The sequence below is a fragment of the Marmota monax genome, unplaced genomic scaffold (assembly GCF_021218885.2).
Source record: "Marmota monax isolate L192 unplaced genomic scaffold, Marmota_monax_Labrador192_F-V1.1 WCK01_AAM20220418_F8-fsc00005, whole genome shotgun sequence".
NCBI lineage: Eukaryota > Metazoa > Chordata > Mammalia > Rodentia > Sciuridae > Marmota > Marmota monax.
In genome coordinates this window covers 26838083-26982261 of record NW_026692254.1, presented here as the reverse complement: position 1 = coordinate 26982261, position 144179 = coordinate 26838083, and the positions used below count along the sequence as shown (strand labels likewise).

The 144179-nt window shown below is 45.5% G+C and overlaps 2 protein-coding genes, 2 long non-coding RNA genes and 2 pseudogenes across 7 annotated transcripts; 3 read left to right on the top strand and 3 right to left on the bottom strand.

Moving 5' to 3' along the window:
- Positions 1 to 55689: 55689 nt before the first annotated feature.
- Positions 55690 to 70740, top strand: LOC124089392 (uncharacterized; annotated as a pseudogene).
- An 11911-nt stretch (positions 70741 to 82651) lies between these two features.
- Isg20 (interferon stimulated exonuclease gene 20) lies at positions 82652 to 107105 on the bottom strand. Its single transcript, XM_046437039.2, has 4 exons — positions 106882 to 107105; positions 106364 to 106615; positions 84357 to 84557; positions 82652 to 82872 (listed from the first exon to the last, which is right to left on the bottom strand). The coding sequence occupies exons 2-4, from the start codon at positions 106589 to 106591 to the stop codon at positions 82756 to 82758; spliced, it is 546 nt and encodes a 181-aa protein (XP_046292995.1). The 5' UTR covers positions 106592 to 106615; positions 106882 to 107105; the 3' UTR covers positions 82652 to 82755.
- LOC124089134 (akirin-1-like) lies at positions 87563 to 88178 on the top strand (annotated as a pseudogene).
- Positions 107106 to 113050: 5945 nt separating the features above from the next.
- Positions 113051 to 123466, bottom strand: Aen (apoptosis enhancing nuclease). 4 transcript variants are annotated; one of them, XM_046437019.1, is made up of 4 exons: positions 123363 to 123466; positions 119321 to 119927; positions 115598 to 115798; positions 113051 to 115044 (listed from the first exon to the last, which is right to left on the bottom strand). In XM_046437019.1, the coding sequence occupies exons 2-4, from the start codon at positions 119861 to 119863 to the stop codon at positions 114808 to 114810; spliced, it is 981 nt and encodes a 326-aa protein (XP_046292975.1). In that variant the 5' UTR covers positions 119864 to 119927; positions 123363 to 123466; the 3' UTR covers positions 113051 to 114807. The 4 variants fall into 4 exon arrangements, with proteins under 4 accessions (XP_046292975.1, XP_046292985.1, XP_046292965.1 ...); XM_046437029.2 differs by lacking the exon at positions 123363 to 123466 and adding an exon at positions 123236 to 123350; XM_046437009.2 differs by lacking the exon at positions 123363 to 123466 and adding an exon at positions 123174 to 123339.
- Positions 123467 to 125876: 2410 nt separating this feature from the next.
- LOC124088962 (uncharacterized) lies at positions 125877 to 133775 on the top strand. The gene is made up of 3 exons (XR_006850536.2): positions 125877 to 126181; positions 128151 to 128254; positions 132475 to 133775. It is a non-coding gene; the product is annotated as an uncharacterized LOC124088962 (long non-coding RNA).
- On the bottom strand, positions 132680 to 136812 carry LOC124088973 (uncharacterized). The gene is made up of 3 exons (XR_009226169.1): positions 136313 to 136812; positions 134839 to 136049; positions 132680 to 132860 (listed from the first exon to the last, which is right to left on the bottom strand). It is a non-coding gene; the product is annotated as an uncharacterized LOC124088973 (long non-coding RNA).
- Positions 136813 to 144179: the final 7367 nt, after the last annotated feature.

Genomic DNA, 144179 nt, shown 5'->3' with positions numbered 1-144179 from the left:
GGAGCCATCTTCCCAAGCAGATCTCAGCAATGGCTAAGCCTCTGGCAGTTCCCCACACTCCCAGCCTCCCTTGGAGGCCCTTTGGAAAGGGGGAATCAAAGGCATAGGGAACCCAGGCAACACTGAAAGTCTGTAAATCTCTGAATTTCCCCAATTGGAACATGAATGTCAAACCCACTGGCCACTAGAAATTAGGCATATTGAAAATAGGCTAGAGTTAGGGGTACCCAGTAATAATGCCTCTAGGGGAAACCACATTCCCATTTCACCCCTGCATGTCCTCTTTAGTGGGCATCCTAGTAGCCTAGTAGGGTTCATGAGACCAGGGTTCTCTACCCACACTGGCAACTCAATATGCTAGTCTTATCTTCATGTGAAGAATTAGCTGAGGCCAGGGTAGGCAGTGCTCAAGGCTGTAATCCCCAGAGAACTGCAGCAATAGTAGGCTAGCCTGGACAATTTAGCCGGACTGTCTCCAAGGGCTGGGATGTGGCTCAGTGATTAGCACCATTGGGTTCAATTGCAGGAACCAAAGAAGGAAGAATTAGCTTACTCTGGGGGCATGAAGTCTTATTTGAGGGCTGGGCAGAGGTGCAGAAGTCACAGACATCCAGAAGTGTGGCTGTGGCAGGTCAAAAGGCACACTGGCTCCTGGAGGCCTCCTCAGACAACACTTCCTTATATTTTCAATAATGCTTTTCATTTTCAAGTTTAATATAGGTACAGTAACTTTTTATTCTTGTTAGTATTTCTAGTTACATTTTTTCAGTATTTTATTCTCAGCATTTCTCTTTTGTGGTTGTGCTATTTCTCTTTTAAATATCATACATTATGGTTGTGGGTTTCTATATATCTCATAATTCTATCACTTTTCACTTTATACATCTATTCTTAAAGCCAGATCTGGGAAATTTTCTTTTAAATGCTGAATATAAACTTTTAACACTTGAAATAATTACTGTTATAGTTATTTTATCATCTTGTTGTATACATTTTTTAACAAATGTATACATTTGATTACATTTTGTATATCTTGCTTTTCCTGTGTATCTATTACCCCCTTTTCTGCCTTCTACTGTCTTTTTCTGTTTTTTAAGAAATTTCCCTCTAAATCGTAAAAACTTTATAAATGGCAGCTGGTAATATTTCATTTGATTATCAAGAAAATGCTGTAGTAGTATTTATTACTGGGAATGGGTATGTCTTTGAAAATCCTGGTTTCTTTTTAGTTTCCAATTGCTTCGTTATAAATAATGAATCAATTAATATCTTTGTGTACTTTGATAATTTCTTTTGGGGGGATAAATTCCTTGAGATGACCGGAAAAAAAAAAACATTTTAAAGACCTAGACAGGTGTTTCCAAGTTGTCCTCCTGAAAGGTCACACTCCTTTATATGGATATGCTCCAGCTGTGTGTGAGGATGCCCAAAGAACATTCCAGCAACTCCCTTCCCAAGGTCACCTTGACCTCTGCAGGGTCAGAATTCAGGCAGAGCCCTCAGCAGAACCTGGGAGAAAAGCAGGGGATCTATCTGGTTGACGGTGGTCAAGGGTCCTGGGTGCACTGGGTGGGTGAGCCTTGATACTGGGATCTTGTGTGAGAACCTCAGAGACCCTTCTTAGGTCCCCACCAGCTTGTCCCTCCCATAAGCTAAGCATACAGAAACCCGCAACGACAGAACCAGGCTTTGGCTCAGAGAGTTTCAGACACACTGGTGTCATAGGTGTGCAGATCCCTCACTCCTAAGGGCCATGAGGAGGCAGGGCACTGAAGCCAGAAAGGAGACCCCTCGACCTCCCGCAACTCCCCTCGCCCTGTAATGACTATCCCTGGCTGGGGCATTAAAGTGGGCGCCTGTGTTTGCCTTCGAGACAAGCAAGCCTGTGCCTGAATCCTGGAGACCTGTTGACTTGGAAGATTCGCATCCCTTTGGAGGAGGTCTGGAGCGCTTCTTTCTGCTCTGGCCTTTTCCTCCGGGAAGGCGAGGGCCCAGGCGAGGCTGCTGTCGCGCTGCCAGGATGCTGCGGCCGCAGGAATCCGCAGGCAGGGCTGGGACCCGGCACTAGGCGGGAGGGGCGCCGGGACTCCATGGGCTGCCGCGGTCGCCACACAAAGCCCGCCCTTGTTCCGCTGCCTCGGATGCTCGCCCTGCACTGGGACCTCCCGGGACCTGTCCGACTCGCGCGTGGAGCCCAGTGTCCTGACCACGCCGCGGAGAAGACGTGCTGCTGCCACAGTAGCCTGTACAGGGACTCTGCCCAGGACTCAGGGGCCCTTCGTCGGGCTCTGCTAATGCCTGGAAGGCCAGGCCCCGGGCCCTGGTTGTTGAGCCCCAGCTAATGGGTTCCTGAAGGTGTGGGTCATGGACATCTACCACTTACAGAGGTGGTAAAGTTGTCCTTATCACGGCCACCTTTGCAGTGGGGGTGCCAGTGTGCTGGGGCAGGACAAAGGTGGATATGGGTACCTTGCCCCTTTCCCTGTGCTGTTTTGAGTAAGCACCCTGTCCATCTGCCTTTGGGCATGCCTTGGCCAGGCTCATGACCAGACAGCCTGCAAATGCCAGGGCTTCCAGTGGGGGTGGATATTAGACCTGCCAACCCACCCCTGCCAAAATGCCCCCTCCCTCCAATACCTACTCATATGCGACCCCCCCAAAAAAACAAAACAAACAAAAACCAGGTATCCTTGGCTATGTTCCAGAGCAGGGCAGATGGCAGCAAGGTACTTCAATGCTAGAAGTCCCCAACCCTGGTGACATTCTTTATGCTTTCACATGTTTATGATGCAGGGTAAATTCATCCCTCCTTTTATTTCTCTAAGTGGCATCCATTTATTGGGTACCTACTGTGTACCAGGCACTGTTCTCAGTGCTGGGCACCCCTAGTAGAGCAAGGTAGGCTCTCTATTCTCATATTGCCCAGGGAACCTCCAAAGTCCATTCCGTACACTGCTGTCACATTGCTTTTGACAAATTCTTCCCCTTCAGCCCAAGCCTTCTCTACCTACAGATTAAATATAAACAGGTACAGGAAAACCTCCAGAACTGCATAGTTATTAACTAAGGATTCTTTATCAGAGATTTACAAAGAGCACTGCAGAGAAGAGGAAAAAAATAAGAATCCCAAAGAAGTGAGAAGAAATGTGTGGAAACTAGGCACTCACTCCAGACCAGCACTAAATCAATCTGAGACTGGTTAGAAACCAGTGCAGACCTGCTATTTCTCACTAAGCCCTGTTAGTTTTACTCAGCAAGTTTGAGCAAGGCTTCATCGTTCACATCCAGAAGGCAGGGGGAAAAAGGTTTAAAAGCTGTGATTCTCAGCAGCAAGGCCTATGCTGTTTGCTGAGTAGGCTGGAGGAGCTAGGAGACACTGGGATTGGGGTCCTCTGAGCACAAGACCACAGGCTGAATCATCTACCCACAAACCTCATTCTCATCTTGTTCCCTGATACTGGCTCTGTTCACATTTCTTTTCTGCTCATCAACCTTCGATGGCTCTCTGTGACCACTGAATTAAGTGTAAACTCCCCACAGCCCTCTGCAGAGTGACCTCCAATCTATCTTTTTAGAACCTTCTTACATGATGTTTCATACCTGTAGCTCTAGTCAAATGGACAAATGTGGTTGCCTGTGGGCTGTCCGTCTTTGCACTTGGTAATTATGGTAGCCAATACGTAAAACTCACTATGTATTAGACCCTGAGCTTTTCCTATCCCAATCCTACTTGTTAGGAAGTATCATTTTTTACCTGTCTTATTACAGATGAGGAAATCAACACTTGGGAGTAGTTTCTGATTTGCCCAAAGTCATTTAGTAACTTAGAATTTGAACCTAGGTTTCTTTGTCCCCAGAATCCAAACCCTTGACAGTGATATAGACCTTTAAGGGGATCACGGTGCTGTGGGCTCTATTAAATAACTATGAAAATAAAACAAGAAATGAAACTAGTTGGTCTGGCTATCTCAGGAGACCCCAGTTTCTCCTGTTAGGTCCTCCCCCAACCCCATACCCACCCTGCTCCACCAGGTCCTGTGTTCTCCACCAGCCACCTCCCGCTGACTTAATGGATCACAGGGTTCCGTGTCAGTGACTGGCAGCACTTCCCTTCCCAAGTACCATCCCTGTCTGCAGAGGTGGAGCCCTGGTCCAGGAGAAAGAGGGTACTGTGCTCTCCTGGTTAGTCAGTACTTTTGTTTCCATTTGCTATAATTGACTATCCATGATCCCTGACCATGATGGATGTGGAGAGAGAAAAAGTTGATGGCCTAGATATTGTGGCCATGGGAAGAAGCCCCCAACTTCTTGTGGACACTAGTACCCCACTCAACTGCAAGAAGGAAAAGGTTATAGACTTCTGGGTTTTTCCAAGGTCCTGGGAAATCCAAGAGGGGAGGAGGTTGCAGGCTGGTGGATGGACATTTTCTGTAGGCCTTTCCTGGGCTTTGCCCACTGCCTTGGACCCAAAGGTCAAGTGAGGCAGTCGAAAAAAAAAACCCCAAAAAAAAAAAACACCTCATTGCGAAGTATCTGAGGCTCTGCTCAGATGAGAGAATGGCCCCTTTTCAGCAGCCCACTTGGAGTCAGGACAGTATTCCCACAGGGACAAGCCAGTGAATGGTCATCTGTCTGCCCAGATGGACTAGGGCCTGGCTTGCAAGGGAGGAGACTCAGGTTCTGGTTTCTGTTTGTGAAGTCAGGGGCTCTGGAGTACTTCAATAAATAAACACCTATTTATTGAGCTCCTACTGTGTGCACAGTACTGTGGGAGACACAAAGAAGCACTGATTTCAAAAACCACAGATCAGAATTTATCCATGCAAATGAGCTTGCTCCCTGGGGAGGCTGGATATTCAGATTCAGTGAGGCCACCACATTTGAGGAACCACCTCCGGCTCCTGCTCCAAACTATCTTAAATTTTCTCAGTCGAGATGGGTAGTGTTTTAAAATTTATAATATCTAATAGTCATTGGAGCTCATAGAATAGTCATTTGGTTTATTACCTACTATGAACCAGGTGTTCTTACTGCTGGGAGATGAGAATATCCCAAGGGTCCATGGTCTACTAGGTTTGATCCACAGGTTTTGTCAGGCTGATGACCAGTAGGACTGGCAGTGGCTCCCCACAATAGACCCTTGGCCTACTGACCAACAGACCCCTGCTGCAGGAATGATCCCAGCCCTTGAGAGTGCAGGAGCATGGCTAATGCAGGAAGTTAGCGATGACAGTGCCCAGAGGTAAGTGTATGATAGATATCCTTGGGACATTGGGGAGCAGAGAGGAGAGGATGGAGAATCAGCCAGGGCTTCCCTGAAGAGGGGAACAACTGATCATGTTTACCAAGCACTCCATGTACTACTCGTGGTGCTAAGTGCTTGGTACAGGTTCATTTTACATAGGAGGAAACTGAAACACTGAGAATTTAACTTCTCCAAGATCACACAGAAGGCAAGTGGATGCAAACCCAGTTGATTTGACACCTAATTCTACCTCTTTAACCACCACATGATGTTGCTTCCAGGAAAAAAAAGGTAGAAAGCAAATAGTTAACCAATACAACCATGAATTAATGAGACTAGTTTTCCTGGCGCTGAAGCCAGATCCCAAGGAGGATGTGAGAGCCCATGGCAGTGTGGCTGTCAGAGTATTAGTCTCTGGCCTACGGAAGCTTGGAGGCTTTTGGAGTTTGTATACTGGCTCTCTACTTCTTGCTGAGTCGAGAGATAAATGTTGTCACCTGTGGGCTGTCTGTCTTTGCACTTAGTAATCATGGTAGCCAATACGTAGAACTCCCTATGTATTAGACCCTGATTTGCCCTAAGGCCTGGACACTTGTTTCTTTGAAGTGGAGCTATTGACACTAATTCAGCAGTGTTCTTATGAGGACTCTTAGTTCAGGCTGCTATAACAGAATACTGTAGTCTGAGTTTTCTGGAATCATTATCCTTTGTTTCTGAATCTTCCAGAACTGGGAGATTCAAGATCAGGACACCAGCACATCAGTGTCTGGTGAGAGATTTCTGGTTTGCAGATGGTAGATGGTAGGGAGAGGGAAAGAAAGATCATCTCTCTCCAGCATCTTCTTAGAAGGGCACAAATTTCATTCCTGAGAGCCCCACCCATGCGACCTAATTACCTCCCTAATTAACCTCTCCTCGCCATCACACCACGAGTTAGGATTTCAATATATGACTTTGGGGCGGGGGGGGGGGGGGGATACAAACATTTAGTCCATAACAAGGGTTAAAAAGGATAATTTATGTAAAGAATTAAGCAGAATAGCCATTCAATGACTATTAATCTCCCTTTCTTTTCTTAAGAAGCTATTTGGAGGTGTTCATTTCCTGTTTTTTTTTTTTTCTCATTTCTGGCAATAAGTGGACTCTGGTATGGGAGAAATTACTCAATCCAAGGTGAGTCTTACTTCTTCAAACCTCGGTTACCTCAGATGAATAACTATCTCAAGGAGTTGCTTTGAGAATCAAATAAAGTGATAGGTAGACTGCATAGGGCTCCATCCGGGTACCTGTCAGATGGAGACACACGAACTTGCCCACATTCCACCAGGTTTATCCCACAACTGAAGTTCCATATAGTTTAAACTATGAACTCTGGAAGTGCCAAAAATATAATTATTATCCATTCTAATGTTAGTTTTCATATTTTGCAAACAGAGTTCACCAAGGCAACTGAGTTTAACTCCCCCTAGTTAGAATGGGGATCTCTGGTGTTTTTCCTCCCTGTACAGGTGCAGGAAGCCCACAGCCTGGGGCGGGGTGAGTCAGTAAGGGTTGCATTCAGGAGTGACTCAGGGTCCGGCCCCTCCCCTCTCAGGCTGGCTTCCTTCAGGCCCCTCTCTGGGTGGAGTCTGGAATGCTCTGTTCAGCGAGTCAAATGCCACGTCCTGCTGAGCTCAGGAGGAATTTCACAGCCTCTGTATAAAACCAGTCTGCAGAGGAACAGGACACCCCCCCCCCCCCCCCCCCCCCCCCCCCCGGCCTCTCTCTAGGGGCAGTTGCTCCCCTGAGTTTTGCCGGGGGTGGGGATGGTTTGTCCATCACTGCTCACGTGGTCTCCATGGCTCCCAGTCTCAAGAGCCCCTGGACGTTTACACATCTGATTCTGGTTGTTTTCTTGGCTTGAAGGTGGCTGGGAGATCCTGGGGTCAGAGCTGAGGAAGCTCTCACTGGTGGCTTTTACTTCATCAAAGAATAAACCCTGTCACAGAACACGCCATAAACAAAACTAAAAGACAAGTAACACATTGGAGGGAAATATTTGCAATCTGTATCACAGATAAAGGGCTAAAGTAAAAAGTGCTCTTGGGGAGGAGAGGAAAAAGCAAAAACTGATGACAATTTCTATAACACGTGTATAGTGATTTCTAGGGCATATTGTTAAGTGAAAAATAGAAGATGTAGAACAATATATATAGTGTTGCATTTTGTGTAAGAAATAAATGGGAATAGGGGCTGGGGTTGTGGTTCAGTGGCAGAGTGCGCCCTAGCATGTATGAGGCACTGGGTTCGATTCTCAGCACCACATATAAATAGACAAAAATAAAGGTCCATTGACAACTAAAAACTATTTTAAAAAAAGAGAAATAAATTGGAATAACAGTATTCACATATTTGCTTAGTTAGTAAAACAGAAACTAAAGGAAATACATATTAGGTAGGGAGGGGGTGCTAATGAATAAGACCAAAAGGATAAAGATGATAGGAAATCTTTTCTGAGTACACCTCTTATATAATTTTAACTTTTGAATTATGTGAATGTTTTATATATTTGAAAATAAAGTTAAATAAAAGAAACAAAATAACCCCTAAAATTGAACACAAACAGAAAAAAAAAGAAGAAGAACTTACCTCTATGTTAAATTGGTAATATTACAACATGGAGAAAAAAAATTATTTCAAACAATTTTTTTTGGTACTGGACATTGAATTCAGGGGTGCTTTACCTCTGAGCTACATCCCCAGACCTTTATTATTATTATTATTTTAATTTTGAGACAGGTCTTACTAAGTTGCTGAGGCTGGCTTTGAACTTGCAATCCTCCTGCCTCAGCCTCCCTGGTGGCTGCAATTACATACATGTACCACTGTGCTGGCTCAAACAACGTTTTTAACATAATAATTTGACTAGAGTTGACTATGTTTCGAGGACAGCAACAATGGCAGAGAAATTTAAAATTTTATTTAGTAGGTTTATTGTTAGAAGTAATACTAGATTGTGATTTTGAAACTTTTGTTGTACAATCCAGCAAATAAATAAACATATCAATTATATTAGGAACCAAGATTTCAGTATAAAAAGATACACACATAAAGAACTTTTGAGAATAAAACTTGCAACATTAAATTTGAATTGAAGACTTTGATATAAATGCATAGTTTTTAAAAGTTTATTTCCTATCTTTGTATAAAGCCCAGAAGCAATGACCCTGAGCACTCACACCTAGGACTCAGATCTTGGTTTCTAAGCTCTATGGTGCCATGGAGCAATGAAGGATATCAGAACTGAAGCAGGAAAAGTGCAAGGTGATCCTGGAACACCTTTGTATCCATGCAAGCAAGTTCTTTTGATATATCTATTTATATAGATAGATAGATTTTTAGATATATTGTGTGTATATATGTATATATAATGTGTGTGTATATGTATGTGTGTATATATCAATCCCTCTCTCTCTCTCTCTCTCTCTCTCTCTCTCTCTCTATATATATATATATATATATATATATATATATATATATATATATATATAAAATGGGCCAGGTAGCACATGCCTCTAATCCCAGTGATTTAGGAGGCTGAGGCAGGAGGATGCCAAGTTAGAGGTCAGCCTGGGCAGCTTAGCAAGACCCTGTCTCAAAATAAGAAATAAAATGGGCTGGGATGTAGCTCAGTGGAAAAGCATCCCTGAGTTCAATCCCTACTACCAACCCAATCAGAAAAAAAAAAAAGGAACACAGGGGCTTCCTCTGAACAAATGTGACCCATTTGACCCAAATCACCAAGAACAAGAAGGGCAACTGTAATCTTAGGAATCAAAAGAGTTCTTAAAGATGTCAGAGAGAGAAGAAAAGGGGGAGGAGGGAGGAGATGCAAGGGGAGGCGGCAAAGAGACATAATTGGGGAGGGAGAACTCTCTCTCTTTATGTAAGAGGAAGAAAGACCACTTACACATGCAGAAAGAATGATGGAACGAGAACATTTCACCGTGTTGTAAATGCTCCCGCCATGGCTGATTTCAAACTACCAGCTAATATTACTCAAGTGAGCTGCTCTACCTGAGCCAGCGATCCTTCTTGCCAAAGCCTGGCTGTCACTGCACAACCACAGCTTCTACAGCTTCTGAGCTGAATGTCCGCACTCCCAGAGGGCTGCTCACCATTTCCTGACTGCTCACACCACCATCTTCATTCATCATAGCCATTCCTGCCCAAGATTCCCAAGGGTTTTTCACCCAATCCAGAATCTGAACTCCTCTGCCCTCCTTGTTCCAGGTCATTCCCCATGCAGGTTCCCACAAATTCATCCAACTCCTCCTACCCCTTGCAAAATCTCACTAAACACTTCACTACTCCTTCCCTCTACCTAAATTCTACAAGTCTATAAATTCCGGTAAAAATTTATAGACTTCACATTTATAGACGTCACATCAATCCCTCTCTAACTGATCTAGTTCACAGCTGACTTTCTTCTTCTTTATTTATCACTTCCACTGCAACCACTGCCACCTTTATAATCATCTCTACCACTGCCTCTAATCCCTCATTTCCTCTACCATGACCATCACTGCCTCCCTATCTTCATTACCACCACCATTCCCACCCCCCCACCACCATCACCCTCTCTAGTTTTACCTTTATTGGTTTCATCTCCCATATCACCTCTGCCATCATTGGTCCACTACTTCCTCTCCAGCTCCCACCATCACCTTTACCACCAATGCACAATGCCTTCATTGCCACTTCTTTCTCCACCACCTTCACCATCATTTCCAGTTTTATCTCCACCAACTTCATCTCCCTCATCACCTCCACCACTTCTTCTCCATTATCTTCATTACCACGTCCATCCATCATCACCTCTGTTGTCATTACCTCCACTTCTATCTTTACCATGTTTGCCTCCATGGCTTATATTTCAGCTATCAATTCTGCCATCATGACCATCACTACTAGTACCAATATCACTATTTCCATGTGTCCTCTATCCTCAGCTGCCTATTCTTCATCATCGTCATCATTATCATGAGATTTTTCTTACCTCTCTCCACATCTGAATCCCTGGCACTCAGTGTGGAAACCTCATTATCTGGGCATTGCCTGGATATCCATGTGAAAACAAGATAATGAGATCTGTATAAAGAAAGTAACCTCAGATGTGTCTCAAAACCCATGAACAAGAGCATTCACAACTTTCTTGAGCACTAGAGTGATTGACATATCCAAATTTGGTAGAAGAAGAAAAGATGCGGTCAGTATAAGGCAGGCCCACAGGCTCCACAGTTCTCTGCTCTGAGTCCTACTTCCCCATCATTATCAGAAGTAGGGTCACCCAGGTTTGAGGCCAGTGATGCAGGAAGCTCAAATGGTGCCAGGCTGGGTTGGATGAGTGGTCAGTCCAGCCAAACACTTGGTCTGCCCTGTCTGCAAGGCGTGGTGGGAAAGCATGTTGCCCTACAAAACTCCAACCTCAAATGGTTAGGCATAAATCCCAGACATCCCAGCTTTCCTTAATAATCACTGTGATTTTCCCACCCCCCAAATTATCAAAACCCTCCTTGAACCTATTTTTGTTTGCCTCCCTGCCATCTCCAGGGTGGATTAATTCCAGATGTTTTCAACTTCCTGGGTACAATATTGCTTCCCATTAGTTCTCTCCTAGCATCCTTTCCTTACAGTTACTCCTGCTTCCACCATTTTGAAGTGCTGACCCTTCGTCATATTCTTCCTGACATCTCACTCCGACCACTCTCTTCTTACCTCTTGAGAATGAACAAGACAAACATTTACATATATTTTCAGTGTTAGCACCCACCCCATACTCTGAAAGGTGTCAAGTACTCTTTCCCAAATCTCCCTTTGGGTACTAATACTTTTATCACTGGTGAGTGGGAGCTGGATCTTGACAGCATGAAACCCTGTGGTCTGTTATTCACTCAATACCTATGTATGTGCCTTCAGAGTGAAATTTAAAAGAGGGAAGGGCATTTAAGTCTCCTTCAGAATTGGCACCTGCCCTCTGCTCTGGATTTCTCTCTCCCCAATCTGATTTTCTCCTACATGTCTCTGGCCATCTGCTAAGTTCCCAGCTCTTTGTGCCTTTGCACTTGAGGCTTCCTCTCCCTGGCTTGTCCTTCCTCATCTTCTGGATCAAGATCCAGCTCAAGGAACTGGGTCCTCAGAAGCCTTTCCCAATACTACCCCAAATCCCTGCACTCTATCAATCTGAGCATTTAACACACTTCACAGTAATTATCAGTTTAGGCTCCCCAACTGGCTGTACCATCTCCCCTCAGATTTCAGTCTTCTCAAGGAGAGGAGCCATGGCTTCATTGCTATTTGGAAGGGCTTGTATTAGTGATTTGGGATGTCTCCTCTAAGAAGCTCCTGGAATCATGGTTTTGACCTATAAATCTTATCAACAGCCCTGTAATGGATAATTTGAATTGTCAACTTGATTGGGTTAAGAGATGCTGATAATTAAGAGGCAGGGTCTGTCAGTGAGAGTGTGTCTAGGAATGATTGGCACATAGGATAGCGAATTGAAGTGGAGACCCTCCCTACATTGTGGGCAGCACCATCCAATAGTACGGTGACATGGATGGAATAAAATTTGGAAAAACAAGGAAGCAGCAGCAGATGCAAGCTTGATTCTTCTTGAACTGGTTTTTGATTGCTGCTACGATCACCTGAGGATATTGGACTCTCCCTTTTTCACTCTTCCGAAGCAGACTCTGCTAGTGATTCTCCAGGGAGTTGCCAGAAGCCTTGGGTCTTAGACTGGGGTAGCACCATTGATCTTTCTTGTTCTGGGGCTTCAGCCTCTTGGACTGTACAGCTACTGTTTCCTCCAACTCTCCAGCCTGCAGATGGCCGTTGTGGATTATCCAACTTCTGGTCATATAAGCCAATGTAATAAGTCCCCTTTTTATAATTAAACTTCCCGTGGATTCTGTTCCTCTACAGAATTTAAATTACTAATTTAGAAATTGATACCAGGAAGTGGGGTCATTCCTGTGACTGAGCTGACCATGTGGATTAGAAGATTTTTGAGCTTTTTGGAATTGGTGGGAGGAATTTTGAGATGCTTAGCAGTGCAACCTGGAAATGCTTTAGGTGGTTGTAAACTGAGCTTAATGACTGGTTCTGGTGGGATCTCAGAAAACCAGAATGCAAGTAGGTCTGGGGACAATAAAGACAGGCGTCAAGAGGGCTCGAAGGACGACTCTATTAGAATTTGAAGTAAAGGCCATTTATGTTATGATCTGGCTGAGAAGCTGTCTTCATTTTGCCCATGTCCAGAGACTTTTTGTGAGGCTGATTTTAGAAGCTATGGATTTCTTAATCTGGTGGAAGAAATGTCTAGGCAGCAGAGTATTCAGGCGGTGGCATGGATATTGCTGGAGGTTTTCAGCCAAATTTATTGTGATAATCAAGAGCAGAAGGCAGAACAGAAAGATTTGGGAAAAGTGAACTTGAAAGGCTGGAGTAAAACTAGGGCAAAGGAAGTTGCAGTTGTTGAAGACATTACTACCACTACAGAAATGCTAAAGACTTTGCCTAGAGACAATAAGGAAGAGGGCTTGAGGGAATCTCAGGAGCTAGGGAGACCACACCCATATCCAGCTCAAGGGAGTAAAAGTGAAAGTTATTTTGAAAAGAGATCACTGGGGCACCCTTCTTGCACCAGGGGGCCTAGAAGTTTTTTCAACATGTTCAGCCACCCAGACACTCAGAATCTTGTGTAACTGGTGTCCCTGGAGGCTTGACTACTGCTTGAGATGGCAGCAGACCCTGGCATCAACCACATGATGCTGGTTTGCAGGAATGAAGGATGCTGGAGTTAGGGGTTCATGGAAGCCTCCACTAAGATTTCAAAGGAAGGCCTGGGAAGCCAGACAAAGCACAGCAGGGTTGGAGTCCCTGCAGGCATCCCCGAAAAGTCAAGATGTGAGGGGAAGCTGAAGCTGCAGTGAGATTAAGAAATGCCAGTAACAAGGAATGTCATTCTAGGAAATGTGCAGGAATTGAGCAGAGAAAAGCCAACAGAAAGGCCACGTGGGCGGCAATAAACAAGGCCACTGGGGTGAAGCTACACAAGTTGTTGGAGGGAACATCACAATGCCATGTGCCCCAGATGCTGGACATGGAGCTACAGGACCTGTTTATCTGGCTGGATTTCGATATTGCTTTGGTTCTATCCCTTCTTTGCATGCCCCTATTTTGGTAAATGGACATGTTTACTCAGTACCTTTATAATCTGGATATTTTTAAATTTCTTTTAATTTTATAGGAGCTCATAATGCGAGATTGCCTTGAGCCTCAGAGAAGACTTTGGACTTGAATTTTGAGTAATCTCGGAACTGTCGAGACTATGTGGACTCTTGAAAATGGACTAAATGTATTTTGCATTGTCAGATGAGTGTAAGCTTTTGTGGGCTAGGAACGGAATGTTAAGGCTTTGATATGAGATGTTCCCCTAAAAACTCACATGTGAGACAATGCAAGAGGTTCAGAAAAGAAATGACTGGGTTGCGAGAAAGTCCTAACCTAATCATTGTATTAATCCCTGATAGAATTAACTGAATGGTAACTGGAGAGGTGGATGGCTAGAGGGTGTGGCTAGAGGAAGTGGTTAATTGGGGACATGGCTATGGGGTATATATTTGTGTCTGGCAAGTGGAGTCTCTCTCTCTCTCTCTCTCTCTCTCTCTCTCTCTCTCTCTCTCTCTGCCTTCTGGTCACATTGTGAGTGGCTGTCCTCTGTCACACTCTACCTCCATGATGTTCAGCCCCAAGGAATGGAGCCGGCCTTCTGTGGACTAAGACCTCTGAAACTGTGAACCCTCAAATAAACTTTCCCTCCTCTACAATTGTGCTGGTTGGGTCCTTTAGACACAGCAGTGAAAAAGCTGACTAAAACAGGGTCCTAATAGAAAGACATACGAATGAGAGAATTTAGTGCTTCTATAAGAGGAACTTCCATTTCAGAATGCAGATAGAAGGGAAACATAGGACATTTGGATGGGTCAGACAGTTGTGCAGGTGCCCTGGGAGTGGCCTACCCAGCAGTGCTTACAGCAGGGTCAGGCTCAACACGCTGGCTGTGCTGGGGGTACCGCCTGTCTCCCTGCAGGGGCTTCTGGTTCCTGTGCTTCATGGATACACTTTCTCAGTTTTGGCAAGGCAGTTTTTTCTATGACTTGTAGTGTCAACAGTTGAGCCAATCAGCTTAATTTTTTAGAAGCTACTTCTTTGGAGGCATAGTTCACATCTTTCAATATGAGATTTTAAAACATTAATTATTTTTGTTTTTTTTTCACACATTTTAAATTGTTGCATTATAATTGTACATAATGGTGGGATTTATTGTTATATACTTGTACATGCACATAATATAACAATATAATTTAGCCAATATCACTTTCCATTTATTTATTTATTTGTCTATTTTTTGTTTGTTTGTTTTTGAAACAGGGTCTGTCTATGTTGCCAGGTTGCCCTTGAACTTGCTCTCCCCCTATCTTGGTCTCCTGAATAGCTGGGATTACAAGCATGCATTACCATGCCCAGCTTCAATATGGGATTTTTAAAATAGTCTTGTGGCTTCCTGTAGACTATTTACTTGTAAGACAGGAACAAACTCTATTTCTATTTTTTACTAACAATATTTTCTATATTTCCTCTTACGAAAAAAAAATGACAGATTTTTTTTGCTTGTCCTCCTATCACCAAGAGGTAAAATTTAGTCAAGATGTGTGTGTTGAGGTGGGAGGTTTACCTAAATATCTCCTGGGGAAGACCTGGGTTACTTGTTGAGGCCAAGCCCCGTGTATCCTTTCCCTGTGAGTTCTAAAACCACAGTGCCTGCCCTAAGCCATGCTTGTTAATCTCCTTGTCAATCATCCCTTCCATTCTGTGTTTGGTTGAGGATATTGCTTTTTTCAGAAAAGTCTTCTTGGTGGACATGCAGTGTAACATGCACAACCAATGCCAGACTTGGTATTCTCCATCCAGAGGCTTTCAGAAAGCCATTGGCATAGTTCTCTCCTGTCCATGTCTGTGGAAGGATTGCTTAGCTGCATGGACAGGCAAGAGAGCTGCTGAAGGTCTAGCTTTCTAGAAGCAGAACTAGCTCCACTGTGGTTTGGGACCAGCAAACTGGAGCCACGGTGTTCAAGAGTCTAGTTAAACAGAGGGTGCCTACTCTGTTCTGACCAGAAAAAGACAGAATTTTCCATTTGAGACTGAGTTCTCTCTGGCTTCACTGCTAGAGTACCTTTCTCTCCCCGTCCTTCCCAACAAGGCACATGTATTCTTTTTTACAAACAGTGGTAGTTCCAGAGCACAGTTAGTAGGCTGTTGCTCTCATGCTTAAATAGAACTTGACATGACTCAATTAGCTAACTCAGCTCAGGGCACCCCACCTCCATTTCCAGGTTCACTAGATAAGTAGTGCCCATCCAGGGATCACTTGTTTTCATTCTATCAGTCTCTCTTTTGATCTGAGGCATGCAGCCCTCTGAGTGACCCTTTCAGGTGTTGTTTCCTCTTGATTCTATGGCTGAAGTCTTCTTAGACTATTACATTTCAATTTTACGTGGGTTAAAGTATGATGGCTATTATGAATAAAACTGCTATAGGTGTCTTTTTTGGTGAATATTCATATTTCCTTTTGTTGGTTATAAACCTAAGGTGTACTTGCTGAACCACAGAGTGCTATTTACCTTTAGTAGTTTCTACCAAACATATTCCCAAAGTGGCTGAGCCACTTTGCCCTTCTACCTGCCAGTCATGACAGTTCCAGTTGCTCCACATCTCCTCCAAACCTTCCTCTTTTTAATTTTAGTCTTTCTGTTGAATATGTAGTAATGTCTCATTATATTTTCAATTTATATTTCCTTGATGATTAATGATGATGGGTATTTTTTTCATGGGCTTCGTAGTTATTTAGATATCTATTGTGGAATTCATGTTAAAATCTGTTCCCCATTTATTAATTTAGATATTTGTCTCATTGACTTATGGAGTTTTTAAAGTAAATATTCAGAGTAGAACTACTTTGTGAGATATTTATATTAGAAATATTTCCCAGTGCTTGGCTTAGCCATTTATTTTCTTAACAATGACTTTTGATGAAGGATTTTAGTGCATTCAGTTTTTCTTTTCTTTAGTGTTTAATGCCTTTTGTGCCCTGTTTAGGTAGCTCTTGCTTTTCCCATGATCAGAAGATATATTCCTGTTTTCTTATAGAAAGTTGATTATTTTGTCTTCCTAATTCAGGCCTATCCTATAATTTGAATTAATTTTTGTGTGAAGCATAAGTTACAGGTAAAGGTTAACTTTTTTCCCTAATAGATATCCATTTTTACCAATACAATTTATTGCAAACCATTTTCCCCCAATGATTAGCAATGTATTTTTTGAGGTACTGGGAATTGAACCCAGTTTGTTCCCTACCACTGAGCTATATCCCTATCCCTCCTTTTTTATTTTAAGATAAGGTCTTGCTAAATTGCTCAGGCTGGCCTTGAACTTGCAATTCTCGTGCTTCAACTTCTCAAGTAGCTGGGATTATAGGCATGCACCATCATGCTGGCTACAATGGAAATTTTGTTGTAAATCATAACAACTTTACTCATAAAAGCTCCCAACTGAAAATAATCCAAATGTTCATGAATGGACAAATTGTAGTATATCCATACAATGGAATACTAATCAGTAGTAGTAAGAAGAATGAACCACTGATGTACTTATAGTATGCATCTCAAAAACATTATTTGAGGAAAGGAAGACAGGCCAAAAAATACATATTTTAAAATTCCATTTATATTAGGAAAAGCTAATGTATGGTGATAAAAGTCAGAATAGTGGACCACCCTCGGAGAGGGGGCATTTGAGTGGGTAGGGTGGTTTTCAAGGCACTGTTCTTATGCTGGGCATAATCATCTGGCTCTGAAGATCAAGGGTGGAGGTAGCACCAGTTAGGGAAAAGCTCAGAGGAATGTTCCTTGTTCACATCCTGACTGGATTTCCCCATTTCTCCTCTGAGCCACGTCAGGGAAATTGGGCCTTCCCTGGGCCATATCAGGACATTAATTATTTTCTGTGGAGTCCTAGAATGTGTAAACTTCTAAGGGCTTAAATCATTAGTTCTAGAAGCAATCTCAGGACTCATTTGGCTGAACATTTTTATTTTGTGGCTGAGACAACTGCAACTGGCAAGAAAAGAAGCTGCAAAAGTGGAAGCTTGGATTTAGGTTCACTTCATTCCAAGGGCTGAAATCATTCCATTCTCATCCTCCTTGTCTTTGTGGCTGCTAAGGTTTGGAAGACTCACCATGACTTACTGTGTGCCAAGCACTTTGCTAAGCCTTATCTAGTTAATCCTTCCAACAAGCCCCTGAGGGGCCTGCTGGTGTTAGCCCATGGTACAAATTAGAAGTTTAGAACTTGGAGAAACCCAGGTTGCCCAGCCACATCTGTCTGCCTCAGGACTGCCTGGGTCTTTCTCACCCTGCCCCCTCTCCAGTGCTTCCCTTTATCAAACACTTGGTTGCTGTAGATTTTAATGCTCACATGTTCTTTGGGCGGTCTTTGCCTTCTGTTCTTATGTGGTCTTGAACCACACAGCATCCTCATGCATCCTCCCCACATGCTCTAACCCCCGAGGCTGCAGTTATATGGGAACTACCTCCAGATGCTGGCGTGAAAGGTCCTCACTCAGAGCCTTTTCTGTGGAGTTTACCTTTCCTCTTTATCTTCTTGGGTTTCTGCCCTCTGCATGATGTTAGGCCAGTCCCCTTGAGGCTCCCATTATAGATCCAACCTTGAATAGTGGTGTGACACCACATTGTGTATGAAGTTGCAGAAAACTCATGAGCAAGTGTGAAAGGTGATTCATCTTCACACTAACCTACAGTCCCCCCTCAACCCTAGAGTCCCAGATTTTCTCAAATTTTCCCTATTGGGTGGAGACTTTACAAATAGAAGTAACACACTGAAAAGAAACTCTAAAACAACTTGAGATTCCTTTCCCACTCTGCAGACCATGAGGTCATGCTTGCGTGTGCGTGCGTGCGCACACACACACGCACACACACTCACAGGGATCAGCGTGGAAGTGTCCTGCTCTGGGGCTATCTTTAACTATAGAACAAACCTGTGCGACAGGATTAAAGAGGGACAGGGAATTTACTTTATTCCTAACACCCTGGACCCACTGCCTAATATCATCTTCCCTGGGGAGTTGTGTTGGTGATGCAACCATGTTGGGATTCCTTGGCCTCCCCTGGATCTGAACCCAGCTTCCTGTAGCTGTGCTGAGACCAGAAAATTTGACTTGGGGGCATCTGTAGCCAAATTCAGGGAAATGTCTTATCCACAGGACCTCTTCCAAGGGTGAGGGAGAGCTGAGATATTCAGGGGACTTTTGCAACTTTGCTCCCATAAACCCTAGACTAGAGGCAACCCTCAGCAGCGTCCTGACACCCCACTTTTCCTGGGGATGAGAAGGGGAGTTGAGTTACAGAAAAGAGAGAAATATGGAGGAGGAAATGAGGAGGAGGTGAAGGATACCATTTCCCTGTCTAAGATGTATGCCCATGATGCCCTGGGCCCTTTCCTGGATGAAAATGTCAGGTGGGTTTCAGCCAATGCCTCATCATAGAGAAATGATTGTGATTAGGGATTGCTTCCAGCCAGGTCCCCAGAAGTGTGTGGGGCCAAAAGTTGAGTCTGTGTGGTTATAAATATGGGACACGACAGGTGGACTTATTTGCCCATCCAGCAAATCACTGGAACCTCTGCTGTGCTGGACACTGACATAACAGCAGACAGGATGGTCATGGGCCTGGCCCTTGGGTCCTAGGCAGTTTCAGAGGAGGATTTCCAAAAGAGCTAGGCAAGAATGGATGGCTTTCGGGGAGTTAAGAGTGATAAGCCTGGGCTTATCAGACACAGAGAGACTGGGTAGAGAGATGGGAGATAGGGATTGCTTCCAGACAGGTCCCCAGAGCAGACCACACCTGCCACCTGTATTGCTCTTGACCTACAACAGCATCAAATGCAGTAGTTTAATCAGAGATCGAACGACCAGCAAAGCTGATACTATTTGGCTCTGCAGAATATGTGTGCTGATGCCACTATAAACTATAAGCTACTTGAAGACAGGGTCCCTGTCCAATGTGTGTTTTAGAGAGTCCAGAGACCCTAGCATAGTACCTGATATGTGCTTGATGCTCAATAAGTGTGAATTGTGTGAACAAATAAGGAAAGATATGGGATATGGGGGAGAAGGTCAGAAGGGTCTGGTAAAGGACAGAGAGCAGGTGGAGGGAGGAGGGAGTTGATTCTCCATATTTTCAGATTACATTTTTGCAAATTTTCCTACTAGCTAAAATGTATTCGTAATCCCCAAATCAATGCTTGGGGCACTTCTGCCATCATTCATGGATGTGTGCAAAGCTGTGAAAAATGTGAGTTGTCAAAGGCATGTGCTCCGCCTGAGGCTGTTAGGTAAGATTTACTCAGGGTAAGTTCTAATGCTGTTGACTATGGATTCAATGCTAATGAATTAACTAGATACTAAATAAGTTGACATAACACAAGGTTATGTATTGATCAGTTGAGGAAATGGGACCAGAGGCTTGAAGGAAACCACCGCTGTATTTCCCTTAGGAGCAAAGCTTGCATATTTGCTATTTGAATATTTATAGCGACTTTGTAGAACATAACTACCGTGAATAAAGAGTATTGACTGTAGATTGAGAAAAGGATGCGGAATAGACAAGATTGATTAGAACCAACCAAAAAAAGAGGGACCTTGCACTACGTGGAGGATGCAGAATGGTGGCAGGAAGTGGTGAGGGCCAGTTCAGGACCAGCACCTGTGAGGCTGTGGGACATCAGTGCTTTCATACACAGGCCACAGCAAGGAGCAAGGATATACACATAGAGGGATCTGAGCACCCCACCCCCACCCCCTACCCCCAAAACTCAGCTGGAGATAAGAAATGGTGACCCAGCTGGGATGTGAGGTGGGGGAGAGCATGGAACCTATCTGGAGGGAAGTCCCAAGGGGAAGTGGTGAGTTGAGCCCTCTGGATGAGTCTCCCTCCATGGTGTGGCAGACAGAGTGGACAGGATCTCTCTGTCTGCACTAGGCCACCTGAGCCTCAGGCATGGGTGCTGTGGAAGGTGCGAACCACCAGCGTGTGCCCTGAGTTACCCTTGGGGCAGAAGAGCACTGTGCCAGGCACCAAGTCTGGCTTATGGGCCAGCTGGCCACGGGCAAGGTGAGAGGCTGGGGTTGCCTTAGCAGAGCAGAGAAGGAGGCAGAATGCCAGGGCAAGGCGGGGCGCATGGGCAATATTTGCCCTTTGCATTGTGTTCCTGGGAAGGCCAGGGAAGGGGACCTTTAAAGACCACCCGTCTGAGTTCAGGCCCACCCTCAAAGGAAGACAGGCCACCATTTAGAAGTAGTTTAATCCTAAGATAGATCTAAAAATCACCAGGGAGGATACTTTTCCCCCCATCCCAACCTGGCACACCTTTTATGTCAATGTTATGTTTTCACACAAATAACTTTTTATGGGTGTTTTAAAAAATATTAAGTCATAGAATTTTAACTGGAAAGTACCTCAAGAAGTCCAGTTTCTTAGCTTGAAGTGAATAAAATATTAGTATCATCCCATGTTACAGATTAGGAACAGGATCTGGGGGCCCAAAGCAGATGGATAATATGGGGTAGTCAAGGACTTGGGTACAGGTCCCTCTTCCTGATGTAGGGCCTCCCACTAGACTGGCTTCATTCCCCCTTCTTTCCACACTGATTTTGGAAACTGACATTCCCCACTTGATTTCTATTTTCTCCCACGAGTCTTAGTCTCAGGATGGCGTGTGCTGGCCGTAAGCTGGTCCACCTCTTTCTGCCCTGCTCCCTGTGGTGTCTCCTGTCCTCCCAGCTCATTGGCTCCAGGCCCTGACTCTTGTCCTCTCTCTGTTCTGTATGGGTCCAAAACTAAACTGGCATCCCTGGGCTCAGACACGAGTGGGTTGCTGCCTAGAGCAAGGCTGTCTCTCATCCCAAACAAGCCTGACTCTGTGGGCTGTGCTGCTGAGGCCAGCTGCTGGGGGAAAGCAAAGGAAAGAAAATCTGTTTGAAAAAACCCAGGTGAAGGCGGCCAAGACAAATACAGCCAGCCAAGGGAACAGGAGGGCTGGAAGATTCCAGATGCAGAGGCCTCTCACTACTGCCATGGGCTAAGGGGCTGGGCAGAGGAGAAGGGGAAAGGAGAGTGCCCAGGGCAGGGTCCTCTTTACCTGCTGCCTCCTGATCCCAAGCAAATGCCATTTTCCTGGGGACAGGCCATTACTTCAGCAGGGGTTCGGGGTAAGGAGAAGTCGGTCCAAGTCCATCAGGCTGAAATCCCAGGTCTCACACGTGGGCAGCCAGGGAAGAGCAAGTGGACAACGCCGGCTTTGTCCCAGTTGAAGACCAGTGGGGGGACCTGCCCTCCTGCTCTTGGCCCTTCCAGGCCCCCACCCCACTGGCTCTTCTGCCACGCTGCCCTCTGTCAACATGGCCTGAGAAAGGGGGGCTGAGGGAATGTGTGGTTCCCTCCTTTATTGCTGTTCTGGGAATCAGACCTGAGCCTCATGGAAATGTACCCTCTGACAGGACAGCGCACGGTCTCCCAGCACGGGACGTTTACACAGGGCGGGCCTGGTGAGTCAGGGGGGCTCTCGTCCTGGGACAGAGTACCCGCTGGCAGGTCACAGGCACGAACAGTAAGGGCATTCTGCTGCCGCCTTTCCCTCACCAGCTCAGGGACAGAGGAGAGGAGGGCAGGCCTCGCTGCAAAGTTGGCACAAGAGAGAGGACCCCACGGGCCTGGAGCAGTCCTCAGACCTGGCTGGGCATGCGTCTGTGGGGCTGGCTCACCAGGCAGAGGTTTCAGGGCCTGCAAATGGAGGGTCCCCTTTAGTGCTGGAACCACATGCATGCTGGCTTAATGCCAGGGTAGACTGGGGGCAGAGTGGGGGAAGGAGCCTCCCCAGGCAACCTCACTGTGTATCTGAGGCAGCCTGGCCAAGCCATCTTTCAAATTTTTGGACAATTGGCTTCTGGAAGGGAGGGATGCTCCGTATGACCCCAAAAGGGAACTAGAGTGATAGAACCAGAACCCAGTCACAGAATGAGACTCAAAATAAGGGGATAGTTGGTCATTGTAAAATCTCCCTGAGAACAGGTGATGTATTTTAGAAGATAATGAGTTTGTCATTGAATATATTGGAACAAAAGGTATATCAATCACTTAGGGGAGTCACAGGTGACATGGATGGCTGCAACTGACTCCCTTCCAGGGCCTGTCCTGTCCTGAGTCTTTGTCCTAGAAATTGTGTAACATGCACAGTGACAAGTGTCTTCATCTCACTGAGCCCTGATTTCCCCACTTGAAAAAGCAATGATGCCCTGCCGCTTACCCTCATCAGGTCCCATCACAGTGAGGACCAAATGAGCTTTGAAACCCTCAAAATGATGTGGATTCATAAGATCACCACTAACACAGGTTCTAAGGAGATTCCTGTGGCCATTTGTGAACGCTCGAGGTCAGCAGCTGGAGATGCCACAGGTGAGAACACAATGTCAGCTGAAGGCCAACCGATCTCCAGTGGCAAGCTGTGTCTTCTTGTTCCCTCTGTCAACAGAGGAGGAGCAGACTCACCTTCTCCATGTACCATTCACAAATTTTTTTTAAAAACTGAACTCAGCGATCTCCACTAGCTCACATAGCATTCCCCATAGTTCTATAATTGCCTACCTGCTTGGAAATTTCCAAGTCAGACCTCAGTGACAGGGAACTGAGAGGAACCAAGGCTTAGCTGTGAGTTCCACCAGAACTCAGGAGGCCCTGGAGGGTGGTCACGGGCTCCCTCTTGCTGGAAAGCTCTGGAGCATTGCTACTGCCACAGCCTGGGCCCCATCTACTCTTGCACAAGCCTCGCTCCAGGCTGACCCTAACTCTGGGAACTTGTTTAAGGCAAGTGGCCGCGGGAGCACGAGCATTGGTGCCATTTGTGTCTAGATGTGGCTGAGGCTGCGCAAGAGCAGATGAATAACAAAGCAGCCCATTGAGGACCGGAACCATCACTGAGCTGGGAGCTGTCTGGTAAACAGCCAGCAGGAGGGACGCCTAGTCCCACCTTCACGGACAGACACCAGGGCTCTATTTAAAGACCTACACACTGGAATAAGTACAGGTATGTTTATTCCTGATTGTCTGCATGGCCCTCTGGGATTATCTCCGATGCGTGACTCCACTTCCCTTTTGACCCAAAATAACCTTTTGCCACCCAGCCCAAGCCATTTTTGTCTTTCTGAGTTTTTTTTTTTTTTTTTTTCATTTAAAACAAACAACTTAGTCTATTAGGTCTTCTTCCTCCTCTTTCCGAAACATGGTTCAGCCAAGTCCCTTCTAGAGGGCTGAGCTTGGGCCAAACATGGGTGTTTAAAATTGAATTGTTCTGATGTTACCCAGTAGCAAAAAAAAAAAAAAAAAAAAAAAACCAGGTTTTTTGGAGAGGAGGAAGGACTAAGTGAAGTATGGGACAGCCCATGGTCATTAATCACTCCACCTGGGTGAAAGGACATATGAAAGTGTAAACAAGAGCTAAACGACCCCCTGGACCCAAATTACCCAATCTGCCATCCAGCCACTCATGGGGAAAGAGTCAATGTCCAGGTGGCAAGTGCAAGGCTCTGAGCTTGGCATGTATGTATGTCATTCACCCATTCTGGGCACTGAAAGGGTAGGACATGGGGAGGAGGGCTTCTTACCTGTCATTGCCTCAGTTTCTTCACCTGTGAAAGGGGATAACCAAAGAACCAACTCACAGGTGGTAAGGGTTAAATGAGGTGTTACTTGCAAGCAGACCTGACAGATGATTAATTATCATTCTTCCCACTTAGAGATGAGGAACTAAGGTTTGCAGAGGTTATGTGACTTTCCCAAGACTGAAAAGCAAGCTGATGGTGGAGATGGGATTCAGGTCTTGGTCAGACTAATCCAGGACTGGTCAGCTTCTGCCCTTTCTGTACCACCAAAGTGAGGAAGGGGTCTCCAGCCAGCTCTTGAACTGAAGGGGCTGATGGACATCTTGCTTTCCTTACTTGAAAACTGAGGGAGAAAGGCAGCAGAATACAACAGACACTAGTATGGCAATATGTAAATCAATGGATGTATAACTGATGTGATTCTGCAAACTGTATATGGGGTAAAAATGGGAGTTCATAACCCACTTGAATCAAAGTGTGAAATATGATATATCAAGAACTATGTAATGTTTTGAACAACCAACAATAAAAATTAAAAAAAAAAGAAAAAAAAGAAAACTGAGGGAGCTCATAAAAATAATATGAGTCTTAGAATTCCAGGGTTCTGCTTATGTGAGGGAGGTTATTAAAAGCTGGAATTTAGTCAATACTTCTTACTGCATAGATTCAATACTTAGGCAGCTTTCTGTATGTGCAGGTACTGTTCCAAGCACCTTGCATGTATGAGCTCATGTAAAAACTATAATAATCTCCTAGGTGGCAGCTACTTTTATCCTCTTCATCTTAGAGATGAGGAAACTGAGGCATAGGGACGTGAAGGTAACCTTCCCAAAGTCACCCAGCCAATTTATGTTGGGATTTGAACATACATCGGACTCCAGAGTCCAGGCTCCTCAATTTCACGTCAGATTTTTTTTTTTACAGGGAAAACATTTTAATACTACAACTTGAACCTTGGCGCCTGATTCTCTTCATCCTTGGCCATTTTTTCCTCTTCCTGCAGCACTTGTCACTCTCCAACCATGGACTTTACTTACTATGTCACACTTATTGTCTTCCTTGACCCTTAATGAATGGAACTATCACCAGGAGCCTATTTTGTGCACTGATACATCCCAGGCACCTAGGTCACTGTCAAAGACCAGATAGATGAATCAATCACTAGATGAAGAGGCAAAGGGATTCTCTGATTTGTACAAAGTATGTTAAGTAATTTGATTAGGGAGAGCATCTGTCAACCATCTGGTTGAGTGGTGGGCCAGGACTCTAATCTGATTTGGTTCCAAATGCTCTCCCTAATCATGGTTTTCTCTTAAGAAGTGATCTATTTAGCCAAGGTGATAATATGTGTGTGTGTGTGTACAGTTGGTCCTTCATATCCTTGGGTTCTGCATCCTCTAATTCAATCAACTGTGGGACTGGGACGGTGGCACACACCTGTAATCTGAGCAGCTCAGGAGGCTGAGACAGGAGGATTGCAAGTTCAAAGCCAGCCTCAATAACAGTGAGGCACTAAGCAACTCAGTGAGATCCTGTCTATAAATAGAATAGGGCCAGGGATGTGGCTCAGTGATTGAGTGCCACTGAGTTTAATCCCTGCTATCCATAACCCCAAATATTTTTTTTTAGAAAATTGCAACTATACTGAACATGAATGGACTTTTTTCTTGTCATGGCTCCTTAAACAGCTGTTGACATAGCATTTCCATAGTAGTAGGAATTACAAGTAATCTAGAGATGTTTTAAAGTACACAGGAGGATACAAATAGGACACCATTGTACATAGAGACTTGAGCATCTGTGATTTGGGCATTCTTGGGAGGCCCCGGACTCAATGCCCCACAGAGACCAAGGATATATAAGACAAAATTAGTGAAGTCTGTGTTGGGATTCTTCGTTCCACTCAAGCCCAACTTTCTAGGTGCTGTTTTGAGGAATCAAAAAGAAGAAGCAAATGTTTACTAGCCTGGGCTGGAAACTTTGAAAGTTGCTGTGGACCTAAAAGAATATGCTGCATATAGAAACCCACCTGAAAGCCACCCTACACCAGTAAAAGCATAAGGGAGTCCAACGAAATCCCGATCTTTCCTATGATGGGGACTTTGATGCTTTCCTTAGAAATATCAAAATCCCAACTCTTCTAAAAAATATTTTGTTGCCATTGTGTATAACAAATCAGAGTAAATAAATATTTTTTTTAAAAAAGATATATTTACAAAAAAAAAAAAAAAAACTGCTGTGCTAGGGCACCAAGCAATAGCCCAGCTGCCTAGCAGGTGAACAGGATTGTGTGCAAGAAATGTGCCTGTCTCAGTACTGTCAGAAAGGCCACTGTGCTGGGCATGGGGAGGACATAGTCCTGCCTCCAAAAACTCAGTGCAGTAGGAATACCAGAACTCTGAACCCTCCAGACTCTGGTGAGTGGTATGCAGAATTGAGCAAGATGCCTAGAGAACACAGAGGCTTAACAGTTCATACAAAGCTCCAGGGAAGTCACCCAGAAAAGGGGAGGGGACAGTTCAACCAGTTTCTTTCATCATTCAGGATCCTGGACGTTTGTTTATTTGGACACCAGATCTCAGCAGCCCTTATAAAGAGTAAGGGTTGGCTGGCTTGCCCCCTGAGGTGGGCTGTGTCCAGGGTGCCAATACAGATGATATGGAGAGGGCACAGGGTCACCTGTTCCCCTCGGGATCATGTAGAATCACATGGCCTGTGATCATGCTGGCTGTCATGCTCCGGCTCCTGGTAGTCCCAGTCCCTCCAGGAAAGGAGCACCACCTCCAGGCAGCCTTCCCTGGATGCTACCACCACCTTAACAGCAGATCCTCCATTAGGCTCAGTCTCCAGCTCGGAGCCATAATAGACTGTGAATCCTCTGGGATGGGGCCCCTTATCACCCCTCTCATACTGCCCTGCCTCACCCCCACTGCTGTGGAGGATGTACCACCTACAGATGTAAATGCTCCACAGATGTCCAGCTGAATGGACTGTGCTTGTCCTTACTTAGCCCTAGAAAGATTGGTCAGTTTCCTAACGGCTAACACTCCCAGCCGTTAGGAAACTGGGCCAGGTGCCCATCATTGTGCTGAGTTCTCTGCTGCTCTATCTCAATCCTCACATACCCCCACCATGCATGAAGGATCAGGCATGAAGGTTATTTCCATTCTACAGATGAAGTAACAGAGGCAGAAAAGAGAGCAAGTGCTCAAGTCACACAGACTATAAGGGGCAAGAGTTAGCTCTTGATGTGGTGGGCTCTGGATCCATTAGGCCACTATCTCCCTCATAAGGGGCCTGAGGACAGGCAGATGGGACATGAGAGGGACATATATGAGGCTATTCCAGCCATATGACTTCCTCCTCAATTTTATGCTCTCCCTTGAGGTCTTGTGCTCCTCTTCTTGGGTCAGTATCCAGGGAGACCCCTTGTGCATGTGGGCGTGCGTGCACGCACGCGCGCACACACACACACACACACACACACACACAAAAGAATGTATCCAAGACCTCTCTCCTCCCCTGCATCAGGCCTTTAGATGTGCTGCATTAAGACAAAGATGAGAATTTTCAATGATGAAGTTTTTAGTAGAAATGAAATTCTACTAGGGTTTGACATCAACCTTACCCCATCCCTAAGCAGACTTGAATCCTCCCAATTGAGCCATGTCATGGAGGTCTTGAGACGTCTTTCCCAGTCCCTTGTTTTCTCACCCTATTCCTCCCAGAGCTGTGGAGACTCAGCCTGATATGTAGCTACCTCACAAGGACTCGGCACCTTTCCTGGGCCCTGCCAGAGGGAAGCAGCCTATTTTAGCAGTAGATTTCCACTTGGGAACAGCTCCTACTGCCTCAGAAGCCCCAGGCCTCTAGGGACCCATGACACAGGGCTTAAGTTCTTCCTTTTCACAAACTGGAAGATTTCTGGCAATCTTGGGGAAGGATTTTATATCTTGTCTCCTGCTTTTCTTTAATAGCAAATGAATGGAAAATGCAGAAAGCCCTGTGTTCAGCAAAATCTTCCTCTATAGGAAATAGCTGGAAACCGCATTCCAGAATGAACAACAGGCCTGTCTAGGTGTTTCTGCAGCCTCTGGCCCTGTTATATAATGCTCCATGGTTTGGCCCAGGCAAGTGGCCACAATGGGGCTCAGCAAGACCCCTTCACTCTAGAACTCCTTGCTGCCCTGGGCTAGTCAGCCCTGGGAAAGTCCAGGCTTCCTGTGCTTAACATTTGTCCATTTAATATGGACTCTTCCCCATTCCTGTTCATCCCTGCACCAAGCTCCTTTTTCATGGAAAAACAATGATTCCTTGATGAGCTCAGTATCGAGGCAGGCACTAAACCTGTCTGGATCTTCACTTTCCTGTGGGAGGGGTGTGGCTTCAGTGATGGGTTTTCACTTGGAGCCAACATTCCATGATTCTATGGTTTTCTCCCTTTTTGGAGACTGCAAACCAAGATTGAGGGGGAGGTTTCCAGGCAGAGCCATCAGGCCCTCTCCTAGTTAGCTGTGACTAATCGTGTCCTCTCCCCCACCTAGCAACGACATACAGGGACAAGCAAGCAAGTCCCACATGTGTTTCCTTCTTTCCTTCATTCATCCATCCATCCATTCCTCCCTCCATTCATTCACTTGCTCATTCATTTGTTCCATGTATATTCATTGAGGACCCATGAGGTTTTGGAGACACAAAGGCAATGGGATACCCCCCACATCTGAGCCCCACTGCCCTTGACCTCACAGACTTGTGGGAGAAAGTAAAACAAGCATAAGGGCAGTAGTCCAGCAGGGGGCCGTGAGGATCAGAAGGTCCCAGAGCATCCAAGACAAATGATGCTCACTCGCTTAGGACCCAGAGTGTAGGCACATTCCTACAAGATGCCCTGAGCACTTTGCAGGTGACTTCTTCACTTCTGTGCCCAGGCATGTCAGACGAAATCATGAAAGGCACGGAAGAAGCTGCAACCAAACCCAGGAACCCTAAATGTTATCGAGCTGGTGTTTCTTACCTTGGCCATGGCCCACAAAGTGAGCAAGGCTCAGGGCTCTAAAATAAGACAGGGTGGGGAAAATACTCAGACCTCATTGTAGAATTCTAGTGCCAACGTCAGCATCAACTTCAGCCTCCTCTTGGCAGGCAAGGAAACTGAAGCATAGGTTGTTTAAGTCATCCATCCAATATTCCCCAGCTAAGAGACTGAGTTAGTGCCCAGGTCTCCTGACTCCAGTCTGGTCTCTGGCAGGCTCTGGTTCAGGCACACTACTGTAATTGCTTACATACCCACTTCCTAGAACTTTCCCAGGGAGGTCTTAAATCAGCCTGCCTAGCCACAGCCAATGCTGCTGTGTTAGCAGATGTGGGTGAGCTCATCCCCTGAGGTGGTGTGGCAGGAACATGGTGGCAGCCTAGGCTTCTGCTCTGTCTGAAACCATGGACAAAAATAGCTTGCCCGTGGTCTATTGATACCCAATACTCTATCATCAGATTAGGGAAGTCAATTAAGTGTCTGGTTTCCCCCCAGAGGCCTGGGAATTGCACAGAGGCCAAGACCAGTGGCCAACAGGAAAAGGGCCATAGTACCCCTTCCACAACTCCACCAAAGCCAGAGACTGCAGGCTGCAACTAGCTGTTCTACAGGCAGTATTAGGTGGCTCCATGGGACTGGGGACAGGCCAGCTCTTCAGTCTGAAGAACAGGCTTAGGCTCAGATTGCAGGAACATCTGGCCCTTTGGAGAATGCACAGGAAACAGTTCAGGATGGGAGGGCCCTGGAATTGCTCTGGAACTTCCTGTGGGCAAAGGGGTAGAAACAAGGGAACCAGGCTGGTATGATTCTGAAGTGACTGCAGCTGGTTCCAAACGAGACTTTAGGGGCATTGGTTAATGTTCAGAACAGGTCAGAGGTATGAGAGCCCAGAGGAGTGCAAAGTCCTCTCCCACCATATGTAAAAGGCAAGAATGTGGACCTTCTTCTCCCTGGTTTGATGCTGACCTGGGCCAACCACCAAGTGACAATATAAGACACTCCACACCTCAAGCCCTACCTGGCTACATCCAAACTGTGTCCCCTTCCCCAAGAAAGCCCAGCTCCCTGGGGGCTTTAGGTCCAGTGTAGCCCTCCTGATTGCTCAGCCAGCTCTCTCCTTCCACCACTTCTTTCCTTTCTTCCTGTCATATCTTTTTTTCAGGTCACTGGGTTCCCCTGGGTAGTGGTAGCTGTGGTAGCACAGTGATATTGTGCTGAGCCAGCAGCTTTCGAACTTGAGAATCCCACATTGAAATCTCCTGGAGGGCTCATTAACACAGATTGCTGGACTCCACCCCCTGCTTCTGACTCAGCAGGTCTGGGCTGGGTCTTAAGAACATGCATTTTGAACAAGTTCTTGGGTGATGCTGATGCTGTTGGCCCAGGGACCACACTTTGAGAACTGCTGTGCCAGGCAACGATTGGATGAGGACGCTAGAGTCACAGATGGCCCCCTCCCCTGCAGGAGATGATGTTCAGCCCCAACCTGAATAAGGAGATACCCAAGCAAAAGTCTTAGGGTTCCTAAACTCTTCTGCATCAGGCTTAGGGTGAAGTCTATGGATCCTTCCCAGAATGCTGTATTTAAACGCATTTAAAACTACACATGGGGTTACATAGGAAAACAACTATATTGAAATCCAGTTAAATCCATTGGGCCCCTAGTTAAGAATCCCTGGAGAAGGAAAGTTTGAGGAAGAGGGACCAGCAAGTGGAAATGAACTTGGCAGGTTGGAGGAAAAAGGTAACAGGGGGCTGACTCAACGGTGGAGGGCAGCAGAAGCAGAGGGCTAGATCATGCCTTGGCCACTGGGACCACTTTACTGTATTTTTACACTGTGCTGGAAGCCATGGAGGCTGTTAGGCAGGGCAGGGCGGATCCATGTTCTGAAAGATCACTTTGGCTGTTGAATGGAGAACGGGATGTTAGGGGGAGGGGAGGGGGAAAAAGACCCATGAGGTGCTCCAGGTGACACACAGTGACTCACAACAGGGAGAAGAGCCAAGAGGGAGCTTGGGGTATAACTGACTAAACTGACCGTATATGGACACTGGGCAGAGGCAAGAGAGGACAGAGATTTGGGGTTAGAGTCCACAGCTGACTCTTACTAATTCACCACGTGTCCTTGGATCAATCCCTTTCCCTCTTTTGTCCTCAGACTCCAGAGGTAAAAGAAGACGGCTGGCTGCACTAGGCTCTCGTTGTCTAAGAGTCTGTAAGGGCTCAGTGCGGACCCGGGAGAAGGTGATGCCCATGCCGCGGGCGCCCCTGTGGCGGCGGAGAGGAGAGAGCCGCGTGGGACTGGGGCGCGATCCCTTCCCGAAGCCTCAGCCAGGTGGCGAGGCGCCTCCGCTACGCTGCCAGCTGCGGCTGCGCAGCCCACAGCAACCGCCCTGGGAAGCGAGAACCCGAGGAGCTGGCGCCCTGCTTCTCGTCCGGGCAGAGCGGCTGGAAAAAAGGGACGGGCAGAGGGACAGACGGCGGCAGCCGGCTCCGCGCCGCCCGCTCGGCAGCCGACGCTCCAGAGGAAGTCAGCCATCCCTCTGCCTCTGTGCGCCAGCTCGCGGAGAGCCTGGGCCCCAAGCCCAGGGGAGGGGCTCCCCACCATCCGACACCTGTTGACCCCTTGCGAGGAAAATGCTTTTCCCTCTGGAGTCCCACCGCCCTTCATTCCTTGCTCACCTCCCTGATATTGCAGACCTGCGACTGCGCCTGGGCGGCTTTATGATTTAGTCAATCAACAAACTTTATTGAAAAACCACTCCTTCCTGGCCCTGTGCCCCGCACCCTGGGGACTGAGCAAATTAAGACTGCGATCCCTGTCCTGAAGAACATCCATTCTAGTGGCAGAAACAGAGATATATAGTAGCGTGAAGCAGGCACCCACTGTTTCGCAAGGTCTTTGAAACACATCTCCATTTCTTATGCTAAAGTCACAAGATACATAGTATTATCCCCCCCCCTTTTTTTTTACAGAGACAAAGACTATACACTGTAGACAAAGATAATAGGTGGATGCAAATCACATTTACACTATATAAAACGCACAAGAGGAAACTATCTTAGAATATACAAAGATCTGCAAAACCCACCAAGAAGGCTACAATTAAAAAGATTGGAAATATCAAGTGTTGATGAGGATGGGGACCAAATGGAATTTTCATAAACTCTTGGTAGGAATATGAATTAGTACAAACACTTTAGAGCAAGGTTTGAGGATGCACTTCAACGCTACACACAATATCCTGCCATGCAGCAATCTCCTTCCCAAGGAACAGAGTGCTTGTACCCACTGAAAGACACCTTCAAGAATGTTCATAATACCAGGAATGACAATCTCATTTACTTGGGAGACTGAAGCAAAAGGATCACAAATTTGAGGCCAGCCTCAGCAATTTATGGAGTTGTGTCAAAATAAAAAATAAAAAGGGCTAGGGATGTGGCTCAGTGATAAATTGCCCTGGGTTAAATCCTCAGCACACACACACACACACACACACACACACACACACACAATGTCAATAGCAACATTTTTCACAATAACACCAAACTGGAAAAAAAAAAAATATCCATCAACAAGAAAAGAGGTAAATGTGGTACAGCCATACCATGGAACACAATACATCAATAGAAAAGGAACTACTACTATATTCAGCAACATAGACAAATGTGATTTAGATGTGATTTAGAATTAAAGAAGTCAAATACAATAGAGAACATAAGTGTGATTTCGTTTATATGAAGATTTAGAAAAAGGAGATTGATTGAAGGTGACAGAGGTGAGAATAAAGGTTACCTTGAGAGGTCCCTGACTGCAGAAGACACAAGAGTCTTGGGGGGGGGGGGTATGCTAAGCTGCTCTAAAATTTGATCTGAGTGGTGGTTGCACAGGTGCATACGTGGGTAAAATGAATCAAGCTCCACAAGGGAGATTTGTGTGCTGTGCATAGAACCTATCTTCATTCAAACACAGCAAAATAAAGAGCTCCTGCCCATCCATAAGAGGAAGATAGGAAATACTAATGCTTAATGGGCAAAGGGCATAAATTGGCAATTCACACAAAGACAAGTTCTAATAGCATTTGAGAAGATGCTCAATTTCATTAGTAATTAGACAAATATACACTGAAACAAGATATCATTTTACACCCATCAGATTAACAAGACAGATGGTATCATGTGTTGGCCCGGAGCATGAGGAGGTGGCGGGGGCGGGGGATGACTCTCAGTTTGGGGCCATGTCATTATCTGGTTCAGAAAGTAGGCCAGGCCAATAGCCCTAGTAATATAAAATAAGTGCACTCCTTGTGACCCAGAGTCCCAACTCTCAGCTCTTGTGCAAATGAGCCAGGGGATAGGTACAATGACATATTCACTGTGGCATTATTGATGGAGCACTAAGTTAAAGGCAACTTTGGTGTCCATCAGGGAGGAGGACAGATAAGAAAAAGTAGTGGGGACATACTATATAATGCTGTGCAGTATTCGAAGCAACAAACTTTGAATATGTGCATAGTGGTATATGTATAGTATGCACATATATGAATCAAAAAATACATGTAAGAAATAGAACTACTTTGTATACAACCAGAGATATGAAAAATTTTGCTCTATATGTGTAATAAGAATTGTAATGCATTCTGCTGTCATAATAAATTGAAAAAAAAAGAAACAGAACTAGATTTATAGCATAGTACCATCATGTAAGCTGAACCCCTACAACCACACACAACAGCTCTGAACTTTTTTTTTAAGTATTACTGGGGATTGAACCCAGTGTGCTTTACCATGGAGCTATGTACCTGGCTCTTTTAATTTTGAGACAGGGTCCTGCTAAATTGCCCAGGCTGGCCTTGAATTTGCAATCCTCCTGCCTCAGCATCCTGGGTTGCTGGGATCACAGACATGCGCCAACTGCCCAACATAGTTCTTCTACACATTTCTGAAAGTAGGTACATATTCAGAAGCATGCATTAAACATCTGTGTGCTTAAGGAAGAAGTGGGGAGGAGAATGAGAGTAAAGGATGGTGATGAAGGAGATAAATAAAATATGACTCAGTTCTACTTTAAGAAAGAAATGAAAATATATGTCTATTCCAAGATTTATACATAGATAGCAGCTTTGTTTTTAATAAAGAAAATGTAGTGTGGACATACATTTCTTTGTCAAAAACTGGAAACCACCCAAGTGCCCCTCCACAGATAAATGGATGAACAAATTGTAGCATACTAATATAATAGACGGCTGCTCAGCAATTAAAAAAAGGCAAGACCCATTGATAAATGAAACAGCACAGATGACGCTCAAAATAATATGTCAGATCAAAAAACCCAGACTTGATTCCATTTATATAATTTCTAGAAAATGCAAACTGATTTATCATGACAGAAAGCAGATGAGTAATTGCCTCTGCCATAGAGGAAGGGGCAGGGGGACTACGATGGGAAAGGAGGATGCTTTGGGGTCTCTGTTCATCATCTTTTTTTCCATTATTGATTGATTGATTGATTTTTTTTAAAAAATGGAAGCGGAATGCATTACAATTCTTATTATACATATATACCACAATTTTTTCATATCTTTTCGGATATGAAAAATTGTGGTATATATGTATAATAAGATGTATGTATGTATGTTGACACCCAATTCAAGTCTTCATATATGTGCTTTGGATAATGATGCCCATCACATTCCACCATCCTTGCTAATCCCCTGCCCCCTCCTTTTCCCTCCCACCCCTCTTCCCTATCTAGAATTCATCTAATCCTCCCATGCTCTCCCTTCCTACCCCATTATGATTCAGCCTCCTTATATCAGAGAAAACATTTGGCATTTGTTTTTTGGGGATTGGCTAACTTCACTTGGCATTATCTTCTCCAACGTCATCCATTTACCCGCAAATACCATGATTTTATTCTCTTTTTATTGCTGAGTAATATTCCATTGGGTATGTATGCCACATTTTTTTATCCATTCATCCAGTGAAGGGCATCTAGATTATGGTGATGGTTTCTCAGGTGTATACACCTGCCCAACCTCATCAAATTGCACACTTTACATATGTGCAGTTTATTGAATGTCAAGTGAAGCCATGAAAACATAAATAAAAGTAGAGGAGGGCTTTGCCTTAACCTTGGACTACAGGGCATAATTAACCCTTTCTAAACTAAAGGATATAATTAACTTGCTGCACCCCAAATTAATAACTACCACCACCAGCAACAAGGAAAAGCAACTAAAGCCAAAATCAAGGCATAGATGATGAAATGACCTGCCCAGGCTTCGTAGCTGAGAGCTGGCTCCTAAAGCTGCACTCTGTGACTTGGAGCTTGCATTAGTTCAAAGTTCCACACAGGCACCTGTGTGAGGGAAATTACCTGCACTTGGTGACTTGGTGGAGACAGAGGTGGCTGTATGCACCTAACCCTTGGGCCCATTCCTGGGAAAGTCACCAGTGATTGAGAAATCAGGGTTAAGGTCCTTGTGGTTCTTGGCACTGGGACTTTGGACAGATGGTCACAGTGCTGGGTACGGTGATGGAAGGCTTCCTGAAGGAGGTGATGCTTGAGTTCACACAAGTATTGGCCCAGAGTCAGGCTTCACTAAATGTTATCTATTTATGAACATGGTTCCCCATAGTATTAGAGAGTAGAGTGTATGCCGCAGGGGCTTCCAAGGAGACCGAGCTGTGCCATGGAAGGCAGGAAGGTCTGTGGGAGAGCCACCGAGGATTTGGCTTGGCTGTGATGGGGGAGTGAGGCAAACTACAGGAGAAGTCTTTTCAAGGCTGGTTGACATCCTCTTGAAAACACAGGGACATGGGACAGTTTGGGGACAGGGCAGAAGAAGGGTTAGAGGATACCAAACCTGCCCTGGCTGGGCAGTTTGGTCTGGAGCTTCCAAAGGCTGATGTGGAGTCTCAAGATGGACCTTGACTAGGTGTCCCTGACCCTCAGCTCTAATCTGTCAAGAAGGAGTGTCCTTCCAGGGTCTCTTTGCCTGCTTGATACAATCAATACACAGAGTCCCTTCTCTTGCCTCCTTTCTTTCCCGGATATTATACATTCTGTGCAAAGAGTCTATAATAGGCCCACCCTTCCACAGAGCCACTGTCCCTAGCAGCCATGACTGAGAGGTCAGGCAGTGCTAGGCAAGGCCAGGTGGACCCTGAGTCCCAGGAAGTTTCTGGCAAAGCTAATGGGGATGGGAATCCCCTGGGCCAGGTGGAGGGAGAGGCTGTTCCCGGTGGCTGGTCATGAAAAGGTCTCCTTGTGAGGCTTCTGGGGGAGAGAGTATTTATTTGATTTCCTGAGCTGAGTGAACAGTGCATTGTGCCGCGGGGTTGAGGGGGCTCTGTGTGGCTGGGGAGGGATTACGACTCCTTCCCAGGTATGTGAAATAAAGAGGCCCCATTCAGCCAGGACTGCACTGCCCACAGGCAGCCCCAGGCCCCTGTGTTGTCCGGGGAGCAGCCTGGTTTGCCTCCCTGCCCCCGTCGGTGCAGGGCGTGGGTCCGTGTGTATGGAGCGGGGAGGGTGGTCCTGTCAGACCCATTTCCTGAGGGGACCCTGCTCACCTTCAGGTAGTGTCCTTGGGGCTGTGCACTTAGTGGGAGAAGCTGGTCAGGAGGCTTGAAGTGGGACACAAGGGGGCCTTTTGGCCCAGGTTCTGCATTTTCCCAGGGCCTCACATTTGGGCTCCTGTTGCTACTTTTGAAAGGATATTACATCCAGCCACAGAGGTGGGCAGGAGGAACCCTTCAGCTGACAACTCTAATTCATGTTAATTGCTGGGCCCCATCACCTGGGGCTTCTGGATGAATAGTTAGTAATCCCCAGAACTATTTTGTGACTAGCATGATTGTTTCATTATGTTTAGTGTGAGTGTGGGGGTGGGGGTGGGGGTGGGGGTATGTGTAAGTGTTAATTTGTTTGTAGGAAATGTTTTAAATGCACTCCAATTTTTGTAACCCTATATGGCATTTCTTTATTTTTCAGGACTCTGGGGTTTTCTGGACCCATGAGGGCTCTTGGCAGAAGGAGCCTTGTCTTGAGCTCACCCGGGCACAAGGAGTGGCGACACCCAGGCAGGGAGCCTGAGCCTCCAGCAGCCTGGGGCCCATGGAGGAGCTGCATCCTGGCCAGGTATCCCCGTGAGCAGGCGGAGAGGCAGGGGAAGGGGTCCTTCCTAGAAACTGGTTGGCTTCTCAGGCCATCAGGCCCTTGTTAGGGAACATGAAGTTAAGACCTGCTGGGCAATTCCCTGTCTCTCCTGGGTACCAGGCTCCTTGGCCAAGCATGGTGCCTTCCACTGGACTTGCCACCACCCCTGGCTGCCAGCCCCTGCTACTTCACCTTCGTCCTCACCCCCAGTTTCACTGTCCTCACACTGTATGCTGGGCTCTACTTCTGACCTGGAGTTTGAGAGACTAGGAAACCTAGAGTCCCGGCTGCCATCTAAGTGAGAACCTAGCTCGCTGTAGCTATCCTGTCCCAGGCTGGCCCTGCTGCTAACTCCAGCTCTGCGGCCAGCTCACGGAGTGACCCTGAAGTCACTGAGGCTTGGTTTTCCCATTTGCAAATGGGGGACCGCCTTGGTTAGTGTTTGAGGACCTCTGAGTTCAGATTTTCTGTGAACCTAGGAATGTGGATATAGATTCAACAGGTGACAGACTGAAAAGTTGACATGGACACCTGGTCCTTTTGGGATGTGTTTCAATGCTGCCTAAAAGGTGTTCTCTCCTGGACATTCAATCTATGTGTAGAGGAGAGTAAAGATGTTTAGCCAATTTGGAGCCCCATCCCGTCCCCTCTTTGAAAAGAACCATAGAAGGAGACTGGATGCTGGCACTTGGAGCAAGGAGTGGTGGGACATGAGGCTACGGACGGAGGGCTTTGGGAGTGGGCTGTATAGTGTGAGGATGGGCTCTGCTCTCAGGGGTCCTGAGTTTCCAACTCTCTGTGATAAAAATAGGGTCTGATTTAAGGTGATGGCTCAATATAACACAGGAGAGGCCACCCTCCGGGGGGGGGAACAGGAATGCCATTTGCTCCCCACCAAGGCCCTCTGATAACTCAGAACTTGCTTTTGATCACGATCTTCTTGTACTCACTGGTGACAGGAAAGTGGGCAGTCTGCGAGAGGCCAGATCCCCCAGGCTGAGGGATCCCCCAGGGCCTGGTTTATGTGGCTGAGGTCTCCGCCAGCAGCGGAGCTGAGATGTGGCATTATCCTGGCCTTGGGGGATCGAGCTTGGGCTTTCCCAGAACATGATTTCCTCAACCCAGAGTAAGTGGAGTGTGCTAGTAAGTGGAGTGTGCTGAAGGATAGATTCATGGAGGGAGGGAGGGATGAATAGATAAAAGTAACCTGATCTGAGTGACAAATCCCCAATGCCTTTTTCTGGATGACTAACTTATATAATCAAGAAGGGAGGTTAAATTTTATCTCTGTGTTTTGCCTGATGGCCACCATGGGAGGCTGCCGGCTGGGGTTGTGTGGAGGAAATGGAGCTTTGGCTTGGAGGAGTCTGGGGCTCAGGCAAGGACGACTGGGCCTGAGAACAGTGGAAGGAGAGCCAAGGGAAAACACCTGGCTTGCAGCTGGAGCTCATCCAGGTGGGGATGTAGATTTGGAAATCTGATACATAGCAATGATAGTGGAGGTGAGAGAAAAGAACTGAGAGCAGAACCTTGAGGATGTTCATGGTGACGGAGCTGAGAAAGTAGAGTCGGTGCAGAGAGAAGTGGATAGTTTCCTAGCAACCAAGGGAGGAGGACACTTCTTTTTTTCTTTTCCTTTTCATGGACACATGATCTTTGTGATAATTTATAGGGTACAATGTGATAATTTCATGCATATGCGCAATGTGAAATGATCAAATCAGGGTAGTTAGCATTTTCCTCTCCTTAAACATGTATCATTTCTTTGTGTTGGGAATCTTCAAACTCCTCCCTTTTAGTTTTTCACAAAATATATGAGTCACTGTGAAACATAGTCACCCTGCTATGCTGTAGAAGCTAGCACTTACTCCTATCTGGTGATGTTTTGGTACCTGTTACTAGACTTCTGTCTACCCCCCTGCCCATTCCTACTGAAATATATGTTCCTAGTCCCAGTGTCTACCAAACCAATCTACTCTACTGCTATGGAATCTTGTGGAGCACAAAGAACAGTAAAGCTGAGGAGAACAAATTGGTTGGCTCTCTGCTGATCCCAGGAGAGCATTTTGGAAGACCATAGGCAAGGGGCCCTCTGGACTGAGGAGTCTGGGAAGGAACTGTCCGCACCCTTGGGGGAGAAACTGAGAAGGCTTTTGCCTCTAGCTTATCCACTGTGTTTTCAGTGGTGAAACATCAATTCTACACTGCTAGCACATTCCTCAGCAACAGCCATGTCACCTGCAATGTCTAAAAAGGATTCTGTCTGGATAGGATCCCCTGAAATGGAGCATGTGCTCTGTCAAGTACCATCTAATCACTTAGTACTGACAGCAAGGTGCTTTGGAAAGAGCCCCATACCATGAGTCAGATCTGATTTCTGGCTCTGGATCTAGTGCTAACTCACTGGATTCTCTCAGCTTGATAATTCAACCAGAAATCTTCATCCATGCACCAACAAGTTCTTACCCTCCCTTATTTTGCATTACTATTCATGTTGGGCTGCCCCTCAACATTACCTTACACATAGTAGCTATTCAAGAAGTACACTAGCTGAGGGGATGGAGAGATGAACAACTGAGTGATAATACAAATTCTGGAGCCAGTTTGCCTATCCATAAACCAAGGGATCCAAAGTCAAATTTTCCTAAGTTTCCTTCTACCTCAAATCATGTATAGCTACACTTTTTTGATTATAAGAAGAATTCTTCCAAAGTTTCTTAGAACCAGCACACCTGGGCCAGTTAAGCTTTTGTAGATGATTCTACTTATTATCGTTGATGATAAAGACTGGCTATGATCAATGGTAGGAGTTTAGAAGATCAATACTAAACATTTGTTGAATGGAAAAGGAATAATTTCCAAATGTACTCAGATTTTCTAGAAACACATTTCAAGGATATGTAACCTACAGTTCTCATGGTAGACAACATGCCACTGTGGTTGTCAATCGCTCAAAGATCATCCCTGATGACAGAACAGGATGTGTTCCCGTGGCCAGTTTCTGGTATGACATCTGCATGAGGCTTTGCCGTTCTGGCTTGAAACTTGTCCCTCCATCTGTTAGCCCATCAACACAGCACTAGGAAGTTATCAAACCAGGGCCCTGCCACAGTGTAACAGAGAAGCTGACAATTTGGAAAATGCCCAGGGACCAGTGGCGAGGATGGTGAAGGGTCTGGAAATGTCATCAAGAAAAAGCGGTTATAAGAATCAAGGGTATTACTCGTCAGAGGAGAGAGACATGGTGGCTGCTGCTGAATATTTAAAAGAGTTGTAACAAGGGTGTTGTCCAAGTTCACTCAGGCTAGAATTTTTTTTTTCCCCCTGCCTGGGCCTCCTGAGAACAGACCTGCCACTGGTGGGTGTTAGTTGCAGAGAGGCCAAATCCAGCTCAGTCTAAGAACTTAAGATTGTTTTCCAACTGAGTTAAAAGAACATAGAATCAGCTGCCCGATGAAGTAGGGGAAAATGACCAGCACCAGGGTTGAATGAGGTGACCTCTCAGGTTTCGTTCAATGTGGAGATCCCAGAATCCTAAATCATTGAGCACACTGATAGAAAGGCAAAGCGCCTTGCTTTGTCAATTTAGAAACTGGCTGCTGGTCTTCACTGAGGTTCCTCTCATTCCTGGCTGGTCTCCTCTAAACACATTTTTCTATTCCGTGGTTTTGGCCTCCCAGCTGAAATGACTATAAGCCTCTCTCCTCTCTGTCTTAAAAAAGAGATTTTCCCCCCCTTTCCTAATAAAGAGCTTAGGAGGTCTCATGAAGACTGTACCCAAATGCAAAAATTCCATAAGAAATAAAAACAAACAAACAATAAACATTCAAACCAAAATTATATGACAGTGAAGGCCAAACTCCCAGAATTCAGTTTGTTTGGCTCTCCAGAAAATGGAGCTTTTGCTGCCTTCAGGATCTCTTCAGGAACAATGAATTTGCCTGACTCAAGATTGGACACACTCAATTCAAGTCTGAGAAGAGGTAGGTGGGAGCCCTCCAAACTCCAGACTCCAGAAGGTGGATGGAGAGGGAGAAACATGGTCTCCATGGAAACCGAGGGCCCCAAGCAACAACCTCCCTTCCACCCCTGGCCAAGTCTTCCAACAGCCACTGGGCCTAGGTTTGCAAGGTTGGGGCCTCCTATCTGGTGGTTGATGACGTCAGTGGAGCCTCTGATTGAGTGATTTTCTTGGATTTATGCAGAGAGTGTGGCCCATAAAGTAGAAATTAATGTATCAGCTGCAAGGCTTAAAATAAGAACTGATTCACAACCACTTTATTTGTGACAACATCACTGTGAACCAGAAGTGGCCCTCGGCTCCTCCAATCAGGGCTCCATTAGGTTTTCTTTTCATAGTGGCATGAGCTGTCGGAGCCAGAAGGGCTCCTTGTGACTGGCCAACCCCCTCATTTTACAGATGAGGTTTGCGTTTGAAGCTCAGTTCCAAGAGGGCTTGGCGTGCAACAGGAAAGTGTTAACATTTTCCAGAAACAGCCCTCCATCTCTGCTGAAGGCTACTTTAACATGAAAGCCCACGTCTTGTTTCAATTAGCTCTGGTGCAATGGGTTCCATGACTGGGAAAGGGGTGAGCCAGGCGGAGGAAGTGATGTCACCAGAGACCCCAGGTAAAATGCACAGAACAAGAAGGCAGTGGCCAGACGAGCCCTCCCTCGCTTAGCCGGCGTTGGAGGGAGAGGTGGGGCTCCGTCTTATGTAGCAGCTGGTTCTAGGTGGCAGCTACGGTCACCAGGGGCCACTGAAGATGGAAGCATCTCTCCATCACGTTAGGTCCAAACACAAGGGCGCCGCCTACTGGCTATGGGAATCCAGGGCGCCCCCTGTTTGGATCCACACACAAGGCAACTTATCTAGCAGCATTTGCTGGGTCTCTTTTCCAGGGGATTGAGTAGTTTGAAGAGGGATCCTTCTCTCCAGCCGCAATCCCCAGACCTACCCACTTCATCACCATTGGCTCCTCCACCTGCTGCATCTTGCCGGGAAACTGGAATCTACCACAAGGAATAGATGTCACAGAGGCAGGCTCAAATTCCCTGTGATCCCCCGCTTGCTAAAAACTTACCCCAAGACCCTGCCCCATAGGTTTCTTTTCTGTGTGCCTGTGGTGTGTGTTGGGGGCAGGGAGGAGGAAATGAGGGGGACTGTGCTGACAATTGCAGGTCTGTTCAGAAGCCCAGAGGAAAAAGTTAGCACAGACTAAGTAGGAGAAAGAATATTTCAGGGTTTCCAAGAATACTTAAATAATTGCTGCTATTCCAGCCCTCAGATTGGTGGTTTGTTTGAGTAATAACTCTGGCATGAGTCCTTTATACCACACGTTGTCCCAGAGGCCAGGCTGGCTCTACCATGTCTACAAGGGCTATCCCAAGGGTGCATGGGGTTCTGGGGCACTCCACAGTGAAGCAATGGAACAAAAAGTTGGGCTATAAGGCAAAGCAGTGGAGGTGACATTTCACTCTTGAGGGACATGTCTGCAGGATCACAAGCTTGGAGAATTTCAAAGCCATAGAAGTTTTCCATGAGATCTTTTCTGAGGCATAAATTTTCTACCATCCAAGTGCCTGACCTATCTTATTACCCAATCAGATCTCAGTGCATAGAAAGAGGCTACAATGTCATTATTTGGGGGTACTCTCACCTTGCATTCAATTTTGCTGGTCTGACCTGGATGCTGATTGCTTGTAAGATACCATTGTATCTGCAGAGGGGCTGAGTATGCATTGTCTTTGTATGTGAGGTTTGCAGTTGTGGCCATGATTCACCCAGGCACTTCTTCCCAACACATGCCAGGATGTCAGCTCCCTGGAGAACGGAGGGTCTTTTCCGAGGCTCCCAGAAGCAAAAATCATCTCTCTCTGGCTTAGCTATTCCTGCTAGAAGACTACTCTGCCTCTTACCAGTTGTATGATGTAGATAAGTTGCTAATCTTCTTTGGGCTTCCATTTCCTCATTTGTAAGATGGGGAAAATGTTGTCCCTCTCTTCTGGGGTCATTGTGGTGATTATATGAGATGATACATGTTAAGTGCTTAGAACAGTGCCGAGTATATAGTGGGTGCTTAAGCAGTGCAGCTGCATGTGTTTGGGAGTATTTAGCACCACTTTGTTCTGTTCAAACTGCTACAATAAATGCACAAAGAGAGCTGGGGTACAGAATAGGCACAGGGTATTCCTTCTATGCCAGTTTTTATTCTGCATAAAACTCCACAAATCCTCACCTGTCTCCTAGGGCTACTTCTCCAGTACACCAGCTAAAACTAAGGGTTCTAACATGTGAAAGCAGAAGCTAGTTCATCCTGAGTGCGAGCAGGTAGAAGGAGCTGTGTGAGGAAAACATTCAACTTCCCTGTTCTGTATAACTCCCGAAAATGCGCAGCCACCCCTGCGGGTCTTGGCAGCTCCTGCATTTCTATACACAGAGAGATCTGATTTGCTTTGGAACACAAGAGAAGAAGTACAGGCATCATGTGCCACCAACAAGCCCTAGGTGCCAAGTTCCCAGCAGTGTCTGGGGCTTGAGGGCTCTGGCCCATGCTGGCCCTTCCTGAAGGCTGCCTGGGACTGCCAGGGAGGGGGTCAGGGATCCTAATGGAGGGAGGCCCTCCATCCACCCACATTGATCAGGATGGTAGTGGTTCTCCCTGAGCCCTCGTTCTCTGTCACTGCAAATGGAAAAAAATCAAAATAATACCAGGAGGGAGGCAGGTTGGTTTTTGTTGTTGTTTGTTTGTTTGTTTGGTAAACTGTGTCTGGCAGTGAATCAAGGAGTTGTGTTTTGAGCTGATGAGAACTGGGCAGCGATGGAGGCAGAGAAGGCGCTGGCTCGGATCTCAGGGGCTCCAGGTGAGTTGGGCGCCAGCACTGACCGACTTTGGGGTCTTTCTGAGGTCTCTGTTTCCTCACCTACAAAGCACAAATCAACAAACCTCTGCAAATGAAGATCACGATCGTCCTTCTTATTCTTTCCCAGCTCTCTCCATCCCCGCCGTTCCAACAGGAAGTCTGTGTCTTGTCTTCCCCGGGGTTCCCCTCTGTCTCCAGAAGATTTGAAGGTGGTAGGATTTCTGAATCAAAATAGGGCCAAGGAGTCAGTCCAGTTCTTTTTCATCCTACTCTCGTTTGCAAGTCCACAGTAAAACTCACTTCGAAATCTGACCCCATTGTGAGGTACTGAGAGGGGGGAAATAATCAGACTATGGTATTGAAGTGGAACCACTGGGAGGCGATCCAGGTAGAATGAAGCCATAGAGTGGGGTCCTAATCCAAAGGGATTTGGGTATATAAGAAAGGAAAGAGAGACGGTCCCTCTTGCCCTGTGATGCCCTGCACTGCCGTGGGCCTCTGCAGATTCCCCATCAGCAAGAACAACCTCACTAGTTGCAGCCACCCAATTTGGAACTTCCCAGCCTTTAGAACCGAGGGTTGCATAAACCTTTTTTTCATGATAAACGAACTGATCTGTAGTATTTAGTTACAGGAACAGAAAGCAGACTGAGACACAGCCAGAGAAAAGGGTGGCTCCTCTTTCTCTGCTGCTATTGCATAACTGTGGTGCTGGCAGGCTGGACCTTGGCCTTCTGGGGGAGAACAATCCCTCTGCTCACATTTAAGCTCAGCCAAGTGTCCCCAAGTTCCAGTTCTTTCAGTTTTACCCGTGGCCCTTCCGTGAGCTGTGGGAATCACTACCTTTATCTCCCTGGAGATCCTCACATGGGGCTTGGCACCCTTGCCCTTCTGACTCTTGACACATGCAGTGTTTTTCCAGGGCAGGAGGGTTCTTGAGCCCTGGCCTGGGTAACTGGATTGTTTCCAGGGGACACTACATGCTCCTCTCTACATTGCACCATATGTGATCTGTTTCTCCCAAGTGTGGCCAAGGTCACTGCCTCTATTGCTAGAATAGAAGCACACAGAGGCTAAATCTCCTATGGAGGCAGCCCATGGGGGTCCTGATCCCTTGTCTCCCTACAGTCACAGTGAAGTGACTTACTCAGGTTGTACTTACAACAGACACATGACCTGGTTACAGTCAAAGTGGCTTGGAGCCCAAGGTCCCTCTCACTTTTTGGAATACCCCTGATTGGATATCTGCCACTTTCTGATTGTTACTTTTCTAATTACAACTTAATGATAGTTTTCCACTACATCCCAAATGCTTTTTTTAATTGTGGCACTGGGTTTGAACCCCAGGATAGCTTGCCATTCAGCTACATCCCAACTCCTTTCTACATTTTTAATTTTGAGACAGGGTCTCACATTGCCAAAGGCCTAAGTGGCAGAGGCTGACCTCAAACCTGTGATTCTCCTGCCTCAGTTCCCAAGTTACTGTGATTATAGGTGTGTATCACCACATCCAGCCCCTGCCAGATTCTTGGTACCTTTATGTCTCCCTCTCTCTGTCTAATTTGGACATTTCTCCCTTCTCCCTGCCCCTTGCTTCTGCTGCTTTCAGCCCCTGAAGGAATTCCCCATTTCTTCACGGTGTTCATTCCAGACTGCAATGAACTCTCTAGAAAAGGTTTAATCTAAATAATGCAGAATACAGCAGTAATCCTCGTTCCCCAAAGGTCTCAATTGTTGCCTCCCATCAGGTCACATGATGAGGTACCCCCAAACTACTTGAGTCATATAAGGAAAAGAGGACCATGGTGATGGGTGTATAATCTCATTGCTAGGCCTCAAGACAGTGGCCCCAGAGCCCCCTTGCCTATTTGGAAGCCTTTGTACAGGGGGCACCACAAGGGTGATCTCTGAGTGTGAGCCCAGACTCTGCTTACAGATAATTTTCTCCAGTCTGTGACTTGCCTATTCATTTTCTGAAAAGTATCTTTTTATGAGCAGACGTTTTTAATTTTAATAAATCTAATTCATTTTTTTTTCTTTTGTGGTTATTGCTTGCTGTATCCTCTACCAACTCTTGAATCATGAATACACTCTCCTGTATTTCTTCTGGAAGCTTGATTGTTTTGACAGTTGCATTTAGCCTACGATCCATCTTGGGCTGAATTGTATATCTGATATGGGATAGAGGGCAAGGTTTATTTTTTGCCATATGGATATTCAGTTATTCCTGCCACATTTGTTGAAAAGACTTCTCTTTCTGCAGTGGATTGCATTGGCAACTTTGTTGAAAATCAATGACCATATGTAGGAGTTCCACTGTTTCATTATGATTATGGATATAACTGCAATAGCAATTCTCTGTAGCTATTATCCTAACACACACTTTGAATGGGCAAAATGGATGGTTATGTAATTATTTTCTTTGTTTCTATGTTATTTTGTTCTAGTTATATTCTTGAAATGCAATTTTTTGGGGAGGGATTAAGGATTGAACTCAAGGGCACTGGACCAGTGAGCCACTTCCCAGCCCAATTTTATATTTTATTCAGACATAGGATCTCACTGAGTTGCTTAGCACCTTGCAGTTGCTGAGGCTGGCTTTGAACTCATGATCCTTCCAACTCAGCCTCCTGAGCCACTGGGATTACAGGTGTGCACCACTACACTTGACTTGAAATGTAATTTTTATATAGTAAAAATAGCAAAATATGGATTTACATAGCATATCTTTCCTTTCTTTTGTTTTTGGCACTCAGGAGAGAACCCAGGGGCGTTTAACCACTGAGCAACATCCCTAGCCCTTTTTCAAAATTATTTTTTGTTTTGAGACAGGGTATCACTCAGTTGCTTAGGGCCTTGCTAAGTTGCTGAGGATGATGTTGAGCTTTCGATCCTCCTACCTCGGCCTCTGGAGCCGCTGGGATGACAGTCATACGCCACTGTGCCTGGCTCACGTCTTTCATTTTTTTCTGGTAAATCATTTTTATTTTAAAGAAGTGTAGATTTATGGGTTGCGGTTGTGGCTCAGTGGTAGAGCGTTTGCCTGGCATGTGTGAGGCACTGGGTTTGATCCTCAGCATCACATAAAAATAAATAAATAAAATAAAGTTATCTACAAGTAGAAATATTTAAAAAAAGAAGTGTAGATTTATGACAGATGGAAAATAAGCACTGATAGTTTGAGAAATTATGTTCTTCATCATGCAAATCTCATAGGATAGTAACAGGCTTTCCAATACAGAGGGGTTCCAGACCCTCGTACTTTTGGGAGACATTGGGTTAAAAGTGAACAAGGCAGGAGTGAGACCCTGGGTTCAATTCTCGCCTCCCTCCCCCCCTCAAAAAAAAAAAAAAGTTCAACCAGGTTTCTTTTCTTCATCTTCTTCTCTACCCCAACCCCCAGTAGTAGGGATTGAACCCAGGGGTGCTAACCACTGAACTACATCCTCAGCCCTTTTTTTATTTTGAGACAGGCCTCACTAAGCTGCCCAGGCTGGACTTGAACTTGCCATCCTCCTGCCTCAGTCTCCTGGCATTACAGGCATGTACCGCTGCACCTGGCTTCCTCCATCTCTGGACTTTCCACTGTCCTCTGCAGTCACCACTGGGCCTCTGGGTTGGAACAGTCCCTGACACTGGACACAGTACATTTTGACTGAGTGAACACCTCCAGTCAGTAATCACAGCTTGGTGGATTGGGTACTCCTTGTCACTAAGACGATACAGACACCCTTGTCACATATCACCTCAAATGCTGCTCACTGTTCCATCAGACTTCCAGGGGCAGAGGCGGCTTTGAGTGACTGACCTTCTAACATAAGCTGATTCATGAAGTGCTCCCTCCAGCTGCCCGGCCAGCTCAGTGCAGCCGGGACCTGTGAAAGGAGCTCTTGTCACCTTGGACTGTGTGGCCATTCATTGGGATTGGCCAACCTGGAAGAGAATTTTTTTGAAAAAAAATTCAAACCATCTTGAAACACATAAGCCAGGCGCAGGTAAGGGAAGGATTAATGCATTTATTTGGGGGGTCTCCTCAAGGAGGCTACAGAAGGCATAAGACAGCAGCCACGGTCACAGCTCTGAACTTGGCCTCCGTCTGCCGTCTTCCTACACAGAGCACTGAGTGTTTTGCTTCTCTGAGGGTGGTGGGGCAGGCAGCACCCAGAGGGTGGTCCAAAGATGGTTAAGGGATTGGGAGAGATGAGGTTGTTTCTGCTCTTTGGAACTTCAAACGTCTGGCCTTATGAAAGGTTTGCTCCCTAAATACTTCATCCATCTTCCCCCGCCCTCCATCCCTGAGCTCCCTTGTTCGAGGCCCACCATCACCCTGCTGGATGATGAAACTAGCTTCTGAAATGGCTGCCCACCTTGGGTGGCCTCTGCTTCCATTTTCCTCCCAGAAGCCAGAGTGACAGTGGACATCAAATGGAGAGACTGTTCCTTCAATAGCTGCAACAAAGCATCATTCTGACAGTGAAAATCAGTCTTCCCTGGTCCTCAGGCCCTGGAGGTGGGCCCTATCTCCTCCTCTTGCCTCTCACCTCCCCTGGCTTAGGATGCTCAGGGAAAACTATGGAGTTGGTGATGTCCTGCCCATGTCATGATGCTTCATAGCAGGGCAAAGACTCAGAAGTGTGAGTCTGGGAGCAATGGGGGATGGAACTGGTGAAATACAGGAAGGCTTCCTAGAGGAGGGGATACTAGAGTTAAGTCTTAGAAAAAAAAAATCAGGGCTAATGAAACAAAAAATAAAAGGAAGGGGGTAAGCGTTTTTAGATGAAATGATTTGCCCTAGGATTTCATGGATCATCAATGGCAGAGAGGATGTTATAGCTGCTTGGATGGGATGCATGGTGGGAGATAGAAGGGAGAACTGGGCACAGCTCACTGGAGCTCTGGGTCTTTGTGCTTAGGAGGGCACAAGGCAAAGAGTTGTAGACACAACACAGCCAAGAGCACATGGGTCTGCAGTCTCAGGGCAAGGCTAAAAGAAGAAAAACCACGTCCATTGGCAATAGGAAAGGAAAGCGCTGTGGATATGTCTCCACATGAGCTTTGGATGGAAAAAAAAAAACTCCACAGGGAGAGATAAAAATCCAGGGTCTGTCTTTCACATTAGGGTTGGACCCGAATGTACATGACCTCTGAGGCCCAGCATCCCCCAACCTGAGAAGTTGACCAAATAGGCGCCCTGAACTAGCATTCTGTCCTGGAGGACGCTGCAGCTGGGGCCGGTAGTCTAGATGGATGCTCCAAAAAACCCAGGCAGCAAGGAATTCTCCCAGGAAAAAGGAGACCTGCCAAACTGAGCCAACAGTTTAAAGAGTGACAAAATACATGAGGAAAGAACCCAAACTGTGAGGGAAGGTCAGGATGAGCACCACAAGTGCACAGATGGACAGAACACTCATTTGCAAAGGGCTCACCTACATACGGTACCATCGCACACCTGAGGATGAACACCAGGGAGGAGGGTTAGAAAACCTGAACAAGAATTGCATAGGTTGAATAGTATCCCCCTTTAATTTTACTACTATTGGGAAGCTCAGAATGTGACTTCGTGTGGAAACAGGGTCTTTGCAAACAAAGAGAAGCAAGCTGTGTGCCCACAGAGGTGGAGAGACATCAAAGAGCTGCCAGAAGCTGCAAGAAGCAGGGAAGGACCCTCCTCCTCAGCCTGCAGAAATAGCAGAGAGAGCACAGGCTGGTCCACACCTGAGTCCACACTTCCTGCCTCTAGAAATGGGAGAGGATCAATTTCTGTTGTTTTACGCCACCAAGTTTGTGGCGATTTTGTGGCAGGAGCCCTAGGAGACCAGGATGAACTTCTATAAGCGAAACATCCAGTCTTTATCTTATTTTTAGTAGTTTACAGAACCATTAGTCAACCCCAACTCTAACACACAGTGGTCACATGGACACAAAGATCCCTTGTCACAATGCTGTGGTCTCCTATGGTCTGAGACTCACAGAGTGGTAACCAGACATCTAGAGAAGGGTGATGGGTCTCGATGTCCACTGAGCCAGGCAGGGAATGAGATCAAGTGAGGGAAGTGACAGGGGCCAGTGCCAGCCAATGTGGATAAGGTGCATCTATAAGAGGCCAGAGGAAAGCAAGATGCAGAAAAGTATCCCTAGCACAATCTCATGTTCACAAAACGAGAAAAGATCTACAGACACCCCTATAAACATGCATGACTAAAAGGACTGTGTGTCTACACACGATTGAAGAAAGTGGGTTGCAGGCTGTATATTAGGTTGATGCCTTGACATTACCTGGATGGAGGGGGAGCTCCATGAGTGGAGTGAGCGTCCTGGCCATGGGGTACTGAAGAAGCTTTGAGAGTCTCTAGCCTTAAGGCTTTCTCTGTGTCTCTCTTTCCTGCTACAGTTTTTTGCCCTGGAGTTATTATTAGTGAAAGTGACAAAGCCCCTAATGACAGGAAGCTGGCTGTTGGCTCAGGATGCTGGCTTGTAAGACCAGTGGGCAGTCACCTCCCAGCCAAGAGTTCCTTTGAAACAGGGCACCTCTACCTGAGAACAGGGCTGGGGAGGTGCTCTTGTCCCCATTCCCAGGACCCCTTTGAGAGGACCCTGTGAAAGGCATAAGTACCCCTGGTAGCAGAACAACCTTGGCCAAGTGGCCTGGCCATTCCATGGGCTCTGAAAGAATGTTCCGTGCCTCCCTCATTGTAGTGTCCCACGTCATGACGGTGAAGCCCACGAGGCCCCTCTTCTCCCTTGGTTCCGTTCCCAGCCTCCCTCACGGCATGGGAAAGCCAGCTACACTTTTGCTTCCCCCGTGTACCTGGAACCTGCCACTCAGGGACACTCAGACTATGAATCCCACCCAGCCAGCACCCAGACCTGGGTGAACTTCAGGGCTACCTTCCCCTCAAGTCCTGCCACAGGTGCTGTCCTCTCTCAGAGACAGCTCAAGGGAGCTTCTCATTCCTCCATGTCTCCATCCTATCCCATGGGATATGGTGAAGGGCCTTCTGCTTCCACCTCATTGTTCATTTCTAACTTCTTCTCCCCAGCCAGGGACATCTCACCCAGGTAGCGCCACTCCTAGATCTTTCCATACTTGTACGAGGATGGTAGGTTTGGAACTTAAAAGCCCAACATTATCCTAATTTTATTCTGTGGCTCCCCCTGATGCTCCAGCTGGGAGTATCTCTGGATCTGTCTCTCCTCCCGAATGGGGAAGAGTCATATGCTAAGGCAAAATTGGGGGAAACTCACAATAACTCAAGCTTCACACATCCTCTGGCTGCCAGTGTATTGCTCTTACCTTGTGGCACATCCCTGTTCACCTTTGAATCTGCCCCCTTCCTAAGGTTCCGCTCTCCTCTGAGTAGGGATGGGCCACTTCCGATGACAGCTCCTGGAGATGGCTCTAGCCAGGACACATATGGCTCTAGGTTGCTTTGGAAGGAGGTGGTGGTCCTGAAGCCAGGGGTCTCTGCACCTAAAGCCTGGCCTGGGTTTTCAGGATGCCTTGCTCAGATTCTGGGCTCCTACCTACAGGCCTTGCTGAAATGTTAGGCTTGCAAGAAAGGCCTAAGAGCCATGGCTGAGGCGCTCTTCCTAGCCATGCAACCTTGGGAAAGGCACTTCAGGTCACCGAGCCTTGGTTTTTGCATCTGTAACATGGGTGTAGCAATATACCCATTATCCCCTTTTCTGAAACCCCGAGGTCAGATGGACTCCAGAATTCAGAATTCTTTGGTTTTCAGACAAGTAACGCAGCGCACACGCTATACATCCCATAACACCCCAGGGTTGAAAGCACTGGACTCAAACACATTAGGATTCTGCAGCTGCTCCTTAGAACATTCAGACTAAGTAAATTCAACAAAGCCAAGCGTGGTGGCGCATGTCTGTAATCCCAGCAGCTCAGGAGGCTGAGACAGGAGGATCCTGAGTTCAAAGCTAGTATCAGCAACAGCGAGGCACTAAGCAACTCAGTGAGACCCTGTCTCTAAATAAAATACAAAATCAAGCTGGGGATGTGGCTCAGTGGTCCAGTGACCCCGAGTTCAATCCCTGGTTACCCCCAATCCTTTCCCCAAAAAAACCTCATGTCCAATTCAGGTCAAATTGTGTTGCCAAATGAATTAAATTTTTAAGTTTCTTTTCAGTTTTTCAAGAGACTTGGGGGTTTTGGAGTTGTAATAAGTTGTAATAAGTCCTACTCGACACAGTCTCCCTAGACAACGGCATGGCATAAGCACACCCAAAACATTCTGAGGCCAGACCAAAACTCAGCCGTAAAATTTGGAAGAAGACAAGTTCACAGAGGCTGGGGGGATGGGCAGGGAGAGTGACTGGATGGCTGGGCTATCACTCAAGAGTCTGAGCCACTGATCCCAAATCAACAGATCCCGACAGCCCCAGACTCCCCTCCCTGTAGAAGCTCCTGGGCAGATGTTTGCCCCTGGGCCTGGAAACACCCATCCTCACATACACTGCTGTCTCAGCCAGGCCCCTGGACACTGAGTCCCCTCCTCCCCATCTCCACCTCAGCAAGAGTCCAGAGGCATGGCCCAGCCTGGGGGACTAAGAAGTTGGGCCCCACTCAGAATGCCCAACACCCAGTCCCATGGCTCCTGAAGGGACCAACATCTGGATGCCTCCTTTAAGCGTGCACCTGTGCACGTGCTTGTGCATAGAGGGCCTGCAGGCACGGAGGCCAGGGCCTTTCATGGTCACTGGCAGCAGGAAGGTACAGACTATTATTTTCCTCTCTTATTCCCAGTGGCAAAGACTCAGAGCCCAGCATCCTTTGTCACCAGGGCTAGAGGGACCAGGAGAGCAGAGGGGCAGGGAAGGACCCACACCTACACTCACTCCTCTGCAGGGAAGCAGTGTGCATTTATCAGAGACCCCAGCAGGGTCATGTGGGGAGGCCATCCAGGAGGCGGTGTCACAGCAAGTCAGTCTTAGGAACAAGCGTGCGACTCACTCCACAAGTCCAGGTGCAAGAATCTCATATCCTTATATTTTCCTAAATCAAACTGAATGCACTCAGGGCCTCGCTTCCCAAGTTGATGAGAAATTCCATCTCAGGACATCCTTGGTGGTTTGACAAAGGAATGCTGAGGAATGGGCTCAGCTCAGTCACCCCTGTGGAGCTCGTTGTCCAAGCTTGCTAGGTTCATGGGGACAGCTGCTCCCTCTACCCCTCCCTGTCTGATTGGATTTAAAGGTCATTTGTCACAACCCCAAGGCCAAGGGCAGCCCCTCCCCTTGGAGCACTAAAGAAAGTTTAAAAGCACTGCTCAGTCAACCCTCTTGCCATAAAGAAGGGGAAGCTGGCATAACTTGTCCAGAGTCATACTTTGTGTGGCAGGGTCAAGGACAGAGCCCAGGTTTCCTAGGTCGAAGGTCAAGGGCATTTCCCTGCCTTGCCCTGTTTCCAACAAGCGCAGAGGCAGCATCCTCTGGGTGGGCTCACACCACATCCTCCCTTCAGGCCACACACCTGCCACACTGCCCCAAGGAGGTTGCGTCAATGCTGAGTGAGTCAGATTCCTCATCTACAGCTGGGGGTTAGTGACAGCGGAGACCCCTGGTTCCCCCCAACCTTGTCTCTCGCCAGTATCCCCGGACTGTGCCAGTTTTGGAGATTCAGATCAAAATGAGCCTCCCTCCCTCTCTCTGTTCTCCCTCTTTTCTTCTTGGCCTGCCCGATGCTGTTTATTAGTTAAATCCTTTCTGATTCCCCAGACCCTCCCTCCGCCCCCACCTTTGCTCAGCGGTAAACATATTTTTCTTTCATAAAATGTGTTTCTTCGGTCACTTACCAGTTTTCTAAAACCTCTCAGTGATTCCTTTCAAAAACACAAATTGCTTGCATGTGCCTCCAAAGGCTGAGGTCTCCCAGACAGACTTCCTTGCTCCTACACATTCTTGACTTTCCATTTCTTCAGAGCCCAGCTCAGCCACTCTAATTCTCTCATCCTGTTTGGAGAGTTGGTCTTCTCTCTAGTGAACGCAAAGCTCTTGCTGCTGAGCATGGAAGAAGAACCAAAGCACAGAATAAGAGAGAGGCCCATCTGGGACCCTGGTCTGGGTGAACACTGGGCTGTGGCTGGATACAGGGCTGCATCCACAGATGGGTCCATGGATGGGTATGTGGCTGGGTCCACAGCTGTTCTCGGACTGGGCTCATAATCACATCTGCCTCCAATTCTAGTCAAGTAGCCCCCCAGCCCTGGTCTGGGACTTCTGAAATATGGACAGAGGTGAGAGCAGAGCCCAGGAGTCTACTTTGTATTTCCAGTTCTGCCACAGTCTAACCTTGTGAGCTCAGATCAGTCTTGTCCCTGCTCTGAATCTCAGTTTCTCATTTATAAAATGAGCAGTTGGAGCTACAGTTGTGGTTTTTAGGCTGATTCACGGAGCCTTGAGGTTCTAGTGAAGTTCTTTCAACGCCTGGCATGGTTGGTGGAAGTCACAAGTTGGCATTGGCCTTGCCCATTGTCTTCTCTAACTGGAAAAGCTTAATGTAAATCAAGTCTCCACATAAGACTTTATTTGGGAAAAAAAAATAGTAATGTCAGTTCCTTGGGAGGCTGAGGCAGGAAAATCTCAGTTCCGAGGCCAGCCTCAGCAATTTAGCGTGGCCCTAAGCAACTTAGTGGGAATGTGCTTCAAAATAAAAAGATTTAAAAAAACAAAGAAGTGGGGCTGGGGTTGTGTCTCAGTGGTAGAGCGCTTGCCTCACACATGTAAAGCACTGGGTTTGATTCTCAGCACCACATGTAAATAAATGAATAAAATAAAGGTCCATAAACAACTAAAAAAAATTTTTTAATTAAAAGGGTTGGAAATGTAAGTCAGTGGTAATGTCCCTCTGGGTTCAATCCCCAGTACCAAAAACAAAACAAAAACAAGCAAACAAAAACACTAGAAACTATTCAGCGGTTCATCTTTGGAATCTAGTTAACAAATAGTCACAAAATGAAATATCATACACATTTTTTAAGTTAAAAAACCATAACATAAGCAGGTCATGGTGGTGCTCATCTGTAATCCTAGTGACTTGGGGAGGCTGAGGAAGGAGGATCTCAAGTTTGAGACCAGCCTGGGCAACTTAGCAAGACCTTGTCTCAAAATAAAAGATTAAAAAAAGCTGAGGATGTAGCTCAAGGGTAGTAGTTGAGGATGTAGTTCAATCCCCAGCACCTTCCCCAAAACATAATATAGACCAATATATGGGAATGTTATTTCTTACATAATAAAAAGGGAGAAATAAAAATTAATATACCTCTATATGACTAATTCGCATAAAGAAACTCTGGAAAGATATGCTTAAAGCGAATGTGTTCCCTCTGTAGAACCAAGGTCTGAGCTATGGTCAGTGGGGGGCAGAGGGAGAGTGTACGAAAGGGGGGATTATACCATTTTATAGCATTTACATTTTTGAACCATATAAATGCATTGCCTTTCGATTTTTTAAAAATTTTAAAAATACATTAAGTGCAAAAAATGTCAGAAGGGAACGAGTCGAGCACAGTCTCTAAACTCTCTCTCAGCCTCGATGGACAGCCTGGTGCAGGAGACAAGGACCACAAATACCGGGAGCCAAGGGCGGCCGGGGAGGGGCGCGGACCTGGGACCCCGCGCTCGGGAGGAGGAGCGGCGGCCCCGGGCCTCCTGCGGGGTGTCCAGGACCTCCCCGAGAAGGGCCCCGCTGCCCGAGCCCCTGGGCGCTGCGCCCCCGGCCCCGAGCTGGCCGGCTCCCCAGGGCGGAGGCCCGCGGCCGCCCGTCACCCGCCGGCCCGGAGCCGCCCCGCCCGCCGAGCAGCCGGACCGAGCCTCCTCCGCGCAGGGCCGTCTCCCGCCGACGCCAGCCCCAGACTGTGGCCTGAGCCGGGTCCAGGACGGAGCCCAGGGCACAGATGTTCCCATTCTCTGGCTCCCCGACGAGCTTCTTGGAAAACTCACGGAGCCAGCCTTCCTCAATCCACCTTTGATGGAGAGAAGAGGGGCCCTTCTCTGCTGCGGCCGCGGGCACCTGGCTGCCCGCCCTCCGGGGCCAGCCGCAGGCCGCCCGTCCATGCAGCCCTTGTCTGTGCTCTGGCTTCGGTCCCGAATTGCCGGCGGGCGGGCCCGGAGAAGGCACAGAGGCTCCCGCAGCCCTGTCTCCACGCTGGCTCACCGACAGGAAGTGGCCTGGCTGAGATGCGGGTCGCATTGCAGGACCCCTGAGCGGAGAGCACTGCAGCCAGACCAGGACAGGCAGGCACCTAGGGGATGACTTCAGTCTCAGAGAAGAGGGAAGGGACTCCATGTTTATTGAGGTGCTATTATGTGGCATGCTTTTCATTGAGACAGACTTGTATTCGAATTCAGGCCCTACCATGGAGTAACTATTGACCTTGAGCAAGCTACAGGATATACTCTCTGACCCTCAGTTTCATCATCTATAAAATAGGCATGCCAATAAATAATATAGTGAAGATAAGTGAAATAGGGGTAACAAATCACCTCATCAGACAGTGCTGAAAAAATATAGACTATCCTCTGCCTCTGGGGTATAAGGTGTGAGGTCAAGGCTAAGCAAGGGTTAAGATTCTGAACCCAACTGCTCTGGTTTAAATCCCAGCTCTGCCACTTTTCAGCTGTGTGCTCTTGGGCAAGTTCCTTAACCTCTCTGTGACTGTGAAAATGGAGATAATGGGGGCATAGTTCACAGGCCTGCTGGAGCAGCAAAGGGATTTAGGACAGTACCTGGCATATGGTGAGTATTCGGTGTGTTGCCCTTTGTGATGGTTCTCCTCCTGGACCCTTCTTTAGCTGACAAAGCCCTTGAGTTGTAATTGGAGGGCCCCCTCTGTGGCCAGGCAGGGCTGGTAAGGGTTCACTCCAGTTGGTCTTTCTGGGTCTACTCTGACCAGAGGGGGAAGGGAGGGAAACTCAGTCTAACCCCTTCCCCTCGGGTGCGGAGCCAGACCTCCCCTCACCCTGCTGCAGCCAGCATCTGTTTTTCATAAATCCCTTCAGCTGTGTGCCTGGGAAGGAGGGCAAGTTTCCTTAGGCAGCAAAACCACCCATCATGGGGTGGGCGGGTCCCTCTGGGCCTCCTTCCCACCCCACATTTGGCCCTGCAAGCCCCAGAGTCGTCACCACCTCTCAGCACCTCTGCCAAGTGAGGGTGCTCCCTTTGTCCTGGCTGCAGCTGCCCACTCTCCGGCTCCTGGCTGGCCGCTTCTGCCAGCCGCACACCACCCTCCAGGCCACCTGATGACCACGTGGCTAAGCCCATGATGAGCCAGGAGCCCACTGGCCAGAACTGCTGCCACCCACTCACTGCCATCTGGGACCGCTCTGTCCATGAACCCCTTAAAGAAAGAGTGTGTGGTTTCTTCTGATGCCTCAGGCAGAAGGAGGGACTTCCAGAGTATTTGTCCCCACCAGCCTCTTCAGGGTCTCCTCATTGTCCCTCACCCTCTGCCCCTTCCCATGGGGATTTCTCTCCTCTTCTCTCTACCCACAGACTCGGTTTAAGCTTTACTCTTAGTGTCAAGCAAAACATGCTTTATATTTAAGTACATGAAAACAGTTTTCCATCTCTTGGGGCAAATAGGGCAGCTGCAAACACCAGCCCGTTGTGTCTCCACCCTTTTATGTTGAAACAAACCTGATATGTTGTGTGCTTATTATTATGGCCCCATTACAGGATGTAATGCAAATATCTGAACTCATGTTGAAGCAAAATATGAGACTCCGAAGATGAAAACAGAGTAGCGGTTTTGTCTATTTTGCTCATCAGTATATTCCCGGTGGAGGGAAGAAGGCCTGCCACATGGCTTACTAAGTGTTTGTTGAATGACTATAACAGGAGCTTGCAGCCTGAGGCTCAGGCTGAATATCCTGACAAATGTATATTCCATCCCTCTGCCTTCGGCAGGAATGTGTGAGGCTCACTGGGCCACGCAGCGACCCATTCACTACTCCTGACAATCCAATGGATTCATGGAGGAGAGCAACTTGGCACTTGAACTGTCTTCCTCCATATTGGAAGATGTCCCCACCAAGGAAGTGTGAGTAAAAGACTCTCAATACAGAAGCTTAAAAAGCCAGATCAATGTTGGACTTCCCCCTGGAAGTGCAGGCTGGACACACATCAGAGTGACACTCAGACACCAGGTCAGGTCACAGTGGCATTCAGCATGCACTGCCAATGGCCATGTTCCTGAACCAGCCTTCCCACAGCTGGGTGCTTGCTGCCCAGCACCCTCTTCCCTACCTGCACCTGTCCCTCGGGGCTCCCTCCAGTTCCCCAGTACCCTTCCAGTAGACTTGTTTTCTGTTTAAGTTGGTGGAGATGCTTTAGGCTTTCTGTAGGTTATAATCAAGGATCTTGATATATAAAAGTGGATGCTATTACCCTATTTTCTAGAAGAGGAAACTGAGCACCTACTGGGTGCCAGGCTGGGGGCAGGGTTAGACATTTAAAGAGGCAATTTCGGTAGAATGTGCCAGGGAGCCTGCACGACAGTGGCACACGTTGAGTTTTGAAGGAGGAAGGAAGGAATTTTCTAGGTGTGTTGTGTTGGAATGTGGCCTGTTTTTCTAGGTGCAGGAAGATATGACTATACACTATGCTGGAGGAGCAGTGGGTGGCCACTCACTGGGGGGATTGCCTGCTTGAGCAATGGATTTGGATTTTGCAACAGGCTTCCAAGTTGCAAGCATCAGAAATAAATTTTTGGCTAATTTTCCCTAAAAATCTTCAGGGACTTTTTTTTTTTAAAGAAAAACTGATAATTCACAGAATTGGGAGTGGGGTGGGGGGAGCACCTCATGAGTAGGGTTTAGAAAAGAACAGGAATCAGAGATAGGTGTAGTGTTGCCACATGTAATCTCAGAAGCTGAGACAGGAGGATCCCAAGTTCAAGGGCAGCCTGGGCAACTTGGTGAGACCCTGCCTCAAAATAAAAAATAAAAAGGCGGGAGGGAATGGGGATGTTGCTCAGTGGTAAAGCACCCTTGGGTTCAATCCCCAGTACCAAAAAAAACAGAAACCATGGAAGTGCCAGAGGCTTGGTTAGTGAGACCATGTCAGAGGGCAGTTTTTGCATCCTTGAATCAATTCACACAAGACTCACACAAGAGTTCTTGAAAACAGAGACCAATCAGTCAGTTTTGGGAAGGTCAGGAAGTCTTGATTTATGATCTTTGAATTTGTACATTATGGGAAAGGAGGAGGTCTCAAATATTGATGAGCTATTTCCAAAAGAAGGAGGATATAATACTACACAACAAGTAGCCACCAGGCTTTATTATGAAAGATTTTTTGAACAGGTGAATGTCAAGCGTTTGAAGAGTGAGGATGGCAAGATTGTGGGTAGGAGCCTAGTGGAAGAAAGAGAGAGAGATGCTGAGGTCATGATTTGAAGCAATGAAGATGATAGAGGCAAATGCAGGAGATATTTAGAAAATGCAATCATTAGGATTCAGAGAATTATTAGGTGTGGGAAGTGAAAGAGAGAAGAGTGAAAGAAAACTCTGGTTTCCAGCTTGAGAGACTGAGTAGATGAGCGAGTCACAAAACCAAGGCAGAAATGCATGGGAAAGGTAAGATGGAGATGAAGGTGCTAGGTAGAACTATGGGGGCAGGCCCACAGTTTGAGGAACCTGTGGATCCAGTTGAACAGCTGCTTAAGAAAGCGGCTGAAGAGTCAGCTACTAATAGAACAATTGAAGTCACAGATTTAAGCAAAACCCTCACAGAGGCAAGGCAGAGAGCAAGAAGCAAAGTTAGCTGCAGAGGAAGTGCTGTGGGAACCCCCCATTTAAGTGGCAGAGAGAAGAGCAATCTACAAAGAAGGAGACAGTGAGGTGGAAGGAATCTGGAAAGGTTCTGTTCATAATAATTACTGATGACAGGGAAGAGAGCCCCAGGAGGGTAGGGCAACATGGTTAAGTGCTGCGGGAAGTCATTTAAGCAGTGGAAGGTGTCCATTGGAGCTGACCATCAGAAGGTCACTGAGAGCCTCGTTAGAGTTCAGTGAAGTCCTGAGGACAGAGCCAGCACATTGGAAAGGGACTAGCAGAAGGGAAGACAGGAAGTACAGGCTTCTCCTGGGACACGGGCTGGCTGTGAGCTGGAGGAGAGATAGGGCCCTGTTTGGAGAGGAGCCCAGGGTCGTCATGGGCACACGGGAGAGTATGCCGAGTGGTACTGCTGTTTCTTGACTCCCATCCAATGGGACATCCAAATATTGACCCAAGGTTCCAAAGGAGGAAAATATTTTTTAAATGCCTAAATCATGATAAACCATGAATCAGGATGACAGAGGATGGAATCAGTTACATAAATAGTGGAATATGTCTATTTGTTATCAAACTGGGTAAATGATCTGACTTTTTTGGGATCAGAACAGGAAGTCAAAATTGAAATGATAAAGGTTATTGTGGAGAAATCCAACTCAGTGTTAACTTTCTTGCTTTCTTCATCAATCCTTCATCCCTCCTGAATACTGGTGCTCTTCAATTGAGCTAGATCTTCTTTATTTTTCATTTTGAGATAGGGTCTCACTAAGTTGCCCAGGCTGACCTGGACTTGCCATCCTCCTGCCAAAGCCTCCGGAGTAGCTGGGTTACAGGGGTGCACCATTGTACCCAGCTAATTTATTCCTAAGAAGAGGCATTGCTCTCTCCTTTTATCATTGCTTTATTTATTTCTCCTTATAATTCTTTTAGTTGTTGTTTTACATGTTGTCCAATGTAGAATATAGTAGCTGGTAATCATAGGCAGCTGTTTAAATTTTAATTCACTGAAATTAAATAAAATTAATTTTTCAGTCACGCTAACCAATTTCAAGTGTTCAACAGTTACACATTGCTAGTGGTTACTGAATTGAACAGTGCAGATATAGAGCATTAATTTTGTTGCAGAAAATTCTATTGGACTGCCCTGCTTTCTATAATTTAAGGCTACATTGTTAGATGCACATATGTTCATGTTTGTTATTTCCTCTTGATCGTTATTCCTTTTAGTAATTTATAAAATTTTTTGTGTGTTTGCTGCCTCAAATTGTATTTGTCAGAATTTCAATTTGCAACCCAGATTTTTATTTGATTTACATTTACCCAAACTATCTTCTTCCATGTGTTTTCTGACACACCTAAAACCTGTACACTTGTTAATAAAATGTTTCAATTTTCTTGCTAATCGAAGTAACAATGGAATTAAAATAAGGAGATATTTGACACAAAATTGAGCCTATTGGCTTTGTTCAAAAGACACACACAGAGGTTTTTTTCAAGAAGACAGAGTAGAGAAAGTGATTTTCCTGACTGCTCCTTAGCATGAAAACAAGAAAGCAGATAGGCAGCTTCTAGGCAAGGTGGGGGGAAAAAAAAGGTGGGGGAGCTTTACTGGGAATTAATACTTGACATTCAAAGCAATGGGATTCAGGAGGTTGGATACAATAAAGAAGAAATCCCCAGCACTACTGCTGCCACTGCCCAGCAGCACTACCTAGCATGACACCTCACCCCCTGTAAGCAAAGTGGAGTGTAAGAGAACTAAAGGAACCCAGATTTGTGTGTGTGTGTGTGTGTGTGTGTGTTGCTGTGGATCTATCCCAGGACCTTGTGCATGCAAGGCAAGCACTCTCCCAACTGAGTTATATCCCCAGCCCTAAGGGAGCCCATATTTTTAGGAGGCCTGTGGCTTGTCTGGTTACAGAGAGATCAGAGATTAAAGACACCACCCAACTAACCTGAAAGGTGCATTGCACAATATCCTTTTGTGGGTAAGAAGCCACATCTCTCCCAGCTGCCCACAGAGGACAGAGGAACAAGCCATTTTGCAGGGGCCAACAACTGGGAGAGCTGATTCCTGGCAAACCCAAGCTGGTCCCCAAATACAGGCCAGGCAAACCCACACTACATGATATAGAGAGTGCCTAAGTGACCAGGAGAAAATCAAACATGGAGAGGGCAATACAGGTCATGGAAACCCACCTGGCTCCCACCCTCCCCTTTGAGTGCAATGGCTCACAGGACTAGCTAGGAGAGACTCTGTGAGCCAAGAATTCAAAAGAGCAGGGGCAGGAGTGATTGAGTTTGGAGACAGAACCAAGAGACAGGAAATGTGGGGTCTTCAGGTTCTGGAGGAGAACCATTGGCTCTTCCACCGCATGAATGGAACCTGGGGAGATCCCTCAGGTGCAGTCTCCCAGCGTGGACAGGGCCCTAGAGGTGCACTGACTTAAAATCTTCAGACCAATCACCATTCATTGAGGAATGAAGAATGTAGAGCCTACCTGAGTTTAAACCCCACCTCCAGGAGCTCTGCCTATGGGGTATTCTCTCCCTGAACACTATAGCAACCCCACCCTGAGGATAGAGTAGACATGACACTCCAGCCCACCCCATAATGCTGCTGAAGGGGAAGCTGAGAATTTTTTTGAACTCTAACAGACACAATTCTTTAACTTTTCATTGAGATTCCCCCCCCCCACCATCATCTTCTTTTCTCTGTTTAATTGTGACCTGAATGGTTCATGGACACTTATACATATTTGTTTCTTTTTTCTCATTTCTAGCACTTTTTAAAGGCAGTTATTTTTCATGAATCAGTATTTTGAGAACTAGGATATTTGATTGATATATTTTGGCTTTGATTTATATGCTTTTATTTTTATTTTTTAATTTTTATTTATGTATTTTTCTTCTATACCTTATCTATTTCCCTTTATTCTCTTTCTCTCTTTTCTTCTGCTACCAGACAAACTCTTTTGTTCTATATTTCACTCTTCCTTTAATTTTTTATTTCTATTTTCTCTTCTCTTCCCTCATAATCATCACATTATTCATCTTTTCTGTTCTTTTCCTGTCTACAATTTGAAATTGTGAACTCTTTTGCAAACTTACTCTTTTTACTGGGGGCAATAATGGATCATATCATTTCTGTTTTATTGTGACAATTAACAAACAGTGTAGATGTCATAGCAGGAACTATTTGGTTTAATGCTATATATTGTTTGCATTCATTGCTATTATTATTTGTCTCCCCCTAAACTGTGAGATACTGGAAACCTTCAGAGACACTATAAGTCCACAAGGTAGAAACTCTGCTGCCTCAGATCCATACTGTTAGATGGGTAGACACATAAACAGCAAGGAAACAAATTGCCTCAAGCAAACCAAAATACTTCAATAACAGAATCCATCCATACTCACAGTGGAAGAAATATTAGAGAAGGAGTTTAGAATATTCATACTTAAACTGATCTGTGAGGTAAAGGATGATATAAAGAGTGAAACCAGAGAGAAAAAATATAGGAAGTGAAAGATCACTTCAATAAAGAGATAGAGAAAAAAATCAAGTAGAAATCATCAAAAATGAAGGAATTAATAAACCAAATTAGAAATTTAATGGACAGCATCACCAACAGACTAGACCACTTGGAAGACCGTGTTTTAGGCAATGAAGACAAAATATATACTCTTGAATATAAAGTCAACCATACAGAGAAGATGGTAAGAAACCATAAACAGAACTTCCAAGAATTATGGGATAACATGAAAAGACCAAATATAAGCTTTATTGGGATAGATGAAGACTTGGGGACACAAACCAAAGGATTGCTCAATCTTTTCAATGAAATAATATCAGAAAACTTCCCAAATCTAAAGAATGAAATGGAAAATCAAATACAGGAGCCTTACAGGACCCCAAATATACAAAATTACAACAGATCCACACCAAGGCACATTATTATGAAAATGCCTAACATACAGAATAAGAATAGAATTTTAAAGAGGAAAAAATATGTGTGACATTTAGAGGGAAAACAATCTGGATCTCAACTATTTGCTCAACCCAGACCTTAAAAGTTAGAAGGTCTTGGAATAATATACACATGCTCTGAACAAAAGTGGATGCCAGTCACGAATACCATACCCAGCAAATTTAAGCTTCAGAATTGACATTGAAATGAAACACTAGAAAAATTAAGGATAACAGGAACATACCTCAACATTGTAAAGGCTATCTACACTAAGCCCCAGACCAACATCATTCTAAATGGAGAAAAATTGAAGGCATTCCCTCTAAAAACTGGAACAAGACAGGGATGCCCTCTTTCACCACTTCTATTTAGCATAGTTCTTGAAACACTGGCCAGCGCAATTGGACAGATGAAGGAAATTAAAGGGATACGTATAGGAAAAGAAGAACTTAAATTAGCACTATTTGCTGATGATAAGATGCTATACCTAGAAGACCCAAAAAGTTCCACCAGGAAACGTCTAGAACTAATAAATGAATTCAGCAAAGTATCAGGATATAAAATTAACACATAAATCAAAGGCATTTCTGTATATCAGGGACAAATCCTCTGAAAGAAAAATGAAGAATACTACCCCCATTTACAATAGCCTCAAAAAAAAATAAAATACTTGGGAATCAACTCAATGAAATAGGTGAAAGATCTATACAATGAAAATTACAGACTCCTAAAGAAAGAAATCAAAGAAGACCTTAGAAGATGGAAAGATCTACCTTGCTCTTTCAAAGGCAGAATTAATATTATCAAAATGACCATACTACCAAAAGCACTATACAGATTCAATGCAATTCTGATCAAAATCCCAATGCCATTCCTCATAGATACAGAAAAATCAATCATGAAACTCATCTGGAAAAATAAGAGTCCCAGAATAGCTAAAGCAATCCTTAGCATGAAGAGTGAATCATGTGGCATCACTATGCCCGACCTTAAACTATACTACAGAGCAATAGTAACAAAAACAGCATGGTATTGGCACCAAAACAGACTGGTAGACCAATAGTACAGAATAGAGGACACAAAGTGCCAAGAAAAGATAGCCTCTTCAACAAATGGTGCTGGGAAAACTGGAAATCCATATGCAACAAAATGAAATTAAACTCCTATCTCTCACCAGGCACAAAACTCAATTAAAAGTGAATCAAGGACCTTGGAATTAAACAAGAGACCCTGAGTCTAATAGAAAAAGAAAATAGGCCCTAATCTTCATCATGTCGAATTAGGCCCCAACTTCCTTAATAAGACTCCTATAGTGCAAGAATTAAAATCAAGAATCAATAAATGGGATGGATTCAAACTAAAAAGTTTCTTCTCAGCAAAAGAAACAATCTGTGAGGTGAATAGAGAGCCTACATCCTGGGAGCAAACTTTTACTCCTCACACATCAGATAGAGCACTAATCTCTAAGGTACATAAAGAACTCAAAAAGCTAAACATCAAAAAAACAAATAACCCAATCAATAAATGGGCCAAGGACCTGAACAGACACTTCTCAGAAGATGATATACAATCATGAGATACATGAAAAAATGTTCATCATCTTTAGCAGTTAGAGAAATGCAAATCAAAACTACTTTAAGATTTCATCTCATTCCTGTCAGAATGGCAGCTATTATGAAGACAAACAATAAGTATTAGCGAGGATGCAGGGGAAAGGCACACTCATACACTGCTGGTGGGGCTCCAAATTGGTGCAGCCAATATGGAAGCAGTATGGAAATTCCTTGGAAAACTGGGAATGGAACCACCTTTTGACACAGCTATCCCTCTCCTCGGTCTATACCCAAAGGACTTAAAAACAGCATACTACAGGGACACAGTCACATCAATGTTTATAGCAGCACAATTCACAATAGCTGAACTGTGGAACCAACCTAGATGCCCTTCAGTAAATAAATGGATAAAAAAAATGTGGCATATATACACAATGGAATATTACTCAGCAATAAAACAGAACAAAATCATGGAATTTGCAGGTAAATGGATGGAGTTGGGGAAGACAATGCTAAGTGAAGTTAACCAATCCCAAAAAAATAAATGCAGAATGTTTTCTCTGATATAAGGAGACTGATTCATAGTGGGGTAGGGAGAGGGAGCATGGGAGGAATAGACGAACTCTAGATAGGGCAGAGGGGTAGGAGGGGACAGAAGCGAAGGGGGTTAGCAATGATGGTGGAATGTGATGGATATCATTATCCAAAGTGCATGTATGAAGACACAAATTGGTATAAATATACTTTATACACAGAGATATGAAAAATTGTGCTCTATTGGGTGTAATATGAATTGTAATGCATTCTGCTGTCATTTATTTTAAAAAATCAATTTAAAAAACTCAGAAAAAAATTTGACAATGAAATAAAAACCTTCCATGATAAACAAAAATTAAAGGAATTCATAACTAGAAATCCTGCACTACAAAATACTCAATAAAATATTTCATGAAGAAGAAATTAAAAATAAAATTGAAAACCAGCAAAGGGAGGAACTATCCTAGAAGAATAATAGTCAATCAAAGGAGGAACTAATTCAAATTAAAAACCAAAAATAAATAAAGTGACAGGAATAAAAATCATTTCTCAACATAACATTGAATGGAAATGGCCTAAACTCGTCAATCAAAAGACACAGACTGGCAGATTGTATTAAAAAAATAAGACCTAACAATATGCTGTCTCCGTGAGACTCAAGATAGGCTAAGACATCACAGGTTGAAGGTAAAATGGTTGGGGGGGGGGGGAAACACCATATCATTCATATGGATCTTGTAAACAAGCAGGGGTTTCCATCCTCATATCAGGTAAAGTGAACTTCAAGCCAAAGTTAATCAGAAGGGATAAAGAACATCATTTCATAATGCTTAAGGAAATTATACATCAATAAGACATAACAATCATAAATATTTATGCCCCAAACAATGGAGCATCTACAGACATAAAAAACCCTTCCTGGAGCTGGGGTTGTGGTTCAGTGGTAGAGCACTTTCCTAGCATGTGTGAGGCACTGGGTTCCATCCACAGCACCACAAAAAAATAAATGAATTAAATAAAGGTCTATCAACAACTGAAAAAAAAGAAAGAAAGAAAGAAACCCTCTCATCACTGGATATATCCTTCAAACAAAAACTAAATAAAGAAGCTATAGAACTAAAAAAATACAATTAATAATTTAGACTTAATAGACATATATAGACTATTTTATCCATCAGTTATTAAATACATTTTCTTCTTAGCAGCACATGGCTCCTTCTCTAAAATAGACCATATCTTAGGCCACAAAGCAACTTTTAGCAAATACAAAAAAATAAATAAATAAAAAGATAATACCTTGCATTCTATCAGATCATAATGGAATGAAATTAGAAATCAACAAAATAAAAAAATAGAAGCTACTCTAACAATTGAAGATTAAATAATATGATATTGAGTGACCAATGGATAACAGAATAACTCAGGGATGAAATAAAAATATACTAAGAAGGAAATAAGAGTCACACAAAACTTCCTCTCTAAGGCTTATAGGGTGTTTGCTTTATCTCCAGTGCTTTATCCACAGTATGTGCCTTGGGGTGGGTCTTCCTTTAGTCACCCTACTGAGCATCTCACAGGCCCTTTGTCTTAGGTGACCATCATACCCTTCAATTCTGAGAGATTTTTTTCTTCTTCTTTTTTCATTTCTTCTATCTTTCTAGAACTCCTATTAGTTACATATGAAATTTCTTAGAGCCTCCTTTCTATCTCTAATTTTTTGGCCTGTTTTGTGGAAGATTTACAAAACTCGATATTCTAATATTTTCATTGAATTTAAAATTTATGCTGTACAATCTTTAATTGTGAAAAACATTTTTGTTGTTCTTTAAAGATTCTATTCTAAATAGTCTTCCTTACCTTTTGGGTGTGGTATCTTTTGTTGATTTTCCGAGACTCCTAATTACATGCTTTTTCTTTTTCTTTAATTTCTCCCCACATTGCATCTCTTCCTTCTTGGCTTTCACCCATTATATAACTGTCAGGTAGAAACGTTCCTCAAAGACCTGCTGACCCTTTTCTGACTGTTCATATTGGAGAGTGAAGCACTTGCGAGCCCAACTGGAAGAGCTTTCTTAGTGTGGTACCGGTTTGTTGACTGTGGGCCTCCCTGGAGAGTGATGGTTTATCTGGAAGTGTGTTAATCAGCTTTATGTCATGGTGACCAAAATCCTGAGATAATCAACTTTAAAGAGGAAGTATTTATTTTAGCTCATGGTTTCAGAGATCTCAGTCCATGGTGGCTTGGCCCTGTCACTTTGCGCCTGTGGCAGCACAATATATCATGGCAGGAGTCTGTGGTGGAGAGGGTCTGTTCACCTCATGGCAGCCAGGAAGCAAAAAGAAAGAGAAAGGGGCCAAAGTCACAATGTCCCTTTCAAGGACGTGACCCACGTGACCTAACTTCCCACTAGGCCCTATCTCCTAAATATTCTACTTCTTCCCAGAACACCACAGGCTGGTGATCAAACCTTTAGCACACAGAGCTTTGGGCGGACATTTAAGCCATTACAGGTCTCCCAGATGACATTATCTGTGGGTCTTTGTCCTTGGCTTAGTCAGTTTCTTCAGAGAAATCCTTTAACATCATGGCAGGAGGCTGAGAGATTGGCTTCTGGAAACAGTGGGCAAGTTGTGTGGTATTCTATCCAGAATGCCATGCCTTCCCCCGCGATCTCCTCTCCCCAGACCTAACCCTTGGCAATTATGAGACTGTTCTCCATTTTTGTAATTTTATCATTTCCAGACAGTTTTATAAACGGAATCATACTGTGTGTACCAGTTGGAGTTGGCTTTTTCACTGGACATAATTCTCTGGAGATTCATCCAAGTGTTGAGGATACCAGCAGTTTGTCCCTTTCTCTTCTGAGTAGAAGTTCATGGCCTGGACACATTGCACTGAACCCAACTGTTCAGTCATTGAAAGATATCCAGGTTGCTTCCAGTTCAACACTATTATGAGTAAAGCTGCTACAAACATTCATGTCCAGGGCTGGGATTGTGGCTCAGAGGTAGAGTACTCGCCCTACACAGGCAGGACTCAGGTTCGATCCTCAGCACCACATAAAAAAATAAAGGCATTGTGTTGTGTCCATCTACACCTAAAAAAATAAACAAAAACAACATTCGTGTCCAGGTTTCATGTGAACGAGTGCTTTTGTTTCTGAGTTAAATGCCCAATAATGCAATTGCTGGGTTGTGTACTAGTTGCATGTTAAGTTTCTAAAGAAACTGCTTTTTTCCAGTGTGATCATCCTTGCATTTTAAATGAAAACTATTTTCCTTTTACTCTTTGAAGATATTATTCCATTTTCTTGCGGTCTACATCTCTGTTGCTAGGTTGGATATCCATCTCGTTTTTATTTCTTTGCTATTGAACTTTTCCTCTCTGGAAGCTTTATAGATAGATCTTTATTTTTTTTTTTACTTTGAAAATTTTAAATATTCCACTGAAATGTGTCTAGGTGTGAATTCTTACTTGCATACTTAGTTGGGAATGCAATGAATTCTTTCCATATTCGCTCTCATTCTTTTGTGTTCTGGAAAACTCTAGGTCCTTATTTTTTTTTCAAACATTTCTCTATTCTGTTTAGTCTTTTGGGATTCCTAGCATATGAATGGTATATTACTTATCTATTGTTGCATAAAAAGTTACCTTAAAACTTAATGGTATAAGGGAGGGGACATGGGTTCAGGGAAAGACAGTAGAATGAATCTGACATAACTTTCCTATATTCATATATGAATATACAACCAGTGTAACTCCACATCGTGTTCAACCCCAAGAATGGGACGCTAATTTTAAAAATATATAAATTATATATTAAATTTTTAAAAACTTAAGGCTTAACATAGAATTAAGTCTCGCACAGTCGCTGCCTGCTCCTCAGAGGGCCATCAGAGCCACCGGTGTCAGCCAGCCAACACTGGCCATGGACTGCCCACAGCCGACAGCTTGCCCCAGTATGAGTCCGAGGCCTTGAAGGAGGCCACCCAGGAAGAGAATGCGGAGTTCAGGAGGAATTTCCAGAAGGGCCAGGTGACCCAAAAGGGCTTCAAGCTGGTGATGGCATCCCCGTACTATGTCTATGTGGCCCTGGAGGAGGAGATGGAGCGCAACAAGGACAACCCTGTCTTCCCCTCCTCTACTTCCCGAGGAACTGCACCGCAGGGCCGCACTGGAGCAGGACATGGCCTTCTGGTAAGGGCCGCGCTGGCAGGAGGCTGTCCCCTACACGGCAGCCACGCACCGCTACGTGGGGGCTCCAGCAGGTGGGGCGCAGGGAGCCCGAGCTGCTGGTGGCCCACGCCCACACTCGCTACCTGGGCGACCCGTCCAGGGGCCAGGGCCTCAAGAAGATCGCGCAGAAGGCCCTGGACCTGCCCAGCTCCGGAGAGGGCCTGGCCTTCTTCACCTTCCCCAACATTGCCAGCGCCCCCAAGTTCAAGCAGCTCTACCGCTCACGAATGAATACTCTGGAGATGACCCCCGAGGTCAGGCAGAGGGTCGTTAAAGAGGCCAAGACCGCGTTCCTGCTCAACATTCAGCTGTTTGAGGCGTTGCAGGAGCTGCTGACCCAGGACCCCGAAGACCACCGCCCCTCACAGACAGCAGGCCTTCGCCACCAGCCAACAGCCAGGTGCAAAGTGAGGGCCTCCTGGGCTCCCATTGAAAGGGACGAAGTGCTGGGGTCCTGCCCTAGCGGGGTCCAGGGAGTCCTGAAGGATGAGTGGCCTCGGCGAAAAGGGTGAGACAGGAGTCATTCCGTTGGAGCAATGTCCAGAGAGAGAGCTCTAATGCAGCTTTCTCTGGGTCATCTTTTATTGCAATTTTTCTCATCATTATGGATTCAGAATACATCAATGATTATATAATTTCAAAACTTTGCCAGTTTCAAAACTTAACCATCATTAGGGGTATAGAAAAATGTAACATCATTTTACATCTTTTCCAGGATGTGATCTTTAGTTATCACAGAATCATTAATAAAATGCATCACTATTTACACACACAAAAAAGAATTAAGTCTTTATTATCTCTTACTAGTTTTTTAGGTCAGAAATTGAGGGCTGGCTTTTGGCTGGGAACAGTTCATAAGGTTAGTTGAGGGTCCTCACAACAGCAGCTGGCTTTCCCCTGGAAGGTTATCCCAGAGAATAAGAAGAAAACCACAATGACTTTATTACCTAAACTTGGAAACTGTCTGTTCTTCAATATCACATTGGTTATACAGGTCAGAACTGTTCATTTGGAAGGGGGACAATTTCTATACAAGGAGGTGAATACTAAGGAACAGGGATCATTGAGGGCCACCTGTGAAGCCTGCTACCATAGATCAGGACCAACCTTCTTATTCTCCCTTATTTGACAACGTGCCTTTCATGTTTATCTCGTCCTTCCTGATATCTTTTGGTCAGTGCTCAACCAAGTCCATCAGCTCAGAAATTTCTCTTTCACCTGTATTCTCTCTGCTACTCAATTCATCCTGAGCTCTTTATTGTAAAAATTTTATTTTATACTAAATATCTCCAATTGGTTATCTGTAATTAATTGCTCATGATTCACATGTTCTGTAACCCTCTTATCTCTAAGTTTATATAATGATTATTTAGATTTCCCATTTAGTCTTTGCATTAGTTCTATTTTTCTGGTAAAGACTATTTTCCTTATTACCTTCTGGGCTCATGCTCCTCAGGGATCTCAGGGTTTCTCCCTGCAAATTCATCTTTTATGTTCTTGGGAAGCATCAGCACCTTGGCTGAGTGTGTCTTTCTGTGGACAGAGCACAAGCCCAGTCCCCAGCACACAGCACTTCAGGTGAGCCAGGAGGGGGCACACCTGAGAATGGAGTCTCTAGCATTACTGGGTTCCATTACTCCCTGTCCCCTCATTTCCACACCTTTTCTCTCCAGCAATTCTTGAGTCTAGGATAAATTTTTGCCCAATGAGCTTCAGCCATCCTCTCCTCTTTGTAGAGGGTCCCTGCCCAGGTGGAGTTCTGAGGGTGGAGTTCTCTCTGGCTACTCTGTTTTCCTGCCTTCTTACAATTATGAGGTGGATGAGCAGCGATGCACCCAGGGTGTAGAAAGAAGAAGGACACTACTGGCCGGGTGCAGTGGCACATGTCTGTAATCCCAGCAGCTCAGGAGACTGAGACAGGAAGATCACATTCAAGGCAAGAATTAGCAATATAGCAAAACCTTAAGCAACTTAGTGAGACCCTGCCTCAAAAATTAAAAAAAAAAAAAGAAAGAAAAGAAAGAAAAAGAAGGAAACCCTTGAAAGTCCTCTCAGCCTATTTTCATTGTCCCTCTAGACTTCACACATTGGGACCCACTCTCCTTTGGTCTTACCAGGGATATCTCAGTGTGGAAGTTAGCTGCTAAGTACAGTTTTAAAATCCATTAACCTTCCTGTCTCTCCTGAGATACCAACTAGGATTGGAATCTGAGGAAAATTGTAGGACCTCATGTCAGTCTGCCATCTTTTCTGAAATCCAAAGTTCCCTCCAGGTGATTATTCAATCCCCATCCTTTTAACAACTTATGCTGGGTAGGAGATGATTTTTATTTGCTTTATTTTTTAAGACAAGCAAGATTTGATCATGTTTATAAAAATGCTGCAGAGAAAGGTTGGAGATAGAGGAACATGAAACACTATTAGAAGAAAGTTCTAGAGTAATACCATTTCAGGACTAGGTTCTCCCATCAACAACAGGGTTATTCATAGCTCAATCATTTTCATTCCTTTGACTTGTTTACTCCGCCTGATACCATCTGGGTAGGTGTCCTGGAGGATAAAGAGGTGAAGAAAACACACTTGGTCCCTATCGTCACCAACAAATAACTATGTCATTTCAACCTGTGGTCCGGAAAGGCCTCTTTGAACAATTTACCTAAAGAATGACTTAAGCAAGTGAAGAGTTGGGGGAAGAACATTTCAGGCAGTGGAAATCCCATTTTGCAAAGGCTCTGAGATGACAAAGAGGACTTGGATGGAGTTCTCAGTGGCTGCAGAGAGGGAGGCAATGAAGGTAGAGAGGTAGAAAGTGTTCTGAGCTTGCAGAGTCACGTGGACCAGGTTTCAGAGTTCTCTGTGTGTCCCAAGTGACCAAAGAGAAGTAAAAGGTCTTAGTTTGGATTCTTTGGGACAAGAATCTGAGTGGAAATGATTTATTTGAAAAACAGTCCCTGGAAACAGCAGTAAGGGGATGGGGAAGCACCATAGACTGTTTTATGCTGCTCTCACAGAATACCACAGACTCGGTGATTGACAAAGAACAGAAATTTATTTCCTCACAGTTGTGGAGGCTGAGAGGTCACCCAGTCTCCGAAGTCATCACGTTAGCATCTGGTGAGGGCCTCCTTGCCGCATCATCCCATGGCAAAAGGCAGAAAGGCAGGAGTGCAAGAGCAAGAGAGAGGGAAGGAGGCTGAACCTGTCCATCTCTCAGGATGCCCAGCAACAACAAAGCCACCCCCAGGAGAATGGCGTCAATCTGATTGATGGCAGAGGCCTCACAGCCTCATCACCTATTAAAAACCCCCCACCCCAGCACCACTGCATTGTGTTGTCTGTTTCCAAGGCCTGCACTTTGGGGCATGTGTTGGAGCCATAGAGGGAAGTGTGGGAAGTAAAAAGAACCACAGAAAAGCCAGTCATCAAACCAAGCCATCACACCATTATGGTCGCCTGTAACTCAAGCTCAGTCCCACTGGGGAGCCACTCAGTACATATATGTCCAGACTGCCCCACCCAAGGGCTGAGGGAGCTGGAGGACTGATCCACCACCTATGGTTAGTCATTGGCTGGGGACTGCTCCTGGGTGGAGAAGAAGGGAAACCAGAGAAAACCCTCAGACAAAAAGATGCAGGTGTTGGCAATTGGCACCCCCGCAACCTGAAGGGTTTGAATGAGACAGTAACAGCATTTCCACAAAGCATTTTAGACAGGTGGATGATGCAATGCCACCCATGTTTAAAAAATAAAAAGTAGTCTGGCTCCAGTGCAGAGGATGGGCGCAAACAGGCAAGAATGGAAACAGAGAAATCCCTTAAAAGGTCATGGCAGGAGTCCAGGCCAGACACATGCTGGACCTGCACAGAGGAGGAGGCTCTAGAGATGGAGACGAGTATCCGTGGAGGTGATGCCCCTGAGTGGGGAAGAGAAGGAAGGATCAGAGCACTGGTGGGAGAGGGGACTCAGGCATCTCCTCACCTGTCCATCATGTTCACACATCTGAAAGAGCCTTTCTCTCTTTCCCTCCCTCTCTTTTATTTTTACAGTATTGGGATTGAACACAGAGAGACTCTGTTATGTCCCCAGCTTTTTTGTTTGTTTGTTTTGTTTTGAGACAAGGTCCTTTGAACTTGCAATCCTCCTGCCTCAGCCTCCCAAGTGGCTGGGATTATAGGTGTGCACCTCCATGCCCAGTGTAGATCTTTCTCTCTTTCTTTATCTGCTTTACTCATACTATCTATCCAGTATGATAGTCTATATTTATTTGCATACTCTATATCACCATGAGAGACATGTGGGTTTTGTTTTCTATCCTCTCCAGTGCTTAGAACAGTATCTGGTGCATAGCACACATACAATAAATATTCATTGACTGAGTGCAATCATAAAGCTATTTGGAGGGAGGCTGCTCAGAGAAGAGGCGGTCCAGGCCCAAGCCCTAAAGAGCTGCAATGCTCAGAGGATGCAGGAGAGGCAGGGGAGAGAGAAGCAAGACAGTAGGAGGACAATAACTCTGGAGAAGAGTTTCCTGCCCTGTTGAATTGTGTTGACAGATGGGGACTTAAATGTACAGCCCATTTGGAGCTTACTGGTGAGCAGAGTTGCAGGGAAGGGTGGACTGAGGAGCAGAGCTGTGGTTTAGAGTGGACCAAGGCAAGACAATGGAGAGGCTGGGTGTAGATTGTGTTAGGGCGCATGGTGGAGAAAGGGGAGGAGTAGGGTGACAGCTGGGAGGTTGTAGGAACCATAGTTTTCTTTTAAGATTAGAGATGCTGCAGCCTGCCTTACGCATAGTAGGCACAGGTGCCAAAAATATTGGCTACATTCCATTTTTTTTACTGTCTGGTGCTGAAAGCCAAGACCCCTATCTATCTATCTATCATTGGCTTGGCTGTCACTGGCCTGGGATACTTTTGTCTTAAAGCCAGAATGGGGACTTGAGCTGCTCTAGAGGGAAAAGGGTTTAATTTGTCAGTTCCCTGACATAGGTGAGGAATCCCTTATGTGTCCTCTGTCTCAATATCAATTAAAATCCTGAATATTCCATTTAATCCCTGCATGACTTTAGACAAGATGATTAACCTCTCTGAGCCTCAGCTTCCCTATTCATACAATGAGCATAACCACAGTCCCTAGTATACATGGGATAAGACATATACAGCATTTAGATCTAGAGATGGTGCATAGTAAGCCCTTGATAAAGGTTGACCAGTGCGTCATTTGTGCCTATGCTGATGTGTGCACATGAACATGCTTAGAGAAGAAAAAGAACTTGGTTAGATGGGGAAAAAATTAAGGAGAACAAATGTTTGGATCAAACCCAAGACCTGTTAGCCCAATTCTAGGTAGGAATGAGTTCATCCCTCCTTCCTGCCTTCCCTCCATCACTCCATCCATCTCTCCCTCTTCATCCACTCATTGGTGGAGCACCAGGGCCAGGGATACAGGCGGGAGAGAGTGAGATGATGGTGTAGCGCTCCAACCCTCCATGTCACAGGAGAGCAGAGGAGACGCAAGAAACCTTGTCCATAGGACTGTGGGTGCAAGGCAGTTCACCTGGGGCCCAGAGGTGCCTGAGCAGCATGGATCAGCAGCTCTTCTCCCTCCTCCTCCTCCCCAGGGCCCAGAGCAGCTGCAGCAGTGCAAAACAGCATCAATGATGGTGCCATGAACACAATGTGGGTGGGACGGTAAGTTAGTACAACCACCATGGAAATAAGTATGGAGGTTCTGCAAAAGATCAAGCATGGAACCACCATACGACCCTGCTATACCACTCCTCGGTATTTATCCTGAAGAATTAAAGTCATCAAACTCCAGTGATAAAAGCATGTTTATCTCAGCACAATTCCCAAGAGCCACACTGTGGAACCAGCCTAGATGTCTGTCCATGGATGAATGGATAAATAAAATGTGATGTATGGACACAATGGAGTTTTCCTCAGCCATAAAGAAGAATGAGGGCTGGGTTTGTGGCTCAGCGGTACAGCGCTCGCCTAGCATGTATAAGGCCCTGGGTTCCATCCTCAGCACCACATAAAAATAAATAAATAAAATAAAGGTATTGTGTCCAACAACAACAAAAAAAGGTCAAAAAAAAGAATGAAATTATGTCATTTGCAGGAAAATGGATGGGATTTGGGATCATTATGTTAATAAGTGAAATAAGCTAAATTCAGAAAGCCAAGGGTCTTATCTTCTCTCTCATATATTGTAAGCTAGAGAGGAAAAAGGAAAAGAAAGGTGGGGGATGAATCTCATGAAAATTGAAGGGAGACCAGTAGAGGAAAAGAGAGTAGGAGGGAGGGGGTAGGGAATGATGTCAAACAAATTCTATTGTTATATCATGTGCATGTAATAATAAATCCCACTACCATGTGTAACTAGAGCTCCAAAAATCATGGAATAAATAATAACACCTATGGCCGTTTTACTTTGTGTGCCTGCTATGTGACAGGCACTGTATGAAGTCAGCTCATTTCCACAGTCACCCTCTGAAGTGACCATTAATGTCCCCATTTGGTGGTGGTGGGTAGGAGAAGGTGGGAAGCTCTCAGACATTCAGCTTGCCTGAGTTGGACTCAGAGAAATAGACCAATTTGCCTGAGGTCCAGCAGTTTTTCTTTCTTTCTTTTTTTTTAATTTTTTGGAGAAATCTGCCGGAGTGGGGGGCCTGGAGTTGTGGCTCAGTGATAGAGCGCTCGCCTAACATGTGCAAGGTCCTGGGTTTGATTCTCAGCACCACATAAAAATAAAATAAATATATTGTGTCCAACAACAACTAAAAAGCAATATTAAAAAGAGAGAGAGAGAGAGAGAAATCTGCCCGGAGAACCAGATTCTTTTGGTTCATAACTGAACCTCTGGACTGGTAAGTTAAAACAGAATGGAAGCCCCAAGTTCAAGAGGTTTTCTAAGAGAACTACAAACTTGATGGTTTTCTCGGTGCTGGGTCCCTCGCCACACACCAGGACACACAATTGTTGGGTGAAATGTGTCTTCAAATTACAGCCTGGGGGGAGTTTGACAGGGTGTTGCCCTCCTGGAAGGCCAAGAAACAGCCAGCCTATGCCAAATGATTCCAGGCTCCCTCACCAACAGCAGCCGGCCTCTCACCCAGAGCAAACCCTGTTGTATCTTTGCTCAGAGCCCCCCTTTGTTGAGTCTCCAGGGCCCCAGCATTTGGCATTATTGTTTCTGACCCTCCCATTAATCCCTGAGGACAGGGAGTATTAGCTCCAATCTACCGCCTACCCTACGGGGGCTCCCACTCAGGATCACTCAGCCAGGAAGCAACCCAGGCCGCCAGACTGCAGCCTGCTCCTGGGGGGCCCTGCCCTTTCTCTGGCTGCACCTTAATCCAGGCTCCTGAGGTTTCCTATTTCACAATAGCCTTCACTGCAGAATTCCAGCCTTTTCCCCATCCCTAGAGCAGCAGGGGAAAAGTTTATTTTAATCCTCTCCTCCCTCAGGCCCTCCCAGCCTCCCTTTCCACCCCAGCTCCTGTGCCAGACCCAGGGTCTTGCATGGGGGTCAGTCAAGCAGAGCTGCTCCAACCCCTCCTCAGGGACACAGCTGCAGGGACTAGGCTGGGACAGGGTGGGGGAAAGCTGAATCCACCCCCTCCCCCATTCCCTGTCCCAGCCCTAAACTCCAGGAGTGGCATAGGACGATGTGGTGCCCAGGAGGATATCCAGCCCTGAGAAAGGGGACCAGCTCAGCCAAGCGTCCCCATCCCTGTTCCCTGGGACCTCCTTGTGCCTGGAGCCGAGGCCTCCCGGCTCTGCCGAGGAACACACAGGACTTGAAATGAGGGTGCTGGGGCCCCGCCAGCGCTTGCCTTTTCCTCCAAGTCTGGGCAAAGCTACTCAAAACCCTCTCATGCCCCAGCAGGAAGAGTATATGTTCTTTCCATATAGAGGAGAAATTGTTCCATTTGTGAGTAAGCCTCTTGGCCTTGGGGCCCACAGGAAGCAGGGCAGCTCCTGGAACGGGGACCTCGCTGGCCGACAGACCCTCGGCAGCTGGCCTGGGATGGGGCTGGGGGCCCTGAGGGAGCAGGGTAACCGTGTGCCCAGAGACACAGCAGTCCAGGGCCAGGGAAGCACAGGGATGCTGCAGGATCTTTTCCTTGAAGCGGGAGAACTTTTCTCCACTGGGACTGGGGCTGGGTGGGAGGAGGAGGAGGGAGACGAGGGGTTTAAGAGGGGCCAGCAGCCTTTCCTGGCCCCTCATTCCGCCCCAGAGAGTCTGGGTCTGAGTCAGAGGTGACTCAGGTGTGTTCCAGCCGTGGTCAGTTTTACAAGGTTATTTCCAGCCACCCCCCAAATTTTCCTCGATGCTTCAGGGTGAGGTGGCAGGAGATGGCTCTTGTCCCCTGAACCCTCGCTCATTCTGCCAATGCTGCAGGATCTACTGGCCCTGGGCTGGAGGGAGGAGGCTGCTCTTTGCCTTAGTTCTGCTGACTCTGTTTTTTGGTTTTTTTGTTTTCTTTCCCACCTTTTCCCCATTTGTTAAGGAACCACTGAGAGTGGAGTTGGGTTAATTGTGTGTGGGGGGATGGGCCAGGAGAGCCAGGGCGTTGGCCTGGGAGGTGGGTCCACCGGTGGTGAGGAAGAAGGGAATTGGGGAGAGTCTCCACAGAAAGCAATGAAGAAATCTGGGACCTTGAACTAAAGTCAAGGACTCAGGGGAGAGGAATAGCACAGAAAACCACCTGAAGGTATGTAGCAGGTCATCCCGTCAAAGTAGGATTACATTTATCCTGGGTGGAACTTCAGGGGAGCAGACCCTGCTGTCCATAAACCCAGATGCACTCCAAGGAGGCTTTATATTTATATTTATATTTTTGCAGTACTCGGATTTGAACCCAGGGGTGTTCTACCATTGAGTCATATCCCCAGCCCTTTTCATTTTCCATTTTGAAATAGGGTCTTGCTAAGTTGCTGAGGCTGGTCTCCATCTTTCAATCCTCCCGCATCAAACTCCCAACTCCTGGAATGACAGCTGTGTGCCCTGCTCACTTTTAAGGTGATTAACATTTGTCATTGGATACATCTGGGCCACAAGTTGATGGATCCAGGCAAAAAAAGGCAGGTGTCACCTGGGAGTTGGAGTGCAGCTTAGGTCTCACGCTGGTTGCCTATAGGCAAGACAGGGTCCTTAAGATGTGCCTCTGGCCAGCCTTTCTGCGTGGCCATCATCTATTGGGGTTTAAGGGCAACTGCCCACTGCAATAGGGCAGGCCCCCCAGTTCTCCACAGCACAGACAATCCTATTTGCTTTTTTTTTCTTTCTTTTTCTTTTTGCAGAACTGGCTCCTGAGGTATTTACACACGTGCCCTTTGAGAAGAGGGGCTGATCACACACCCTTCTCACCCGACTGAGCAGGAGGAGGGGGGTCAGAGTCTCCTAATACACTGATGCTTGCTATGGGCTCAGGCAACACCAGACAGCGTGAGCCATCCATTTGTCTGGCTCCAGCTGGGAAACCAGATAGAGCTCACCTGGACTTGGAACCACCACCTCTGACCCCATGCCTCCATCAGGCCAGATCTGTCATGGCCTCCAGAGACAGGCTCTTACGACCAAGGTCAGCAATCACTCTCCTGGCCTTCCTGCCAAGAGAAGAGATGGCCCCTCCTCGGTCTAGAGCCTGGAGAAAGGACCCAAGACAGGGGCACTGTGCATGGAAGAAAAGGGACAAGAGAAAGAGAGGGGCTGGGCCCAGAGCAGGATGCCAGCCGCAGAGGGGAAGGAGGGGAGGGGTGGGGTGGGGCTCGGGGAGGTGGAAACTAATCTGGGGACACTGAAGGGTTGGGGGAGAAGAGCCCAGAACAAAGTAGCTCTGAGGAGCCCAGTCCTGCCTCCTCCCTGTGTGGCTGGGTGGACCTTGATGGGCACTTTTCAGAGGACAGAACCAAGAGGGAGCAGCATCCTCAGGGAGCATGATTTCACCTGATAGTGTACAGGCCAGGGCAGATCTTAAAGTGATTCTGCTTCCCTGGGCTCTATTTTTAGGCTAACATTCCCATTTTGCATGAGGAGGTGGGGGTGGAAGGTGAATAGGGACGAGCCTGGTCACCAGGTAATAGCTGGGCTCCTGAGGATTCTGGTTGGCTTCCTGAGGCGCTACTCTAGGCTGTCCATAAGCTGGTCTGCTGGACGACTGAGCTTGGGTTTGGGCTTGGTTTGAGCGGGGCTTGGTTTCCTTATCTAAAGATGGGAAATTATCCCACGTGGGGCTCCTAGAGGACTGTGTGCGATTGTGTGGGTAAAACACAGGCGGTCAAGCGCCCTGTGAGTGGAATCAGTCAACTGCTGTCCTCTGAGGTCCTGACTCTGACCTCAGTGACCCCCATGGGAGGTGGAGCAGAGGGCTCCCCAGGTTTCTCTTCCTCGGGGCATGAAGTCACAGCCTGAAGGAGGAAGTTCAGGTAGAGATTTCCCTTAGAACTGTCCTACCTTTGGGAATCTCATCTTGTCCCAACCTTCAAGTGTACCTGAAGTTTCGGAAACAATTTTGGGCTGGGAGTCATGGGACCTGGGTGGCCTCCCAGGACAAACTGCATCATGGTATGCCCTGGGGCACGTCCCAGCCCCTCTCTGAGCCTCAGCATCTGCGGCTAAGGGAGGACAGACTAGCGGGTTCATTCAAGCAACCCTCTAGGCATTTTTGAAGGCACTGTCCCTACTCTCATCCCAAAGTACCCTCAGGTTGGTTCTGCAGGCAAGGCAGCCTGGCAGACAGATGGCCCAAGGGCACCACCTGGTGGCCATAAAATGTTGGTACACCCAGCTCTGAGGCTTCATAAGAAGCCATAGACCAGCAGACCTTGGTCATGACTCTGGAACTCAGGGAATAGGGCAGGAGAGCAAATGGCACCCTCTTAGTAGTAGGAGGGATTCTTCCAGGCTCCCAGAGGTCAGCAGTGCAGATGGGAGGCGCTGCAATCATTAAGCAACTGAGAGAAAAGAACTATGGTTTGGGGTTGGGCAGGTCTGCATCTGAATTCCTGTGAGTCCTTAATCTTCCCTTGAGTTCCTCCTCTGTGCAGGAGGGCTACCTAGGATCATCTTGCAGGGCAGCAGACCTCTCTGCATGAGCAAGCAGTCAAGGAAGAAGATGCTGGACAGGTGGCCAAGTCTACCCCAGTGGCGCCCAGCTCTTTGGGCCAGCTCTCAACTGTTGCTGCACATTTGAATCACCTGATGCTTAGGCAGTGCGTCTCAGAAGAAGCATCAGTATTGATAGGGACCTTGTTAGAAATTCTTGGGCCCCACGCGGGGTGCTGTGGTGCAAGCCTGTGATCCCTGTGAGTTAGAAGTCTGGCAGGAGTATTGGAAGTCTGAGGCCAGTCTCAACAACTTAGTGAGACCCTGCTTCAAAATTTAAAAATTAAAACGACCATAGATGTGGCTCAGCGGTAGAGCGCACCTGGGTTCAATCCTCAGTAACACACACACACACACACACACAATTTCTCTGACTCCATACCCCAGATCCACTGAGTCAGAAATCACAGGGAATGCTGATGAGCTGGAGTGTGAACACAATGTGCTCTGGTCCTGGGATTGATTAAAAAGTACACCTCAGGGGCTCAAATGGCTTAAGATTAGGATCACCTGTGGACATTAAAAAACTGATGCCAGATCCCACCCCAGTGATCCTGGTTTAGTGGATCTGAAGGGGCAAACAAGACTTAAATAAACATTTCCCAGTCAACTCTAATGAGTTCAGATCCTCTGCACATACACTAGGCCCTTCCCCAGAGAGCTGGGTCCTTGGAACATAGTGAGTTCCCTTCCTTAGGTTCCCCCACCCACCCATCTGCAGGTGGTCCAGGGAATAACCACAGTTATTCACATTTGATGGGTGCTTAAGCTAGGACAGGTGTGGTGCCACGGGCACCATCTCATAAGAACCCAATGACTTGTTGTCATCTGTGTCTTACAGATGAAGAGAGAGGGAGCAGTCGTCACATTGCTACAAAATGGCAACGTCAGGATTCTGAACTAGTTCTGATCCCAGAGTGCACTACCTTCACTTCCTTGTCTTACAAAGGAGACGCAGGGTGGCACCCTTAGCACTCATGGAACCTTTGCTTCAAAGCTGTGGATCTAGTCTCCAGATGAGACAGGCGGATCCTGGATCCCTGAGCAGCGTGCCACCTCAGGAAAGAATGCTACCCCTCTACTTACAAACTGAATGGGAATAGGGAGTAGAGGAATCCACTGAGGCACAGGTCACTTAGATTCCCAGGTGGCTTCTTGATACCCAGGATTGAAAGTATGACGGATTTTGACCCTTGTCCACATGCAGGACACGTGTCTTCATTCCCTCCGAACAGCGCCCAGCCTGGGTCCTGGCACAGTTAACCTGGCTCAGAGAGACGCGAGAAAGAACAGGATCCACTCATGGAATAGACAAAATATACAGCCATTTTACTGCCAAAGATGCATTTTCCAAAAGCAAGAGATGCCATCTTGAAGATAAGAAAGCCTCTGGGGAGGGGACTGGTGGAGCTTCAGTATGGCACAGCCACTCGGGGCAACCCTTTGCGAGCTCGGATTCCCTGGGAGATCTTGTAGAGTTCCATCGCTGCCCGCGCATCTTCCACTGAGCTGTGTCCCAGATGGTTGTTCTGAAGACAGAGGCACACAGTGAGGACTTGGGGTCCCAGTGTCACACCCCAACATCCCAATTCCTGGGGTGATCTGTGGTGAGTCTCCCTGAGCCTCTGACTCCCTGGGTTTGGAAGAGTGTCAGTGGGTGACAGGAACTGGCCTGGCTTCACCCTCTGGAGTCACCGGGCACTAGGCCCAGGCATTCCAAGACAAAACCCAGCATCCTGAGAATCAGGCTATGCCCTACCACCTAACATCTGGTGGGGGAGAGGAGGCATCGGTGCAGGCGGGAGCTGGCTGAGTCTGGGGAACAACCAGGCTTCATGAGCCCAGGGACAAGCAGACAGAGCCTGAGACGGGGTTAGGGTCAGGTTCAGACTGACAGGCACAGTGCGTGGCACCGGAGCAGGTGCGCAGAGATCCACAGAGTACACCTAATACCCACATGTGGACGGCACCCCTCTGCCAGCCAGAGCCACCAGGGTTGGTCCTTGGGTGCCATGGAGCTAATGAGAAGCCCACCCCTGCTTCCAACCCAATTCCTGCAAGGAGGGCGAGGGCTCTGTGCTCCCACAGCCAGCCAAGCAGTCTCCATCTCGGGCCTGGTTCACGCCCTACGCTCCTGTTCTCTGAGACTAGGACTCATCCAACTCTGTCCACACCTGGTCTCTGGCCGGCCAGTCCCACCCTTCCTTCCTGCTCCCAGAGGACTGTTCTTCCTTCCACCGGGTGTTCCTCGAATTGTGGGCTGATGATTGGGCTCGGTGCCACCTCCCCTCCAACCAAGGGTGCCTCTGGGACAGAGCCAGGTCTTGCTCACCCCTGCGTCCCTTGCATCTGGCAAGGAGTATGTGCTCCATAAAGAGTTGCTGACCTGGATGGAGGGCCCCAGGGTGCGCAGCTGGCTGTTAGCATCTGGCGGTCTCCCTGAGCCCCTCCCTCCAGGAATTCCCACCCCACATCCGAGTGGCTTCACCTGCTGGCTTTGCTGGGGCCAGCTTTGCCCACCAGCCAGAAAGGCTGGGGAATTGGAGCAATGCCTGATGGGAACTGGGGGGTAAGTACCCCAACTCCTGAACCCCACCCTGGGGTACATCAGAGGTGATGGCCTGACACCATTTCCCAGAGTTCTGTGGTGGCATAAGCTTCGTTGCCCACAGGGAAACTGGCTTGATTTGAACCAGCAAAAGCAAATGCCTGTTGGGTACCCCCCCGCCCCTGCCTCATTCGCAATCTCCCAGCACCTCCCAGGCCACCTCTCAAGTCAAACTCTGGCAACCCCATCCTTGCTTCCGGAAGCCCAAACAAAACACTCCCCCCCTCTCACAAGCACACACCTCTCAGGAGTAGAGGGAACAGAGTCTTGGGGGTAAATATTTGTACTGAAGCCATCCTGTCCACAGTCCTGGACGGAGAGGCCCAGCCCTTGGAGCAACGCCTCAGACAGGCTGCCTGGCTTGTCCTGGGTGGCCCCACCCTGAGGAGCAGGAGGAGTCCTCACCTGGATGAGCCTGTGGAGGAGACGTTCGCTCAGCACCCGCAGGGAGACCCGCATGCAGTGGTCCAACTTGGCCTCGTGCCACAGCAGCCTGTCTGTGGATGTGTCATAGATGGTGTAGCTGCTCATGTCCTCCTTCAGGGCCTTGAAGTCATGCTTCAGGTCATGACCCACCACCAGCTTGCCTTTCAGGATCGACAGGATCTACCCAGGAAGACACAGGCCCCACACTTATTCATCCTGGGTCCTCCAGGTAGATGGGGGGCAACTTGCTACAGTTAGGGGGCTGGCAGGGAGCAGCCCTACCTCCACTTGCTGTGTGACCTTGGGCAAATCATCATCCCTCTCTGAGCTTCAAACATATCTAGGAAGAGATTGGACCAGGTCCCTTGTTATATGCCATGCCAGGCAGTGCCAAAGGGACTTGTTCAGTGGCTCAGATGCATAAGGGCAGTGGCTGGTATTTACTATTTCCCATGTGCTGGCATATATCAAGATGTATCACCTAGATCACTTTTGTGTGTGTGTGTGTGTGCATGTGTGTGTGTGCATGTGCACCCACTGGGGATGGAACCCAGAGGCAGTTTACCACTGAGCCACATCCCCAGTCCTTTTTTAAAATTATGAGACAGGGCCTCATTAAGTTGCTGAGGGTCTTACTAAATTGCTGAGGCTGACCTCTAACATTTGATCCTCCTGCCTCAGCCTCCTGGGTTGCTGGGATAACAGACAAGCGCCACCATGCTCAATGGTCACATCTTTTGATATCCTCAACAACCCTACTGTGGCAGGTAGAATAATGGCCTCCCAAAGATAGGTATGCCCTAATCCCCAGAATCTGAAAATATGTTCCACGGCAAAAGGAATTGTTAGAGTCTGTAAACAAGTCAGGATGGCTCCTGGCATTTTGCCAGAGAAATGTTAGAGTCTGTAAACAAGTCTGGATGGTGCCTGGCAAAATGCCAGAGGGAGTGGTTTGAGAAGTAACAAAAGCAAGCCATTGAATGTGGAGATTCCTTATTGGTTGACTGATGTATCTAGTTTATGCTAATTAAGATAAGCTGTGTGGAATGTATAAATACCACTCCTGTCCTACAATAAACGGCTCCTACTCCTGCTGTATCAATCTACACAAGTTGCTCGTCACACACACACACACACACACACACACACACGTTATTTTGCCCAGCCAGCCGGGCTTTGGCAAGGAATTAAAATCATGGGTAGAACTTAGATCTCTAATCATATGACTTTTAAAAAAGGAAAACTTTTGAATTATCCAGGTGGGACCAACACAATGGAAAAATCCTTATTGTGGAGATCAGCGAGATTCCTTCTAAGAAGAACTCGCACGTTGCTGGCCTTGAGGATGGAGGAAGGGACCAAGAGGTGTCAGGCAGCCTCTGGAAGCTGGAAAGGGCAAGGAAGTGGCTTCTCCCCCAGAGTCCCGAGGACTCCAGCCCTGGGCACCTTAATTTTATCCCAGGGAAACCCACGTTGGACTTTGGAACTGCAAAACTGTGAGCTAATAAATTTGTGTTGTTTTGAACCATGAAGTTGATGGCTTTGTTCATCAGCCAGAGAAAGCTGCTCATCCAGGAGGGGTGCTGCATTTATCTGAGTTTTACAAATGAAAAAACAAAAACAAAACAAACAAAGAATGGGAGCATAGAGATTTGAAGGCATTTGCCCAAAGTTCCTCTGATGATTTTTAAATTAGTTTAAACTCTCCTCTCAAAAAGATGAACTCTAAATCCCCTCGCATCTGGCTGCCCATGTGACTTCTGCTCTGGAGCTGAAATCCTGAGGGCCTTTTTTTTTTTTCCCAATTCTGTGGATTGAATCCAGGGGTGCTCTACGACTATGCTATGAACTCAGCCCTTTTTATTTATTGTTTTGAGTCAGGACCTTACTAAATTGCCCAGGCTGACCTTGAGCTTGTGATCCACTTGTCCACTTGTTCCAGCCTCCCTAGTTGCTGGGATGACAAGCAGGCACCATCACTCCCAGCAGAATCCTGAGAGTAAGGAATGTAAGTTCAGCCACCCAGAAGCCACCATGCTAGAGACACCATGGATAGGGAGAGGCTATACAGAGACATGCCCAGGGAACCCCAGCATTGTCAACAGACAGTTCCCCTGAACAAACTTTCCTGAAACTCTAGCCCCTGCCTTCACTATGCCATTCCTGCCCTGCTCTCCCCAGGTTGATTGCAGGTGCATGAGAGAAATAAATATGGACACTGTTTGAACCACTCAGTGTTGGGTGACTTGCTAAGCACCATTAGAGAACTAGCACAGTGCACAGCTAGATAGTGGCAGAGCCAGGCACCTGCTTGTCACCGTCACAGTGAGAAGATCAAGCAGGCATGCTCCAGGCCTCCAACAGCCCAGTGGCCCAGCTGCCAGGGCAGGGATGGCCCTAAGAGCACCCCAGTCCATGTCCTGTGCAAGTGTCCAAACCTCTCCTCCAGCCTCCTCTCCCATGTGGACAGCCTGCAGGGCTCCAGCCATACCAGGTTGGCTGTCCAATGTGGCTGCATTGGAGAGGATGGCAAAGGAGACCTAAGAGCAGAAGGTGGCTGTATCAACGGGGCTGAAGGGCAGCTCTGGCTCTTCAGACCCAGTGTGGACAGTTCTTTCACCTTTCATCTTTTCTCTGTATGGAGCCCCCCAGCTTAGCCTGTGCCCCAAGAGGGTACCTCGTGGGTCTGACACCTTCCCACCTCCTACTTCTCCTGCTAGCTGGCTAGTGACTGGGGACACCATGGAGTTCCTTTATAAACATACTCTCTTGGTGACCACAGGAAGCCCAGGCTCAGACAGCTCATGACTTGTCTACAGTGATAATTAGAAGCAGGCCTGCCCATTTACTGTCACCAGCCCACTCTGCTGTTCACATGACTCTGTTGGAGTCTCCTCTGGACAGAGGAGGGGACTCAACTTGGGGGACTATGCAAAGCAGGCCAGAGCATTGCTCCTGGGCCATGCCGGTGCCGCTTCAACTGGAGAACTTGGGAGTCACCTGTGGATTGTCACTACAATAAAGTCGTCCCTTGGTAGCTGTAGGAGAGTGGCTCCAGGACTCTCATAGATACAGAACCTGAGGATGCTCGAGTCCCTCATTTAAAATGAGGCAGTGTTTGCAAACAGCCTACGTACACCCTCCCGTGTCCGCGAAATTGCCTCTAAATCCTAACAGCTAATACAATGGAAATGCTGGGTCAAAAGTTGTCATGCTGGTCCCTGGTCCCTGGCCCCTGGCCCCTCAGCGGCTTGACGTGCGGAGCAACGCTGACGCGGCCCCTGGAGCTCAGGCGGCGCTGCTGAGCCCAGGTTCCCCGGAGCGCGGTGCTGGGCCCCGCCCCGGCCCCCGGCCCCGCCCCGCCCCCCCCGGCCCAGGCCCTTAGGACGCGGAGCCGCGGAATCTACAGCGCTCGCCCCGCCCAGCGGCGAGCGGCGCCTTCCGACTCCAGAGCAATCTTCAGAACATAAAGCAAGAATATAGTGGTCATCAGAGGTGGAGACGTTTAGAAGTCGTTCTCAGTCAGAATGCAGCTCGCACTTCAGAAGGCCGGCCTCCCTCCCAGCACTCACAGCACTGATGCCCAGGTCCTCCTGATGAAGAAGGACCAGCCCGCCTTCGCCCTTGACAACTTGGAATAATATGCGAGAGGCTTTTAAAAGACTAGGGAGATAAAATACGGGAGGAGTATGAGCAAATCCTCAGTACCAAACTAGCATGGCAGTAGGAATCTTTTGTGAATTCACACATGATCCGATTATGCGGAGACACGGAACAAGACCCATAAGCTGGGTCTCCTGAAGCTTTCTTGCATTATCTGCGCACCAGGTTTGACCTCAAGAGATGGCCCTGTACATTTTGCAACTGGCTTGATGTCACATTTCAGCTCCAAAACTTTGCATCCTGAGAACACTTGAACGTTTCTGCAGGTCCGTTTTATACAACTTGAAACACCTTTCTGGTTGCCACAAGCATATCTTTCTTTTCTGCTCATCCAATAAACAGCTGTGCCCTACTGGGACAGAGTTTCCAAACAAAAATACCTGGAGCAGCAGTTTAGCAAAATATGCCTTCAGTGGCACTCAACAAATGGAGTTTCCCCAAGCACAGTTCTGTAAGAAGTGTGTGTGAGAGAGTGTGTATATGTGTGTATGTGTATTTTAAGTTTTTATTTGTATTGTGCAAAAAAAAATTTGTTTTGAACTCCGGGATTCTGGCTGTGAATTTGATGCACAACAATTATAGTTAAAAACACTTGCTTGTGGGGCTGGGGATATAGCTCAGTCAGTAGAGTGCTTACCTGGTATGCACAAGGCCCTGGATTCAATCCCCAGCATCACCAAAAAAAAAAAAAAAAGAAAGAAAGAAAGAAAGAAAAACATTTGCTTGGTCTGTAGACTAATCATTGATGTTTCGTGACCTAAGTTGTAACAGTGGATTGTTTTATGTGTAGGTATTATTGTTAAATACAGGGACTGTTTCCAGGCACAGAATATAAATCATAAGTTAGGATGGACATTAAATGTGATTATGATGATATAGCAAAGATCTGCAGTCCTAGATCTACAAATGTGAGGTAAGAACAAGAGACAGGCCATTGACACATGGACTCTACCTAGTCATGTTAGGAAAAAAAAAAAAAATCTTTGACTCCAAGCCTTAAAATACCCCATGGAGTCGGCGCTCACCTCATTTATATAATCAAAGACCTCCCTGAACACTGAGCCTCTAAAAGGAGACAAGTCTCTCCTGGAGCAGAAGCACTGGGGTTTGCTCAGGAGCAGAGTATAGGTGAGCAAGGGACTGGGCCAGGCCCCAGCAGCACCAACACTTGGGAGGAACCACTTCATCTTTGTATCAGTTATTAAAAATACAATTCAGATTCTTTGGTCAGGTTCCCCCAAATTCTTCTGAGGTGTCCATGTTCAACTGCTTGAGCTTTGTTTTGGCAACCCCACACCCGAATTTGCTTATAGGCTGTTCTTCACCTTGTTTCCAAGGCTGCAGAGCAGAAAGTAGCCCCTGTTTTGAGGAGGAGGAGTTAAGTATACATTTATTTTTTGACTGTGACTTGTTCAGGACCACATTTTTAAAAAATGCCTTATTTCCTTATTATTATTTCTGGAAAGGAAAGTTCTATTAAAGTCGTTTTAGTTTGAACATGGAATCATTTTTTTAAATTATGGCTTATTTTGAAAATTTTTGAGTTTAATTCAAATGTATGCCAGTGCCTTCCAAAGTAAGGTAATATTCAGAGACAGTTGTTCTGATCATATGGCTTAGAGAAATTTCTGGAATATTCACATTTGAAGATTCCTTATTAATGAATGTCTGACTTAAATCTAATCAAAAACTGCAACATTATTCCTTGCACATTTTCATTCTATAGTGTTAACAAGCTTAGTTGCAAATAAAATACTTAAGCTATTTTTTTTAAAAGTTGTCATGCCATATTGTTAGGCAAGCAGGACAAGAAGAATGAGTCTGTTCAGGTTCAGTACAGACACGATTTTTTTTTCCCAATTATTTTCCACGCATGGTTGGTTGAGTCCACAGGCATGGCACCGGGAGCAGAGGGCCCACTGTACAGGCTGACATTCAGGGGGTCTGGGCAGGGCCTGGATTCTGCACTGGCCAGATATGACGCTGCTGGTCTGGAGGTCACCGTGAGGCTTTCAAAGACGACTCTGGGACCCATAAGACCTCAAAGCAGCGCTGGAGGGGAATCCTGTGGGGGGAATGGGGCGGCACCGGAATCCGGAATCCGCAGAGGGGGATGCTGCCGGCCGGGTGGCTGAGGTCACTGCTTTTGCTTGCTGACATCCTTTATGTTGCTGAACAATGTGGCCTGTTTTCCCGTCTAGCAGCTTGGCTCAGGCCCAGTTCACACAAAGCCCAGAAGGAAATCGTGTCTATCCCAGAGACAGCTACAGCCAGTCCCAGACATAAGAGGACCAAGTCATGGTGATGTGGATTCCTGGGAAATTCATCACTTCCTGGACCCAGAGTCCCCCCTGGTTGGACTGGGTGTGTGTGGGGGGCGGGTTCGCTGGCACCATGGAAATCATCATGAGGGGTGTATATCCAAGCCACAAAATAAGAGGGGTGAGATAAGCAGAAGAAGGAAGAAAAAGAAGAAGAAAACAGTCTAGCGTGTAGAGAGATACCTATGATTCTCTGCACAACCATGCTGGGACCTGGTCAGGGACAGAGGGCCAGACTTGCTGTGTGGCTTCAGGATGTTAGGAATCCTCTCTGGTCCTCAGATTTTCCATTTGTAAGCAGCCAGGGTTCTGTGATTTCCTAAGGCTGGACTAGGGAGGGATGAGGTGAGGTGACCAGCTAGAGCCCAGAGAAGGATTGGGGGAGGGGTCCACCAGCAGGTCAGACCTGTCACAAGGCAGGAATGCCAGACTTCACTGCCAAACACAGGGAGTGGAGACTCTCAAATTCCTGGAAAGAACTGAAGTGCAGTGGGGTAAGGGACATTTGTTGATCTCTTCTTATCAGCCAGGCACTGTGCCAGCACTTTGCTTAACTAACCACAAGCATCCTCAGCAAGATTATTCTTCATTCCAGGAAGGAGGTGAGGATCAGAGAGGTTAAGGGGCTTGTCCAAGTCAAACAGCTTATAAGTGGAAAGCTGAGATGCAGTATCTGAATCCACCTAACACTGTCATTTTTATTGTCGTTGTTATTATTACCACTACTGAGTGCTTGGGACAAAGAGCACATCCAGGCCCATAATGGCATTCACTGAGGATTTCTGGAATCAGGAATAACAGACCCCATGAGACAGGGCTTGCCCGTCATCTGACCCAGTGGCGACGGGGTGCAGAGGGGTGTATATCCAAGCCACATGGCCAGGGAGTGACAGGCCGCGTTCTGCTATCTGCCTTGTACCCCCTCTGTGGTTACACGCTCCTTCCAAGCATTCCCCAGACGGGCCTGACCCAAGCCATCCCAATCCCTGGGCCACACTGTCTGCATCACTGTCCCCGGGGAAGGGTTGGTGGCTGCTGTTCCAGGGGGTACTTCCTACTGCCAAGTCTGGCAATCTTTGCAGACAAGTCTGGAGACCTCTGCAGGAGCCTGTGGCCTCTTGAAGACTCAGCCTTCCCGTCTGTAGTTCCCGTGTCCATTCATGCTCTCCTGGCTGCCAAGCTGCCCAGTTCCCCTGCCCTCAGTTCGTGCCACTTACCCTGGGACTAACCTGGACAATGAGGTCTTCTTCCTCCATCTGTCAAGCCCCAGAGAGCCCCAGCAGGTGGCAGAGCCCCAGCAGGACACCCTGACCCATGCAAAAGTCACTGTTACTGAGCTCACTCCCCCTTCACAAGCCACCAAGTCCTCCCCTTGTGAGATTCCCTCCTAAGCCCCAGGGTAAGTGCCGCTCATCATGCCCAGTTGGCATAAAAAGTATTAAATCACTTTTGTGCTTTACAATCTATTAAAAATTACTGTTAGATAATGCCGAGCACAGTGGCATATGCCTGTAACCCCAGCTACTTGAGAGGCTGACGCAGGAGGATCACAAATTCGAGGCCAGCCTCAACAATTTAGCAAGACCCTCAAGCAACTCAATGAGACACTGTTTCAAAATAAAAAATTTAAAAAGCTGGGATAGAGTTCAGTGATAGAACACCACTGGGTTCCATCCCCAGTACTGGAAAAAATGAAAATGAAAAATTACTGTTAGTTTAAAAGAATAAGATTAACCTGCCAGATGGGAGCCTGAGTCTGAGCACTGTCTTGTATCACAGCTTCCTGTGTGTCCTTAGACCAGTCCCCGCTCCTCTCTGAACCTCAGTCTCCTGATTTCTAGGGCTCTCTATAGATCGGGGTTCTCAACCTCAGCACCAGAAACAATCAGGACCAGATACATCCTTGCTGTGTGTGGCAGGGGAGGGGGCTGTCCAGCAGCATCCTTGGCCTTCACTACCAGATGTCAGTAGCAGCCCCCACTTCCCACGTGGAGCCAACCAGAGTGGTCCCAGAATCCCTCAGTTAGCCATGGGGAGCAAAACCCCACCTCATTGAGAACCCCTGCTCTGGATGATGGCTGGACCTAGCGATGTCTGAAGATAAGGAACACTTTCCTTTTTATTGCTTTCTGGTTTTTTTTGGTGGGGTGGGGACTAGGGATTGAACCCAGGGGTGCTCTAGCACTGAGCTACATCCCTGGCCCTTTTTATTTTTTGAGACAGGGTCTTGCTGAGTTGCTGAGATTGCAGACGTGCCCCACCACAGACGGCAAGAACAATTTCTTTACACTATAATAGTGACAATCCCATTACAAAAAAACAAAGAAGCAAGAAGATCTTGCAGGGGTCCCACTTAGGGAGAGGGGCTCAGGGGTACCCCAGAGCTTTCCTGGTTGCCTGGCCAGCCCTGGATTCGCCTGAGAGGAGCCTGTGGGGGTTGAAAGGGACTTTAAGCTTCTGCCATCTGGGGTGTCCCAGCACGGTTTGGCACCCGCATGCCTGATCTGTCTGGGATTGAAACATGACGATGAGGTAGATCAAGCCACCTCAGGGGCCTTGGCTGTCTCACAGGTGCCCTTGATGGCCATGACCTGGCACCACCTCTTCACTCACAGGCCATACTGGATCCTGTCCCCTACAGATGTCGGGCACTTCACATTTATAGAAGGCACTGGCAATCGTTGAACTTGAGATTCGAACGGCAGAGCTCCAACTCTGGAGCCAGAATTAAAATCTCTGCTTCACAGTGGACAGTAGACTCAGCCTTGCACCTCAGTTTCCTTATCTGAAAAATGGGGATGATCCTAGGTAACTCCCTCCCACCGTGTTGTGGGAAATAAAGAAAGTGGTATGTGGAAAATGCACAGAGCTGTGCCTGGGACATGGTGCTAGATACACCTGTGCTAATGCATCATTCTTATTGCACAGAGGGGAACACAGAGAGGGTGAGCAACAAGCCAAAAGACACGGAGCAGTCAGGTGGCAGAGTTGAAATTGTACTCATGTCCAGTCAAGTCTAAAGAAAGGATGCTTCCCGTGGCTGTGTAAGTATTGCTATGACTCAACAAAAGCGTAGAGAGCAAAACTGAATACCTGGGCAGAGGCAACCTTATTGCACATGACGGCCAGAACTTCTGTTTTTGAAAATCAGTTTAACTCCCATCCCACAGATATTCTCAGGGGCCCTTCTGAGTGCCAAGCACAGCATCCCATTTGGATGCAGGCAAATACAGCAAGAGCTGTGGCTCTAGATAGATAAGAGTGGACAGGGAGGCTAAGAGGTGCGTGGGCAGCAGCAAGGGAGGTGAGAGACCCCCACTGCAGGGGTCCCATGGGCAGGGAGAGGGGCAGGGTGGGAGAGCATCATAAAGGACTCCTCTCACCTGGAGCTGACATTTCTGGGAGCAAGAATGGAGGACGGGGGGCTGGGTTTGGCCGAAGCTCGGGGTGAGCAGCACTGAGCTGCGCAGCAGGCAGCAGAGTGAGGTGGGTGGGGCCCTGGGGAGCCTTGATGCTGGGTGGCCGCCAGGTGATGGGAGCCAAGGGAGGTGTGTGAATGGCAGTGGCTATGAGCTGAGCCAGGCTTCGAGAAGTTTCTCTGGCAGCAGAGCAGGAGTGACGGGGTGAGCAGACCAGAGGAAGCAGGCAGAAAACAAGGCCAGCATTCTCAAGGGGAGTCGGGAGGGGACTGGCCGCCAGCTCTGGGTTTCTGCCCTTCTCTGTAGCAGTCACATGTAGTGAACAGCAACCAGCCAGGAGCCACTGCACTTGGGACCACAGCTCATGTCATTGTATCCAACCTACATGAGGTTGGAGAAGAGGCAGGGACTGAGGTCCAGAAGCATTGGAGAATTTGCCCAAGGTCACACAAAATGGGAAGTGACAGGGCAGAAACTGTGAAGCCACTGTGGCTCCAGAGACCTGTCCAGTGACCAATCTGGGCAGACCTCTGTGTCAGGTACACAAAACCTGGCTTTGGCTTGGTGTCTGAGAAACAGGTTAGATGACCGTGGTCTACAGCCCAGACCAAGATGGTATCCTGACTCCCAGGCCAGCACTCAAGGGTGCCCAGGGAATGACAGGTTTTAGGCCTTGATGTCCAGGTCAGGGAATGCGAGAGGCATTTCTTTATTCTGTTCTGGGTTCTTCCAACTCTTTCCGCCCCTTTGATGGGGAGGGAGGCTGGGGACATACCATTGCCCCTGACTGCTCAACAGGGATCACAGGGCAGAGGCTCCTTGCAGTGTCCCAGGGACTCCCACCAGCACCTGAACACATCTCCACCTCTTTGTACTATGCTCCCCTTCCCGGGGACTCTGCTGTGGTCTCCTCCTTCAAACGCCTCTTGGTCTCCAATCCTTTGTCCACCATGGAAGACTCGGACCCTGGAACTGTCCCTGGGGCCTCTGGTGCTTCTCCTGTTTGTAGACCCTTTCCTCACCCCTGTCTACCTCCCACACCACCCCTATCCTAATTTTCTTGAAACTGGTCCTTGTCCTGCCAGGCCCTTCACTTGCTCAGAATCTTCAGTGGTTCCCTATAGCCTCTAAAACTGACGGCACACACTCTGTGCCATCCTTTTCAAATGCCACTGATCTCATGGAGTCTTTCTAGAATCATCTTGACAAGCTGGGCTCCCCAGTATCCTCTTAGTACTTCCAGAGCAGCGTTGTCCAATAGCAATACAGTGCAAGCCACAGATGTCTTTTTAAATCATAATAGGCATATTAAAAAAGTAAAATGAGACAGGTGATATTAATTTCGATGTTTTGTTTAACCAATATAGCAAAAATATGATCATTTCAATATATAAACAATAAAAAAATTGATCAAAGTATTTTGTGGTTCTTGTTTCCAGTACAAGTGTACAAAATCCAGAGTGGATTTTACACTTACAGCACATCTCAGTTCAGACCAGCCAAACATCAGGTGCTCACCGGCCACATGGGCGGTGGCTGCCCTAGCCATCAATGCAGCTCTGGAAGACAAAGCCTGAGCTGTTCTCTCTCCTTCCTTCCTCCCTCCCTCCCTCCCGTCTTCCTTCCTTCCCTCTCTCTCTCTCTCTTTTTCATATGTACAGATTTTTGTCCTGTCATTATTCCCTAAACAAAACAACTATTTACATAGCATTTACATTGCATGAGGTAATTAAGTACTTTAGAAATTATTTAAAATATACAAGAGGATGTATGTAGGTTATATGCCAATAGCATGCCATTTTGTTATCATTTTGATTGATTTTACCCTTTTATTTTATTTATTTATTTTTTTTGTAGTACTAGGAATTGAAATCAGAGGTGCTCTACCACTTAGCTAAATCCCCAGTCCTTTTTTGAATCAGGGTCTCACTATGCTGTTGAGGCTAGCCTCAAACTGCAATCCTCCTGCCTCAGCCTCCCAAGTCACTGGGATTATAGGCATGTGCTACCTCACCTGGCTATTGTGCCATTGTTTACAAGGGACTTGAATATTTGTAGAATTTGGTATCCTTCAGGATCCTAAAACCAATCTCCTATATATACTGAGGCATAACTATATGATTACCTTCATTTTCCAAATGAAAACCAGATAGGGTGAGAGTAAGTATTTTACCCAGTATCTCACAGCTTGTAATAGGGACTTCAGGACTGAGCCCTGCACTCCACTGAGTTCTCTAAAACGACAATCTGAGTTTTAAATCTTGACCAGCTCTTGCACATTCTAGCTATCTGATCTTGTGCAAATTACTTAGTGTAATGGGCTGCAGTGTGTCTTCTACCACCAACTTTATGTTGAAATCCTAACCCCCAAAAGCTCAGAATGTGACTTGTTTGGAAACAGGGTTTAGGTGTCCACCAAAAGCTCACGTGTAAGACAATGCAAGAAAGTTTAGAGGTGAAAGGTTTGGGTTAAAAAAGTCTTAGCCTAATCCACGCATTTAATCCCCTGATAGGGAGGAAACGGGGGTAACTGTAGGCAGACAGAGTGAGGCTGGAGGAGGTGCGCCTTGGAGGGTATGCCTTGGGGTCCATATTTTATCGATGGTGAGAGGACTCTCTCTCTGCTTCCTGGTGCTGTTCCCAGCTGCTTTCCTCCTCCATGCTTTCCTGCCATTATGTTCTGCCTCAACTCAGGCCCCAACGAATGGAGTCGGCCATTTATGAACTGAGACCTCTGAAACTGTGAGCCCCAAATAAACTTTTCCTCCTCTAAAATTGTTCTTGTTGGGTCTTTTGGTTGCAGCAACCAAAAAGCTGACTACAACAAGTGTCGTGGCAGATAGACAGTTGTCCCTCAGTATCGAGGAGGATTGGTTCCAGAACCCTCTGTGGATACCAAAATCTGCAGAGGCTCCAGTCCTTTAAAGAAAATGGCATAGTATTTGCACACCACCTACACACATCCTCCTGTAGACTGTAAGTCATCTCTGGATTACAATAACACCTAATACAATGTAAATGCTATGTCAATAATTGTTGTTGCTTAGAGAAAAGTGACAAGGAAAAAAGACTGTTTACAGATACAGTTTCTTTTCAAATATTTTCTTCTAATATCTGTGTTTGGTTGAATCCACAGATACAGAACCTGCCCATATGGAGAGCTGACTGTAACTAGGTTACTTAGGATAAGGTCATGCCAGAGTAGGTGGGCTCCTAATGCAGTGTGACAGGAATCCTTTAAAAAGAGGAATTTAAACAGGGAAAAATGCACAAATGCACAAATGCCTCATGAACCCGAAGGCAGAGTCGGGCACAGTGATGCACGGCCTGCAATCCCAGCAAAGTGGGAGGCTGACACAGGAGGATCACAAGTTTGAGGCCAGTCTGGTCAACTTAGTGAGGCCCTGTCTCAAAACAAAAAATAAAAAGGGCTGAGCGTGTGCAGCTCAGTGATAGAACACCCCCGGGTTCAATTCCTAGTATTAAAACTCAAAAACAAACAAATAACATGAAGGCAGAGGTCTTGTGATATTTCTACAAATCAAAGATTGCCAATACCACCAGTGAGGAAGAGAACCATAGTAGATTTTCCGTTGTAGCCTTCACCTTGATTTTAGACTTGTAGCCTCCAGAACTGTGAGACAATAAATTTCTGTTGTTTAAGCCACCCAGTTTGTGATGCTTTGTTACAGTGTAGCCCTAGCAAATTAATATGCTTAGTTTAAGCAAACCTTAGTTTCCCCATCTGTCAGGAGCCACTCTGGACAGGAGCTATGTATGCACCTCTAAGTCCTGAGTAAAGAGGTACTGAACTGGTATTGCACACATTGCAATGCGTTTGGACCTTACTTCTGCTCAGATAAGAGAAGTGCAGCTCCAAGAGTGGGCGTCACCCACCACTTGTTTGTTGTAACCCTACCCCTTGCCTCATTTAAATGGCTCTTCCCCAATAAACCTGGGTTTGAGGTGTGCTCCCTCTCTTTCTTGCCTGCCTTGCCCTCCTTGTGGGAGCTGTGGCTGAGGTGTGGTCACTGAGCCCAAAGAAAAGATGCTTTCTGTGTCTGTGTCTTGTAGTCAGCCCAAATTCACTTGGAGTGGCCCTGACGGGTTCAGTTGTGTGTCGCAACAAATGGTGGTCCATATGGGAAATCTAATATGAATTTTGAGAACGGTGGGTTTGTTTTTTCTTTCTCTCTCCAGTAGTGAGGCCGCACATAGATTTTTTAAACATTGTGGGTTGATTTCTAAAAGGTGAGAATTAGAAGAAAGTCAGCAAATTTTTTGATCTTAGAAAGAGAATCAATTTTTATTTAGCAATTCTAGAGACCATAAATAAATGTAAAAAATTATTAAGATGATTAATGGGATATGCTGCTAAATTCAGTCTTCTCCCATGGGAAAAGTGCTTTTGTGGGTTTTTTAAATTGTGTTTGTGAATTTTTATATTTTAAAATATTAGGTAAAGATTTTTGGGGTTATATGCTAGGAATCTTCACTTGGAGAGTGAGAGAGAAGAAGGAAAAAAATTTTGTGAGACTTGATACAGGGGATTCTATTCCTATAGAAAAGTGAATTTTATTTTTCTTGTTTTTAAAAAATACTAGGGGGTGCTGGGGCTGGGGCTCAAGGGTAGAGGACCCGCCTAGCACATGTGAGGCCCTGGGTTCGATCCTCAGCACCACATAAAAATAAATCAATAAAATAAAGGTATTGTGCCCAACTACAACTAAAAAATAACATTAAAAAAAATACTTGGAGAATTTATACTGAACCTTTTCAATGCATTCGTATCCTACCGGGATCAAAATGACTGTGACCCAACTGATGTTCTGGGACTGATGCAAGACTGGCTGCTGTTCCCTATAGGGTCTGTAACTAGACCCACCACCAGCAATATTCTGCCCTTTAAAAGCCCTAATTTGACGAGTACGGTCTGCCCTGGGGCCCCCAGCTCCAGCGTCTGCAGAGCGGCTTATTTTGGGGTTGAAGGGTTTTTGAGATGCTAGCAGGACTACGCACTGCTCAGGGAGGATGCCGGCTTACCCTGGCCCCGGGTTCCTGGAGCCAGATGCTTGCCCCAGGCGATGGAGGACAATTTGCTGGTTGTGACCCCACAACTGGCGGACCACCTGTCCACAATGCACTTGCAGAGGGACCCCAGTGGCCACAGGAAGGCGGAGGACGACTCATTGCTGGGGCGGGCATTCCCCTGGGCACAGCCATGCTGCCCGCTCCCTGGGCCCAAGCCCTGCTCCAGCAGGACCAACACAAGCACGTGGGACACAGGCGCAGACAATGGCCAAAGGCCACACCAGGCTGAACTGCCCCGCAGCAGCAGCCATGGGCTTCACTCTTGTTTCTGGGCCAAGCCCGGCTTCCGCCTCAACCCGGCTGGCCTGAGAACCCGACGGCGGGGCCACCTTCTCAACCTCCATGGCCTGGAGGACTGGCCAAGTGCCCACACAGTGTGGTTGCAGGGAGATTTGGAATGGATGTGCGAACAGACAGGCCAACAGGGGGGACTCTCGCCTGGAGGCTGGTTCCATGCTTCTACACAAAGAAATTCACAAGCCACAGGGAGAGAGCAACAGGGCAGATGAGTCCCACCTTCCGCATTTTTCCCGGGCTTCCCATTGGTTCTTCCACTGTCACTCAAACGGGGCTTTGGGCCTGGCCTCCCAACTGTTAACCTGCACTTCCTGTTTCACACAGGCCGCTGCCTGAGCAGCGCACAGCCTGCGTATATATCCAAATATAACTGGTCAAAATCTTTCCCCCATAGATCTTCAATACTAACAAAATACTTCCTTTCCAGGTACAATTTGATTTGACAAACTTCTTTATTGCAGCCATCAGCCTGACTGTTCTCAAAACTAAAGAATCTGATTTTTTTTTAATCCTTCAACAGGTTCCTTTAAATTCCTTCCTTTTCGTCTCTATGGTTGTGTTACCAAAAAATGTTACCTTGACAAAAGTTGTAATACATATGCTTCTTTGTATTTTGCTTTTATTTTTGGACATTATGAGGATACATTTTGCTCATCACAGGAACAAAAGCCTGCAACCTGAGACAATTTTCTCACAATGTTCCCATAATGACCAAAAAATCCTTATCCTTCTCATTTCTGACTATATAAATACAAAAAATAAATAAAATTACACAAGGATCTTAATTTCACTAAATCGTGTGATGTCGTAGAGATATAAAAAGTGCACTCTTGATCCAAAATAAGTTAAAATGGATCCAAATATTTTGAGAACCATATGGTTTCATAATTATAAGCTGTACCTTTATTCTTTATGCATATTTTTCCAAGTATTTAACTAATATATACTCTTTAATTCATAAAATAGTTAACATATATGTCTATTTGTTTAACTAATGTGTCTATCTGCTTCTAATATTTTCTTCAACAGAAAACACATAACTTATACCTTTTATACATGCATTTATCTGATGCTCTGGTTTTTGTAGTTAAAAATAATTAAAGGCTAGGGATATGAGTTGGTAGAGTGCTTGCCTCACATGCTCAAGGCCCTAGGTTCAACCCCCAGCATCATAAAAAAATAATAATTAAGATAAATGTAATTTACTATAAAATACTTATTTCAAGGGACCCATCATATGATCTCCAATTCCTAAATCATTGCTCAGGCTTAAGTATCTCTTCTTATTAAAAAACAATAGTTATTTAGATTCTAAGATTTACAGGAGTTATTCCAAATATAACCAAGGAAGAATTTTAGAAGGAGAAAAGGATACTTCTACAGAGAGAAAGCACCCATTGGAGAGTCATAAGAGAAAGAAATCATCTTTGGATAAAAGAAGAGGTCTTTATATATTCTGGATTTTAATGATAAAAAGATTTTCCTAAATAGAGAAATCTTTGTATAGTTATCTAGACAGATGATATAGAAAACTAAAATAATTGAGAAACAAATTTATATATAACTGGACTAATTATAAGTATTTGGACAGATCAATCCTAGGATGTTTCAGCTTTTCCCCCTGATTTTGTTATACTGATATGAAACAAGATTTTGTCCATATTTTGACACGATAAAAACCTATTGAAACATTAAGTTTATTTTCATTAAATAAGGTTATTATTTACCTAGTGATTCTTACTGTTTAAGACAAGGACCATTTTTAGTGAATCCAATTCACACATCCTTGATTAAACAATAAATATCTTTGAATATTACCTTGAGTTCCAATTTTGAAATATCTCTTTAGATATTAAAATTGATTAATATAAATACATCGATTATTATGATTATACTGCTAATTCCTACATATTACTTCTGTTTGTTAGATATTTATGGGATTTAGGAGAGAATTTTATTGGGGCTGATGTTCTCCAAATTAAAGTCATATGTTGATTTTGAGCAAGGAAGCTTACAAACTTTGTTGGAAATTCATTGGTATTATGCAAGTTCTCTGACTGGACCTATTATCCATAAAATATGTGGTAAGACTTGTATATTACTCCCTACACTGAGAAGTAACCTTAATCATATATATTTAAAAAGATAAGAGACACCTATTTAAAGGATAATATTCTAAGCTATAAGGATATTTTGAGACCTTCTCTCAAAAAGAGATTGAAGGTTTCTTTCGAATTGTCCATTTACATGTCACATCAAGGTGGATCAGCTAGTCTACATACTGAGAAAATATAAAGATTAATAAAGATATCTTATTTTCATATATTGTTAGATCTAGCCTCAATCACTCATGAGACAAAGCATTAAAAAATTGCCTACTGGAAAATAAAAAGGGAACCTCTCAAACTTAATATGGGCCAGAAAAAATTCAGGGAGTTTTTAAGAAATCCAAATTCATGTATTGTAATATTTCAAAATTTATACCAGATGTCTGACCTCACCTGGAGAAATATTATGCTAGTACTTAGCTAAGTTTTAAGGTAAAATATCACCCAAAAAACAATTTTGGAGATTTTTCTATTAACCATGTCCCAATAACACAGAATAGGGACAAACCTGATAGTCTGTCTGAAGCACAGACAACCCCCAAAACAGATATCCAACAGGTAAATAGATGCTTAAAAAATAATTTTAGTAAGCCTCTAGAAAAATCCTACTGTTTCATAGACTCAAAAAGACAATACACACCACCCTAAATTGATAGAGGGTCACCCAATTTCAAAGGATTTCAGAAATTGGCATGATCCTAAACCAAATTTAGCTGTTACCCCACAATTTATACGGATATCAAATAAAAGAAATTTTAAAAAAACCTTACAGACAAAAAGAGATTAAAATGCAAATCCTAGCTCAAAGAAAAATAAGCTACCTGGATAAAAGTTTTACTCCTCGTTTAAGTTATAAACAGATTTGGAAGCTTCTAAACATTAAAACAGGGCCTTACTTCTAGCCCCTGTCAACAGTTTATCACTGAGAAAAATTACTCTGGAAATTATTATCCCTAAAATATTAGACAGACAGCCATAAACAAATCAGCTCAACAGCCAATAGCTTATTTCAATAAGAAATTTAACATTATAGACCTTTTCTTAACTTTAATAATATGAGACAATGCCCTACATACATCAATATTTTTAAAATTAGTAAAGCCAAAAATCATACATAATTATTAGAGCAACTCTTGCTACATTAAGATGTTCATACAATTGTTTCTTTATATGTAAAAATTATTTTGACATAAATCCCTCAAAATGTCATTGCTAGCTCAAGTCATACAAATTTTAAATTAAATCACTGTCTTAAACCATACTGTTGACTTCTTGTTTTTACTCATTAATATTTGAGATACTAACTCCCCATACTTAGGTCAACACTAAGTTGGATAACAATAATAATAGTTTTTTATAGATTGGTAAATAAAGAACTATTAATTTCTCTATTTCATCTTTTATTAATGGTGAAAAACAAAACATCTTCTCCAGGTTTATTTAGCATGTGTACTTCCTATATTGGATAGATGTCTATATTTTTCTCATGCCCCTAGTAAAGACCGCCACTTCTAACTTTAAAACTCTGTCTCTAGCCTCATCCCAAATTAAGATAATTAAGTTTATCTAGGTCTAATTTCAAATTATAAAATTTTATATACAGCTTATTATATTCTTCATTTTTGGCAATTCTGTTAAAGTCAAAACCAAGTCATAGTAAAGGCTAACCTTCTATTTAACATGGTTCCTTTCCAACTCATTAACATTAAACTTAACATAACTAGTAGATCACCTTTGTCAAGTTTATGACCAGCTAGAGATAATAAATCCTTTCTTATTATTTAAATACTTGTACTATTGTCTATAACTTAAACTAATGATAATATGGGTCTATTAAATTTTATTGAATAAAGAAAGGGGGAAAACAGGACCCAATATGCACATACTGGATCATACAAATATTTCAAAAATTTTCTTAAATTTATAATATTAAAAGTCTTACTGCTGCTGAACATGATTTAGATAGTTAAATCAGATTTCAAAGGAAAGTTTAAACCTGTAATCATGGAAATGACTGAAAAACCTGGCACGGGAAGTTAAGTTTCCAGCTGCAGAGTTTACAGCCATACAGCTTCACAAGCTTGTCAGGTAAGTAAAAAATTATGAAGAGACTCCTGTGTACCCATCTCTCAGGTCCACCTTTAATGTGCTTTGCAGTGTGGACTAGAAAGTCCACCCATGTAACTAGATTAATTATACTGACTATAATGGTCAGTTATACCTATATGTTGAGCCTAAGGTAAACAGGCTGTCTGGAAATATCTTTTGAGGAAAAAAACAATATATGAGAAACCTAAGCCAGCCAATCATGCTGGTCCTTAGAAATTAAGACTATATATCTGGACAATTATCAAAATAGAAAGATTGTTGAAATATAATTTTCCTATATAGGCCAGTTATTTACAGACTAGCCTCCTAGAATTGACAAGGACAAGTGCATAAGTTTTAACCCTCAGCCAGATGGCATCCAAAAAGATGTCTGATGTTTGACTTCTGCATCCAGAATTTTTACATTACTGACAGGCCTAAAAGACTCCTTAAATGTGAGAACTAAGAGAAAGGATGATCAAATATCCTGTAACCTATAAAAAATACAACTTGCCTAATTTTGTCACTAGTTATGATAGAGGAAAAGGGCATTGATCCTTCATCAATGTTCCTTTGTCCTATTGCCAGCTGGCACGCTGAAGTTAACATTCACGCTTTGAAACAGGTGCATGCCAATTTACCAGACCTGGGCAAGCTCTTGATCTCATGATCCTTGAAGTGGCTACTTTGAATATTATTCATTTTTTCTACGATTACAGCCTTTGTGGCTATGTCTTAAAACTTACAACATGTGAATTTTCTTAATAATTTGACTTAAACTACTTCCAAGATCCTTCACAGTCTGGTAAGTGCTGATGAAAGAATTGGAACTAAGTCGAACATTCTAGAAGCCACTATAATGAATAATGCAAATGATGCTTATGGTTTGAGGAAAGGCTTAAATGTCATGCCAATTAAATATATCTGTGTTACTATGGCCAAACACAATGGTCCCAATAAAATTAGGAAAAGATTAAGAATCTTCTGATGAGTATTTGGCAGAGTAATATGATAACATGAATCTTTCAAAGCTAATTAAATGACTTTAATCCTAAAAATATGTTGAAACATTCTATATGATGTTATTGGAATGATATGTTTTCTACTAATTCCCTTTGTGTCTCAATAGTAAGTCATGACAACCTCGAACCAAGAATCCAGTGACTTGAAGATATAATTCCCCAATTTCCCTTTTATATTAAGAAAGGGGGGATATGTTGGGAGCCACTCTGGACAGGAGCTAAGTACACACCTCTAAGTCTTGAGTAAAGAGGTACTGAACTGGTATTGCACCCATTGCAATGCGTTTGGGCCTTACCTCTGCTCAGATAAAAGAGATGCAGCTCCAGGAGTGGGCATCACCCAGTGGGGTTGGATTACACCCACTTGTTTGTTGTAACCCTACCTCTTGCCTCATTTGAATGGCTCCTCTCCAATAAAACTGAGGTTTGAGGTATGCTCCCTCTCTTTCTTGCTTGCCTTGCCCTCCTTGAGGGAGCTCTGGCTGAGGAGTGGTCACTGAACCCAAAGAAAAGTTACTTACTGTGTCTGTGTCTTTATCTAGTCAGCCCAAATTCACTTGGAGTGAGTGACCCTGACCCATTTAGTTGTGTGTTGAGACACCCATCTATTATTATAAGGGAATAAAAAGTTAAACAATCATAATAGCTAACATTTTTTTTTAGTAGAGTTTGCCCTTGTTATCCAAGGGGTAATGATTCCAGGACCCTCTCTAGATACCAAAATCCACAGAAGCTCAAGTTCCTTATGTCAAATGGTGTCATATTTACATGTAATCTATACATATCATCACATGCCCTTGAAATCATCTCTAATAGCTTATGATACCTAATACAATGTAAATGCTGTCGATAGTTGTCATACTGTATTGTTCAGGGAATAAGGACAAAAAAAGTGTACATATTTGTTCAGTACAGTTACAATTTTCTTTCCAAAATTTTCAATCCATGGTTTGTTGAATCCACCAATGTGGAATCTGCAGATACTGAGAACCAAGTGGACTCACTTGGGCACTTGTCTTCATCACAACCCCATGATGCTGCTACTATTATCACCCCCAATGCCTTTTAGGAATGAGGGAAGTGGGTACAGAGAGGATGAATAACTTGCCCAAGGTCACTCTTACCGTAAGCAACAGAGCTGGGATTCAAATTGGCCCTCTGAACTCTGGAATTGTTAATGGCTGAGAGCCCACCTGGCAGGACTGGTGGTGCACAATGAAGCTTGCAGAGGGTGACTGTGCAGGAGAGCACCCAGCGCATAGCGAGTGTTCAGTAAATAGTAGTTACTGTGATCTTATCTCCAGTGCCCAAAACCTGGCATGCACTGCATGTGTGCAGTTGAGATAAACCTCAGTCAAGTGTTCCTGGATTCCCCCAAGCCCCACAGATGCTGATGAGCTCACTTGCCCTGGGGAAACTCCTACACTGGTTAAGTTTTATTTTCCCTTTAGTAATTCAGAGAGCACAGTCATTCCTGGAAAAGCTATTACCACTAACTAAAGGGCAAGAGTGTGGGAAATCTTGGGACCACAAACTTGAGCTTCAAACTTAGTGGACAGTCTGTGGTGAGCCAGTGTTGCATCAGGAGCAAGACCCCTCTCAGCCCAGGGAGCTCCGATCTCTTCTCCAAAACAGGCTCAACACAGGAGCCTATGCAGCCCTCCAGGGCTCATCCATGGCAGCCTGGCATAGAGTAAAGAATGGGGAATGTAGCCAGGTCATTGTGTAGGGAACGTCAGGTGGGACTCAGTTTCCATATCACAAGACTAGGAAGTGGAACCAGATGTGAGCAGCTTCCAGATGTGAGTCTAAGGTTCTCTGTTGGTTGGAAACTTCTCAAGACTAGAATGGAGACCCCTGCCAAGTTTGTCTCCTCAGCAATGTGGGGTCACAGACTACAGATGCCAGGGGAGGAGCTAGGGAAGTGGGATGGGGTTGCAGACACTTGGTTTGGCTGGCTCCTGGCCATTCACTCACCTCTTTTCTGGCCTCGGCAAACGGGGTGGCCCTTGCCATGTTCTGAGGTGTGATCCCGCTGACCCGGGTTCTGTAATCTGTGATCTCTCCCTCTGGCTGGATGAACTTGTCGTACAGCACAACGCCATAGAAGTTCACAAGGCTGCAGCGAGCCAGGCCACTCTCCCGGTGAGGACCCAGCCCCACCATCTCACAGTCCATGGCCACGACCTCGGGGCTGCCTGCCATGCTCCGTGGGGTCTCTCAGATGTGCTACAGGGGCAGGGGTATGGAAGAGCTATCACTTGGGGCCAACAAGTCTCCTGGTGTCCTAGGCCACCACCCAGCTGGCCTGCACCATCTGCCCTGCCCTATCTCCACAGCTACCTGGCAACAGAGGAAGCTGGCCTCTTGCCACCCTGCCCAGTTCCCCTGGCCTGTGGGTCCCAGGCCCCTATCTTGCCCAAGAGGCTGGGAACTAGAAGGCCCCCTCTCACCACCTCCCAGGCCACTGTGGCCACTCAGTGTCCCCTTCTTACCTGCCTGCCTCTCCACCCTCCGCTCACGTCTGCCTCTCTGCTGCCACTTCGCAGCTACTACAGTTGCTCTGAACGGTGACTCATCTCCAACTCCAAGCAGGGCATCCCGACCCGTTTCAGTTTCTAGTGTTATCAAGGGAAGTCAGGGGCGGGAGGCAGCATGTGGGCTGGGCCACTCCTTCTCCTCAGCTGCTGGCAGGTGGGGAGCTGGCAGACTGAGTCAGGGCTGGTCGATCTGGACGTCCCTCCTCTGCCCCTGCCCTCCCCCTCTCAGATGACGCATCTGACGTGGATGGAGTGGATTGCAACATCTTTCTTTGCTTTCTCACCCTCCACCCAGAAAATAAACATCCCCAGCATTGGAGCCTGGGGAATGTCCTGCAACTTCTGGGGCCCGTTACCAGAATGATATTCTGTTTGGTCTTTTATGAGGGCAAGGCAAGCTGTTCTTGAGTTGTGGAGGCCACTACTTGGGAAGGGTGGGAGGAGGTAGGGGTGGAAAGGGACTAATCCCCACCCCCGACCAGGGAACGCAAGGAAGCAGCATTGGGACTCCATCGGTTCAGGGGTGCTTCTGTCCACCCTCCGTGGGCTCTGTCTTCAGCTGGGTTGATGTTGAGGACCAGAAGCAGGCATCGAGGGAGTACCACCAGCCCAGCCATGCTTCTTTGGAGCCACACTCATCCAGGCCGGAACATCTAATTCTTACAGGAGTGCCTGGCATGTAAAGAGCACTCTGTATTTACTGAATAAATGAATGAGCTACAACTGGGTCCAAAACTCAGTTTGTTTTGGTTTTTTGCTTGTTTCTTTGCGGTACTGGAGATTGAACCCAGGGGTGCTTTACCACTGAGTTACATGCCCAGCCCTTGGTTTATTTTTTTATTTTATTTTGAGACAGGGTCTTGCTAAATTGTTGAGGCTGTATTCAAACTTGCAAGCCTCCTTGCCTCAGCCTCCAGAGTGCCCGGGATTACAGGTGTGCACCACTGCACCCAACTTCAGACTCAGTTTTCCATGAGAAACACACGCATTGCACCATACACTATGGTGTGACTGATTAGAGCCACCATGCTCGCCTCCTACCTCACATCTATACAGAATAAACACCCATCAGTCTGATCTGGTTGCCCTCATTTTCACAAAGATTTGTGATTTGTAAGGGGACTTCCCTAGTTTCATGGTGTTTTTTTTTTTTTTTACCAAGCCAGATGTCTGACTTAGACTTCAAAAATAAACCAAATAGGAAGTATGTCTCAATGATACAGCATTGTTTCTGTTTGTTGCGCTGTTGGTTCAAGTCTGAACCAAAAAAAGTATTTTTGGTTCCCATCTGAGTGAGCAACTCTTGCTTGGATTCAGTTTGGGGACTTTCTGCTTTTCAAAAGCATAAAGGTTGTTCTGCTGATTTAGGGAGAAGTGAATCGGCATAAACAGGAGACAAAACTCTTGTTACTTTATGAGAATGTGCATTTAAAAAGTAACCCCTGCCAGCTGTGGTGGCTCAGCCTGTAATCCCAGAGACTCCTGTGGCTGAGGCAGAAGGACCACAAGTTCAAGCCCGGGGAATTTAGTGAGACCCTTTCTCAAAATAAAAAATAAAAAGGGCTGGGAATGTAGCTCAGTGATAAATGAAGGATATGAAAAACAACAACCCTCAGGGGTGGCGGGGGGACAAGAACAATGAGTCCCTGGGAGAGAAGGAAAACAATGGGCTCCTGACTTTCACAATTGTTCCCCCTGACTGCCCAACTGATGCATCGATGCATTCTTCGATGATTCAGTCTAACTAAACCCTATAAAATTTAGACCCCTATTGAAACTGAAGGACATGGACAATAGGCCCCAAGGAACTTCCCTAACTGTTCCCCTTATTGTCCTACTGCCCCTCCCTAAATAAGCCTACCACCAAAAACTCCCATGACTTGGCAGTGCTGCCAAATAGGGCCACCAAAAGGAACTAACTCCTCCCATGACCAGGCTCTGCTAAGACCCTATAAAACACAAATCCACGTGGTGGCCTTCTGCCATTTTCCCCTGAAGATGTGCCCCTGGGGTGCCGAATAAAGCATTGCTGGTCCATTGAGGTCTGCCTCTATTTTCTTTTTGTATTCACTTTCATGTGCTTTCAGTAACCATTGCCATATTCTCTCTTGAAAATATGCCCCTCCAGTGTTCGATAAAGCATTGCTGATCTGTTGAGGTCTATCTTCACTTCTTCTTCTTTCATTTTGCTTTCAGTAAAGCAGCCCTGGGTTTAATCCTCAGTACCAAAATAAGAATCCCCCTAAAACAAAACAACAACAACAAAAAAACCCAAACTCCCCCAAACAGTAAGCCCCTAAAGATTCTCTTGGAGATTTGTTTCTTCAAATTCCCATTGGACCCCAAGCAGTCAGTGGTGATCTTTAGACATCAACATCCTGCTGCAGACCCTGTGCTTCACCTGGTCCCAGAGCACATTCTTCTCCCCGTGGTCCTATACATGGTCTATGCAACCTGCTCCTGATCTGCATCTTCAAGTGCTTTCCCACATGGCCTCCAAGTTCGGCTTTTTCTCTTTTTCTGGGCTTGTTTTACCCATCAGTCCTCATCTTCCAATATTGCTGCAAATGGATATTCTCCATCTTCAGGTCCTGCTTTAAATTGTCCTTTGAGCCCTACCTGATCAAGTTTTCCAAAGTCTAATCTCATGTACTGTGTCACAGCTCTTTTCTGCTTAAAAATTTAGGAATTTCCTCACACTTCAACTCCCAGGCAGTTTTTCGGGCCCTCCCTCAAGTGCCCCCCCCCCCCAGCCCTTTCCAATCTCATTTTGAACCAGGCTCTGATCTACAACCTCTAGGTTTAAACCCACTCTCAGGGTTGCTGTTCATACAAGTGTTGACACCTCCCAAGCCACATGCAGGTCTTGTCACCTCCTTGAAAGATGCTGGTCGCTGCCCCAGTGTGAGAATGGCTAGAAGAACCAATAAAATCAGGTCTGCTTCAGAAGGGTATGTTCATTTGGGCACACTCCTTTCTCAGGGCCTGGGCATTTGCTGTCACCTCTTCTGGAAAGTTCCTCCCCCAGGTCATCTGCCTAGCTTACCTCTTCTCTGGCAGGTCTCTTCATGGAACCATCCCCGATCTCTTATTTAAAAATGCACTTCCATGGAGCTGGGGCTATGACTCCGTGGTAAGCACTCGCCTAGCATATGTGAGGCCCTGGGTTCAATCCTCAGCATCACATATAAATAAATAAAATAAAGGTATTGGGTCCCACTACAACTAAAAAATAATTTAAAAAAAAATGCACTTCCTAATCTCTTCCTGGCTTTTTCATACTAGAATGAGCACCCCCCAGAAACACCATGCATTCTACTTGTTCATTTAATTCCATTTGCCCTCTCTTTGGTTCACTGCTGGGCCCCTAGAACCTAGAACTCTAACTGGCTCAGGCTAAATTTTTGTACAAATGTCCTGCGTGCTCTGATGTTGGATCCAACTGCTGGTGATTAACAGCACTTTAGGGGCAAACGCCAACCCCAGTCAGGGTGCTCCCTGTTGTGGATGTTGCCAAATCTTGTTGGATCCGGTAGCAGGAGAGTGAGTCACTCAGCAAACTTGTCAGCCTTACAAACACACATCTTGGAACAGCTGCCCACTTGTCACGACTGTAGCAGGTAGAAGGCTGTCACTGCGTGGCCCTCTCTGCAATTCCTACCACTCAGAATCCCCAGGGTACAAGCCAAGCAAATGGTTTGTACTATGGTTTGGAAGTAGTTTGTGTCCCCCAAAAGTTCATGTGCTGGAAGCTTGGTCCCTAGCATAATGCTGTTGAGGTGGCACTTAGAGAGGTACAGTCTAGCTGGTGGTAATACAGCCATACAAGCACCTCTTTCACAAATGGATTAATGCTGTTTCTTGGGAATTCAAGGTCATGTGAGACTAGGTTAGCACTGCAAAAGAGGGTCTCAGCTTGATGTAGCCACCAGGTACCCCCATCATAATTGTACCATATAAGCTTCTCCCCTAGTCAATAAGATTCTTACAAAGAATGTCAACAGGATTTATGCAGAATTCATTGTGGTTTGAAGCTTCCTCTCCCTTGTAAATGACAGGTTTGCACCCAAAAGATGTGACAGACTGTCTCAAAAGAGCTTGCTGTGCAAAAGTTACTGTTTTCCTTGGTAAAAACTTGTGAAACCTGTCTGATCTAAAATATGGGACAAAGTGTAGCTGTTACATACCCACCCTCATGTAACCACTCCACTGAGTATAAATCTGAGAGAATTTCCAGACCCCAAGGTCCAGAAATTTTAGACATTAGCCCCTTTGGACCATTGTAGATTAAATAAATCTGATTCCTGAAAATTCCACAGGTGTCCAGCTTTATCTGTCCTAACTCAAGCTCATTGTCCTGCTTCCTGTCTTACCATGTGATCCATTCTACATGCAATCCTGCCATGGTGCTACCATCTGTCATGAGGCCCTCCACAAAGCTAATCAGATGCCAATGACAAAACCTTGAATCTCCAGATCTCAACTAAATAAACCTCTTTTTATAAAGACTTGGGTATTTTGTTATAGTAACAAAATAGGCTAAGAAAATTCACAATGGAGGGTCAGAGGCACTTTTCCCTAGAGGCAGCTCTGCCCTCTCCAACCCTGGCTGAACATGTATCTCTAAAATGTGCACATGGATATCTAAACTATATATTATAGGTTGAGTCACATGAAATAAAAACTTCAGCAATAATCAAAATCATGTGGTTCAACTTAATATATCTAAGACTGGGCCAAAACAGAGAGGTTGGGAATATAGCTCAGTTGGCAGAGTGCTTGCCTAGCATGCCCAAGGCCTGAGTTCAACCCCTAGCACCATATGAAAAAAAGAAAAGACTGTGCTAATCCATACACAATAAAAAAAAATGAAGTGAGTTAAAAACTGTGTGGGGCTATGGTTGTGGCTCAGTGGTAGAGTGCTTGCCTAGCATGTGTGAAGCACTGGGTTCGATCCTCAGCACCACATAAAAATAAACAGAATAAAGGTATTGTGTCTACCTATGATGAAAAAATTTTTTAAATGAACTATGTACAAATAAGCACTCAACATCACAAAATATAAAAACCCTATCATCTCACACTCATTAGAATAACTATTATTTTAAAAATAAAACAAAAACAGGTGCTGACAAACATGTAGAGAAATGAAACCCTATTGGGTGAGAATGTAAAATGGCTCAGCCACTGAATTAAAAAATTACCACAAGATTCAGCAATTTCCCTACTGGGTGTATGTCCAAAAAAACTTAAGAGGATAGCAAAGGGACATTTACACACTCATGTTTACAGCTGGCATTTTCACAATAATAGCCAAGAGTGATAAACAACCCAAGTGTTGCTAACAGACAGATAAATGGATTAACATGCTATGTGCAAATTATTCAACCTTAGAAATTCTGATGTGTGCTATAACATGGATAAACCTTTTCTTTGAGTATATTATGCTAAGTGAAATAATCCAGTGACAAAGACAAATATTGTATGATTCCCCTTATGAGAAATATCTAGTCAAATTCAGAGAAACAGAATGTAGGGTGGTGGTTGCCAGAGGTTGTGGGGGTAGGAATGGGAGTAACTACTTAATGGGGAGACTTTGTTTTGCAACAGGAAAAAAGTTCTGGAGATCTATTGCACAACAATGTGTATGTATTTAACACTATTTAACTGTACACTTAAAAATGATTAAGATAGTAAATTTTAAGTATGTTTTATCAATTAAAAATATTTTAAAGTACATAGTTTCAGTGAGATATTAAACTTGTGCTCTAAACAGGGCAGCTATAAAATAAAAATTGTAAGTTCTTTTTTTTTTAAAGAGAGAAAGAGAGAGAATTTTATTAATATTTATTTTTTAGTTTTCGGCAGACACAACATCTTTGTTTGTATGTGGTGCTGAGGATCGAACCCGGGCTGCACGCATGCCAGGCGACCATGCTACCGCTTGAGCCACATCCCCAGCCCCTAAAAATTGTAAGTTCTTTAGCTCTAAAAATTTTCTGCTACATTCCAGTGCATCATCTTGAAAGATGTCCTTGAGACCAAAGCACCCAGCAAAGTCTAGTGCCCACCCCAAATCCCCAACCACCCTAGGTTGAGAATTGATGGAAAGAACCATTTCACCCACTTTTCTAATTGTGTTTTATTCTAGAACAAATGGTTCTACAACAAAACAATTTTCAACAATACATTTCCCCACTATAATAGCTCCATTTTCCTTCAATCCACGAACCAATTTAAAATGCTACTTAGCTGTGTGTTTAGCAAGGTTTTCAAAGAATTCAGATGTCAGTCCTAGAGGTGGCTGGCCAGCTTCCTCCTCTGCTGATAGGGAGGAGCTGGTGACCACACAGTCTCTGACCTGGGTTTGTGCAGTGGAGCCTCGGCTGACGAGTGGGTGGTGTGGTTTCAGTAGTGTCCCTCCCTCCCTGACCCTGTGTTGCCTTGCTCTGTCATCACTTCCTGCACATAGTGATAGGATGCTGACAAGAAGCCAGCAATTGGTCGCCATAGACAAGATATACTGAAGCTCCACGCCCTGCCCTCATCCCAGCCTGCATGGGCCCAGGCCCCACCTGCTGGAACAGGCAAGCAAAGACAGCTCTCTCTGAGCCACTACTGTTCCATCTAGGACTCAGTGTCTGGGCATTGTCCTGAATGAACAGTAAGTAGCCCATTCACTCAGGACATGTGCAAGGCACCTAACAATGAATCCTCCTAACCACCTGTAGGCTTTATCACTCTGCCCATTTTACAGATGAGGAAACAGGCTCAAGGGTAAAGTCACAGGCTTGTCTGAAGTCTCAAAGCTAAGTGGCAGTAAAGATGGGGACTGTAAGTGGCAATAAAGATGGAGTTTGGAGGTCTGTGTCACCTGAGCCCTTGGTTGTCCTAGTAACCCAAAATTTCCCCTCAGAAAACATTTTTATAGGAATTAACCCCCCTCCCAAATCACAGTGTAACTGTTAATTATAAAACTGAAAGGCACCAGGTACAGGGACACTGTATAGCTGCCATACCTGCCCCAGCAACTATGTAGACTGTTTCCAAGGCTGGCACTTGCTCTATGTAAGGGCAGACACAACTCCTCAGGGGGGTCGGGGGTGGGGGCAAAATTAAACCATACTGTTTCTCAGGCTTTGTGTAAAGGAGCCTAGTGCTAGATGGGCAAAGAATTCCTGATTTGGGATAATAAATAAATATGCCAGTTCTTATCCAAAGCTTCTCTGCTCTCCCTTGTGAGCTGTGACCTGTGATTCTGATATCACGCTTGTGAAGGGGCCAAGGGAGGCTGTGGGCTCTCCTATTCTACTGCAGCCTAGAAGGCAGGGGACAGGCACCATGGGACATAAAACTTCTTACAATGGCTGTAACCAGGGTTCCAACTCAGAGATGAGAAGAAATGTCCCCTTTAGAGGCCTTAATTCTTTTAACTTCAGAACATATTTATTCTGAATCTGAACATGACTGTGGAGGAAGAGACAGCAACAAAAACTAAACTTTGTCACATAAATTAACTTAAGGGAACTCCAGGGACTGAACCCCATCCCCCCCACCCCACCCCCACCCCAGGGAGATGTTATCCCTGTAGCTAGCACAGCATGGTCCAGGACACATGGAGATGGAGAAGGCCAGTGACAGTCCACCTGCCATTTCCATGGAATCTATAAAGTGCCATCAGCAAAATCACAGGAGTCAGGAGAAAGAACTACCAACAGCCCTCAGGGACAGAGGGCTGTTATGTGGGCAGAGAGTATAGAGGACAAAGATCCTAGCTGCTGTGACCCTGGGACTGGTAGGCTGCATCCTGCCAGTCCTGTCCAGGATGGACAGCCCAGTGCTGCCCTGAACCCTACTTCCCACCCACCACACTCCTTTGTCTCATTCCCTTCCGTCCTGTACTCCCCCGGTGCCTCCTGTGGTGTCTTGGGCCAGGTCATCAGGCCAGTATTGGTCCTCCATATACTGCTCCATGTCAGTGCTGCTATCAGGCTCTCTGTCCTCAGGATGGGCCCAGAAGCTACTGGCCGCCTGCTGTTCCCACTGCGCCTCCACCAGCCGGTACAGCTCCATGGCTGTTGTGGCATCTTCCACGGATGAGTGCCCATGCTGGCCCACCTGTGGATGAGAGCCACTACATCAATGCATGGTGATACAGGCCTGAGAAGCAATGCCCACTCCCAGGGCTTTTTGTAGGGGCCCAAGAACACATACCCCAGAATGTGTTCAGAGAAGAGTTGGAACCTTAGCTGCCTACCACAGGCCACCTAGCTTCCATGAATATAAGACATGGTAAAAAGTCTGATTCAAGTGCTATAAGACCAGATGGATAATGAATATGAAGCACAGTGGGAGCAAGAGTCACCAGACCCCTGATCAAAGGTTCTATGTCTGATAGTAGGAGAAAAGAGAGCAACCTATGGGGATACAAGGACAGAGCCAGGACTTGGGTAGGGGACAGACCTGGAAGAGATCTGGAAGAATGTGGCTATCATAGTGACACTGGGAAAGGTTGTAGAAACACGAGCACAGCCTGTGTAAATGGGAGACCCATGCTTCATGCAACATGACCTGGACCAGAGAAGGAAGAATGGCAAGGTACCCCTGTGGCCTAGCAGGCATGGAGGCCAAGTGGGCCTTGCTCCCTTCCAACCACCCCTGTACCACACACCTGGATCTTCTTATGCAGCAACTGCAGGGCCAGGTCCTTAAGAGAGACTCTGGCTCGGGTGTGGAGGTCAGGCTGACTGAGCAGGTTTGGGACATAAGTGGTATCCCGAGTCTGGCTCCGAGGGTGGACGTACTTGAGGGCCTGGAAGTCATTGTGCAGCGCGTGGCCCACTACCACCTTGCCCTTCAGGAGCTTAAGGATCTGTAAATGGAGAGAGGAGGCATGAAGGCCCCATTGTCAGACTAGTAGCAGACATACCCTGGAGAGCCCTCAACAACATGTGCATGGTCCGCAGGGAGGCAGTACAGAAGAGGGAGACCATGCACCCTACAGTCAACCATGCTACCCCAAGTTTGAAACGAGGCCCTTCTTCTGAGTAAATTAGTGGTACACTTCAGTTCTCTGCACTGTACAAGGGGAACACTACCAATAGCAGGTTGTCAGGATTATGGGGAGTCATGGAGGGGTCAAGTCTTCTAGTCTCCAAATACAAGCAACTCTTCACTGCTGGCACAGGCTTTGCTCTCCGCCTAAAGACTTCACCATCAGCCTTCTCACCCCACTTGGCTCCTCCCCAACTTCTCTCAGGCTGCAAATCTCAGCTTCAATGCCGTCCTCAGGAGGCCTTCCCATGATTTCCCACTACCACTATTCTCTCCTTCAGGGGACACATTTTCTAATCACATATTTAGCTCTCAAGATGATCTAACCACCTCTTTCTCCCTGTAATTCCCAGGAGTACAGGGACCCTACCTGACTTGACTAATAATGCTTTGATGAAAGCATTCCATTTATTTATTATTAATTATTGATCAATAAAGACCTGTTATTTGGCAGGGTGTGGTGGCACATGCTTGTAATCCCAGCAGCTTGGAAGGCTGAGGCAGGAGGATCATGATGTTTAAAGCCAGTCTCAGCAATAAGTGAGGCACTAAACAATTCAGTGAGACCCCTGTCTCTAAATAGAATACAAAATAGGGCATGGGCTGTGGCTCAGTGGTCAAGTGCCCGAGTTCAATCCCTGGTACCCAAAACAACAACAAAAACAAAAATACCATTATTTGGGTGAATTCAACATAACAGTATCTTGCACAAGCAGACATACCATAAATGGAAACTCTTGTGAGTATTAAAGGACATAGTTCTTTTTTTCAGGATATTGTCACCTTGCCTCTCTGTGCACTAACTCTTCCTTCTCACCCTCTACACCTGCTTTTCTTTGCAGCTCTGGCTGCCTGCAAAGGGAAGAGTGTGCTTCTTTCCTCCCTGGTCAAAAATCTCCTCACACCCAGGGAGGCTGTGTCCAGGGTCATGGGCCTGGGCTCTCCTTATCACCAGCTGCTTGTCTCCCAAGGTCTAACTCTGCTGGCAATTCATGGTTTACTACTCTCGTGGCAGATGGGTAAGACACACTTAAGACTTTATGGTGGGGTGCATTACCACACTAGTCTCACACCATAACCTCCACCCAACCACCAGTCATAAAATGAGATCAAGCCCACCCCAGGCTAGCTCAGTCTGGACAGAAAGTGGTTCTGCTTCTGAGTAAATGGAAGGGACCAAGGAGCTAGAAGGCTCATCACAGGTCTACCTTCCTTTTTTATTTTTAAAGTACTAGGAACTGAACCCATAGGAGTTTTACGCTGGCTACATCCCCAACCCTTTTTATTTATTTTGAGACAGGGTCTCACTAAGTTGCTGAGGATCTCATAAAGTTACTTAAGTTAGCTCAAATTTGGAATTCTCATTCCTTAGCCTCCCAAGTCACTGGGATTACAGGTTTGTGCCACCACCCGTGGCCATAAATCTACCTTCCTACTGCTTCTATTCCTGCTCCACCTGATTGATAAATAATAATCTTTTCAAAGAAACATTTAGGCCATAGATGTATGGAAAAGGAAGACAAAGATGAAGTATACCAATATCTTCCAAACCTGCCTAATTCAAATAACCCAGAATCATTAAATAGCAGTTGTAATGCTTGTTTTAAAAATGCAAATTTATTCTTTTTGGGGAGATACCAGGGATTGAACTCAGGGGCACTCGACTACCAAGCCACATCCCCAGCCCTATTTGTATTTTATTTAGAGACAGGGTCTCACTGAGTTGCTTAGTGCCTCACTTTTGCTGAGGCTGGCTTTGAATTCGAAATCCTCCTGCCCCAGCTTCCCAAGCTGCTGGGATTATAGGTGTGTGCCACCTTGCCCAGCCTAAATTTGTTCTTATATTAGATCAATCTATCTACCAAATATATCAATTATATTACTGATGTAATAGAGCACAGCTTAAGAATGTGAATTTCACCTTGGCTTATGCATAATTTTATCCTTGAGAAACACTAAATAAAAGCAGGAAAAACTAGCCAGCTGAACTGGGATCAGTATAAAGGCACAATATATGCAAACCTCAAATAGCTATCAGCAACTTTGTTCACTTGTGTGATGTCCCATATCTCTTCACATCTATTTCTATGTGTACCAGTTTTTTTGTGTGTATGTGCATGGTATTGCAGCCTGAACCCAGGGGTGCTCTACCACTGAGCTACACCCCTGCCCTTTTTATGAGAAAGAGTCTTGCTAAGTTGCCTAGGCTGGCTTTAAGCTTTTGATCCTACTATCTCAGCCTCCAGAGTTTCAGGGATTATGGACGTGTGCCACCAGCCTCACTTTCTTGTAGCACTTTCTGAGAAAACTCTTCTTCCACACACCAACTTACAAATAACCCAAACAGCAACCCTCCTGACACCTGTTTCCATAAGCAAACTTCAGGTCTCTGTCAAGATAAAGTGCCCAACTTATTGGTGCATTATGCATTTCTTAACCATTTAACATGTGCAAAACTGTGTTATCATTTATTATTAGATTATTATATTTCTGTGATATTGCTGACCAGTTCTTTTGAATATTGTATACCAACACCATTTCCCCAGAGATGCTATGATTTTTACGACACAGGTTTCCTTAGTATGATTGTTTGTAGAAATGCACATTGGAGCCCTCCCTAGATTTGAGACATCCTAAATCAGAATCTTCATGGAGGAACCAGGTGGCAAGGATCTAGATTGTTAATAAGGCTTTAGCTATTTCCTATGGTCAAAGGTATCGGATAATTCCTGTTAGAGTGGTCCCAAAACTAATCAATTTTGTTCAAAGCACTTAAAAACTAACATAAGGAAGTATGTCAGAATAGCAACACCTAAGGCAATAGAACTGCGGGCCTTGATAATTTTACACAGGAACATAGCACTCTCATAACAGAATTCAAGAAAGGTACAGTGGTGCACACCTAAAATTCTAGTGACTTGGGAGGTTGTGGCCAGAGGATAGCAAGGGTGAGGCCAGCCTGGGCAACTTAGAGAGACCTGTCTCGAAATAAAAAATAGAAAAGGGCTGGAAGTATAGCTTAGTGGTAGAGCACCTCTGGATTCAATCTCTAATACCAAATAAATAAACAAATAAAAATAACAGCAAAATTCAACATGGAAGTTGCTTATGTCGCCACCATCCCCACAGCCCTCCCACAAACACCAACCCCCAATCCTTTCTGGAGGCAGAGTCAGAATTTTTCACTTACCCTATTCAATGGAAAAGGAACCTACTATTTGGAAAAGTGAGGTGATTTTTTCAAGGTCTCTCACAACCAGAGGCAAGGTGGTAACTCAAAGTCAGGGCTGCTCTGCCCAACACTTTGCATAGACCCACAAACCCCCAACCCTGTCCTCACCTCTTTCTGGGCCACCTGGAAGGGGATGGCCTTGCGCATGTGCTGCCGAGTGATGCCGCTCCAGCGAGTGCGGTAGTCAACGATGGGCATCTCAGGCCGAATGTACTTGTCATAGAGGACGTCACCATGGTAACTCACCACAGAGCAGCGGGCCAGCTCACTCACCCGCCCTCGGGGTCCTGTGCCCACCATCTCACAGTCAATAGCTACACACTTGCTGGGCAAGGGCCCTGAAGCTTCCCTGGAGGTGAGCCTTTTGCTATATGGGCCACCACTGCCAAATTCAGCCCTGGGATGCTGCCTCCCACTGCCAGCAGCTTCAGCGCCTGACAGCACCTCCAATGGGGCAGGCAGCAGGGAGGAGCCTTGTTCCGGTGGCATGGTCAGCAGTCCCTGTTCCTGTAGCAAGGCCTTTCGGGCCATGAAGCGTTGGTACTGTCGGCTCCTCCTCTTGTGCCTTCTTCGAACCACATCCCTGGCACTGGGGTTGGTAAGGGACAGGCATGGGCACTGAGCAGACTCAGGGGCTTCCTCAGGTACCATGCCAGTCAGCTCCGAACTCAGGGCAAGGGAAGCCTGGGAAGCAATCTTTCAACCGGGTGGCAGCCTGGAGAACACATAAGCAGAGGAGGTGTGTGAGGAGTGTACCACGCAGTTCTTCCTCTACCCTGCAGTGCTGCATAGCTGGGCTGCCCTAGAGTGGAGAGCTCAAGGCACCTCATCAAGTCCAGGACCTACTTTATTAAAAACTGTACTCTTACATAAACAAATACCAGGTGCAAATCACTGCTCTAAGTACTGCATGGACTCGCTCCATCTCTCCAATGACTGGGCAAAGTATTATCACCCTTGTTTTATAAGGAAAAAAAAAAAAAAAAAAACCTGAAGCATAAAGGCTAAGGAATTTAGAAAGACATACAGGCTAATGAGAATCCCAAACCTATATTCTCAACCTCAAGCCACAGCTCACCTCCATATTATTTTACCCAAGAATTTTAGAGGTCCAGTTATAGGGAAATAAAATTCATAAAAAAAGTATTCAAGTTGAGCATCCCTAATGCAAAATCCAAAATCTGAAACTTTTTGATCACTGACAATTATACTGTGAACAAGGCACAACAGGATTTAACCTGGATCTTTATAAAACTGTATATAGCATATATACAGCAGGGGCTCAATAGCTATCTGCTTCCTTCTTCCCAGAGAAGCTAAGATTCTAGCCCATGGTTGATAACCAGATATTCTCAGGTCAGTTTCTCTGCCTGTACTCACTGCCTTTCCTATGCCTCCCTCTGACCATTTTACACCCAGCTGCTGCATTACCCAGAAGCCGTTATCCCACATGTCACACTAAGACTTTCCGGGTCCCAATGGTGCCAGGTGCTGGGCAGTGTTATAAAGATGGTCCTAGACTCTGAGGAATCTAGTCTCACCAGAGCAAGGGAAATGAAGTAGACAGTGTGTTAAGGGCTGGATTAGAGGCACTGGAACGAAGGCTGAGACAATAGGCAGAAGGAGGATTCATGGATGGCTTCCTGGAAGAGGTTATATCTATGTGATGAACAGTAGTAACCCTCCAAGTAGAAGGGAGAGGATTAAGTGGAGGGCAAAGGCTTGACAATGGAGTAGCCCACAGGTGAGGTTGAGGGACCCACCAGCCACTTGATGCCACTGGAGTGTAAAGCATAAATGGTGGTAGCTGAGTGCGCTACTCCATTTTACCACTTTATCTTCTGCCTCCAACTTTGGTGGCCCTTCCACAAAGCATCCCTACCCCAGGCTGGTGTCCCCAGGCTGTTTTCTGCTGGTTAAGAGAATGAAAGAGCCCCAGAGGCACCTAGAAAAGTTACTGAAATGTTGCTCAGTATCCCTGACCCACAGCATTAACTGTCTAGTTGAGGAGCAAAAAAATTCACCCTGTGCCCTGTGCTGGCTGCATGGGGAAATTATTTTACTCCTCAGTAAGTTACATGGTCTAACTCAGGGCTCTCTGAAGGTAGGGACAGAGCTCTGTTTGTCTCTGTCCCTTCTCTAACAAGTCAGCCTAAAACCTGGATTGTTATAGGCCACCATCTTCAGAAGCTTCCTTGAAGGAAACTCAAGCTGGGCCTACTATTAGCCAGACTGTGGGGACTAGAAAGCTGGAGGTGACTAAGTTCCCTAGGACACAATCACCTCTAGGGAATTCGTGGCTTGGTAGGGATACAGAGAGTTCAAAAGTTATAAGGGCATGCTCAGGATGGGAGTGATGGTTGAAAAGGAAGGGTACCTGGTAGCTTAGGCAAGCACAAAACAAGCAGAAGACCTGGAGTAGGGAATGCCTGGCAGTGGAGGGGACACTCTGCAGTGTTTTAGACAAGTCATCCAGGGAACTCAGGAATAAAAGGACATTCAGAAAGAGAAATCACAGGCACAAAGCCCAGAGCCAAAAGCACACCCACTGAGGGAGGGCAAAGGGTTCAGTGCAACAACTAAAAAGCCAGGAGGTAGACAGCCAGGAGAAAAGTGAGTGGGGATGGCAAGAAAACTGTTCCTGGAGAGTGAGTACAAGTTTGGGCTTAATAAAAAATTGATGGGGAAACACTGAGGGTTTTAGGGAGAGGGTGAAAGAAATACACCTGCCTTACAGGAAAAAAAGCCTGGATTTGATTAAGAGCAAAGGTTTAAAGAAATGGGAAGGGGGCAGGAAGTGAAGTGCCAAGTTTGCTGATGCCTGCATTTGCATGAGGATTCCTGGCACCTAAGCCAGGGCGAGGCTTGATGACCCCATCCTGACTCATCTATCCTCAGCTGTTCATGGCTTCCACAAGAAGCGCTCTCCTTTTAAAAAAAGGCTTTTAACTGTAAGCAACTCCCTCATACTGACAAAACACACCTTAGAATTCAGAACCTCAATTTGCCTTAGCCTGGCAATGCAAGAAAACCTGGCCCAATGAGACCTACACCAGTAATTGACTTCTGGGTGGAAGTGAGGAGCTTTCCCCTCCTCTACTTGGGGTTGAAAGCTCTGTGGGTCAGGAGCTGAGACCGTGGTTAGAGTAGCTTTCTTGATCCTGCTGGCAAGGTTTTAAAGAAGTCAAAATTCGATTCCCTAAGAAAAGGTCTCTATGGCCTTGTTCCAAGAGAAAACAACAGTCCTTTTCCATATATCCTGGTCTTGATGACATGTCACAACCAACAATCATCATGGGCACATCTTGGGACCCCAGATGTTTATAGCTGGGGATAAGTTTCGCTCAAATGGCACAATCCTTCAGCAAAGACAAATACAAATTCGTTTTCCAGCCTGGATCCAGGGCTCTGATGTCAGCTCAGACACGTGGCCCTCGGATTAGGAGTCCCAAGTCTAAGGGAAGGGCCTCAGCGCAGAGTCCTCTTAGTACAGGCCCCATAGGAACCACAGAGTCAGAATCATCAGCGGGCAGATCAGGAAGGAGCGAGCAGTCCTAGACCCTGCCTTGGGTCTAGGACTACATGACCTCGGGCAAACCCAGGGCTTCTTACTAGGTTAAGGCTTCGGAAAGACAGTTAATTACTCGAAACATGAGGTTTGTTACGCTGCCGATTCTCAGGCCTATTCCCACCCAGTCTGAACTGCCCTTTGGCGACCTGGGACCGAGAATCTGTTTTTTAAAACCGCCTGACCCCACCCCCAAGCTATGATTCCCCAAATCGCCAAATATGAGAAATACTGGCTCACTAAGGTTCCCCGCTTTACTACAAACTTCTCGGGATCAAGAAAAACAAGGCGAAAGAAACACCACACGACCTCGCCGTCCGCTGGGCGTTCTCCGCGGCAAGACGCGAGGGAGGCCCGGCCATACCGGGAAGGGCTCGGGCGTTAGGCACTTACTGGCCGCCGCGTCCAGGCCGAGTCGGGATGAGGGAGGCGGTACCCAGGCCCGGCCCCCGTACCTGCCCGCCCGAAGCGTGTGGTCGGCGGAGGCTAGGCGCCCCTACCCCACCGCGACCGCCAGCGGCCCTGGACACGCCGCGCCAGCCCGCCCGAACCGGCAACGCTGACCAGGGTCCTAGTGCTCACCTGAAACCGCGGACGTCTCTTCCGGCGAGCACGTGGCGCCCAGGCAGCTGGCAGCTCCCGCAAGCCCGGGCAAGCCCGGCTACGGCTGCCCGCCCATTGGCTCACTGGAAGCAGCGCCCGCCTAAGACCTCTTCTGATTGGCTGAGCCTGCCCAGATGCGGTAGGTGTTCGGAGTCGAAGGGCGGGAGCTCGCGGAGAGGGCGTGTCCGAGCCGCCGGGTGGGAGGGCAGTTTTAAAGAGAACTCGGCAGAGCGTGCATCAGCTCCGGGTTCCAACCCACCTTGCTGCTAGAGTGGAGATGGTGTTTCTGTGAGCCAGTTCGTTCCACCCAAGGCCGAGTAAATTACAGTGTACACCCATATCTGCAGAATGAGAGCAGCAGTCACTGCCTCCTCCAGAATTACGGAGATTGAGTGAGATCATAAAAGTACACCGATGAGCTCCATTTACTTCCTGTGCACTACTTTTTCATTTATTCTTTTGTAATTTCACTCGTGTAGGGAAGACTTAAATTTACTCTTTTCCTTCTGTAGCTTCAGTAAGTATACGTGTGGAATAAACTGAAAATAGGTACAACAGGAAGAACCTACAGATCGTATTTTTTGCTTGAGACAGGGAAGCCTGAAAATACAAGATGACTGAACCCTATGTGGCGCTCCTATGGATGAGGGTTTGTGCTCCAGGGGGAAGGAAGGTGGTATGAAAGTTTCGGGGGAGGAAAGTTGTGCACAGCAAGCAACTGTTTTCCTGTTATGCAGAAAAACTGGTTAGAGCCACCAGTTCCTGCTTAACCCCTACCCCTTCCCTTGCCCCAGTCTTCCTGTGGAAACATCCCTCCTAGGTAGAAAGTGGAATATCCCATAGGAATGCCTCTGTCTGAATATCTTGTTTACTAATATTGATAAATGTAAATTTCTTTTACAAAAGGATGGCTTTTCAAACATTCATGTGACAGAATTGGGGTGATTGTGGAAATTTGAAGATTCTCTCATACAATGAAATGCTGTATGTTTATTTTGATCTTGTCTACCACTAATAATTGCAATACATCTCAATCTGGAAGGGAAAAAAATGAACATCGAACCTTATGTTTACAAAGTTTTTTTCAGTTAGCAAATTTAAATTTATTGACATCATTTTGTGGGAGAAATGAGTGGATGCATCATAAAATATTGCCAAGCATGAAAATATATTATGGTTGGATTAAACTTCATAACAGAAGTCGAATGTAAATTCAAGGAGAAAAAAAAGCATGTTGCATCTAATGTCAAGTCAGAAACAAATCCAGATTTATTTGAAAGTATTATTTTGGGAATGGAATGGGGAATGGTGAGCTGAGCACTCTGGCCATGATCTCTCCATGTTCCCAAGGATAAGACAAAAAGCATTTCTTTTTTTTAGGGAAGTGTAAACAAAAGCTAGAAATGGGATGAATAGAAGTGACATGATGGGATAGTAGACAGGAGAATGTTTTATTTGGGGACCATACTATTCTTAGGAGGCTGTTAAGGAGGGATTGTTTAGTGGTTTAGACTGAGAGAGGGCCAAAATTGGGGGAACATGGGAAAGGGAGAGAGTCAAAAGCTTAATTAAAGTTTAGTCATCCATATTGTTTCAGTTATTCAGTGGGCCAAGCAGTTCATGAGATCACTGATGAAGTCAAGAATGGGATCCCAGGCACTCAGAAAATAGGAGGAGTGCAAGTTCAAGACCAGCCTGGGCAACTTAGATCCTGTTTCAAAATAAAATAGGACTTGAAATGTGCTCAGCATCATCAGAGGCCACAGTGGGGAATCCATGAGTTTTATCTTAGTTGGAGAAGGGTGTTTCTTTGTAGTAATTCATTGCTAACACAAAAGGGTGAGGGGTGGGTTTCTTAACCATTGCTGTTTTTGAGGAGCACAGGTGCTTTGAGTAAAATTAACATTGTCAGTAAGAACAGTTATTTCATATACTTTAAAAAAGGATAATGTTAGTATATGTGCAAAACCAGGGCTGCAAAGGCCCCAATGTATGATTTTTGATCACAAAGAAAGAACTTCTGGACATTTTATTACTTATGTACTCTTTGGAAGTAGCAGGCCTGGATACAATGGAGGGCTGCACATACAAGCAGGAGAATATATCTACAAGAGAGATTGAATGCCTACTGCACGCATGGGTTTCTTCGTATGTTTTATGAGTGTGTGACTCTGTTTCACAACCAAGATCATTCTGCTTCGATCCCTACCTAAAGACTGGAGATGAGGGAAATGGTCAGCTTCCTTCCTTCTTGCCCCTCACAACACATTCTTGGAGGTCCTTCTTAGTTCACCTTCAGAAACAACAAACCTTCTTGGCACTGACTAGTGTTTACCCCAACGGTATCAAATCACTACCTAATTTAGAGGTGGTTGCATTCCTTTGATGTATTTCTTAAGAAGTCAATATTTAACTGGGTGTGGTGGCACATGCCTATGATCCCAGCCACTCAGAAAATAGGAGGAGTGCAAGTTCAAGACCAGCCTGGGCAACTTAGATCCTTTCTCAAAATAAAATAGGACTGGGAATATGGTTCCTGGGTTCAATTCCCAGTGCCTCAAATAATAATAATAATAATAATGACACCTTCATAACTACTCAGTTATGATAATAATATTATCAAGCAAAAAGTTTGAAGCCCCAGGTGTTCAATAAGGATGTTATCTTGACTGTGGATGGCAGTGCTCCTAGTCCTGCTTCCTTAGGAAAACCACTGATCTCGACTGCCCACTCCTGTACTGGAAATATCCCTTCCTTCCACTTCTCTAGGGACCTTACAATCTGGAAGCACTTGAGAGGTAAGACTTGATTTGTTTACTTATAAAACATTATGCATGAACTGCTATTCTTGCTGCTATGTATACCTATTGTGAGAATATTCTGGGCACTGTGGGGATCCCCATGGTGCTGAACCAAATGCAGACCTGAAATTAGTTGTTGATCTGGTCTGGGGGCTTTTTTGTTTGTTTTTGATTTTTAAATTTTCTTTTTAAAAAATTATTCATTTATTCTAATTTGTTATCCATGACAGCAGAATGCATTTTGATTCATAGTATACAAACAGAGCACAATTTTTCATTTCTCTGGTTGTACAGAAAGTAGAGTCACACCATTCTTGTCTTCATACATATACCTAGTGGTCTGGTTTTTTAGAGCAACAGTTTTCTAAGTGTGGTCCTAAACCAACAGCATAGGCTTGACATGGGAATTTGTTGGAAAATCAGGAGGTGGGGCCTAGCAATCTGTCTTTGATCAATCTAACAGCTGATCCTGATGCAGGGCTGTGTTTAAGATCATTGTGTTAGCCAGGCATGGTGGCACACACCTGTAATGCCAGTGACTCAGGAGGCTGGGGCAGGAAGATTGCAAGTTCTTGAGGCCAGCCTGGGCAACTTAGAGAGACCCTATCTCAAAAAATAAGAAGGGCTGTGGATGTGGCTCAGTGGTAGAGCACCTCTGAGTTTAATCCTTAATATCTTCCCCACCCAAAAAGAAAGAAAAAGATCCTTTGTGTTACAGGGTATGAAGCTGACTAAACTCTGGGAGCTAAATGTAAATCACTCATTTTATCCAAGCAATTTCCCCTCTCTTAGCTCTCTTGACCCAACAGTGGCCAGATTTTGGACATAAACTGTCAACAAAACAATTGTGCCACTTTTATACACTCAACTCTTGAAAAGTCTCAAGATTCTTAGACCCAGGTGAATCTCGAATTGTTAATTTTTTAATGGAAATCGGACAGATTCAACCCAGGGAAATTTCTATGCTAGTTTCTCCACATATAAAAATTACTCCTTCAATCAGTGGTCCTCAGTCTCAACTGAACATGAGGAACTTTAAAAATTACTGGAGCTCGGGTCACACCCCAAGGTTCTGATTTAATCAGTTTGGGGTGGAGCCTGAACAGGGAAATTTTCTTTTTTTTTTTTTTTTTTCTTTTTTTTTTAAAGAGTGGGGGAGAGAGAGAGAGAGAGAGAGAGAGAGAGAGAGAGAGAGAGAGAGAGAGAGAGAGAGAGAGAGAATCTTTTAATATTTATTTTTTAGTTCTCGGCGGACACAACATCTTTGTTTGTATGTGGTGCTGAGGATCGAACCTGGGCCTCACGCATGCCAGGCGAGCGCGCTACTGCTTGAGCCACATCCCCAGCCCCATTTTTTTTTTTTTTTTTTAATATTTATTTATTTTTTTTTTTTTTAGTTTTCTGCGGACACAACATCTTTGTTTGTATGTGGTGCTGAGGATCGAACCCAGGCCGCACGCATGCCAGGCGAGCGTGCTACCACTTGAGCCACATCCCCAGCCCAAACAGGGAAATTTTCAAAGCTGGTCCGTTCTGTTGCATTGCTGACAGAACTGCGACTAAAGAAGTTACCTAGAGAATCCAGCAGAGGGCGTCACGTCCATGCTTATCCGGGAAACCTGATAGCTGCAGTAAAGGACCAGGCTGCCGCATCGCTGCGGTTAAGGCTAGAAACTCCTGCCCTGACCCTGGCGTCCCCCGACCCTTTTGTGTTCTGGGATTCCTAGAAAGTTACTTTGCTGAATGACTGAGAGGCAAGTCGTGACCTCTCTAGTCCTTGATTTCTGTGTTTTTAAGATGGGAAGGGATTTGGCCTCCCTTCCTTCTTTCATTGTATATTGAACACCTTGAAATGGACAAGATGCTGATTTGAGGAAGGGAAGCATCAACACTGAAATGGATAAAACTCCTACATAAGAAGGGAGACTAGTAGTGAGATGGTAGTTTCCATCTGTTCCTATTTCAGGAAAGGAGACCTGTGGTACCCAAGGATGGTAAAGAAGACAACCAGGAACAATATAAAAGAGGAGGCCGAAGAGACCGAAATATGGAGACCTTGTATACCTTCATGTATTATGACACCTCATTTGCCTAATTGTCATAATGCCTAGCAAAGTGATCTAGTTCATTTTACAGTTGAAGAATTCAAGGCTCAGGGATGTTAAGTGATTGGCTTAAAATCACACAGCTGTTAAGCAGTAGTCAAAATTGAAACTGGGGTGTGTTTGACTTAACAGGGACTGTCTTATCCATCTCTCAAATTAGGAGTGTACTCCACTTCCCTCCCCAGATGTGTTAGCAAAGAAGGATTTCTTCCCCTTCCTTTCCACACCAGCCCTGGATACCGAGGGGTGCCTGGAAGAGATTCCACTCTGTTCCCTAGCTCTGCCCATCTTGTCCATCAGACCCCTTTCCCCCTGTGAAGGACAGACACCTGCTGAGTGACACCAATTTGCAGACTTCTTAAGTGTGAATGAAATTTCTAATAGGACTGGCTGCCCACAGGTTTCAGGCAGAGTTAGAAATAAAGAGAAATGCAAGAGGCAGGAAATGGGACCGAAGAGAGCTTGTTTGGAGGAACAGCGGAGGCAACAACAGCGGGAGCCTCTGGGTGGAAGTGAAGGTTCAGAGAAGTTAAGTACCTTTCCAAAGGTCATACAGCTAGCAAGCAGAGACGCTGTGTGAGCTCAGTTAATGGTTGCATTTTTTAGCCTTCCCTAAAAATGCACAATTCCCAACCCAATTTAAGTTTGTAAGTTCTCTGCTGCATGGGTAGAAGAGGAGGGTAGGAATAGACTGGAAAGGAAGAGGGAGGGCCTTTGAGTTTATTGCTTGAGAAATGTATCTCCACCTAGCGTCTCAGTATTGGGTTTGGTGCCTGCAGAGGGGCAAGGTGGTTTCCAAGCACAGACATCAAGAAAGGTTCCTAGTGGCTCAAAAGGCTAAGACAGGAGGATCACAAGTTCAAAGCCAGCCTCAGCAACCAAAAAATAAATAAGTAAAAAGGGCTGGGATGTGGCTCAGTGGTTAAGCACCCCTGGGTTCAATCCCTAGTAGCAATTTAAAAAAAAAGAAGAGGAGGGGGAGGAGGAAAAGAAAATGAGAAAAGAAAAGGCTGGGAAATGGTTACTCTGATCACTTTTGCCACAGTCAAGGCACTGGGTTTCCCCATCCTAGTTTTTCGTCTTCGTGACACCTCTGAGCGTCAGGACAGAAGCAGATTCTGGGGCAAAGAAATTCCTTGCACACAAGTCCATGGCCCTCTGGCTTCACAAGAGGACTGGGCAGGTCTGACCAGCTCCATGTGGACCAGAACCAGGTGTGTTGTCCACCTTGCCTGGGCACTCAGCATCTGGACACCTCCGCATCATGAGCACGTGCCCCTTTGTGCCAGCACTCGCTGTGGCTCTCTCAGGCCAGAATCCACCTGGCCTGTGAGTCCCATGGTGGGGACTCTTACATGTTTGTTGTGTTAATGGGTGAATAATTAAGGGGGATTCTTTCTCCTTGCCCTGTAGTTGGGATGCAGAAGCAGCCAGGGCACTGTGAGGACAGACTCCGTCCCCTCCCCTCACATACTATAGACCATCCTTGTTTCCCGAGGAGTCTGCCTGGGCACAGGGGCATGCCAAGTGGTTTCCTGTGGTGGTTTCTAGGAGACATAGAAGGCACAGGAAGGAACCTGTGGAAGGACAGTCAGAAAGGGGGCCCCGCCCATGCCCTGCACCCTGCTGCTGGGGCCAGCACCATGCGGTAGACTGGGACTTGTTGTTGAGAGGTTAAACAACAACAAAATCACTAGTCTTCCAGATGGGGCTAACCGGTCCTTAGCCTTGGCAGCCACCCCACTCCCAGTCTTGGACCCACCAGGGGTGGGGGTGGGCTAGCCCAATGGACACTCCTGCAAGGACGGCCAGCATTTGCCCCTTCTCCCATTACCAAGTTCATCTCTTCTCATTGCTCCTCCCTTGTTTCTGCACAAGACAGGGAGAAATTTTCTTACTATTTTTTTTCTTTTTTATACTGGGGTATTCTATTTTCTATAATAAGCATATTTCCTGTAATAATGGGAAAATCTTATCTTTAGAGGGAAGCAGACAGGTATCTCATTTTCTCTACCTTCATGAATCATAAGGCACTTTACTGTTCCAGAAAAGGGGGGAAAAAAGAAAACTCCAGATAATGGTGGCCCCCACCACAGGTCCCACCTCCCACTCCTTCAGGTTTACTTAATTCAAGGTGAAAATCCTCCCGGGGGTTAAGTCTCACTGTGGTGCCCTGGGAATGCAGGGCAGAAATGGGAGGAAGAGGGAAATGATTGTGGGTATCGGGAGGCTGGAACCCCAGCCCAGGCATCCCCTCCTTGAAGGCATAGGCTGAGTCCCCTGGTTCATTTCTCCCGCAGTGTGACACTGATGGAGGAGTGGCGAGGCCCTCCCCGCCTGGGCCAGCCTCTAATTGCACTGGCAGGGCACATCCGCTCCTTAATTAGCAAAAGCCACAATATCCTGGCAGCCCAGAGAGCATGGCCCTAATTGCATTTCTGCAGCAGCTGAGGGATAATTACCCTTCCCTATTGGTGCTTTTAATTCTTTAGCTTCTTAATTGCGAGCTCTTCCTCTTGAGTCCACCCCTCCACCCTTCGGTTGATTTTTCCCATCCAGAGTGGGGAAGGGCTTTCCTGGAGATGGAGAAATTGAAGGTCTGGGGAGGGATGATGTGGAGAATGTTAGCAGCACCAGCTCCGAGGCCAGCCCCTTCCAGCCATCAGCCAGAAACTGGGCACAGTCTTGTGTGGGTCTGAGAAAACGCCAGGAAGTTCTTTCGCACCTGGCACGCTGGCGGGTGCCTGTGATCCAGGTGACTTGGGAGGCTAAGGCAGGAGTATTGGAAATTCCAGGCCAGCCTGGGCAATTTAGTGAGACCCTATCTTAAAAATAAAAAGGGCTAGGGGTGTAGCTCAGTGTTAAAGTGCCTGTACGTTCAATATATAGTATCACCAAAAAAAAAAAAAGTTTGTATATGGGAAAAGTATCCCTCCCTAGAAGGATAAGACCTTTTAAGCTTCAGGGAGCCAAGTCTCACCCCTTCCCCATTTAATCCATCATGGGACAGCAAGGAATATATTGTCAAATTTCTCTTAAAATAAAAAATAATAAGCTGTGTTTCCTCAACACTGTTGAGAGAGAGCTAGTACATCAACCTTGCTGTGTTATTTCACAAACAGACTCAAGCCTAGGACTAGAGAGCAAGTCTAACTAGGGTGTAAGGTACTATTAGGAGAGGTTAGTCCCCTAGTCCTTTAGGAAGCTTGCAGATGAACTTCAGGTGGTAATAAGCTAAACAGTCTCACAAAGGGGATTTGGAGAGAGTCTCTGAAGCTCTCTGGATACCACCTTACGGGCCGCCTGTCCACAAGAACAACCCTGGCTTGAAAGTCATCAGCAGGTGACTTCCCTGTTCTAAGCTCCCCCTGCTTAGCACACAGCCTGGCCCTTGATGTATGAAATAGTTGGCAAAGAGGCAAAGTTCAGACAGAGTAGGATTCTGTGATGTGAAAAGAATAAATCCATTTTCCTTGGCTTTTTATATACAAAGCCATTGAAGATGGACTTGAGTTGATGATAGCACTGGTTTTCTAAAATTTCTAAAAGTCTTTAACCTGGGTTGAGGAAAAATCTAAATATTGGAAAGAAAAGATAATACTGCGATCATCTCAGAGAAATGTACCTTGAAACAGTGACCTGCCCTTGAGCCCACCAAGTCCCACTACCCACTTCTAGTTTCCTTCCTCTGAATTTAGAGCTGTCCCCTTAGCAACGCGTGTTTCCATGGTTTCCTCCATGACAACGATTCCCCAACCCCTCCTCTCTTTTGCTTCATGACATTAATGGGTGATAGGGATCCTCAGTGTGGCCACTCCACGTAACCATGGTAACAATTAACTGAACCTTCATTTATCTTTTGTGAAGAGGACTAGGGAATATGAAGCTTTTGATTTGGAGGGGGAGGCAGAGAAAAGGGTGGGCCCGGGGCTAGAGCTGTCATTTTCATAAAGAGGAGGTTAAAGGACTTGTCCTAATACTAATTGGTCTAGTTCATACATGTGTTGAACCTCTAGTTTAAACATGACTAAGCTCTAGGGAATCAAAGGTGACAAGATATAGCCCCTAATCTTGAAAAGTTGATAATCCAACACTGAAGCTCCCGGTCCCGCTGAACTCAGGTGGACTCCTTTAGGAGGTGGCTCCTGATAGCAACATCATAATCAGGCATCTGTTTGCTCCTAGCATCTCCTCTCGCAGCTACCAAAACAAGACTGCCAAACAAGACTGCATGCGTACTCACATCGAGACTTCTTCAAGGCTGTTATCAGAGAGTTTGCCCTGGAAGGAACTGTGACTCCCCTTTCTCTTAGAGAAGAGGGAACAAGTGCCTATCCCCCTAAATAGTGCACTTGGTGCAGGGAGAAGGAAAATTAATAAACAAACAGACCTGTCCAACTCCAATGCTACAAGGGACTGGGATGAGCTTTAGTTCCAGAGATCACCAGTACTTACCTGTCAAAGCCTTCCTGGGAAGTGGCTGCTCTGCTTTTATACTGAATTAGAAGGCTGTCATCTCCATCTATCCAGCTTTTCTACTTGTCAGTGAAAATTCAGGCCAAAAAGGACAGCTGCAAAGAATGAAAGTGGAAAGAAAAAGAAAAGGTAAAATAACCATGGGACACTGAAGCGGAGTGGAGTGAATCTAAAAGTTGGGATACCTGTTTGTCATAGTTAATGCTGTTCTTCCCTCTTCTGTTTGTCCTCACCCCTGGCTAATTCTGAGGACCAATTCTGCACTTCTAGGGGAAGTCACAAAAATCCCTGGGTCCCTATATGCTGATACCGATAACCTGCTCTGACTTGGAAAGATGATCATGATGTACCATAAAATAAAATTTTAAAAAGCCACGGAGCAATGTATTATGCAAGTATGTACAAGTAGCTAGGTAGAAAGGTTCATCTTTGCAAGTCAAACACAATCTGAACTAACCCAGGTAAATCCCAGATCTTGGGTCCCAGAACTCAGTTCTGTCCTTTGCTTCTGAATAGAACTAAGGCAGATTCAATCATTCTGGGTACCCTGTTCACTCAGCTACTCAGAAAAGGATAAATGGCATCCTCTTATTGGTTAACAAGGCAATACACAACAGCCAATAAGAGAATTGTTCTTCCTTTCTGGCCAATAAAATCTCAGTTATCTTCTTGAAAGGAAGTAAACCCTTTGTCCATAAAGAAATGAAAAGAAAGGGAATACTAATTTTAAAAAAAACTACTGTTGCTATGGGACATTACTGATGTGATCAATGATAGGCTGTGCCAAAGAATTAATAAAGAAAAGCACTTCTTTGGGGAAAAAAGTACAAAAAGCAGACCAGCTGTCTGGTCTGGTGTAAAAGGAAGTTTCTATAGTAACATGTAAGAGAAAGGCATTTTAATGTAAACGCCCCACAACTATATCTAACCTGTCCACTTAGGGCATTTTTTGGCCTTAAACTTCCATTGAAAATATAGAAATTTTTAAAAATTATATTAGCAATGGATGAAGAAGAGAAAAGGAAGAATGTTTATTTGCTGATGAAGGGCATTACAGACAAAGAGATAATGGTCACTATCTGAAACATGGAGATCTTCTCCTTCCCTGCATTATTAAGTGATAATTCAATTTAAAACAAGGTTTTGTTTTAGAAATAGAAAGCTATCAGCTCTTTAATGAGAAGAATTCTAGATGAAATAATGCATAGAACATAGGTCATTCTTAGTAACCTACTAATGGTTTATTCTTAAATCATTCTGAGATTGCTATGATTGCTTTAGTGAAATTATGGGTAAAATGGTTTTCCACCCAGATGTTACACATGAACACAGGCAGGTGAGATTGACAAGTCAAAAGTGGAGTCAATATTTGTCAATCAAGGGAAAGGTAAAAAATGGGAGGATTAGAAGCTCTAAGTGCTGTGTTTGCTAGTTATGAAGCCAAGGCTGGGGAAAAAGAAAAGAGAATCTTGAACAAAGTGCAAGTAATGCTAGGGACTGCTTGTTAAGAGGAAAGTGTTTCTACCTCCCTGTGCTTTCTTTGAGGTCTGTGGGAAGAGGCGATTCAAAATCCAGGTCCCTTCCCTTGCAAAGAGGTGTTTGCAGGAGATGACTGACAAACCAAGGAGAAAATCTCTCTGCAGTAGACCGCCTTGGACAATATGCCTGTTTCCCTCTTGTTTAACCCATGAAGAACAAGCCTATGGGGGATAGGGAGGAATCAGCTTCTACAGTATAAAGAAAGAAATTGGGCAGGGGGTGCTGAGAACCAAACTGCGAATCCCAAAGAAACTACAGGGAAGGCTACAATTACTTCTGTGAAACGTGGGTGGGGTGGGGTGGGGTGGGAAGGATTGCAAGGGTATTTGCCTGGCGCCTTGAATTAAACGGAAAAAATTCACCCTCCAGGATTTCCCTGGCCCGGCCTTGTGTGCGGTGGGGGCGGAGGGGGAGTGGATTATGTGGGAGCAGTGATGACTTTCACTCAGCTAGGGGAAGGCAGGGATTCCCAGGAGACATTTTAAAGAATCAAGGTGCTTATGAATAATCAGTGGCCAAAGCCCCTCCACTCACTGTAACCAAGGCAACTGGAGGCAGGGGCTTGCAGTTGGTTGCCTGGTAACCACGCTAGTGCGGGCGTCGGGTCCGCTCTTCTCCTCCCCCACCTTCGTTAGCCCTTTTGTGACAGCTTTTTCCCTTCTGCGGCTTTTTTCATCCCTGGGAAAACAATCATCTCTGATCCTCGTACAGAGGGCATTTGGAGCTCCATTGGATTAAAAAAGAAAGAAAGAAAGAAAGAAAGAAAGAAAGAAAGAAAGAAACTTGATGTTCATTTTGGGCAAATTTAATCTATACCCAAAGGTTGGCGCCCATATAAAATGTGCATCTTACCTCAGCTTCAATATCTTCTCTATTCCACGCTTTTTCCTCCATTCACTCCCAGCAAGGGGTACGGAGATTGTGGGGAGGGAGAGGGAGAGAGAGAGGCAAAGAACTCAGATGCGGCGAGTTTTCATAGAACACCAATGCCTGGAGCTCCCAATAAACTGTCTCGCTTGCTCCTGTGCTCACCGCGTGCAGGCGCGCCTTTTCTTCCCCCACACTGCCTGCACTTGGCGCTAAATTTTTCCTCTGGTTGTAGCGAAAGGGACATGGAATGATCTCCTGGAAACCAACACAAACTCCTGGAGAAATGAGGAAGACGAGTCCTTCCTTCCTCTGCAAGCCCTATCTCACCTCCTGGCCTCCTCTGGGTTGTGTCTGAGAGATTGTAGCGAGTAGCTGGGAGGTCGAGGTCAAGTGCCAACACCTCCCAGGCTATCCGGGAATTAGGCGCTATCCAGTTTCTGATGCTGAAACTGGAATATTGGATTCGCTGGAGAGGGGTTACAGGGATTTTCAACAGTCAGATTCAGACCTCAGGCAGGAACCCGACGGGTGGAAAAGCGGGATGAGAACCTATCTGAACTAGTTGCGGTTTTGATTTTTTTTTTTTTTAAGCAGATGGGGCTCCCCTGGGAGCGATTCCCTGCGCTTCATTTCCCTTCCCATGTTAATGGGATCATTTGCTGCAGTCGCAAAGGGTGGAAAGAAGGGCCCTTCGCACCGAGATGATTACCTATTTGTTTTCCAGCACTTTCCACATCCACGTACACCCCTCCCTCGTCGGTTCTGAGCTTTCAGAGTGTTTGCAAGCACAGTCCCGGAACTCTCGGTGCACAGATCTTGTGGAACGCCGAATCTGGCCGCTTTTCTTCACGCAACAGGTCTGCTGCACCTGGAATCTAAGAAACAAGGAGTACAGGAGCGCAGCGGCGACCGAGGGCTTGGAGTGGCTGGGTTTCGAGGGCGTATATTCCCGAGGCTTGTGGGGCCGCTTCTCTCACTCCCACAGAGCAAGACAAACAGCAAAGCGGCTTCACCCCCGGGTGGATAGGAGAACTAGATGTCCCCACAACTCGAATTGGCAAGCACCAGGTTGGGGCGCTCTGCTGCCAGGCTCCAGAGCCTCCTTCCCTCCCCTTCAGTTTGGTGGCGTGCACCTTACCGTCAGCGATGCCAAACTCCGCGGTCCACCCCAACCCCCAGCCTCCCGGGCAGCCCAGGTTCGGATTAGCGAGTCTCGGCTCCAGCTAGCCGCTCCTCCAATTCGTAGCCCTTAATCTGGGGAAGGGGCTGGACAGGATCTTTAGCTGAAATTTTACCTGGCACAGATTGCTACAGCCCGGGAGAAAGATGGCTTGCTCTCCACTTTTTTTCTGGAAGAAAGTCCCCTCACCACCCTGCTGCCGGCCCATTGCTGCTCCCCAGAAAGCTACCAAGCAAGCTGCAGAGCAGGGGCGCGGAGAAAGGGATGGGGTTTGACAAGCTATCTTGTGAAACACCCCTTGAATACTTGCCTCTCTCGGGCGGTCTGTCTTATCCTAGGAGTGGCCGCGCTGCTAGAGTGGGAGGCAGGTCTGGAATTTCGGCACGATCTCCCGGTGTAGACGCAGTGGACGTGGCTGCGGGGGCTAGGGGAGAACAGCTGCTTTAAAGCCGAAACCAACCCACAGGTGGCCTGTCAGGGACACGGACGTTCATGACGTCATCCCGAAGGCGAGCGGAGGGGCGGGGGTGTCACAACTCTTCACATCAAAAGTCCCTTGTGGCCATGGTAACAGCTCCTGGGGGTCCGCGCGCGCCAGCAACCAGCTGCCAGCAGCCTATTTTTCTCTCCGGCTGATATGGCGCTCGGCTGGAGTCCCGTCGGACTTAGTTGCGAATCCAGCGAGGCCCTCACCAGTCCGGGGTCCACCTCTCAATCTCGTCCTTGGGAAAGATTAGACTCCCAGAGGGCTACCATGCAGAATCCTTCATTTCCTCAGGGACATTTCTATCCTCCTTCCACCAGACCTTAGCAGGCTGGATCTGGTTCACCTGATCTCATACAGAGGTGTTCTCCCTGAACTCAAGGATGCGAAAGCTCCGCTTCTCATACACTTTCCACCCACACTGTCCCTGGGCGTCCACACAGAACCCCCTGGTATTTCAGAAAACGGCCAACACTACGGGGGAGGGGGGCGGTGGAGAACATCCACCGATCTAGAATGCATTTGGAGGTCAAAAACTGGTGGGCAACAAACCAAATGAGACACGGAAGTATTTACCAATCTCCTACAAGATTTTAAAAATTGATTGGAAGATAACACACAGAAATATGAGTTTTCCAAATCTCTGCAATCTGGCGCTGGTGTTTCTGCCTGCTGTGGAGAAGCCCTGACCCTGGGTAGGAAGGACTGGGATCGAGACCTGCATAGGACCCCCCCTTCTCCATTTTTTATCAATGTCACCAATGCTATTCGTCATTTACCTTTTCTATTTTTTCCTATAGTAAAGAGGCCGGGTTTTGAGAGCGTACATTCCCAAGAGGAAATAAAATTGTATGAGTAGGGGAAAAAATTGTTCCCACCTCACTTACTTACTTACTTCATTGATGTTACTTCTTAGTTTTCTGTGTAAGTCTCCCCACGCTGGTCAACAGGGGCTGTCATGGCTTGGCTCAGGTGTCATTCTCCATTCACTATTGGCGGATGCCCAACAGGTCTAGCCCTGAACTAACATTCACATCTGTGCTGCTTACATCCTGACAACACAGGCAGTAGGACATTTCCTGCTAGTACCACAGGGGTTTTGTTTTAATTTTTTTCTACTTCAAAATATGCAGGTATTCGGAAACATTTAAAGATCATATTTTTCATTCATCACTCAGATATTTGGTCACAGAGAAATAATAATGATAATAATAGTAATTATTATATTCATTATTATTTTTTGTGATGCTGGAAATTAAACTCAGAGCTTCCAGAAATAACATTCTTTACATTTTTTTTAATTTAGGGAAAGCTATTTTATTTATAAATACATGGAGAAATGGAAAGAACAAAAAAATTCAAACCACTTCTAGGCTCAACTGTGTCGTTATGTAAACCTAACAGTGTTTTACATTTTCTGATTGGTAGGTTAAATATAGCTGTAAAACATATTTTCATGAACCCAACTAACCAACCAAAGTAACAATTAAAAAAATCACTACTAACACCAGGTGTCATGGCATAGGCCTGTCATCCCAGCAACTTGGGAGAATGAGGCAGGTGAGGCCAGCCTCAGCAAATTAGAGAGGCCCTAGCAAATTAGTGAGATCCTGTCTCAAAATAAAAAAAGAACTGGGGATGTATCTCAGTGGTAAAGTGCCCCGGGTTCAATTCCCAGTACTGAAGAAAAAACAAAAACAAATAAACGGAAAACCCACTACCAACTCTCTCCCACAAAGTCACAATCAGCATAGTCATTAAACAGGCATTTGAATATATGCAATGATCTCTCCCCTTTAGAATTCCCCCCAAGGAAAAATAGACTTCTATTTATATACTTGCTCTCCTGTGCAATTGTCTGGAAATATTGGTTGAAAGCAAATGTAAATTTATACTAGAGAATTCTAAATCTTACCCAGTGTGGATTATTTCTAGGCTATTTAGGAAAATGAGTGCAGGGGAAAGATCACACCATCTCCATCTCTTGGTAGGAAACAGTTAGGTTTCTGGGTAGTTAGTGTATGGAATCCTTCAGCCTTTCTTCATTTCACCAGATTTGTCTCTAACAGCACGTTTTTCTTGGAGCTATTCCATTTGGAATCTTAGAACTGTCAGCTATAGATGAAATGAGAGTAACTGTATTAATACTTTAATTCCTGTCTTTATAAAACCCTTGATATTTCACCACACATTTCACATGGTGTATCCAACTTGATTCTAAATGCTGCCCATTCTATACATGAAGAAGCAGAACTCAGACTGTTTAGTTCATCTTGAAGTACTAGGGATCTTTCTGCTGAAGAGCCCTGATTGTTTTCCTTGTATGAGTTATTGAAATTATTCATTAAGTAGAAATAAAAAAGACAATTTATAAAAATGGAAGATAGGGCTGGGGTTGTGGCTCAGTGGAAGAGTGCTTGCCTAGCAAGTATGAGGCACTGGGTTCGATCCTCAGCACCACATAAAAATAAAAGAAAATAAAGATAGTGTGTCTACCTAAAACTAAAAAATAAACATTTTTCTTAAATGGAAAGACAACTGACATACGAATATTTGGACTTGTTCTGCTTTATTTAAAATAGAGCCAGGAACAGTGGCACACTCCTAAAATCCCGGTATCTCAGGAGGCCAGACTCAGCAATTCAATGAGATCCTCAGCAACTTAGCAAGAACTTGTCTCAAAATTTAAAAAGGTATGGGAATGTAGCGCAGGGGTAAAGCATCCCTGGGCTCAATTCCCAGTACCAAATAAATAAATAAAAATAAAAAAAATATAAATCATACAAATTTGTGGTATCATTTTTCACATACTGAATTGACAAAAATAAAAATCTACTTCCTAATGCTGGAGAAGGTGTGGTAAAATAGAGGTTGTAAGTTGTATAAATTCAGTGAAAAGCAGTTTTACTAGTTGTATCAAGAGGCATATTCATGTTCACACTCTTTAGGTGGGTTCTTCTTCTGAATATCTATTCTAATTTATAAAATAATCTTAAATAGAGGAAATGCTGGATACAAAGAAGTATTATTTAGTATTTTTAAAAGTGGAAACAACAGCTGGTTACTGTGGTCCATGCCTGTAATCTCAGCAATGCAGGAGGCTGAGGCAGCAGGATCACAAGTTCAAGGCCAGCCTCAGCAACTTAACAAGACCCTGTCTTAAAATAAAATTTAAAAAAGAAAGAAAAGAAAAAGCAGAAGCAACATTAATATCCAACAATAGGGGACTGGCATATCAGCTATTGAATGGATAAAATGTTCTACCAACTCTAAAATTCATGGATGTGGAACCTATAGATATAGAGGGCCAGGTATATGCTTTTAAAAAAAATAAACTTCATAAAAGGAAACATGAATAGAGAAAATAGGCATAATAAAATGTCAAAGAAAGATATGAGTAGAATACAGAACTACCTTCATAGTTGTGATTAAAATAATGGCTTTAAAATTTTTAAAAGCTCGCATACATTAACAAAATAGAAGAGAGGTACATCAGAGTGTGATAAAGTTTCTGCTAAAATACAGAGATTACAGATGGCTTTAAAAATTTTTCCTTTTATCATGTTTCCCAAATTTTCTGAAATATGATCATGTAGTTTCTATAATTAAAAATGTAATATGATAGAAATAGGGGAGTAGAAGGTGTTTTTCAGGCATCTATTACTTATCTAGTGCTGTTCCAGATGGACATAATCAGGACAGGTGTGGAGACTGGGTCTCAGAACTGTGTAGGTCATTTCAGATCTTGCCTGGGGTATTTGGTGACCATGAGATGGTTTGAGTTTATCAGCAAAGAGCTGATAAGGGACATTTGGTTGTTAGTCAAGTCAGATACATCATCAACCCAGCTGGCCTTCTCTCCAATAAGCTTGCTTCTGTTCCTGGCATCTATTTCTCCATCACATTTCCTTCCAAACTCGAATTAATAATAATGATGATGTTAATAATAATATTTCCCTTACATTTTTATAGTGGTATTTCACGTTTTTTATGCTTTTACATACAGTATTTCATATAACTTTATGATAGCTACTACTAAAAAAAACCCTGAATTAGATGTTATATCATTTAATTACACAATTATTTAATCTCTGGTTAAGTAATTTGCCAGAAGCCACACAGCTGGTAAGTGATGGATTCATCCATAATTTGACTTCTAGACATTCCCTCCTCACAGGAAAAAGGCAGCTTAATTAGAAGTAACAATGCTCCTCCTTTCTGTTACTGTAACCAATACCTGAGATGATCAACTTAAAAAGGAGGAAAGTTCATTTTGACTTACAGTTTCAGATGTTTCAGTCCATGGTTGATTGGCAATGCTGCCTCTGGGGCCGTGGTGAGACAGCACACCAGGGCTCATGCACAGTGGGAGCAAAACTTACCACTCCTTAGTGGCCAGAAACAAAGAGAAAGGAAAAGGAGCTAGAGTCCCAATATTTCCTTCAAGGGCTTGCCCCCAATGACCTAAGACCTTCTACGAGGCCCCACCTACTACTATCACCAAGCTGAGACTAAAATGTATGATATATATATATATATATATATATATATATATATATACACACACACATATATAAAATGTACATTATATATAATGTAATATATATGTGTGTGTGTGTGTATATATATATATATATATATAATATGTATATATATATATGTAACATTGTAACATTTTTTAAGCTTGCAGTTAAGTGACATTAAGTAATATATATTTTGAGATCCAGGGGCCTAAGTTTTAGCTTGCAGACAGGGTGGCCAAAGGTAAAAAGAAGGCAAGAAGCTAGAACCAAGGCACTAGCATTAACCTAGCATAGTAGATTGATGATGTATCTGTGCCAGCATCTGTGTTGTGAAGAATGGCTGATCTCTTAAGAAAAATGGAGCAAGAACAGTTGGATCCATGGACACAGAGAACCAGTAAGGAAACTGCTAATTACTCAGACTCTGGATGTAGATTATTTTATGTTTCCCCATGGGAAATAAAACTCTAAGACTGAGTCCTGGTGGAGGTCTGAATTGAGAGCATGTCTTGGTGCAAAAACCCCAACAGAGGTATTACACTCAAATCTGTGGTAGGGGCAGGTAAACCTCTCAATTCCATAAAGGCAAATGCAAACTGTGACTACAGTTTTAAAATAAGACCATGATAGCTATGAATGAGCACCATCAGACACTGTATAAAGGATTTCCAAAGAACTTCAGATAGAGAGACAATCAGTAAAGTCTAAATATAAATACAGTCATCCCTAGGTATCCATGGAGATTTGTTTCAGAACCCCTGAGGACACAAAAATCTGCAGATGCCCAAGCCCTTATTAAAATGGTATAATATTTGTATATAACTCATGCATATCCTCCCATGTACTTTAAATCATCTCCAGATTACTTATAATACAGAATACAAAGCAAATGCTAAGTAAAAAGTTGTATACTATATTGTTTCTGGGAAAGAAAAGCTAGTACCTATTCAATACAGATACAATTTTTTTCAAATATTTTTATTCATAGTTAGCTGAATTCATGGATGTGGAACCTATAGATATAGAGGGCCAGGTATATGCTTTTAAAAAAAAATAAACTTCATAAAAGGAAGGAATAGCTGGCCACAGTGGTGCATGCCTGGACTCTCAGCAACTCGGGAGGCTAAGGCAGGAAGATTACAAGTTTGAGGCCAGCCTCAGCAACCTTAGTGAGACTCTGTCTCAAAATAAAAAATAAAAAGGACTACAGATGTAGCTTAATGGTAAAGCACCACTGGGTTCAATCCCAGTGTAAAAATATCCACAACAAAAACCAGAAGGAACAGAATCCATAATGAAACAGCAGCTGATGCATTTTTAAAGTAATACGTAAATTAGAGAGAAAAAGAATTTAAACGAATGAAGCTTAATGGATGAATTAAACAGCTGACTAATCATAGCAGAGGAGAGAATTATGAATCTCACCATCATGTATATCCACAAGAATGGAGTCCTAATTAGAATAAGATATATTCCATACTTGTATAATTATACCAAAATGGATTTCACTGTATAACTAAAAAGAATGAATAAAAAAATTTGAAAAAAAATTATCTTGAATTTAGCAGAGAGATAAATTGATGGGAAATATCAGACAGTAAGAGGCAAGAATGAGTAAATGAGAAGGACCAAGGTATTTCTAACAGATATTACAAAGGAGAGAATAAAGAGATGAGGAAGGAGCAATATTAGAAATGACCATGGTTAAGAATGTTTCAGAATTTATTAAAATTCCAAAACCTGACCACCTTTCACAGTGTTTCTTCCAACTTGAACCTGGAAGGATGGCTCCCTTGAAGAAGGGGTCAAGAAGAGGAAGATCACTCTGGCATCAATGAGTGCTTCCATGGAGTGGTCTTTGAGAATCATGCCCCTTGGGAACTCAAAGTGATCAGAAATTTGCCCTGAAGGAGATGGGGACTCCAGAGGCATTCGTTCATAACAGGCTCAGCAAAGCTATGTAGTCTAAAGGAATAAGGATCGCCCCATATCTTATGCATGTGTGATTGTCCAGAAAACATATTGAGGATAAAAATTCACTAAACAGAATCTGGATGTAAATTGGGTAAACCTAAGTATCTGTTACCACATCAAAAACTCTACAGACAGCCAGGCATAGAGGTGCACGATTGTAATTCCAGCAACAGGGAGACTAAGGCAGGAAGATAGTCTGAGCAACTTGGCAAGACCCTGTCTCAAAATATTTTTTTTTTTTAAAAGGTCGGGGGTGATGAGGATGTAGCTTAGTGGTGAAAAGTCCGGGATTTATTCACCAGTACCACAGAAACAAAACAAAAACGACAATGTGGATAAGCACTAACCAGTATAGTCCAACTGCCTTAAAAATCAAAATAAAACAAAAAACAAATACCTGACCCTTCAGGTTAAAAAAATCCACAAGTCTGGAAAACAATAAATTTAAAAGCAAATTTCAAATAAAGACTTAAGTAACCTAATTATAGAGAATTTAACACTCTTTCAAAGCAAAAGCCATAAAAATATAGCATGCACAAGGCCCTAGGTTCAAACTCCAATACTATGAATGAATGAATGAATGAATGAATGAATGAATGAATAAAAATCCAGCTATAAGCCAGGCACAGCTGTAATCTCAGCTACTCAGAAGCCTGAGGCAGGAGGATCTCAAGTTCAAGGCCAGTCTCAGAAACTTAGCAAGATTCTGATTCAAAATAAAATAAAAAGAGCTGGGGATGTGATTTATTGGTAGAACGCTCATGAATTCAATCCCAGTACTGGGGAGGGAGGTGGCTTTGGGAAGAAGCAGCAGCAAAGAAGATCATATCTTTAGAAATAGTAA

What these genes read in the sequence shown, in the direction of transcription:
- Isg20 (XM_046437039.2), bottom strand. Translation starts at nt 106,591, where the DNA reads ATGGCAGGCAGCCCCGAGGTCGTGGCCATGGACTGTGAGATGGTGGGG. An exon ending in TTGCCGAGGCCAGAAAAGAG is followed by an intron (nt 84,558 to 106,363) that starts GTGAGTGAATGG and finishes CTTCCTGGGTAG; the next exon opens with ATCCTGTCGATCCTGAAAGG. An exon ending in TCCTCCACAGGCTCATCCAG is followed by an intron (nt 82,873 to 84,356) that starts GTGAGGACTCCT and finishes CTCTGTCTTCAG; the next exon opens with AACAACCATCTGGGACACAG.
- Aen (XM_046437019.1), bottom strand. Translation starts at nt 119,863, where the DNA reads ATGGTACCTGAGGAAGCCCCTGAGTCTGCTCAGTGCCCATGCCTGTCC. An exon ending in TCCAGGTGGCCCAGAAAGAG is followed by an intron (nt 115,799 to 119,320) that starts GTGAGGACAGGG and finishes CTCCATTTACAG; the next exon opens with ATCCTTAAGCTCCTGAAGGG. An exon ending in TGCTGCATAAGAAGATCCAG is followed by an intron (nt 115,045 to 115,597) that starts GTGTGTGGTACA and finishes TCTCATCCACAG; the next exon opens with GTGGGCCAGCATGGGCACTC.